Raw genomic sequence first — 131,267 nt, 5'->3', positions numbered from 1 at the left:
AAATGTGATTTGGGGAGGGTGAGAGAGAAAGGTTTGTGGAGGTGCAGAGTTTTGTTTCAATTATGTGACCATCTTAGAGCAGCTGACACAGCAGCTCTCCATTCTAATACAGCATCAGCTGTTGCCAATGTGTATTGCTTTTTCTTTCCTCACTTTGAGTGACAGCAAGAACATTGGACACCCTGGCAGCACCTGACCACAGTTTTAGTTTGAAATAAATCGTATGCATATAAATAGCATATAGTGGTGTTCGGTCCCTGTTTGGAAACTATAGTTTATAATATATAAACTATAGTTTATAGTATAAAAACTAAAGGAGAAGGGAATTTTAACAATCTCAGTTTCTAAATAGATGTTGCAATACAAAAGCAAAATTTAGTTAGACTTTTTTAAAATGCAGACATCAGATGGAAAAATGTAACCCATGATGTTTTAATAGCAAATGTCTTTATCTCTAGTAATAATGGTTTGAGGTTTTCCGATCTCAATTTCTTGTGGTTCATACAGAATGCCCTGTTGTGTTTGGGTTTTTTTTCCCCACTCTCTTGTAGAATACATGGGTGCTTATACCCAAAAGTACCTTTCTGTTATTTGTTCTTTATTTCCTTTGCAAACAAATCTGGAGGAAGCATTTTCCTGATCCATGACCTAAAAAGCAGAGCTCATCTGGTATCTACTATATATGAAGGATAAAGTGGAAAAATGCTCCTTTTCGGAGACTTGACAGAAACCCAGTGAAATAGGAGGTTTTGTGAGTCTATTGTTGCTTACATAAATTGACTTAAAATACTGGAAGTGATAATTCTTAGGAAATTTTGATTTTCTGAACACAAGTTATGGTGTCTTTAATTTTTATTTTAGCTCAGTTTCACCTGTTTGGCTTCTGAAGAAGCACAAGCCACACAGAGTTTTGAGTTCTGGCAGCCTATGTCTGAATACTTCAGACAATTTCAGGATAGCAATGAATTCATTTACTTAGATCTTTTTTTTTTTTCTTCATTTTTTTTCCCCAAGATTATTTTCTTTTCCTTCCTTTTATCTGAACTGTAATAATGTGTTCCAACTATACTTACTTTCTCCTGGGAGACCTGTGTGCTTCAGAATTTTGATTCCTGTGTAGGTATAATTTATAGGTATAATTTTTACGGAAAAATGAGTGATTGTTGAAAACAGGATTTTGTTTCCTTTGGTTTGTCAAAGTGGCACAAATTAATGCAAAAGAAACCTCCATCCTTGATGCTAGCGTTTTGGTTGTTTTTCCCATTGTATGATGGTGTCTTGCATAATTTTCCATATATTTTTACTCTAAAGATTATGTTTTACTCTAAAGACCCTTATACTGAAGTATGACCCGAAAGTAAAGAGCAAACTGCAGGACAAAGTGAAAATAGTTTGTACTTAAAAGCAATGATCCCCATGTATATTTGCAGAGCAATACTAACAAAGAAGCATTGTGGTGTTTTGTGGGACATACAGTCAAGGCATTTCTTTGTTAAGAAAGTTTGCACTGGTGTAGTTGGTGTTGGTGAATTTCACCACATGAATTGTCAGAACTTCAGTGCTCTGACCCCATATTTCTATTTATTCAACTTTTCATCCCAAATGAGTAATCTGGGATCACTGCAATCAGTTACATAGAAGTATTTGAAGGATTATAAGGGGTGGCAGAAGCATAGTGACTTTGTTACGACTGTCCCGAGTATTGTTGTGGAATTAAAATACATCACTTATAGTTTCTTTTCTATCTAAACAGCCTATATTGTGTATGACAGAAAGTTCCCCAAACTGAAAACAATGTCTTCTCTTCTTTCAGCTTTAAATATTAGATGTATTTTTATGGTACCTAGAAGAAATGGCAGTCAGGTGGAAAATGAATTAGTGAGAGCAGCAGCATTTTAACTGGTGAGTTCTCAAGTTTTTGTAGTCCATTTGTTTCAGGTGATAGTTTTTGAGGTGACCTCATTTGTGCTTACCTGTTACATCACTTATTATTGTCATTACTTTTGCCAGGGACTGCTGTTTTCCTTGTCTGCTGTATGTGAGCTGTCAAGAAAGTAAAGTAGAACCTGCAGCTTTGTTTAAATGACAGCTGCTCAAACAGAATATGTTTTAGCACTTCCTCAGTATTTGTTTTCTGGACACAGATCTTTTGACCCACTCAAGCTATGGGCCATCATTATTTTGTCCTTTTGTTGCTTCTGTTAAAGTATCATTAATTTACTAATGTACTCTTAGCAGAAGACAGTACAATGGCTTAAGCAAGTTCTACTCTTCATGCAACTGCATTTTTTTCCTAAAGTAGAACATTAAATGAGAATTAGATTTGCCTTCTTTATGTCTTCATTTGTGCCTCATGCTTCAGTGGACAGAGAAATACCCTTATACTGAAAAGGGTCTTTGGAAATGATAGGTTAGATAAGGGTCCCTGCTCCCTTTTTCAGCGATTCCCCTGAAAAAAATTGTATTGTGCAAACTATGAACTGTCTCACGTAAGAGAATCACGTTGTTTTATAGGTTCTAAAATATTTATGTGATATGTTTTAGAGTCAACTGCTGTTCAGTTAATTGTGTAGTTTTGTGTATGTGCTCACAGGCTAGAGAAATGCATTGTCTTCAGCAGGACTGCGTAGCTTTAGATGGTAGGCTACAGTTTAGTAAACAATTCAGTATTTCCCAACATAGGGAAGAGCATTTCCAGCTCATCATTTCTAACTGTGGATTAAGTGGGGTAAAATGCATGAAAACATTGTCATTCAAGTAAACAGGCTTTTGAGAAAGGATAGTAAACAAATCCATTGAGCAGGATGTTGACATATTCTTAGTTTCTAGAGTTGTTAAGTTGCTCCCATGTTAACAAAACCACAGCTACTACAGAACAGTATGAGCAAATTGTGTAACTGTATAAGAAAATGATAGCAAGATTAAGTTAGTAGTTAGAGGCATGATACAGTAAGTCAAATTGATATGGGAGGTAAGGATCAAACAGTTCAGATACACAAACTCATGTCCTATGAAGTCTTGCAGCTGTATGTAAGTGTGAAACTTTTCCCCAGGTCCTTGTGTAATAGATGTTGCTGGTGTTTCACAGCTGGAAAAACAAGTGTGATGAGATGAGGTGATTTACCCAGGACTCTGAAACAGGTCAGCAGAGTATAAGGGTTACAGTCCAGTCATCTATTTTGAGCCCCATGTATATTTACAGCCATGTTACTTAAGGTTGAAAAAATGCTCTTAGCAAGTTCATGCTCTCAGTGTGACTTACTCCTTTCATATTTAATCTCTCTGTTTTCAGTGACGGGACCAAGTGACCCTTCTTGACTACTGTTCTGTTGTAATGTCCTGCTTTAAGTAATAGAAGAGTTTTACTTGATCTCTGATCTGCCCTTGTCTTTTGTAAATGCTTCCTGTTCTTGCATGCTTGTTCAGTCTTTATGTTCCTTCACATATATTGTTTCTTTCTTTGTGAAATCTGCAGTGTATTGGCTGTTTGTGGGTCTTGTGATTTTTGGAGATGGGGATTGAGCAAAGGTGAATGATACAAATGAACTTTTTTTTAACCTTTTGCATTTATCTTCCTAACGTTTTCTTTCTTAAAATAATGTGGTAAGATTCAGTTATTGACTTGCTGTGTACTGGTGTAAACACATTTATTTCCTCTTTACTTTTTCTTACTCAGAGCGCTCTATTGCTCCCCCCTTGGATGCACAGTCAACAAGCAGCACTATCCATGAGTTAAAATGAGAAACAGTTTTACAGAATTTAGTGCTTCTGTAACTATTCCTGCTGACTATTCTAAATCAGATATCATTTGAAGAATGAATGAACAGAAGTTGATGAAACAGGTATTTAAAGAAAAATTAGTGTGTTCCCCTGGAACTTATGATTTGACAGTCAACAGTAACTAATTAACAGCATGTATACTCTTCCAAAAACTAGTTCAACTAGTCCATGGTCATATTGCTTACAGTTTATTTAAAAATACACCACCACCACCACCCTCCCATGGTAGGACATTAACAAAATTTGTGCGTTGAGAATAGAAATTTCAAAACTAAAAACTCCTCCGCAATTACAGTACATATTTAGAATGGAAATATGATAGACATAGTCTGTTCCCTGCTGCCATACTGAAGTATGGCTCAGCTGGTGAGCAAACAAGGAAGAGAAGCTAACATTCATGATAGTCTGTGGAGAAAGTACATTATGGAGCAGAAAGAAGAATGTCTTTTTCCTCTTTTTTTCTCCCATGGGAGCATAGGAATTGTCTTTAGACAATTCACTGGCAAGCTGCAGAAATTGTTGTGATCCACAGTGTTTGCTCTCTGAGGTTTACAAAAATGATAAATTCTGTTCCCTTTTCTGTCTCTTGGGTTTGTATGTTGCATGGGACTAGTCTAATGCAGACACTTGTCCTTTGGAACCAGGTGGTTTTCTTTTAATTGTGCTCTTAAGTGGGGAAAAGCTAGAAGTCCTTGTAGTTTGTGTAAATGATTGTTTGCTTTTAACAAAGTCATCAAAAGCTTCACATTACAGAGTGTATAATGAGATTCCTGTATTTTTCCTTCAGATACTATGGCGAAGTGATTTCCTCCTATATGTTATTTACTATGTCTCCTGGTAGAGTAGTATAAAAAAGCTACACAGCTTTTAATTTGCTCAAATATTCATAAAGTTATTTAGGGATTAATGATATTTTTGCTTTGTTTCTTCTATTGCAAGTGACTATTATCACCTAAAGATTATAACCGATATAGTTTATAATCCAAAGACAATTATAACTTGAGATGATTGAGCTGACCTGCACTGTGGCAGACTGCAGTGGCTGGGGATGCATAATGTATGTTAATGAGAAGATGCTCTCATTGACCATGTGACTTGTAGCATTACAAAGTCACACTGCTAAAGGTTTCTCTCAGCACTGAATCTGTGACACAAGGATCCTGTTTGTAGTTTTCTAATTGAAACCAGTGGAAGGGGAGAGTAACATTTTTTTATGACTTGTTGCTTAGCAGCACTGATCAGCAGAAGTACAACTTTTTTTCCTTTTCCTGTAACCTTGGTGAACCCAGGCTTGGACAGAGCTCACTAGCAGACAGGGATTTCTGAAGTCATGCATAACTGTTGTTTGGTATCTCTTAGCAGCATCTGAGGAAACTGTCTCTTCTTGACCTCTGTTACCTTTGCCCTTTAGTCTTCTTTCTCTCTTGCATCAAGTCTTAGAAGAAAATAGACATCCTAAGAAGGTGTGAAGGATGAGAAGTTTAGAGAGAAGCCAGCTGTGCTAAGACGTATCCTGCTGCTTACTGGGAAAAGGAGCCAAGGTGGTTCCCAGATTGTGATGTCAGACCCTCCTCTCATGGCAGGAGAAACAGACTTCAGTCATCACAGTAAGGACCATTTTTATTTAGAGAAGCTTCCCCAGTATTTTTTGAGTAGGAAAAATAATCTGGAGAGGAAAGGGAAATCAGGGCACTAAGAATTTCCTGGTTTATATCTTTTAGGAGAGATTTCACAAACTGAACTAGAAAGGATATTGAATGTGTTTGAAAATTATTAGGGATCTGCATTGAATGTAGATACAAAGACAATTGTCTCCCTCCAGTCCCTCCCTTTTTTTAATCTGATCAAATCTGTCAGAACCTGTAAAATAAGCACAAAGAGGAAGTTGGCTATTTTGCCTTGCTTCTAAACTGTAAATTGTCTGACTGGACAAAGGATCTTTAGTGACATCACAAACTGCAACAATTAATGTGCTTTATCATGTCAGAAGGTCAGACTTGGACCTTTGACTGTTACTCAGATTCTTGTCTTTTACTTCTAGATCTAAGTAAGAAATCTCAGTATTTATGTACTTTTTCTGCCAAAAAAATTTAAGATCATGAGACATCTGTAAGCTTGTGGACATTATGTGGAAAATAATGCCTTGTCAGTCTGCTGGTGTTCTTTCCTCCCTCTCACCTCCTCTACTGACTTCTCTCACCTATCCACACTTCAGGAGTCATTGGCAGCTGTTAACAGCAGTACAGGTCAACATCATATTAAAAGGTCAGTATGTGTTTCACAGGCCTGTTACACTCTGGTGTCCCTTCTCTTCTGAAGTTCAAAGGGAAACTGCCATTTGGCTATCGTGGTCTCTTAAAATTCATGGAGAGGACTAATACTGTTGTTATTGCACAGTTGAGGTGAGATAGTCATTTCCACAAGAAACTGTTTTCTGTCCGATGTGTCATGTGAAAAGCACGGCAAGTGTATGGTATCTGGCACAGCTCAATAAACAGCAAACTGGAATGTGAATTATATTGCAAATATTGCTACCAATTATTTTTTTGTTAATTGCACAAGTCTTAACAAAGTGATCTGCGTGGAAATCCTGACAACTGTCTGAGACTAAGAGGAATGACTTTCCATGCACTTGCTTTTTTTTTTTTGAGCTGTGAATACAGTTTGTCTCTCTGCAGTGAACAACAGCTGCTAATATTCATTATCTGCAGGACTCAAAACAAGTAACTGAAGTCACATTCTGAACTTCTAATTTACAGGAGGAGGAGGGAACTTAGGTCAAAATCAAGGAGCTGCTAAAACAGTTTCAGTAAAAGCAAAAAACTATTGTTGTTTGCAAGTGTTGTGATGCAGAATACATGACTGGTTCTTTGTGCACTGGCACTAGAACTGAATAGATTTAAAAAATTAACATTTCATATTTCAGATAATTAAAAGTGTTATCCTTTACCTTTTCTTTTAGCTGTCCGTTAGAATGTGGCATTCTCTTAGAAGCAAGAAAGTGTCTTTACTGTGAGATTCTTTAATGTTGGCATCTGCAACAATGGGGCAAACCATGGCCACTGTATAGCACTAGCACAACTTTAGTTGTGCTCTAAGCCTCTGAATGTTCTATTTCTGTAACAAGATTAATCAGTTGTTCTGAATTATGATGTGTTGAATAAGCAAGTCCCAGTTTCATACTTGCAGGATGTATATGGCTTTCAGTTTAGCTGCAGACACTGCTCCACACACCAATTTCCACAGCAAACAATTCCTTGCTGTGCACTTGCTCAGACTAGAAACACTCTAATTTCTCCATAGCCTGACATAAGGAAAGGATGGCATTGGAGCATGTGCCTAAGTGGGATTGAACAGGGCTCTGAGAATACAGATCGCCCGAGTTCTGTCCCATTAGGTGAGTCAGTTTTCCATTTTTTGGGGTAGTAAATTTCATACGCAACAAGACAGGAAATTTCAGAGCGAAACTGGAATAATTAAATAATCTTGTTTGGTCCACTGCCAACTCTTTCATCTTAGAAAACAGTGCTCTGGAGACATGCACAGGTCCTGTAAATGAAAGTAGTCTGGGTAGCCCTCGTCTAACATTCTGAACTTGTATCCATTCATGAGAATCTTAAGTGCAAGGATGTTTCTGTGGGACAGTTTGAATTGTTTTGATTTTGTAAGTTCTTTTCTTTATTGGCTGCTGCTTAAGGTTAAGGTTGGATTAAGTGGATCCTCAGGTTAGTGTGGCATTTTTCATGTAGGTTGCATCATCAAATGACCATAAAAGATTTTTGGAAGCAAGACTTGTATAACTGTTCAGAAAGACAAATAATTTTACACTGAAAAGCTGAAATAGAGATTCAGATATTGCACAAGCTGGATGGAATTAAGGCTATTCTTTTTTAATTTTTTCGTTTCTAAATTTAAAAGCCGTAACATTTTCTGTGCTTAATCTAGAGTGTAGCAAACCACTTTGTTTACATACCAAGAAATTGCAACAGATAGAATCAAATTGCTACAAATGACACAGGTAAATCTGTTTATCCTGAAAATTATTCCTCATCCAGCTTCTCAGTAACTTCATTTTCTACCTGATACTTGATAAAACAGCGACAGTGATTCACAGAGAAAACAATGGCTTAGAAAGTGTTCTGACGACGCTGCTGGAAGGGCAGCGAATGTCCTTCCTTCCTTCTCAGTTGCAGTACTCAGAGAGAGCCCTTAGATGGTGCCGTACCGCAGCGCTCAGCTCTTCAGAGCTCTGCTTAGTGTCCCACAGGGGTGGCTCTTCCACGGGGTCAAACTACTGAAGGATGCTTTTATAAACGGGTGAAAGGCTTCCTTAGCAGCTGCCAGATCTCTTCACCCACTGATCTGGGGCTACTGCTGAAATTTAAACTTTTTCAGTGAAGTTGTTGAGTAAAAGAAAATAAATTCCAAAATGTTGCAGGAATAAGTTGTAGGAGCAAAAGTGATCATCAGGGCCCATGTATTCACATTAGGGTGTTTCACAGAGTCAAAGCTTTCTGTCCAGGAGAAGAAATGTTTTCGTGTCCTCTCCCCTCCCGTTTCCTAAGTGTTATACCCAACCACTTGCTAAGTGATGGATGTTCCTGTCCTTTATTTTCTGCATATAGAATCATAGAATATTTTGAGTTGGAAGGAACCTTAGAGATCATCCAGTTCCAACCCCCTCCCATGGGCAGGGACACCTTCCACTAGACCAGGCTGCTCCAAGCCCTGTCCAACCTGGCCTTGAACACTGCCAGGGATGGGGCAGCCACAGCTTCTCTGAGCAAGACTCTTCCAGTGCCTTACCCACTCTCACAGTAAATCCATAAATTAATTTGTGGATCCATAGGTCTGAAATTTGCCATAGCTCAATCTGGAGAACATGGATAAGCTGTCTCAAGGCACTGTTAATTAAGATCTGTAGATGCAATCTGTCAGTAGAGACATACTAAATATTAAATTCAAACATAGATTTCAGTAACTGCTATAATTTAATTCTTATAAAACTTGAATCATGTCATACTTAAATATCTTTGTCAATAATATTGCTGTCTAGCTATCTATCTCTTAAACAAAGTGCTTTTAAATAATAGCTAAAGAGGTTTTGAGGGCATTTGAGAATCATCATGATGGAAGAATAGAGCTCACCCTGGGAACTTCCTCACACAAACATGGGTGTGGTCTTGTGGCTTTCAGGTTAAATATTCCATGCCATGAAACTCACTTTCTTTATGAAGAACTGGGGATGCAGATTCAGGAATTTTGAGTTGTGATGTCAATTACAAAGGAATTGAAATGGAATTTCCTTCAGCAGGATGGGTCTCAAGCCACAAAATAAGTTTTGTTTGGAAGCTGTTGGTGAAATTATGAAAGGGAGTTATGAGACAACGCTCAAATACTGTATGTTTATCTAGCCTTTGGTTTTGTAGCAAGGCAGGAGAAAAGTGAAATGTTGAAACTAAACTGATCTCTATCTCTTGCAAAAGAGGTGACTGCTTTTTTTTCAAGGTTGAGAGTATAGCCTTCCTATGATTTTACTGTGTGCTTATACATGTTCCTGTGGTTTGTAAATGGATTAGATTGTTTCCCACCTTTTACCACAATTTGTGGAGGTTCAGCCTGGGAATTTTCCACCAAAGCAAATTAAATAATTCATGTTTTCAGAATGACTTCATTTAGTCATGACTTCTATTTATTTAGGGAGAGGGAGGGAAAGAGCTGCTGTTGTTGCAGTCTCTGCTGTATTTTTTTAATCTCTCTAACTTCCTATAACCCAACTATTTTTTTTTTTTTTTGACATTTGAAATGTACCAGACTGCATAAACTGAGTATCCACTGTGCATTCTGCTTGTCACAGTAGTTTTCATCCTATGGTCTCTGCATGCTGTTACTTTAGGTGTATCCTTTGCCATTATGTGAATTAACATTACCTGAAATTCTGCTGGCATGTAGGTGAGGAAAAGTATTGGGCCTTTCTTTCTGGTGGGTTGAGAAACTCTGTAGTTGAAGTTGTGGTTGACAAGTTAAATGTTACTAGGTGGTGACTTGTAGCCTAAAGCTAGTGGCTGTAAGTTCTCACCTGTAGCTCTGCACAATGTGTTCTTCCAGCTGCATTTCTGCTGTGTTAAAATCCTTAAGCAGCTGCAGCAATGTGTCAAACTGATATGGCATTTTGCATCTTCAGAGCTCTGTTCATTCTGCTGAAATACTTGAGCTGAGTAAAGCACTCCACTGAGCTGAGAGGTGTTACCGTAACTTTACAGAAAACGAAACAACCCGTGAGAGGTTAAAGCGACTTTCCCTCGCCACGCAGCAAGTCAGTGGTGGAGCTGGAATTACAGCTCAGGAGGTTCCTGGCTCGTGCTGCGGAGAAAGGTCATTTCCCAGAATAGTACAGAAGGTTCCCGTTTGTTATTGATAATAGGGCAACAAAGGACTCTAGATGTATTAATAGTCACTGTAAATGTCCTGAATAATACATAATTAGCAACCTTGCAAAACTGGCTACACTGTGTTTTTCTGGGGCAGTACCACTTCCATAGTTTTGTCTACTGTACTCTTGAGAGGTGTTTTTGTTTTGGCTGTACTAACAGAACTTTATTTAAAGTAAATAGGCACGTTTACAACCTAGGTATAAATAGCATCCCCATTAACAGTCACATTAAACTGCATCTTCAACTCACCTTTCAGATAAGTACAGCTCCTCTAGTGCCATCAGTACGTTTGTGGGCCTGTGGGCAGCAGCCAGGCACTGTCTATCTAGGGAGAATATAGAGGTGATAAAGGATTTTGGTGGCAACATTTTCCCTGTACTGTGTAAGGTGGAGACAGCACTAGCATGCTTGGGCAGTGTAGGAACTGAAGTGTAAGCATAGGAGCCCACAGAGGTGCTGGATTTGGTGTTGCTCTTCAGGCCTTCCAGGGAGGAAGGCAAATCCCATCCCCACCTAGTGGGACAGGGGAGAGGATACTTTAGTGAAGGGGTTTTCATTAAGGTTAGGTCCCATTCTATTCCTCAGATGTGCCCAGGGCTGGGTTTTCTGGTAGATTTTGCTGGATCTTGTAGATATTTTTAAATCTACCTTTTATAAAATGTTGTTGATTCCCCTTTGAACTTACTGGCTTCAACAGTGTACTTACTGAAGGTTGCTGTTTCTTGTTTTTAATCTGCATGAGTTATTTGAACTGCTGGGTTACTTAGCAAATTCAGAATAGTCACTGAGTAGTAAGTGTGAAGCTTGAGTTTATTTTTTTACTGAGCATCTAGAGCTATGCATCTGCAATTGAAAGAAGAATAAAATGGTATTTTCTCATAGCCAAGTCTGAAAAATGGCAGTGAATAATGGTGGGAAGCACACCATTCTCAAAACAAACCAGTTATTGAATCAATTTACCCTGTTTTGGTTTGAGTTTGGGTGAAGAGTTTCCAAACAGGCAAACACTCAGGATGGGGAAAAGTGTAAACCAAAAGTATAACTAAAGTGAAGAAACCAGAGCTCTACATGCATACAGAAATGAGAAGGGTGCTGTTTTCTCATCTTTATATCTGTGGACACACATGTTTGAATTAACAAAGCAGTAAGAGCTTCATGTGCTGCATTTGCTTTTTTAATGCTTGTTGGTTGAAGTAATTGGATCTATTGTTGTGGGCACTGGGAATACCAGCTTGGCTCTTATGGTCACTGGCTTGTGAACATGACCTTCTGGAGGTCAAAACACTGGAAAGTTTGCTCTGTTTAATTTTCAGAGGTATCAGTCATAATAGTTATTGCTTTGAAAAAACAATGTAGATGTTCCCTGCTTTATCTAACTTGTCCTATTTACTGAATTGTGGTGTGGTAGGTTTTTTTTGTGGTTTGTTTTTACTAATTCATCTCTTTAACTGTTTTCAAGTAGATTCAGATTTTGAGTTTTTTTTTTTTTGTTTTGTTTAGTTGGTTTTAAAACACACTTGAGTTTTCACAACTAAAGTTGGTTAAATAACTGATCAGAGATTGAGCTGTAAATGTTAGTCAGTGGTTTTGAGTGGTTTTGATCAGGCTTCTTGCTTTCATTCTTCCTGGCAATCAAATGAACCAGGCACAGTCAAACAGTCCCACATAGGAAAAGCAGTGTACTTTCAGTGGAAGAAAAAAACCCTCTTGTGATTGATGCCAAATGATTCATGGTAAATGCTGATGGCTATAAAATTTCAGCATTAAGTATATCTGCTTTCCCTACTAAGGAACACCCAAGTAAAATGTCCTACAAAAAAGAGACAAATGATCTCTGAAGAGAGTCTCTCAGTTTAGGCTCCTGGTCTCACCGTTTGAGCAGTGCAAAGCTTGAGTCCTTATGGCAGAAAGGGAGGTTTCAAGGTCTGTGTGGTTTGTGATTTCTGGCATCAGATGGCTTAGTGATTCCTCTTGGTATGAATACTTTCCAAGAGCTAGGGGAGTTGCTGTCAGTCCTTAACTTTCCTCCTAGAAACCTGTCAAAACACATAGTATTTTAACACCAAGAATGACATGAAACAACCCCTAGGTTTTGTAATCCATCACCAGATCTGCTGCAATTACAGCAAATCATTCACGGCACAGGTGACTGGATTGCCTCCTGTAAGGTTTACATTCGTGGATGGTTCAGATTGGGCTAGTTGTACTTCCTCAGACCTTCTTTATCTCTCCCTGAAAAACAGGTACAGCTACCATGTTGCATCTGTCAAAGATTCAGTTTGAGCTGACTTGAATGTTTTTTGTTCTTGCACCACACTGCTTCTTAAAAATGCTCACATTACCAGCTGAAACCTTTATCTGTTATAGTGCTGTTTGGAATCTGTGTTTAGACTTACTCTGTCTAGGTAGTAGTGATTTTTTTTCTGGAACTAGAAGAGTTTAGACCTCTTTAAACTTGGACTCCTATTTACTACAGATTTGAGTTTTTATGTCTTGCTAGAGAGCCTTATTTTTTTCTCTGCTGCTCTGTGGCTTGGTCAGGGCAAGCAGCATGCTGTATATCTCCTGCACTTGTTTGGAATTGATGCAGTGCGCTGTGTGTTGTACTCAGATTTACAGCTAAGGTAAAAAGAACAGCCACTTGTTACCATCTTCCTCCCCCCCCCCCCCCCCCAATATGTCAAACTGCTCTATGCTCCTTCAGAAGCGTATTGAACTACTCAGAACCAGTGAAAATGTGCTAAAGAAAATGGCAAGCAGAGTCCTTAATCAATTGCCTCAGGTCTCATTTCCTTCTGGTTTCTGCATTTCTGACTAGTTTTTACCAGGGCTTTTCACTGCTTTGTGATGGGCAAAAACTAAGGATACAAGAAGTTTTGCAGCTGGAGGAGAGAAGATGCAGTGCTGGCAAGATAGGACTCCCAGCTATTGTGTAAATAACTTCAAGAGCATAACTTCTTTTACAAGAGGCTTGCTTGGGGTTAAGTAGTTCAAGGCATTGCTCTTGGTCAGGAAACCTGGATTTCAACAGGTTTCCGCTAGCCCCAACAAATTCATTTGGATCTTCTCTGCCTCCTCCCCTTATTTTTCTTTGATATCTTTTATTTACATGGTTTGGCCTTGCTAAAACTATCCATCCTTCAAGCTTTCCACCTGCTCATATTTTAAGATTCTCATGAAGGTGTATTTCTGCAATATTTCCTGCAGTGAACAGCACTGTGTACTGTTCCCCTTTTCCCTACTTCTTTCTGCAGATGGAAAGCTGCTAGAGCTGGTGTGAAATTCACACTCTTTTTAATTATTAAGAGCTAAATCCCACTTTTGCAAAGCTGTTCTCTCTCATCTCCTTCCACACAGTACCTTTACATCACTGTCTTGTTACTTATTTGTCAAAGGCTAAGAAATCTCTCCCTAGCCTGAAAGGCAGGTTCAATCTTCATAGTAAGAGACACCTGACAGATGCAGCTCACTTCACCAGTGCTGGATGTGATAAGTGTAAAGGCATTGTTCAGTTGGAGTTAGAAAAGGATCCACACTATAGCCCCTCACCCCAAATTGACCATTTTGCTTCAAAAGATGTTGAACTTCTGTCATGCATCTGAGTGGCTGGTGTCACAGCATGAAGTCTTTATTTGTAGATGTGTATAAATAAAAATCAATCTTCCTCTACAAACTGTCAAACTGTATTTCCCAAAAGCTGGAGGATCTGCAGTCCATTAACTCTGAGTGAGCCTGAGTTTCTAGAAAGAGCACATTTTGTTCAGAAAGACTTGTTTGTTTTCATTTGGCTGCTGACATGGGCTGTCTGCAGTTTCTTTATGGAAGAAAAGAAAAGAGAAAATACTTTTAAAGTGTTAAAAAAAGTCACTGCACTGTGGTATTTAGTGTGTTTGCATTATTTCATATTTTGAGTAAAAGAAATCTTGTGTAGTTGAGGGCACATACAATATAGTGGCAGCACAGACAAAATAAGGTGTACAGTCTGGGCATAAGGGTAGACAATTACTTAAGTAAGGTGTTAATCTTCTGACCTCTTTTATGCAAGGAAGAGGGTAGATCACTGGAAGCATGTTCCCTGAGCAGCTGGTATGGCTGTCTGCTGTTCACCTTTCCAGGACGTGGGTTTGAATTATGCTGTACTGTTTGATCATAAACAGGAAAAAGAACCATATTTTGAACTGGAAGTACCTCAAGGGTAACTACCATGTCTTATTTTTGCTTCAGGGCCAGGCTGTGAACCATAGTGAATGCATTTCCTAGTTAGGCTGCATGAATCTATCTTCTGACACCTCTCATGTCTAAAATAACTTGCAGCCTCTGTCAGAGCACAGCCATATTGAGCTAGCTGGTGAGAAAGTGTTGGGTTCAGGTCCTCCTAAAGCTCTTTGATTAGCGCCTCAAATGTCTGCCTCTCCGTTCCTGGAGAGTCTTATTGCCTGTCTCAGGTATTACCACCTGAGTCTTGGGTCCTCCCTTTAATAACCTGACAACTGGATGGGGTCTGGCACATACTGGATTGTCCATTATTAAGAGAAACTGCTTCTCAAGGACACCACAAGAAGATACACCAGTATGGACAAATGGATGGTATGTGGACAGGCTGCTGTCCTGTCTTGGTCTGTCTGCCTAGTGTCCCAGGTTGCCTGCTGGAGTTGAAAAGGGTGAGGCTTTCTTCTCTGCTGTTTCAGCACACTTAACTGCTGTCTCTGGCCTCTGCCTGTTGGTGGGAAGTTTCTCTGTGTTCTCACACCTTCCTGGGAGATCCTTCAAAAACCTTTGAATAGGTGGGAGGGAATCTTTCCTTGAAGGTAGCTTTCTTCATTGGCTATCCTATTCATTGCCAGGAAGGAAAGGGGAGGCAAGGCCACCATCAGATTTCAAGTTGAATGCTCCATTGGGATGGCATAAGATTTCAGATTTTGCTTGACTGACAATATTAATTGCATTATTGGATGTTGCAGGTGCTTTTCCCATTTACGTTAACAGGAAAGAAGTCTTCAGAAAGTCCCCTTGCATTGTTTGGCCTGTGACAAGAAGATTTGAGGGACTGAGCAGTCTTATGGTAGAAGCAGCATAATTAATTTGAGTTTGTTAAGACACTGTAACTTGTTACAACAAGCGGGCCAGCCTCTTCAAGAACAGAGCAAAAGGAGACAAGGTACGTGCACTTCCGCAACTACTGATGGGGTGGAAGTTCTTTGGCTTACAGTGTTTGCACAGTAAATTCAATGTCAACATACGTACAGGCAGCAGATCTCAGAGGACTTTAAGGTAAGTAGCCTTTCGTTTTGAGGTTTCTACAAAAAGCTGCTTTCTTTGAGTTTTGGGCCTGTCACAATCTGGCAGATGAGTTGGGAGGAGGTAATCCCTGGTTGTTTGGCAGTGCCAAGAGCGCTTTGAACCTTGCAAGCTTTTGGCAGCCGGAGGACACTCATGCTAGAGACTTCAGAGTCCTGGCCAGTCTGTGGCTGCCAGTGACAGTTTTTGGTGATGTACATTATTTGCTTTCAGTTCCTCTCTTAGTGTAGCCCATGAAGCTAAAAAAGTCCTATGGAAAACAATTTTCCTGAGCTATACAGAATACCACCCCACCCATTTTGTTTTGGCTCCCTAAACATGGGAGATTCTTAGGTGAAGTCTCTAGCACCAGATAAGAGCCTGGATCTTGAAAAGCTATTGATTAAGTGAAAAAAAAACTAATGACAGCAATTCACATGACTTGTGCTGCCAGTCCAAATATAAAAGTCGTGGGACTGGCTATTACAGTGACAGAATCAAAAATCCTGATGGAAAACACCCTGTTTCTAAAGAATGCTCAGGAAAACCTCTCTGTGTAAAGGATATTTGGAAATCAGATCCAAAGGCGGTGTGTCAGCACATGGCCAGTAACTCTCGTAGTCAGAAACCACAAATTCTGCTCCACAGGAAATTCCCGTGTCTTTAAAAAGTTGTCTGGCAGCAAAACATTCCACTGGCAGAAACCTCAGAACAATCCCAATTTCTCGATTCTTTTATCTTTTTAATTCTTTCTTCTGAAGTGTTAGTCAGTAGCATTTGCCCTGAGAGCAGGATACTGGCTGCAGCTGAGGAATGAAGGGGCCGATCGAGCAGGGTCAACCCTTTCACCACATAAGGAAGTGAACTGTGAGAAGAATTAGCTTTTCATATAAGTGGAAAGGGTCTGAGGAGGGCAACAGCGAAGATTACAAGTACAAAGTGGCCTCTGCTTGTGGCGAGAGCAAACAGTCTGGGATTGCCCAGCTCCAGGGCACCTATGAAATAGCTTGGGGAAGACTAATCAGGAGCTGTTTTTGCAGTGACAGTAGTGAGGGATGAATTTAGTGTATCACAGCAGTAAACCAAGTACTTGTTTACTTAGTGGGTTTGCATATAACTTGTAGAACAATGTGGTGGAGATACTAGATTTAAAAAAAAAAGACCAGGTTTGGTGACAACAGGTCAGCCCTGCCTCTGTATCTTATGTCTTGTCTTTTGCTTATGTCTCTCTATGCTTATGTCTTATCAGTCATGTCAGGACTAAGTCAGATGTGATATACTATGGAAGCACCAAAGAGGCGTTAGTTAATTAAATAGAGCTTAGAGGAAAACATGAGTGGATTCTTTTTTTCCTGTTAAATTCCTTTTTATGTAAGTTGAGCTGGGCCAGGATACTGGGACTGCTGTGTAGGGGACCTGGTAGGTCCACATACTACCAGGACTGCAACGTGCCCATGAAGCTGCTGGAAGTCAGCAGCAACCAAGTGCTGGACCATCAGGTGGTGCGTAAGGCCTTTGAGTGTGCCAAGACCATCCACGCAAACCTGGGTGCTGCCAAACCCATCTGCACTGGTGGGCTGACTCACTGTCATCAAGCAGAGCTGCTGCAGCCAGGTTAAAGAAGGTATTTGCAAGAGTTTTAGACGGTAGGTACACAGATGTGGAACCACAGAACGGTTTGGGTAGGAAGGGACCTTAAAGATCATGCAGTTTCAACCCCCTGCCATGGGCAGGGACACCTTCCACTTGACCAAGTTGCTCAGGCCCCATCCAGCCTAATACTTAATTAAGTCTGCCAGTATCCAAACTCTGTGTGCCTGATGCTACACAGCGTGAGATGTGTGACAGCACGGAGGTAGGTGCCCATGGCTGGCCCTTGGGTCTGGCTTTTTGACAAATGAGTCAGTGTTGGACGATGCACTGGAAGTGCTGCTGCTGTGAGTGTTCAGGCAGAGCGCTGTCTTTTTGGAGTAGGGGCTAGACCAGGCTGGTGTGGTTATTTGTGGTAAAATGCTGCAGGAGGTGGTGAGAGCAAGCCGAGGAAAACATGCTCACATTCATTCATGGAGTTATGCAGAAATAGGTTCTAAAGTAAGTCCCACTCAGCTGTGTGTGAGCATGTTAGTCACAGCTTTGACCCTCCTGACTGGCTTCCTGTTAAATCTGTTAAAAAGCAAATTCTTCAGTCTAGTGTGTGAATGAGTCAAGAAAGCATTTGATTTTTTTTTGACCAGCCAGAAAGCAAAGCTTATTTATAGTTTTGATTGCATTAGGCTGTGCTGTGAACACTGGCATGAAGCTCAGAGAGCTCAGAGATAGAGAGCATTTTTCTATTCTTTATTTAAACTGGCACCTTCCCAGAGGAGTAACAGTCCAAAGTTTGCAATTCCAGTGAAATGCTGTCTCAGAGGTTCTGGAAAAAAAAGGTACGTGACAGAACTTAGAAGATTGAAAAGCAAAGTAGAGCAGAACTACTTGCAGACAATAGAGGATACTACAGGAGCTCAAAGTCTGTTTTCATTAACTATAGCCTAAATTGGAAAAGCTGTTGGGTTTGTGTTTTTTTTCAGAGTTGTGCTGTATGTTGTATGTTAATCACAGTTGAGAGGGAGGAAAATGGAACAACTAAAAAAAAAAATCAAAACCAAAATAAAGCAAAACCCCCTCCTAGCATGGAACATCCTCTCCCACCACATCTTAAAGGAGGGAAATAGGCCACAGAGGCTTTACAAGGCTTCAGTGATGTGCCAGAGTATCACTGTCATCTTCCACTGCACAGCTGTTGGAGGGGTGGGTGTGTTAAGTTTTTGTTTTTTTTATTAATGAAACATTTCCGGTTGGTGTCCCCCATGCCCCGCTACTGCTCAGCTCTAAATTTACTTTTATTTTATTTTCCTTTGCTTTTTAAAACAGTGGGTACTTAAGGGCACGATACATGTAAATATAGCCATTGCTGTTGCACAGCAGCTGTGTGCACATGTGGGAGCACAACAGCTGTATTTCTGATGCATTGCCTGGTGTCTAGCAACTGGATGGCTTCCTAGTATACATAGCAGTAAGTTCCTAAGAGCTACTAGACAAGCCCACAAGCCAAGTGAAATCCTGGTCTTTGTTTCAGATGTAATGTGTTAAGTCAGCCTCAATTTGTCAGGACACATGCAGTCTGAGCCATCCTGCCTGGTTCAGTGCCAGCAGTGCTGTCCATACTGCAGCAAGAGCATGCTCCTGGGGAAACAGGCTTCTCCCTGCAGCCCCCAACAGGATTTTTAGGCCAGGATTTTTAAAAGCTGTTAGTGCATTTGGTTAGTAAGGATGAATTGCCTTAAAGGCACTCAATTTTCAGGGGCATTGAACTTAGGGGACTAAAGCCAGCCCCATCCCTTTTCCAGGGTCTCTTGCTCCGCACTCAGCCCTCAGCTGCCTCATGTCCAAGGTCAGCAGTCACTTACTTCTAGAATATTTAGATGCTTCATGGGTAGTGTATAAAACTCTGATGCAAAAGATGGTGCCACTTCCCTTGCAGACTATGCGAGTGCCTCTGTGATAGACAAGGACATCCCGCTTACTGCAGCTGCACAGATGCGTGGCAGTTGGCACACCTCCAGGTAGGAGCGGACTCACCGGTGTTTTATTAGCTCTCAGAAAATATATAGCAGGGAAGAGGCCCGGCAGGCTCCTGCAGGGTCTGCCTGAGCGCTGACCCCTCCAGCAAGAGGCTAGATTGCTTTTACAGTCTGTACTTAACCTTACGGCTGATCCTTGTCAACAAGGAGTCCAATTAGCAGTAGAGATGATGGTGGATGATATAATTCAGATGTGTGTCTGTTACAGGCACAACTGATGCATTTTTAAAACAACATGTATTTTAAACCATGGCTCTGCCATCCCCTCCAGAAGAATCCCTCTCTACAGTCATGTTTTACAGAAAATATTGTTTTTTTTCCCCCAAAGTCTCTCTCACACCGTGTTCTGCTGGGCTCATGATGACTATGGCAGGTGTAGGATTATAAGAAATAATTCTGCTTAAAAAATGTCCACTTCTAAGTTAGTTAATTATTGATTTTTAACATATAAGGCATGTTTAAAAAATACATAGATGTAAGATGAACACAGGGTGGTTCTTGCTGTCCTGATTTCACTGGGGCTCCCCCCAAGCAAGGCCATGTTCACCAAACTGCTGGGTAAGGATCTGATATTTGAACTGTTGGGCTGAGGAGGGCAAGGCCAGAGAATGCCATCATCCTTATGGCTGATCCGGCTCCTCGGAAGAAGTGTTATCCCCCTTGCAGAACTGATATGAGAGGACAGGGAGAAGTTCTGTAGCCATTCCAGGAGTGTGTGCTGTTACTTCTTCATGAGCAGTAAGAACCAGTGCTTTCTTTCTCAGTTTCAACCACTGATAACACTTTCCCTTTTTACTTCACACCTTCTTGTCTTGAAGAATCCTTTCCCCCTCCCTCTAAATCAAGCCTGAATCTATTTAAGGTGAAAAAAGAGAGGAAGGAAAACTAAAAAACAAACCAGAATATAGCCAACCTTTTTAATTAGAGTATATTGTACTTCCAAACTGGATACACTAGAAACTGGCAATGCAATGTAAGATGCAAAGAAATATACCAGTTACTGTCAAAATGACCCTGTACAGCCTTATAATGCAAAAAGCTTTATACAATACAAATTTTTATTAATGTACACAAACCTTGACAGAATGATAGTTGAACATAATACAACAAGTAAAAAAAAAGAGACAGAAGAAAGTGCTGAGAACTTTAACTGAATTACCGAATGGAAAACCATGCTAGCTTTCCTTAAAGAATGCATGGTGAAAACAAGTATGAAATTACCTTCATGGTGGGGGGGAATTGATCAGAACTGTTGGTCATTAGTCAGTGGGGGGAACCTCTGGAGAAAGTTAATTTCTTTAGCCTTGAACTGCAAACCAGTTGTTTTACTAGGCAGGAGCTCTGATAAATACTGTATTTTTTTTCCCTTAAAAAAATAAAAACCTCCTCACACACTTTTCCTTACAGAGAAAACTTTTATAACTTGCCAGAAAGAATTAATCTATCCTTTCCAAAGTGCTAAACAAATTCTCAGGTATATTAAACATTACTATATCAGATACTGGTACAGCGGAACATTGTTGCATGGTGACAGCTCATTCTTGTTTAAACTGCTGTTTGGTTTACATAAAGTGTCCTACTAATATTCCTACATCCTCCTCCTAGACTTTACCTGTTGCACTTTACCTGCTGGTTTGGAAAATAAGCTTTTTGATTTGGAAGTGGTTGCTCATCTATGGCAGGGTCAGAATTCTACGCAATGGGTGCATTTTAAAGAGCAGGTATAGCTTCTGGATGCAGACTGCATATTTCATGCTGGCAAGCTACTCGATTTTTTATGTTTTGCATGTTTACTAACCTGGCATTTTCTATTTTGTCTGTACTCTGGGGGGGTGGATGTGTGTTACCAGGAGTTCTGATGGAGTAAAGCATGGCAAACAGGGCCCTGAGTTAGGCAGGTTGCTTACACATTTGTACATACCTTGGAATAAACGGCTTTTCCTTACTGCTGAGACTGACAGATCTGCCACATGCTTGGTAGAACCAAAACTGCCTGCTGGAATGTAAACAAAACGGTGGGACTTCTCTGTCCTTTAATTAGTAACTCCAAATGCTGACCTCCTCCTATTTTGGGTATTACCCCCTTGTGAGTAGCTTCCAGTATGTTAAGAGGACTGCACAGATTAGGATGTCCTCCCCAAACAGGAAGAGTTTGGTCATGACAGTGGAGAATGTTTGGCCATCTCAGTGCAAAACAAATGAAGGAATCTTGCAGACAGGTTAAATGATGAGTTTTGCATCAAAAAAAAATTCCTACACAAGCTTCATGTATAAACTAAGGAAGACTGAATTCTGTTTCTAGTTGTGTATACGGCTAAGAGCCTCTGGGGACAAGAAATGCCTTCCTGAACTGGGGCCTTGCTTTCGTGCTGTCAAGAACAAGGGGTTGGGCTGTCGAGTCCTCCCATCCCACAACAGCCTGCAGAAGCCATTCCTTCAGGACAGCATGGAGGTGGGTGGATGGTGTGTAAGATGTGACTCAGGGTACCTCCTACAGCAGCTTGGCCAAGGGACACAGAGGGGACTCTTGACACAAGCTGGGTCAGACATTCTAATTCCTGGTGAAAAGACAGTGAGATCTGAATCCAAGAGCTGCCATGGAAAACAATAATCCAGTAAGAAAACATTCCTGTAAGTCATCTGATAATTTTGAAATGTTTCATAATTTATACTTCCAATTTTAATGCAGAGTATTTTTAATCCTGATCTTCCTTCCTGGATATTCAGTTGTCTAAGAAACACAAATCCATTAACAGTCAGTTAGCTTCTAGGAAATTAAGATTGCTCCTGGCTTTTTGTGATTAACAACGGTTATACAACCAATCCTCATTTGCTTCTTCCTGCGATAAAGTGCTACATAGAACATGTCATTTTAATGACCATGAGTAGGAGTGTTAAATAAGTATAAAGTTAGCTTCCTAGCAGTGTCCACTCTCTCTGCCATTAACAAAAAGGAATAAAGTATTACTAATAACATGGAGGGTAGCAACAGGACTGAGAATTTGCAAGTACTGTTAAAATACTGAGGGTATAAAAGAGAACTGTGTGGTTCAAACAGCATCTTTTTATAGCTTTATATTTCAAAGAAGTTACCAGTACCTTTTCAAATGAACAGTCATCTTACCTTCAGCCCACATTTGGGATATTTTCTTTTTTTTTTGCAAGTGAGAAACAAACTAGTGCAAGACTAAAGCACTGTGCAAAACTGCCTTTTTTTTTTTAGTCTGAGTATTTATACCCAGAATTTATTCATACCCTTTTTTTAATCCCCTTGTTGGATTTTCCTTTTTTTTTTCCCCACCATAGGATTCTAGTTATACAAGTTGCTCCTGCAAACTAAAAGGTAACCACTGCATAATACAGTATATATATATATTTATATGCCCTTTTAAAACAAAAGATGTATGCTATGGCCCAGAGGTGGGTATTTGTTACACCTGTGTAACAGTTAAGAACCAGGCCTGCTGTGTGAGCATGTAGACTGTACACACTGCATCTGTGTGCACGTGCATACACACGTTTCATTGTCATGCTCTGATCCTGCAGTGCTGAAAGCAACTTTTTCCTCCTCAGTTCTACCCCAAATCCTCAAACCTTGACAACTGAGTGAGCAGAAGGCATTACACAACTGAAGGAAGCTGCAAACAGCACTGAAATAATAGACCAACCCACCCTTGCGTTGGAGAACCAGGCGTTACTCCTTCCACAACTCTGCAGTTCAGGGAGAGATGGAAGGGAAGGGAGGGAGCATGTGTGTGAAAAGGGGAAAAGAATAAGAAATAAATAAGCCAGTACAAGGGATGTGCAAAAGCAATGTCATGGCACGCTACAGGTAGACTCTCTTCCACGCACCTGCGCGCACACCAAGCCCCAAAATAAAATGCATCAATATGTAATCTTACAAGTGCTGATTGCCATTAAGGACACTCTTTTTTTTTTTCAGCTTAACAAGACAAAATAGTTTCTTAGATAAGAGTACTGGGAACATGCCTCTGAAGGTAGAAGTATGCAGCAGGTCACCTCTTGGAGATTTAATAAAGCAGCTTTCATGTCAATGCAATAAGTATACACACAGAGCCATTTTCTAAACCTCACTAATGATATAGTACAAGTGTTCGTTACCTCTTGGGTCTATGTTTTGCAGCAATGTATACCTGCTGGGTTTGTTGGGGTATTTTTGGTACAGAATGTAACTGCCCTCAGACAGTTTCTGCCCTTTCTGTTAGTCCAAGGTAGGCAAGGAAGGAGTGTTTAGGTGAGGAGGCACCTCCCGGTGCAGTCTCAGGTCTGGGTGGATGGAATGTGAGCTCGTAGTGGTTTTTGGGGAAAAACATTGTTAAAGGAATAAGGTGGGCATACTCTGAGTTCCAGTATTTATCAAAGCACAGGGAAGTGCCATTGATGGCCAAGGCTTTCACTGCCAGGTTTGGCTCTGCCCCGCTGCCATGTGCAGCTGACATTGCCACTGTTTGCAAAGCCTGGGAGGCAGACATAACTGAGAGGGGCGACAGGAGGTTTCTGGAGCTGTTCACTGGTAGGAGCGGACTGGCTTCCTTGGAGGTTGAATACTGGCCCTTCTTCTCCTCTTCAGAGCAGTCCCCATTCTGGTGCTTCTTCACATGGCGGCTGAAGACAAAAGGGTGGGTAGTCTTGAACAGGCACTCGTCACAGCTGAAAGTCTGGCGCGGAGCATGCTTCAGTTTCTTGTGCAAGTTGAGATTGTCTTTGCGTTTGCAGCTGTAGCTGCACTGGTCACAGTGAAAAGGGCGCTCACCAGTGTGGACACGCACGTGTTCAATCAGCTTGTTGGCGGTCTTGGACAGGTAGCCACACTGGTCGCACTTGTAATGGTTGCCAAGGCGGTGTTCTCGGATGTGCATCTCCAGCTCCAGCTGATTGGCTTTCACTGTCTGGCAGATCCGACATTTGTACTCCATCTTGTAGTGAGTCTTCAGGTGGCATTCCATCGCTGTGGGGCGGTTAGTGGAGTAGATGCAGAATGGGCACCTGGCAACACAGCAAGGAAAGGCATGGACAGAGAAAAGAGAAGTCACTCAGCTTGAAGACCTGCATTCCTGGTTTAACCCTGTCACTCAACCCCTCTCTGACCTACTGAAGAGGGGAAAAAGGCACTTAGCTCTCCCTGTGGAGCCTCTTTCAAATACTCGGTTCACCCTGACACATTTCTGCTGAAGAGTTTTGCCCATCCAATGGCAATAGCACTCACGCATTCCTAGGAAAACACTGATTCACGCTGAAGGAGCATCCCTTTAATCTTCTGGCTTACCTTGGTGGGGAAGATTCTGCAAAGCAGGCCGGGTAGTGCAGAGTGGGTGACTGATTCACAGGTACTTTGTGTAACGACATTCCTAGTGTCTGCACGAAGTCACTTTGGCCATTTTTTCCGTTAAGAAGTGGTTTAAAGTGAGTGTTTACAGATGAGTATGAAAGCAGCTGTTTAAGTAAAGATGGAATAAATTTGTAATACCACATGTACAGCAAAAGCTTAGGAAATTCCTCTTATGTGACCTTGAACAATAGGCTTGCTGGGTATCCTGCTAGGAGCAGCTGAAAGCCAGTCTGTTAAGCCAGTCTGTTAGGATGTTTTGTAGGGATTCCCATTTCTGGGAGTTGATCTAGTCATGCTCAAAGGGGGGCTGTGCTTGGCAGCATTTGCCTACAGCTGCCTCTGCCACGGCAGGAATTGTTCATGTGTGGGAACAGGATGTGGGCTCTGCTTACTCACAGCAGCAAGCGTCCGGACTGGGGTGGATGTGGCAAAGGGCCTCACCCCCGGTTCCTGAACCAGGAAGGGGCTAGAAGGCTGGAGGAGGGAAGCTTAAAAGCTTGGAAGGAAGCCTGAGCTGACCAAGCCCGTACACCAACAACTCCCAAACATACCTGCTTTTGCTTGATGTAGCTGAGAGGAAACTGGTGAGGACAGCTACTTGCCAGGGATCTCTCCTGTGCTAAACAAAGCTGCTCCCTTCCACAGCTAACTGTGAGCTAAAAGAGCAGGTCTAGATAAAGAAATACAACTGTAACTACAGCACCTGGCTGCTGTCTTACAATTGTCTCCACTGCCGCTGGTCCGCATTAACAGTGAGGTAGGTCTGCCAATTGTGTTCTAGCATTTAACATCATTTCTTAGCAGAGATCCTCTCTCTCTCTCTGTGTTTTACCTTGCTACAACTGGTTGCACATACAGGTATAATATTAATTACCTGCCAATCAAGAGCACAGTAAGTAATACAGGAGGACAAATGGATACTAAAACATCCAAACACTTTTCCTGATGCACATCAAGCACTCTGATCCAGAGAGGGAGCCTAGCACTGAGGCTGCTAACATAATCAGCTCTATTGCAACAGAGGACTCAGCTGTCTGTGCACATATACCTCTTCTGGGCTGGGTGATCTCTGGATCAGAATCTCAGATTTTGACCTGGAGCAGGAGGAATCATGTTTTTTCCTCTTCCCCCACAGCAAACAGGAGACAGAAAAATACAATTTATTTAGATCTCTTCAGGCTCTTCTGGATGCCTTAAAAAAAAAAAAAAAAATCACAGCTTTTTTTTATGTGCACCTTTCAAGGTACTCAGTTGTTACTTGAGTTGGGCAGGAATAACTTCTGTAGACTGAGAAGCCCATTCTGTCAGGAAGGCCTGAGTCATAGGTCATGGCTTTTCCTTGATAAATAGAACAGATTCTGTGCAGCTTAACCCAAAGTGCATTAGACAACTGGCCTGTATATCCAAGACAGACATCCTGCTGTTCTGGCACACTACTTGTTTCTCAATCTGGTCATCTTCCCAGATTCAGTCATCACATCTCAAGTGACCACAGATCCCAGTTCATGCAACTACTGAGCTGGAGACCAGATGCTGCCTGGCAAACAAAACCAGTTTTCAAAACCTGCAGTGCAAACTGATTGAGCTACTCATGGTAACGTTAACTGTGGTGTTCTCAGTCACAGTGAACCGAAAACATCAGTTTGCTTAGCAAGAGAAATAGAAGCAGGGAGCCCTGTGCTGAACCCTGCCTGGGCATGAAGTGGTTCTAGCCTCTTTTCCTGCAGCAGCTGGAACACAGAAGAGGGATGTGCATCTTGCATAACTGTCACATTTCCTGCCCACAGAGAGCAAGCATATGGCCCCAGCAGTCCCTCCTTCCCTCAAGGACCCAACTTTGACATAAGGGCACACTCATTCTCTAGAAACACTGTTCTGCACCAACAGACACCATCTCAGCCAAAGCCAAAGGGCTCTTTTTCTTAAAAGAGTGTATTACTTATTACATGTTAATTTATACAACACTAATCATCCTGGGGCATGCAAACCAAAGCAGAAAGCAGCCAAGTTATTAATTCTTGGAGAGGACTGACTTTATTAGAGCCTAAAAGGTTATAACCTTTAAGGGTATAACTTCATACCTAGTTGCAGAGATCGTACAGGGTTTAGTTTCTTTGAGCTAGGGGAAGAATAGAGCCTGCGCTGTGTGCTCTCCTTTGCTCTGATGCCTTGAAAAAAAAGCCCCTCTTAGTCTACAAACAAACACCTCTGTGTAGTGCTCCATCATTCTCTGGAGGACACATCACATATTGTCTCCTGTTTGACTTGAAAAGGGAAAGGATCATGGTTTGCTAAAGCTCTACAACCAGTAGATACTACATCTGCTGTTAGGTTACCCATCTGCTGTAAAGGTAGCAGCCTACACTAAGGACTGGGTTGAGTCACCCCAATAAAAGGAAGCTCCAACTCTGGATTATCAGGCATTTAACTGACCCTTCCAAATTGACTTCCTTCTGTCCTAGCCGCACAGTATTAGAGGTGCTTAACACAGTAAAAGTTTGTGTACTTGCTTTCCTTACTTGAGCCCACCGGTGGGGACAGTGTGGCATTTCTTGTGCTCCAGTAACTGTTCAGGTGTCTTCATGAACTTGTGGCACACATCACACTCGAACATCCGTGTGATCAGGTGGATTTGCAGATGGCGCTCAAACATGTTTTTCGTTTTGCAGACAAAGTTACAGAAAACACATTCAAAGCCTGGAAAATAAAGCAGTAAAATGCATTCCTTATGTTGGGGCCAGACTGACTGCGTAGAAGGTGACGAGCCTCTATTTGTTTAGCAGTGTTTTACCTTTCTCTGACTTCTCTTCAGTGTTCACTGAGGTCTGACTACCAGGCACTACTGAAATGACTAGCAAGTTGTTTGAACCCTTGTTTTTTGGAGTTACGTCTGCATCTTCTTTGCTGTTGGCAGAATCACTCAGTGCTGACAGTGAAGATGAAGATGGACTGTTAGATTCGCTGGGTGTCTTCCTCTCTTCAGCTGAAAAACAGAAGTAAAGAACACTAGTACAGCAGATCAGATGAAATTTCAATGATCCCATTTTAAATTTCGGAAAAATATATTTAAAGTTAATTCAAACATGCTTATAAACAAATTAATTAATCTGGTAAGATTAATTTGGTAAATTGCACCTCCTTCCTTTTTATTAGCATTTACAACGATACATCTCTCAGTTTATCCTAGAACTGGGTGTGTCTGTAATGGCAGTGGGAAGGACATGTGCAACTCTACCTCATTACCAGGCTGAAAATATCTCCAGAAAACACTTTGGTTAGCGCAGAGTTCAAAAACAACAAAAACCTTGTCACCTAGAAAGGAAGCAGAGCTTCTGTAGCTTTGGGATGTGGAAACCAAAAGTGCCTACTGGTCCAAGCTAAACTTCCCCTTTTTTCCGCTTATGTGGGTCCAATAGCTAAATCTGGGAGAAAGGGTGAAGGAGAATAATTTCATTCACTGTACTGAGGAGCATCCTCACTAATGATTATAAGAGATAACAGCTTACTTTATTGAAGATAATTAATTTTAAAAATGTTAACTGGATCTAAAACTGAAACCCATTGGTTTCTTTATGTGTGCAATAAATGCATGAAGTTCAAATCCAAACCCTGTCACACACTAGAAATGAAGCAGAGGTGATAGTTATCATATGAGAACTGCTGTGAGCCAACGTGCAAATTATTACCTCCCACCTATGTCTTGGTTTAATCAGAGCTGTGTTAAAAAGAAACTTTCCTAAAACTTCATATTCTCCATGTGATCAAAAGCCTCTGCAAACACCAGTCCCTGTGTGCCTAACTTTAAACTGATGAACGGCACCTTTAAGTCTAAGATAAAAATGTAGGAATGCACTAATGAAATCTGATGACCCGAGCTGTCAATAGGGAGGATGACTGGGATATCATATAGAAAGATTCACTGACCTTGGGGACCAGAGTAATAGAAATGGAATGAAATTTAATAGCACAGAGTACAAGGTTATGACCTGGAGGGCCAGTAACAAGAATTTTTGCTACAAATGAGGAGTGCTTAGGTTGGAAACAGTCAAGGAAAACAAAAGAAGAATTTGAGCAGAACATGGGATGAATATGAGCAATCAGGGGAGTCTTCAAGGAAGGTAAATATGATCACAGAATGTTATTGTGTGATTTATTCCCAGTAGCTGCTGCTGTTTTACACTGCCACCACTACTTACTTCACTTCACCATGTACAGCTGTGATTGCATATGTCGAACAGAGGTTCTAACAAGAACATATGCAGTGAGGGATTGGTACAGTGAGAAAACTGTGTTTCATCTCAGAAAAGGCTCCATGTACATTTAGAGGGGAGAGGGTCATTCTCTATGAATATACTAAGGGAATAAATACAGTGGTAGGAGGGAAGAAAGGTGGAGGAAGCAAGAGGCGGACTGCTGTTTCAGATAAAGGAGTGTTCTGGCACAAGAACAACGTGCATGTATTCTGCTTCTCAGTAAGACACACTGGAAATTTCTTAAAAGTCCCTAATCTTTAATGCAGAAAAATCTGCAGCTGCCTATCTATAGAAGTAGTTGGTTTAAAACAATTACACTTGTTTGAAGACATATGCCAACATCCTTACAAACAGGCCTTTTATGACTTGCTAACATCACAGGGTAAGGGACTGGAGTCGAGTGACCCAGAAAATCCATTCTATTTTTCACTCTCTGTATTTGCCATGTGTGTTAAGCATTTGGCTGAATCACCAGCTGAATGGCTTGGTTTGACAGGGTGAAGGAAGAACACGGGAGTTTTTTCCCAGTATAAGTTTTTCACATGGCTACAGGTGGCATTTCTTATTCGCCTTGACTTCCTATATGTGGAGTAAGATGCAAACATTATCGGGGAGCAGTGCTGAGAGCTATGCTAGCATAAAAACCCTTGAGAGCTCTCCAGTACTGTGTTTCTGTAGTTACATTTAACTCATGTATCTGTGAGCACAACAAACTGCATTCTTCTCTCCCTTCTCCATCCCTCCCTGTTTTCCCAATTTTATTCCTGGTAGGACAGGAAAAGCAATTTAGCAATGGAAAAATTGTGCTGGACGCAATTCAGGTTCAGTATTGTCAACAAAATTGCTAGTAGGTTTGTGGCAGCAAAATGCTCCTGCCTGGTGTTGTAAGAGAAATTAATTAAAAGGATTCTAATTTTCTTCTCCTTAAATTATGCCAGACTTCATTAGTTGCACTAAGCATATGGAGCTTGTTTGAAAACTACTATTGCTCTTCTCTTTGGCTATTAAGTGAACAGGGCCAGGGAGAGAACACGTGACTTGTTCTGTTATTTAATATAAAGTTACATTTATGGTATTGCTGAATCACAGTGTCAACTAAACATCCGCCTGAGATTCCAAACTGACAGACTGTGGAGGCAAACACACAGAAGAGTGAAGCTCAACATATTGTGTATTTCAAATTTGCAGCCAGGTATGCACAGTTAGCACTCAAAGTCACCTTATCACCACTGAAGTCAGACCAGGATTTTGATGAAATAGCAAACCAGTCAGAAAAACAAACGAAATATGCTGACTTCAGTGGGGAGGGGATTTGCAGGATAAGGGGAATAGCAAGAATGAGGGCTAAGTAGTCCTTCATTTATTTTACTAAGCCTGAAAATTGATCTGCACTACCAGATTATTTGCCTGGCTGGAGTCCAATTCACTTTAACTTTGAGAGATCAGGCCTTAATTAGCAAGCATTTCAGTGAAAGTAGAGTGCTAATGGGAAGTGTGAAGGTTGCACCTAAAAAGCAAGGAAGAGAGAGATCACTGCAGCTGGGAGAGAGGGATCATCACCTGTGTGCTTGCTGTTGACATGAGCCTTCATATCTGCCTCTTCCATGGTGACAAAATCACATGCTGTGCAGCAAATGGAGAACATCCACTGCTCTTTATCCACATGGAGGGACATATGACTGACAAACTGGACATTCATCTCGGTCTCAAACCCACACACATGACAGCTGCAGGCAGAAGGGAATTCAAGAGTAAGAAACATTAAAGCCCAAACCGCAAACAGAAGCATACTGCCTTTCCCTGAATCTGCAAGAAAAACTCACTGCACAGATTTTTTCTCTTCCTCACTGTTGAATGTTCACTGCAAAATTCATTTGTCTACTGAGTTGCCTTTGAACTGATGGCCATGCCAGTGTGATTAAGGGCAGGCACAACGCAACAATCCTGTACATGCTATAATGATGCTAAATAATCATAAAGTTAATTAAAAACTACAGATTCCAGATGCTGCGCATCACCTAGCTGATTCCTTTGGGCAATAAGAGGCATTGCAGCTCTGCCAAGATATTTAGTATGGCTGATACACTGACAAACGGAGAGCTTGCTGCACACTCCAGGAGTTATTTTCAAGCCCTGGAATGGTTCCCATGCCAAACTGGGATCTTGTGCAAAACTGCCTGGCAGTTTCAGTGTAAGCAAGTAAAAATGGGTTCAAACATTTCTTATGCTTGACTGCAAAACAGCAGTCATCAGATATGCAAATAATTAGAGGGATACAGATTTCACAGCCAGTGCATAAACACAGGGATATTGAGAGGCAATGGAAAGAACCCTTTAATTTAACTTTCTTTCCAGAGTCCTCCTCTTGCTTTGATTAGGCCATTTAAAACAAGCCAAAAATATTTAAAAAGGCAAAAGCAAAATACTCTAGGGTACTATTTTGCTTTCCTAAGGAGGATGGACTGGATAATCTAATCCAGCAGGTCTTATTCACTTCTTGCTTCTATGATTTTATAATTAAATCTGCCCTTGGCACTTTGACTGAAAGTAAGAGTAATTTGGTAATCTGGTTGGCCACTGGAGTGCAGATCACAGTTTGCAGAGCACACAGCATTGTGTGCAACAAGAAGAGTGTCCAAATATCCATTTTATCTGGGAAATTCCTTTTAATTTTTCAGGCAAATGCTCATAAAGGTTTTCTTTCTTTCATCATGGTGGTCACTGGATGTATATACATCTAGCAAATGGAGGAAGTGCGTATATCGATATGAGAATTCTTACTATGTTTTACTATTTGATGGCATAGATTCAGCTAAAAACAATGGAGCTGTCAGAGGCAACTGGAAGCACAGTGCTTTAGAATTGCCATGAATCCATGCAATGGGATATTTCCAAAGACAAAACTTAAATGAACGTTGCATAAAAAGTTAAAGAGGCTTTTAAGAGTCCAGCTGCCTTACAGAGCTGTTCAGCAAAACCAACCCACACCAACCCCCAGAGTTTCTCCCAGTGGCCAGCCAAGTCAAACAGCACAAGGCAGCCAGCTGGGTTTTGCTACTAAGCTCAAATCAGATATGGGCAAAATAAATAACTTTCATCACAGTTCTGCCCTGTGACACCAGAAGGGTGGCCCTGTCCTTAGGAGGCACATAAGACATTCCTATTCCAGTGCCTGGTGCACAGCCCCTATCTGGGTCCTCACCTGTAGTAGTAAGGGTGCTTCTTTCCATCGCTGCCTTCAGAAGTGACAGCACTGACAATGTCTTCAGTGTCTGTACTCACCAGCTTCACAGAATGGACGGTCAGGTGCTGGTTCAGATTAGCACGGCACTTAGCAGCATAGGGGCACAAGTGGCATTTGTACTTTCTCTCTTCTGAAAAGAAACAGAAAATCTTAGATGTATACTTCATTTTGAAGCAAGCTACTTTTAAAGCTGCCAATAACCAAGCATGCATTCCTTTGGGCTTCTCCAACCAGCTTTCAGAATGAGGTACTTTGGGGGCTTGGCTTTTTGGAAACTTAGAGGAATTCACAGCAATTACTCAGAAAAAAAATAATTTGGAGGTAGTTTAGGGCTGTTTATTTTTAACTTTCTCTACCATTTGTAGTCAGATAATATAAAACTTTATAAACTGGAAAACTGGGGCAACTGCTGCTCTGAGAGCCGCAGAAGAGCCAGTAGAGAAACAGGGCAATAACCTACAACTACTTCCTTTGCCTAGCATCTTTTATTTGATTTTTTTGTCCAGTTGAGGTTGTCCCTATGATCAGTCACAGACAGCTGATGGTTGAGGATTCTGTATTAAAATCTTAGGGTTAGGAAGGAAGGGGACGCTGTATCATTAGGCCAGTTCCGAACACAAACTAATAAAAACCCCTCACTTTGAGTTGAAGAAATTAAAAGATTAAAATAACCAAACATTACATCAGCTTTTACAACCTTTCCCTTTGAGGAGCTGCTGCTCTAAATTTGAAATATAATGCTACAAGTGTTAGGGGAAAGGCATTCAATATAGCAGCTATTTGAGTAAGGAAACCCCAAGACACCATGGAACAGAGCATTTGAATTCTTTCAGCAAGGCTCTACTAGGTGCTGCAATGTACACTGCCACTATACTGATAATATTTTTCAGCACTGAATGAGAAATTCTTGCTTTCAAGTCTTATTTTGCGCAGTGCACCTCAGCAGGCTGACAAGGTACATCTTCTGTATAAAAACTCTTGGTCTCAGTTGAAGTGATTCACTTTAAGAAAGTTGGTATGGGGTAGAAGAGCCCCTCTTCCTCTCAGAACTAGATGATGAAGGCAAAGGTGAGTGACAGATATCAAATCCTTTCAGTTTCACCAGATCTGAGACACCAAGGCCAAATCATTTGTTGTTCAGTGGCATTTAAAAAGCTCATCAGGTGAATGTAAAAAAGGCTGTGCCTTCTCTTAAGAACTCCATTAACAGGTTGGTTAATCAGATGGTATCTAGAGGCTGGTCTACTGGAACCTGGACAAACTGGAATTTACACATTTTGTAAAGATAAATTACAAGTGGGCTGTAAAGAAATAAAATGGCAGTTAACTCCCTGAACACCACTCTGACATTCTGTCCTGGTTTAGCGCTTGGCTCTGCTGTACATGCAAGGAGCCAAGGATGGCTCTCACACTCTTCTGCTTGCATTCTTCCCCCTCCACTCAAACAAGCCATGATGACTTCCTCAGCACTGTAACAACCAGCCACAAAGCATCAGCTTACCTGTGTGCAGTGAGAGATGCCGGGACAAAGTCTGCTGTCGACCAAACACTTTTCCACACACATCACAGGGAAAGAGCTGGTCGTTAAACTTCCAAGATGGCAATCCATTTCCCACCTCCAGACCCAGCTTTTCTGTTTCTATGCCAAAAAACACATCAACAGAAAGTTGTATTTTAAGAACTCTGACGACTTGCAAATTTCATTCAGTAGAATCCTGTAGGTGTCATATAAAATGCAACACCTCGGCTGCATGCTGTGTGATCTGGCACATGAGTTCATGTAAAAAGGAAACTCCCAATGATGGAAAGGAAATTAATCTTTTACACAGCATCTTTCATACATAGTCTAAAGCAGAACACTTACTCAGAGTGTTCTAGACATAGAGGTAGTTAAAAGAATTAAACCAAGTTATGTAATGAGAGAAAGTCAAGAGTAAGCAGTGCAAAGCATTAACTTCTAATTCTGTTTTTGTAGAGAGGCCACTCCATTGGCTTTTTCAATCACCCACCTTTGCCTGCTGCATGAAGAAGGTCTGGTACAAGATGGTGGTTTTACACCGGATTATTATTCATGGCTGAAGGAAGATTTCCAACCCTTTTCAACTGACAAAGGAATTTTTGCTTCATGAGCAGTCTTACATTGAAGGGGAACATAAGATTGCTCAGCCAAACATTAAACCAAGAGGACACAGCATGCCAACAAGTGGCTGGTATCCGGTGTAAGCTCTACCTAGCACCTGCTGTTCTTGGGCATCAGAATCCCCAGCAGCTTAGAGGGCCATCCAATGATAAACTGAGACCTAGAGTGAGCCATTATCTTTAAAGAAGAGGTTTTAATTGTTTCAGGGACAGAGCCTGCCATACAAAAAAGAAACTCCACTCAGCATAAAACACAGACATGAAGGCACTCTGTAAGGAGGTAGAGAGAAAAGGGCTGGGAATGAGGAAGAGGAATAAGGGTAACACAGTGCTTCAAGAAGATAAAAGCATGGCCAGTTTTGGTCTTGACATAAGGGAGCAGAGAGCCAATGGAGACCACCAGGGGTAGCAGTGATGCTACTTAGCTCAGTAACAGAAACAGTATCAGCAAGCCTCATGTAAAGAAATATTCTCTGCAAAGGAACCCACTGTCTGAGGAGAAGGGACCCCTGTGATGAGAGGTGCATGAAACTGCAAAGGTATTCAGCAGCTTTCCTAATACAACAGCCAGTGGTGAGGGGGCTTGGTTTAAGACTTCTGGTAAAAGACCTTCTATCTCCACTGGAATGACAGATGCTACATGCAGAGCACCTCTCTAACTTGACACTGCCTGTGAGAGTGCTACCCAGAACTAGCTCCACCAGTGCATGTGTACCTACCATGATGAAGGAAAACCATTTAGTCAGGATTTTCATGTAAACAGGAGAAAAGGAGCTGGGAACAGGAGTACAAAAACGTTGTACTGAGTGTGAGTTACTATCATGGAGGCTGGCACAAACCAGTAAAATCTTCATCCAATGAAGCACTGAGAATGAACACCCCTAGGAAACCCCTCACTGACAGAGCCACCTACCACTGCAGATTTGACTGAATGCATCTCTCCTTCACAGATAGGTGTCCAGATGGCTTCACTGTGGTTTAGGCAAAGAGCTGTTAAATACTGTAGTTAATTTAGGCAATAATAAAAACATGCCTCATTTGGGACAGAGATTCCACACAGCAATCTCAGCAAGTGTAGGGATGGCTGTAGTTGCCAGCCCCTTTCCAGCTGCAGTTACTTTCTCCTGTGACCCTGTAATATACAATATCCAGCACATATTGTACATATAATGTACAATATTCAGCACACCTGAGGAATTCTGAGGCTCCTCTGAGTGTTACCACCCAACAACACATTTTTCTTAAAAGAATTATAGAGAACAAGTTCTGCCTATTCAAAATAGTCATTTTGTGAAATTAAGAAGGAAGAAGCCTTCCCCCCCAATCCCCTAAGTGCTGTAAGTGACCTCCAAGAACTTCAATAACGAATTATTCCTTTTGTTACTATCCTTGAATTAAAAACAATAGAAAAATATGACTCTACTAATGCTACGGATATTTTAGCAGAGCTTTTTGAGTACATAATCAAAACAGTGCTTCTAAAGAGGGAGATGGTAATAATTATAAGAGAAGGTCACAAGAGCATAGGTTGCTTCAATGTGGTCACAACAAAAATGAATTAATTGGGACACATACCAAACAAGCAGGCTCAATTAAGTAAGTTAGTCTTTTAACAATTCACTTCAGCATTAGTCATCAGCCCTCTTTCATCTCTTAAGAGGAAGAAACATAATATCCTCTTCCATATGGTGGATTTATAGCTGTCAGTTCTGGGAAGCTCATGGGAAGCTGGAAAAATATCAACTTTCTGATTATCTTGAGCTGTTCTAAGCTAGTCCCTTGCAAAGCAGCTGCATATTTTTCACTGATGCAAAAGACGACACTGTAGGTATTTCGAAAGTACTTCTGTTTACTTTAAGGATTTACTCCTGGAGTCCTAACTACAATGCTTCTTTCTTCTCTTTTGGCTGAACCTTCTCTCAATGGCAAAGTGCTTTTCCTATTCAGCAAGCTGCTTAGCTTATTCATAGAATCATAGAATAGTTAGGGTTGGAAAGGACCTTAAGATCATCAAGTTCCAACCCCCCTGCCATGGGCAGGGACACCTCACACTAAACCGTATCATCCAAGGCTTCATCCAACCTGGTCTTGAACACTGCCAGGGATGGAGCATTCACAACCTCCCTGGGCAACCCATTCCAGTGCCTCACCACCCTTACAGGAAAGAATTTCCTCCTTATATCCAATCTAAATTCATGGGAAACCAGAGTTAGTCTCTGGTGCAATGGGAGCCTCAGCACTTCATTCTCGGCTCCAATGGAAACCCTGTGCTTCCACACACTTTACCCTCTGGGTAGCTTTTCTTGCAGCCTGGCAACTGGAGCTCTGTGTCCATACAGTGGTCCCCAGAGCATACCCAGCCAGTGACCTGAAGAATCAGGTGAGTCAACATTCACATTCAGTCCTTGGGCTGTGTCTCTAATTAACTGTGGAAAACCGTGTTGTGTGTCCAGTGACTCTGAAACCGTAACAGTGGTTGTACACAGATGTATTTCAAAGCACTCAACCCAGTCAGCATCATTATCTTTTAAGACTACCTTACACAGTGGCCAGGAAGAAGATGGACTGAGACCAACTAATCTTAAATAACAAATCACCATTGTAAGAGATGTCCCACAGAAATCCATCTTTCACCATGACATGCTGTCCTGGGTTCAGCAGTAGCAGTCATGTTTCTCTTTCTTGGTAGCTGGTGCAGTGCTGTGTTTTGACTTTCGGCCTGGGTACAGAACTGATAGCGATGTTTTGGTTTGGCCAAGGACTTTGTGAGCCTCATGCTCTGCCAGGGAGGAAGGGAAGCTGGGAGGAAGCAGAGACAGGACACCTGACCCAAACTGACCAAAGAGGTATTCCATACCACAGCACGTCATGCCCAGGATGTAACTGGGAGTTAGCCGGAAGGGCTGGGAGACTGCAGGCTTGGAGGAGGTATCGGTCGGAGCTTGGTCGGGCTTGGGGGGGGAGTTATCGGTCAGCTGGTGCTGAGGTGTTGTATTCTCTTCCCTTGTTATTTCCTTTATCATTATTATCACTGGTGGTAGCAGTAGTGATTTGTGTTATACCTTAGTTACTAAACTGTTCTTATCTCAACCCGTGGGAGTTGCATTCTTTTCGATTCTCCTCTCCGTCCCTCCGGGAGTAGGGGGAAGGAAAGGGGGGGAGGGGGGGGTGAGTGAACGAGTTACCTGGCTGGGTTTAAACCACGACACATGCCTATACTAAAATGAAGGGGAGAAGGGAAAGAAAGCTCCACAGCAAATTCCAGAACTTCTGTGTTCATGGAAATTATAAACATTAACATTACAAAATAACATTAAAATTATTAAGTAATAGACTGCTTTTCTGTATGGGTTCTGGAGTTTAAAACAGAATACTCTTAGCACAATGGAAGGCCTCCAAGTTCTGTGGTACATCATTAAAAAGTAATAGAAAGATTAAAACTCAGTATATTACAGGCTAGTGATGAAATTATTTTGAAATTGTTTTGTGTAGAAGTCTTAAGAGCTAAAAACTTTATGTGAAGCTAAAACTTAATTCTCAATGAAATATAGTGAAATACATCTTTATGGACACCTTCCCTGCCTTTCTGTCCCACCTGGTATCATTTCCCTACTACCCACAAAGTCAACTTCATAACAAGTAGCTGTGTAAAGCTGATCAGCCAAGATGGGATTACAACTGCCAGGACTGTCACCTTGTGTATTTTCCCTGAGGTGAGGATAAGGTGGACATTAACTGGAGAAATACTGTTCTGTCCCTGCTCTTGCCTCTCCAAATAGATTAATTTCTGGCAAACAAAGCCCAGCTGCTTATGAGAGTCACTATTTACCCCTTTCCTAAGCGGTTGCGCATAATTCTGGCCATGCATCTCCAGTTTCATCCAGAAACTGGATGCATCTTCAGTTTTCACATTATTTTCCTTCTCCTATCCTCAAACTGGTAACATCAATACGGTGAGTGTACTGACCACCCCTTCTGAAAAGCCCTTAGCCAGAGTTTTGTCAAGAAACACTGAGAGAAGATACCATATCTGGTTGAAGCTGTAATTGAAGAAGAGAACAAAGTGTGACCTGAATACATAAGTAACTGTCTACAGTCACCAAATCAGCTTTGTGACTGCTAGAAGCTATCACGCACAAAAAGTTCCCCAGGGACTGGCTGCCGGTAGTGGACTCTGCTATGTAGTACTTTGATTACTTACTTTCTTTTTCTTATGTATTTTTCAGTTACTGCTTCACGGTGTTTTATGCTACATTATGCTTTAATGTGTTGTTCAGTGCCATGTCTACCTTTGTATCTTTATGCTAATAAAGAATGAAACCACTATTTAGCTGGAAAAGTCAAAGCTAAAAAAATAAACCAAACAAAAAGTATGCTGAAGTGTTATTCAAAGAGGATAAAATTCATATTTATAACCTTTGCTGGTTTACTGTCTGCTCTCACATCCTACAACTCACTTTAACAGCTGCTGCTTGGTTTCATCTTCACACCTCCATCACCCTCAGAAGCAGCAAAATCCACAAGGGCAGATCAGTACGGTCACACGGAATCCTACAGCTATAAATTAAATAGACTGCCCTTTGCAGTAAGTATTCCTTAAAGAGGGGGAAGTGAGAGGTGCTGATGAGTCTTTCCAAGGAAGGTCAAAATTTATTATTCCTCCATTATTCTGGAAGTGTAGGTCATATTTATACTTGGGGTTATTCAGACAGTTTGACACCACACAGGTGGTCAAGAAGACATCAGGTAAGTAATTTTAAAAATGAAATTAACAGCAGTCCTGTGAAGGGAGAAAACAGAGTGCTGATTAGGCTATTTTCACTCAGTCCTGCTTGCAAACCAAATACAATGAAGAAAACAAGTTAGATGTCTGGAGGATCTGGTGACAGAACAGCCGCCTAGGGCGAGTCTGACAGCTAAGAGGGAAAGATGGCTAAACTCAGACTAGGAGATAAATTAGGAATAGATAGATGATAGCTGATACAGAAAAAGATGGAAGGAAGTAGGCAGCACCTCCTCATACTCAGGGCTAAAACTTGATGCGAAGCATACGAGATGCAGAAGGAAGCTCCCATGGGAAAATGCATTCAAAAAAATTCCACCAACTCATCAAATGAATAAAGTGACCAAGAAACAGTGCTGGAAAATATAACTGGGTCTCTGTGAGCTCACGGCAAGAGGATGAACGCGTCCAGTAGTGCAGATGTCCCATAACGAGGCACCTCACTTTGCTCTGAAAGACTTAGGACATTAGACAGTCATCAGATAACTATTGGCTCCTACCAGCCTGAAGTGGATTGCTGCTAGCCTGTCCTCTTCAATCTTTCTAGTACCCCATTTACACAAGAGGTAAATATACTCTATGCAGCTCTGTATGAACATCACAAAACCTCGTTGCATTTGTAAGGTTGTTCCTATTTTGACAAAGAGTTCAAGAAATGATTTCTTTAGAAACAAGGTATTCAGGTGAGGCAATAGTGCAAATACCGCTTTAAAAAAACATTTAATTTGGTTAAAGAAATTTTCTTTCATTTTTCTGTCTGCATTCATCTATATTATTATAATTTCTTTCTACTTTCTGCAGTGTCCCCATCATCAGATATGCATTTTATTGCTTTGGAGCCTTCCACTTACATGTTCATCTATCACCTCTGGCAAGCACACTGTGTTTACAAATTGAGAACTCCTTTTGTGAAATATGTAATTAAGTCTCTCCTGCAAGCTTGTTTGCTGAAAGCCTGCAAAAAGTTCACAAGCTCAAAAATATATTGACTACATGAAATCGCAGCACTCCAAATAGTATATATCTTACTCCTTTTCCAACTTACTTTCACAAAGGTTTCATTTATAGCACTACAATTCTTATTTCTAGGAAGTCAGTTAAAATAAATGGTGAAATATTTCCAGGTACTGTAGTTCCCAAGTAAGGTATGTCTTGTGACTTATCTAAGGTGTCGGTGATCCTGAGTGGTCCTGCAGGCTTCATTTGTCACTGCCAGCATCACAGCAACCTGTCTGATCTTGTTTTAGGATGTATCTTTTACTGTGAGCAGACTCATCCACTATTAGCCAGAGATGAGCAACTTATTTTTGGTGTGAGATTTTTCTATATTCCCCACAAAAGAAAAAAATTTTTTTTTTTTTTTTTTTAAATAACCCTCAAGCTTCAGCAGAACTCACACCAGCTCTGACTGACCCCTCAGTGGTCTTTTTTTAGTGCCTTTATGTAGCTATTAAAAGTAGTCAGTGCTGTCCCCTCTAATATCAATACAGGGCGTCTGTTCAGAAAAACCCAGGTCCCCACATGAGTGTGGCTGGCTGGCCAGTGGTGAACTTGCACCAGCCTGGGAGGGGTCTATGTAGCCATACTCCCATTCACAATTTGCATCAGGTATGAGAAGTTATTCAGAGGGATTTAATGATACTGTAATAAGAAAAAATCAAAACGAACACAAAATTATTGCTCAAATAAAAGAACCCAAGTTCTACTTGTGTGTGGAACACGTACTTTTTGTTTCCTAAGTCCTGAAAAGTTGCACATAATCAGACAGCCCGAAGGACAGAGCAACTGCACAGAGGAAGCAAAGAAAGGCTCCTTGCTAAATAAAAAACTTTACCAACTAATGCTCTTATTTTATACTCAAATGCGTTTGCAAATATCTAACATTACTATGGAGTATGGTAAAAATGTAATGATAATTTTAAATCCTTGATATGGAAGAAAGAACCCAAGTGAATTTATGTTTCAGTAGCATAGTGCTTAAGTTGATCTTTCTAAAAGCATCAACCATGAAAGTTGGAAATGTTTCAGTAAAGAGCTTGCATGAACCACAAAAAGAAACATTAATGTTGTGCACAGAAGTACTCCACATATGCAATGACAGGCAACAAGACTTTAAAAGGTCACTGAGAAGTGATAAAGATGTTGGGGCTTGTGAAGAGAGTAATAACAAGTAAAAGGCGAACTTTAACATGCCTCCATAGAGGAACATGGGAAAACAGTGAAGCCCACTTCATCACTAGGACTGAGACTGCTGCTCAGAAACAGTCAGAAGCAGTTTGAAAAAACAAAGCCTGAGTTAGGGCAAAAGTAGAGACACGCTGACTTCAAAACGCAACTCCACTCCCCACCATCTACCTTTGCATCAAAACTAACACCTATTTTAACCTAACTTATACAACAGAAGACTTCCAAGTAAACCATGGGGCTTATGATAACTTTCACCTGCGTTATAAAGCTTTGAGATTTGCTTTTATTTCTGTGTTAAGCTCAAAACAGAAGAAAACCAAGAAGGGAGAAAATCTCCAGTTTAAACCTTAAGCCAATCTATGTAAATTCTGTGCAAGGCGGCTGGAGTTGCAGATTTTTAGGAAACCCTAAAGCTGCAATAATGTTGCAGTCATTACCTGAAGATTATTTTTACAATACTGACATCAAATTGAGGATAACACTGGACAATACCATCTATTCCCCCGAACTTGTAGTATCCACTGTACTGATTAGCATAAAACACAGACAGGATTGTCTTGGTGGTAACTTCATTCCTTACACAGTAGGAAAGGATAAAACGATGTAAAACTCTTGACATATGCAAAGGCCCTGAGCTGTGAATTTACTAGCCAAAAAGAAGCAGTCATGGAAGAGTCCTTGTAGCTCACTGCACTTGCTCCAGTAGTGAGGTGCTCAGTTTGGTTTCATGACTATAGATGATGAAATGCCCAGATGGAAAGTAGTTTAGTTTTTTCACTAAAGGAGTTGAGACATACCAAGAAAGGGATAGGAAGCACCAACAAATCCACTCATCCAGAACTGTTTTTAAAGCTCACCTGATCATTGTTGATCAAGAGAACCATCAGTCCTTTCCATAATCAACTTTACATTTTTGCTTGTTTAGAAATAATAACTACTGTAAATAAAAGTTAAATTCTGCATCTATTGTCAGAGAAAAACCTGATAATGTGCTGTTACCTTTGCACAATATATTGTTTCAATATAACGCTAGAGTATCCTTCTGAAAATATCCTCCTGATAACTGTAAGATGTGCCATAATGAATTTACACAAGCTCTCTCTAATTCACTCCCAAATAGGTGGCCCTCACATCCAGTTCAACTATTTACACTGTTTGTAACATTTATTTTGGATGCCACAACACTGGGTTCACATGAACTTATGAAAGCATAATTTGCTCCTATTTTAAAACCACAATTAATTAATTTCCATAATGCCAAAAGGTTTCTACCCTTTTAATTTCTTTCCTACAATTCTGCTTAAATCACACTTCCTTTCAAGAATCATGCAGACCCATCTGTGCACATTTAAGACCACTGTGATGAATGCACAAATTTTCCCTTTTTTTGCTTTCATATCTGTCGCTGTGCTTCTACTTGGAAGTCCACCTGAAACAGGGGCTTTTCTTTCATAGAAAGAAGGTAACAACACATCCAGGGCACTTTGCAGAGGCTAATGCTAGCACTCCCCATCCAACATAGAGACACAAATAAAGACCTTGGCCTTTACACTGTATTTTTTTTTCCCAGCCTTCTGCATCCTTTTTAGTGAAGAAAAACGTGCTGTACCAGAGAAACTGGAAGCTGGTGATCAACGCCTCAGTGGAGAATGCAAAATAAAGCCCCAGCTGCAGGCTGAGTCCCTCTTCCTGAGCTGACTGAATTAACACAGGAGTCAAAACTAGATGTAACTAACTGCCAACATTTGGCCAGATCCACCTTTCCATGGTTCAGCAAGGTGCCAGGGAGAGGCACCACCCTTCACTGTACATGCTTGTTGCTGTATAAGAAAACTTCTTACTGCTTTTACTGCAGATTCCCCCAGCGCTAAGCAGTGAATCTGCCATTTCCTTGAAGCCCTTAACTCATTTTTTAAAGAGATTTACCTCTTTCCCTTCTCTCCCCATTATCACAAGCACATGCATCTACTTCTGAATCATCTTCCCCCTCCTTCTGCACTGCTCTCCCATCTACTTTCTGCTTGGGTTGTATTTGCAAGGCACTAGTCAACATGACGACAGCCCGAAACTCAACTAAAACACCCAGCAACCAGGAGGGCAAATTTGTACCCTGACTGAAATCATGCCGTAGAAGACAAAAAAACAACTCCTCACCTTTGCTGAGATTAGTTTTAAACAATGGTCTTATATATATATATATATATATATATATACACACACACACATATCTATCTGTCCAAGTAGCCTGATGAATTTTGCATTGAATTTACTCTTAGGCAGACAAGTATTTTAGAAGACAACCTTGTACAAGGTAAGACAGGTGAGGGCTGGAGAATCCCAAGGTAACTCTAAAATGTCAGGAGTGATCTGTTCCAATCCCTTTTGCAGAGCAAGAAGGTAATTTTAAAACCTGTCTTTCTGTTTCATGTTGAGCTTCTATGTGGAAAAGTTTCATACCCAGGAAACAGCCTGACTCAGTGCTGATGTTCACTTCTACAAAAAATTGCGGTATTAAGAAAGACAAAAGAGGATCTGAAACTCTAGATGAGTTTGAATAAGATGCAGTCTAAAACACAGCATGCTGAGTATTTATAAACCAAAAGCCTCATCTATCAAGTCTGTTTCAAGAGGCTATTTAATCACCACTGAAGATTTGCTACTGAATTTATATCATAGAATTAGAGCTGGAGGGGACCTCAGGAGGCTATCGTTACTGTCCCTGGCCCAGAGGCACACCAGCCACACACCAAACATATCCATCAGTCCTGACACTGCTTGTCTAACTTACTTTTTTTAGAAACCCTCCCATGACAGAGGTTCCGCAACCTCCTGTCATGGCTGTACCAGTGCAAAACCACTCCACTGCTACAAAGGTTTCCTTGGTGTTTAACTTAAATTTCCTCTGTTGTCATTTAGCCTGTTATTCTGTTTTCTGCTCACATGAACATAGGCAAGGTCTTTTTCTCTCAAAGCTGTCATTTTACATATTTGAATACCATAATCATGTTCCCCCTCTTTTCCCCTCCAAGTTAGTTACAGTTGTCCTTCCTGAAGCCAGCTACTGTTACTTTGCTGCTTTCCCTTCTTCCTTTCCCAAACCCCACATTCTATCAATTCATGGCTATTCTTCCCCAGGTTGCCTTCTGTCAGCTGCATCAAAACACACATCCCAAGAACTTGCCAGACCTTGTGTTGTCCGTAATTCACCCGCCAGTAAAAGACAAGGTAGACAAAATCCCACATTTCTCATTCTGTACTTTGGATGACTGCAGCTGTTTCGGATGCTTTTCTCAAGTCTGACCCTCACTTGTGTTACATATGTATTTTAAAACTATTTTACTTTTAAAGTAACATATGAAAAAAAAAAATGGTAAGAGATGCCAAAACCTGCCCTGCTTGAAAGGATAAAAAACCCCAATTGCTAGTTTTATTTTTGCATGCGGGATGAAACAGTTACCTGCTGCCATTTTGCTTTGGATTTGAAGTTGGTGATATTTCTTAACAGCTTTTGAGTTGCTGGGTTTCATGAATGGGGTCTAGTCTGGGTTTGTTCTGAATGAAACCTGAAGGTATTTGTTCTGAGTAAAGTACTTTGCTCTTCTGTCATTTACCATGAGGTTGATCCTGCTTTAGGAGGAACAAACACCAAAGGCAAATAAGCAATTTTCCCTGTATGAGTGCACTGTATTGGAGGAGGAAAAGTTACCCTGTGTAAAGGCAGCCCGTAACAAAAAAGGGATCACAGATTTTCAGATAGATGTCAAGTGCCTTTCAAGACAGCCATTAGACATGGACCTGAAGGCACATCTTTCTGTCTATTTTAATTAACACCTTTCATCTTGAAGGTCCTGTAAATAATTGGTAAAGTAATTAGTGCAGTGATTTCACAAGGAAAAGAAGTGAACTCTGTATGCCCATAACAATTCAAAGTCCTGCTATTTAGCATGTGCTGTATTGAGAGGGGGACTGGCCAATTCACCAGGAGTTTTGTGTGTTCCTGAGAATGATGTGATTGCATTCTTCTTAAATGTTGTGGGAACAGCCAAAATTTCTCAACTGATGGTTGAGAAAAATTAAAACATGTACAACAATGCTGCACATTTCACTTGTCCTGTTTAGCCTAAGAATGCACTGTGCATGTTTGAGCAAGAGGCAATTTGCTGATTTGAAATGGTCTGCTCTGCATAATAGTATTTGCACTTCTGAAAGAGACTTTGTTATGAAGACTGTGTGCCTGTGCTCAGGACACAATCTCATTACTGTATCACAGATCTACAGTACACATGCAGTACCTGCAAACTGTTTGGCAGCAGACCCAGAAAAAGCTGCAAGGGAAATGTAATGCTGTAATCAGTTGCAGCCTCATCGGTTATGATCCCATTAAATGAACCAGAAATTTGGAACCCTCTGCTCAATGTCTGTAGTGCAAAGCGGTTGTCAAGGCAGCTGGGTGCACAGCGAGAGAATGCTGCACCCAGGCAGATGATCATGGGAATCTGAAGACAGGATGCGAGAGATAAAAACCCTGCCAGAGCCAGAACCACTGTCACATTCAGTTTAGCACTGAATTATGTTGAACAAATTCTGCAAAATCTGTCTTGCTTTGGAGAACTATGCCAAGCATAGCCCACTTCTATAGCAGCCCAACTATCTCACCTTCCTAGAATCATTCTCCACAGCTTGCCAGCTATCTGTCTCTTGCTATCAGACTTCAGAGAGCTACCATGACGGCTGACAGACCCATGTCTTCCAGAGAATGCAAAGACAGAGAGTGTAGACCAGTCAATGTGTACCCAAAAGACATTCTTTTTTGTGGGAAGAATGAAAGTAAAATGCATGTTGGAGATAAGGAACTAAAATCAGTTACTCAAATCAATCTCCCAACTCTGTCACAAAAATCTTCCTACTATCTATGAAGCTGTCATACGAGTTGGATTTGTCAGAGGGATCTCTCCACTATTCTTTTTCATGCATCTGCATGGATTTTTACACATACACAAGCATACACATATACAAAAGGAGAATATCTGGTTGAATCTTACCCCAGACAGGTACTGGAAGAGGAATGGAATAAAATCAGTGCTTTTGAGCACTGAGAGAACCAGACTTTGCAAGGTTTAGTGAGTACCTACCATTGTGTTCTGCAGGCATCTGCTTCCCACACTGCTTTCAACAAGAACATTTCACAGAAGTACAGATAGAAATGAACAACAGGACCAAGGGCCACTCTTTTCCACCCTGCCAGGAAGGCAATAGGAGTCAGACATTCTCCTCATCAAGAAACTGAAGGGGATATCTAATGTCCTGAATAGGCAGAGCTCATAACTCAGACCAAAACTGAAAGCAAATAAATGACCATAAGTACTAATAATGGGATAAAGGAGGGGGGGAAAATTTGCTATATAATTCACGTGCACGTGCACTCCCTCTGCAACTACACTGGCAATAAAAATTGCTGTTCCATCACATCACAGGGATGGAAACTGCTGCCAGGGTCTTGAAATACTCTTTTAGACTTTCAAAGCAGTCTGAAGTCTGGTAAATATTAAGGGATTGGAGCATCCGTCGTACAAGAGAGCCTGAGAGAGCTAGGACTGTTAAGCCTGGAGAAGAGGAGTCTTGGTGGGATCTTTCCACTCTCCTGCTGGGGGAGAATAAGAGGAAGTAGTCAGGGTCTTCACAGTGATGCCCAGTGGAGAGGAGGAATGGCACAAATTAAACCATACGGAATTCCATTTAAACATAAGAAAGCACCCCTTTTACTGCAACTGTGGTCAGACATTGGCACAGGCTGCCCAGAGTCTGCCCATAGTCTCCATCCTGTGGTTCTCTCAAAGATAATAATCCACAGGTTCTGCTGTCCTGAATTAATTGTGCTCTTAAACCCTTGATTTCCTTTACTAATTCCAGAATTTAGGACGTTGAAGAGAGCCTTCCCAAAGTAAAGAGAGGATTACCCACAATGTGAAGTTAGGTGCTTTTTGGCAGGTGTAAGCTAAGAAACCATAAGGAGGTGTGAATTGTTCTAATTCACTCCATGTGTACACAGCTGGGAAGCTATACAAAGGCAATTTAAATGCCAACATTTCATTGCTGTTCACTTTTGCAGAAATCCTCAGGGCTTCTGCCTTTCATAGTCCCCTAAGACCTGAGGATATTTTCCAGGGTGACAGAAGTGCCAACAGTCTCCTTGACGTAGTTTAAGCCCAGCTGGTAACTCAGAACCACACAGCCACTTGCTCATACCCCCCTTCTCCACCCCTCTTCCGAGAGAGAAGGGGAGGAGAATGGAAAGACTGTAACTCCCACAGGTTGGGATAAGAACAGTCCAGTAACTAAGGTATAACAGAAACCACTGCTGCTACCACCAATAATAATAATGATAAAGGAAATAACAAGGGGAGAGAATATGAAACTAAAAGGGGAAAAGGAAAAGGAAACAACAAACACAAGTGATGCACAATACAATTGCTCAACACCTGCTGACTGATACCCAGCTGGACCCAACCAGCGATCTGGGCCTTCTGGGTAACTCCCCCCCCGTTTATATACTGGGCATGACATGCTGTGGTATGGAATCACAGAATGGTTTGGGTTGGAAGGAACCTTCAAGATCGCTACAGGCTGGGCAGAGAAGAGATTCAGAGCAGCCCTGCAGAGAAGGACTTGGGGGTGTTGGTCGATGAGAAAATGAACATGAGCCGGCTTCAGTGTGCGCTCACAGCCCAGAAAGCCAACTGTATCCTGGGCTGCGTCAAAAGGAGCGTGACCAGCAGGTCGAAGGAGGTGATCCTGCCCCTCTACTCTGCTCTTGTGAGACCTCACCTGCAGTATTGTGTGCGGTTCTGATGTCCGCAACATAAAAAGGACATGGAACTGTTGGAACAAGTCCAGAGGAGGGCCATGAGGATGATCAGGGGACTGGAGCACCTCCTATATGAAGACAGGCTGAGGAAGTTGGGGCTGTTCAGCCTGGAGAAGAGAAGGCTGCATGGAGACCTCATAGCAGCCTTCCAGTATCTGAAGGGGGCCTATAGGGATGCTGGGGGAGGGACTCTTCATTAGGGACTGTAGTGACAGGACAAGGGGTAACAGGTTAAAACTTAAACAGGGGAAGTTTAGATTGGATATAAGGAGGAAATTCTTTCCTGTTAGGGTGGTGAGACACTGGAATGGGTTGCCCAGGGAGGTTGTGAATGCTCCATCCCTGGCAGTGTTCAAGGCCAGGTTGGATGAAGCCTTGGGTGATACGGTTTAGTGTGAGGTGTCCCTGCCCATGGCAGGGGGGTTGGAACTTAATGATCTTAAGGTCCTTTCCAACCCTAACTATTCTATGATTCTATGTAGTTCCAACCCCCCTGCCATGTGCAGTGACACCTTCCACTAGACCAGGTTGCCCAATGCCCCGTCCAACCTGGCCTTGAACACTGCCAGGGATGGAGCATTCACCACTTCCTTGGGCAATCTGTTCCAGTGCCTCACCATCCTCACAGTAAAGAACTTCTTCCTTATATCCAACCTAAACCTCCTAGTTTAGTACAAATGCATTACCCCTTGTCTTATCACTACAGTCTGTGATGAACAGGCCCTCTCCAGCATCTTGTAAGACCCCTTCAAGATACTTCAGACAGTTAACACTCTAAAGCGCTCATGTACATATGAAATATGAATACCCCTTTGGCTAGTTTGGGTCAAGTGTCCTGTCTTTGCTCCCTCCCAGCTTCTTGTGCCCCTCCTCACTGGCAGAGCATGAGACTTAAAAGTCCTTGATCAGGGTAAGTGCTATTTAGCAACAGCTAAAACACAGGTGTGTTATCAGCATTGTTCTCAGACTAAAGCTGAAACACAGCACTGCACCAGCTACTTGGAAGGAAAAAAATAACTGTTTTAGCGGAAACCAGGACACCCCTACGCAGAAATCAAACCCTCAATGTGTTCCTTCATTTCTGCAGTGAAGTTACAGTGGTCTCAGGGACAATGTAAGGTAAGTTAAAAATATAAAGCCTGGCAGCAGACTCAAAGAGATCAAGAAGGAAAACTCACTGGCAACTTGTGAAGAAATGGAAACTATAATCAGATCACTCTAACCTCATATACGATTTATTAAAGTCATGACTTTCTTAACTAACCCACTGATGAACCAAAATTCAGAGCTGGTTGCTGTAGATGGCTGGAGAAGTTTAGTTTGCTGCAGAGCACAGGAGACCAGAACCAAGGACAAATAATGCTGGAAAACAGTATATATGAATGAGCACACCTGCAGGCTGGATCTGAAGATCTCTTGCTATGTACTTTCGAGATGCTTAAAGCCACACAAAATTACAACATCAAGATGTACACTGACCTTATAGTGTCTATAAAAAAGTATTAGGAAGACACATGCAAAATACTTCATCCTAAAGAATGTGTTATCTGTGCAACATGAACAGCTTGATTATTTATCATGTTCAAGTTAAAACTGCAACCCCTCAGGAGGTATTTTTCAACTACAGTCACAGAAGAAAGTAAACAAGATTAAGTGTGGTCACAGCCACGTCAGTCTCACACAAATGCTGAAATTTCACACGGCTGAAAGATATGGCCTTGCTTTCACCCTGCTCACATCCCAACATTCCCACAAACTATTAGAAAAATAAGGAGATTAGTTCACTGCTTCCCCTGATTTGGCTTACAGTGTGGCCACACAAATGTTAGTGCTGCTGTGATGGAGAATATGCAAAGATGAGGCCCAGGGAGCAGGCAGATCTTCCCCTTCAAGTATATTAAAGTTACAGTGGAATTACTGCTTTAGAGAAAAGGAGGAGGCTGTGAGCATGAACAATAACAGGAGAAATGTGTGCATCTCCCGAACAGTCTTGTAGTTCCAAACATATGGGAATTTTTGTTACATGTATTACCTTAGCTCAATAAACATAAATATGGGATAATGCCACTAATTACAACATCAATAAAAATACAACTGATGGTACCAAAATCCAAAATTTTTGCACTATGTTTCCAATCCTCTACTGAACTAAGTACCACGGTACTGATTCAGTGCTGGCCTCTGGACATTTCCGAAGAGGAAGCATGGCCTATCTGTCATCTTACAGGTCAGTGAAGAGTATGAAGACACAGGGACAGGAGAGGCTCTGATGCGTTTTCAAAAGAGTACTTAAGCATAGAAGCTTTACTGCCTTAATTTCACTGAAATAAATGACACTGGTAAATTTATCTCTAGCACCAATGGACAAAATTAAAAATGCCAGGGCTTATTCATGGACTACAACTCCCCAAAACCTACATCATCCAGTTCCAAAAGTCTATTTTAGCCATGTGAAATTCATTTAACACAATTAAAAAGTTTTGCAAGAAGTAGTAAATTTTCTCTCTCTCTCTCACACACACACACACACAAATATTATTATTCATTTAATCCTGTACAGATAAGATGGTTTCAATATTCAGCACTGTTGGTGTAAATGAAGGAGGATACCATAGGTAAATAGGTGAGACAATAATGAAATATTATGATACTACACACAGATACACAGGGAGAAAAAATACTTCCAAAACCTCACGGCTGGAATCTTCACCAATATCAGTGAACTGATCAGAAAAGGAATAGTGAGTATTGCTTGACTTCATGAAGGCAAGTTTGATTTACAGAATGAGTCAGTGAGTTAGTGGAAAACTATTAAAACACACTGAAGATCAGCTAAGGGTCAGGAACAGCAGCATAAGATCAAGTTTTTAATTTATCCAGTCATCTGAACTGAACTTTATAGTCTGACATAAAACTAAATTCTACTCTGTCAAAAGAAGAGCCTTATAAAACAGAAGATAAAAATGCCCCTTCAAAGAGTCTGTTTGGAATGAAAATGATAATTTTCTCTCCCTACCTTTTGCTAGGCCAAAAAAGGTCATTTTGCTATTCTTATAGGAGAAAGTTGAAATAATTAATTTGGTTTTGATGTGACTTTGCATTAGGCGTGACTTTTATACTACGGTAATTTTTAAGCAAACTGGATTTGATCAATACCATTTTATTTTATTTCCTTTTTTTGAGTAAAAATGAGCTTATTTGGATGGTAACAGTAATACAGAAAGGTATGCTCTAACTACAACTTTGTATGGTTATTAATATACAAAACACCTTAAAAAGGAAGGGAAGTAGTTCCCTAAATCTATCCAATACTTTCAAACTGTGTACTATAGGAAACTAATTTTTTGCCTTCTCAGAACATTAAGAATTCACCACAGATTATCAGGGGGGTACCATAACTTCTGCAGGGCTGTTGAGTCCCTTCTGACAGCTGTTTGAGATTTCACTGTCATTTCCTTGGGTACCAGACTTAAAATCTACTGCATGAGAATCACATCTGCCTGTGATACTGCTGCTGATCAGGATTACAACGCCTTTTTCAGGCCAAATCCATGTCTATGTCATTACTTAGTTAGTTCGGGTTTTTTTCTCCAGTAAATGCCCTGATGAGTGCATTGCTCTCACCCATCTTTTAATACATCTTTCCTAATTATTTCATACTCCTTGGGGATCTTACATACTCAGTGCCCTACAAAGAGTGCTCTTCCTCTTAAATACCTGATGTTGCAATTTTCTTATAAACTGGCTATGAAGAGCAGGGGTGTGAGCTGAGGAGGCCACTAAACTGAAGATTCAAGGACTAAATTTTGAACAAACCACACTTAAAAATCCTCTTTAATAGCTTCAGCACAAGAAACCCCAGCATTTCATTAGTGAAAGCAGTATCAATATGTAGAAATTTCAGAGTATTAAAGAATTTTGAGAGCTAGAATAATAAGTGAAACAATTCAGATTACAAGGTCATATGCCTAGAAAGTAGAAACAATTTCTGTCGCATGCTGAAATCAGCTGAAACTGTAAAGAAAAACATGCTACTATCTGATTAGAAAATGAACTGAGAGTCATCAGCATGTTGTAATTACAAAGATCAAGATTAATCAGGAGGGGCATTTCCAATATACATAGAGAAAACTGCATGCTGCTGAAAAAGTAATCTGTAAGACCTCCTGTAAAACAGCAGGTATGGTTCTACCTACTTATATTTGCAGAAATTAATTTCCCTAAACAGGCAGAAAAAGGCTATGATGTCAGCCAGGAAATGGAAACCCTGTCATACTAAAAGAGACTAAAAAACATTGGCTGGCTTACTTTTCCGAGAAAGATTAGGGGGGGTGTAAGATGGAACATCAGATAGTGAACATCACAAGGGAGAAGAATTATCAAAGCTGAAAGGCAGCACTGGTGAAACAACAACTTGGTGTGAATAAATTCAGACTGAAAAGAGAGTGGTCTCAGCCCTTCAAAGGGATGAGCTTCAGAAGCAGTGTTCTCATACTTAAACCTGCAACAGGTTTAAGATGGAGCTTGATAATGAATGAGCTTATATAATGTTGTTACCTATTATAGAAAAGAATTGAATTTGACACGAGATATCTTACTCTCCTATGTTCCTGTCACTTTTCCCAGTTCCTTGCAGCTAGGGTGCCAAGAAGTTTGCAGACAGAAAGTTGGCAGGAGTCTGTGGATACAACCACCCATACTGGTGCTCTCTTGGAAAGAAGCACTACATACGTGGGGTTCAACCAAGGCCACCCAAGATGAACTGGCAGCAAAGTCTTCCTCATGCCACCCTGCCTGACTGAGTCAAGTCTGGTTGCAGAAAGCCAGCACTGAGAAGCAGCTCAGGCCCCATGCTTGCTCATCAGACTCTGCTAGCTGTGGTGACACTGGCACAGAGTTGCATTTTTGGATATGAGCACTGCTTAATGAAGGCTCTTGGCCATGAGCAATAAATCTACTTGGATTTTAGTTGCCGACTTGGAGATAACACTGGACTGCAAATTGCCTGTAATTTTCTTATGCTGTTCTTTTCTACTTACTATCCGCTTTCAGGGTTAAAGTAACCCAAAACAAACCTCAAGTGAAAGCACACACAGGAAAGCTCCACAGGACACGACACACACATTTTCATAGCATTTTCTGTTACATCCCATTGTCATTTACAATGATTTGTTACTGTTTCTATACACTACTTTCTTCAGGCATAAAGTTTCTTCTGAGTTATCCATAGCACTACATAGACTATTTCTTCTTGAGAGGCTGAAACTAGTAGGAAATCTACCTATGGGTATTCTGCTGTTCTTTTACATGAATATCACACTTGTAATTGATTAAAAATTTAAACCACATTCCTGGTGCTACTGTGAAGTTACACTTCAGGTCCAAGGATTTATTAGTAAGCTGAGAAAAATCAACATATTTTGAATGACAGGGTTGTTCCAAAAATAAGAATAAAATAAAAATAAAGTAGCAACTGGCATTTCATTTTCAGTATATGTGCCACTATTAGATATGCTGAATATTAGATATGCTGCTACATATCAGAGTCTTATACTCACAGAGAAATATGCATTTTTTATAACACACAGACGTATCAAGCTAGTACTTATATTCCATAAGACAGATTATGGGGCAGCACAGACATACAAAACCCAGCTCCTCAGAAGCCATTCTAACACTCCAGGATGTCCTGACCAGCTAGATACTTTATGTCTTTCAAGTGTATGATTAAACATGTCATCAAAACCCATCCACAGTTTTAGTGGCCTCACTTAAAATGAAGTCTTACAGAGAATTAAAATTCTTATACATTCATCTTGGTATGATGTAAGAGTATTGCTGCTAGAGGCCATGTCCTCTGAGGTACTGAGCACTGCCTGAGGAGTCTAAGAGTTCCTGTCTTTCATCTGGGTATATGAATATTCCATGTTATGCCAAGGCCAAAAGCCAGGATTGAAGTGCTAACCCGGATTACATTTTAATACTTAAAAGCGCCACACGTGATTTGGTTCTCCTCACTCAAGAGTTACAAAATCCACTACTTCCTTGCAAAAGTGTGGCTCAGGCTAGCTTGAAGACCCTTGTCCTTATGTTACAAATCTTTTTCTTCCTGCTATGCGTATTTACCCTTAGACAGCATCTAGCTCTTACCCTCATCTGCCACTTCACAAGCTGTCAAATGATTATTCAAGCATTAAAAAAAATGAAGGGTCTGTTAAGTTGTAAATTAAGTGACAGTCTATAGCTGAAAATTAGCAATAACATGCCCAAATCTTTATTGATCGCTAAGAAAAGGTGAATAGCCCTCCCTAGCTGGCTGTGTAATTACTGACCTTTAGAACTGAGAGCAATTAATTTAAGAACAGATAGCAGTGAAATAGCAAATGACTTATTTTGCAACAGGATAGTAAATGCATCTGTCAAATTTTCGTATGTGTTCAGTGCCATCTTGAACAGTATTGTTACATACCTTTATTTTCCATTTTATTATAGAATATAACCCAAGCTACACCTGGATATAAAATGCCTGTCAACTAGTTCAGAAGATCAGTGGAAATGTACCTTCAAATACTTTGACTTTTCAGTATATCTTAAGAACCCCTTATCTTTCCAAAAAGGCTCTAAATTGCTATTAAATGCAGGAATACTGTATTGCCAAGCTCTGCCACTGTGATACATGTACTGCAAACATTTCATCTGTACTCTGAAAGACGGAGGTGGATTGGCCAGTAACAGGAGAATAACAGCTAGTAATCTGACATCAGTCAAGTTCCTTTACATATAGGAGACACACACACAAAACCCCCTTCCTCTGCTAGTACTGACTTTAACTTGTTATAGACTATTGCAGAATTCATGAAAATAGCAGTGTAAAGACTATTAATATAAATACTTCAGCAATATTTAATTTTTTTCTTTTTATTCTTCATAACAAGCACTTACTGTCATGGGGAGATTGTGGCCTTCTGACAAAACAAACTACATTTTAACAGCATTGGTCAGGTGGTGGAGTTTCCAGTCAGAAAATTCTAAAAAGCTACATTAGGTGGAAGTAATGAAAGAAAAAGGTATCTGACCTGGTGCAGATGCCCTTCCATGAAGAGCAGTGTCATTAGGCAGGAGATCTTTTGAGTTGGAGGTGAACGGTGATTGTCTAAATGCGTCTTCAGAAAAGAATGGGCTACAGGAAAAAATAAGATGTCTTTTTGTACACAAAATAGCAGTTAGCAGAAGAAGTAAATACGATTTTTGACCTTAACATCTTAATATTATAACAAATACCACCTTGTTAAAAGCCCTGTTTCATTTACAGAATTCATGCTGAAAGATATGCACACTGTGAGGAAAGGTGGGGAGAAGAGGTATGCCTTGGTAAAATTGCATCTCAGAGTGAAAACTGAAGTTGTCCCAAAAGGCTTTTACCTACAATTCAACATCTTAGATTGGCAGTATCACAATACAATCTGGATCATTAAAATTAATCCTTCAAAAATTTGTATTCTACTGTTGTATCTGGAGATGAAAATCAGGAAAGATGGAAAATATTATTATTTAATAATACAGTATAGGGAATTTTATAAAATGAAACGTTTCAAATGTGAGCTGAAGATGCTGAATAATTCTTTTGACATGGCATTCCGTGAATGAAAGGAACTCCACGAGTTTGATTTTTAAAGCAGGAAACAATTCACATAAGCTAACTGAATGGTTACTTCCCGAAGAGTATTAAGTGCAAGACTTATCAGCTACTTGACTCCAAAAAGTTTTTTTTTAATTTTGGTTTTAATTAACAGGCAGTAAAAAGTCAATTTATATAATGAATTGGCATTTCTGTCAGTTTTCTGTTTTACGCTCAATTAAAGATCCTAACAGAGAAAAGAATTCCTTGTTACAGTACAGACAGACATCAGTAAGAGATATATCAAAAAGTTCAAAATGGAAAAGGACATTCTTTCTTGGAAAACTGCTTACTAAGGCAGTGTATTTCATCTGCATGCAAACTATCAGTTTCTTCTAAGAAAAATAAGAATTACATTAAACATCATCTCTCTCATACTGAGAATCCTTAACAAGCTGTTGTATAGTAGGTTATTTTAAAGGTGCAGGACAGGAGGCCAGCTTGTTTCTGCAGCCTGTTCTTATCCAAGAAGCTTTTCCTGATAAAGCATGTACTAAGAGGTCTTACAAAGCACTGCACAGTGGATAGTCCAGATTCAGAAAGTACATGCCAGCAGCACCAACCAAGTTGACCCTACCAGTCCAGATACTCAAGATGTCAACCTAAACAATGACACTTGCATGAGTTTTCCCTCTTAGAGTCTATCTGCAGAGGGTGAACAAGGTGCTCCGCACTGAGCCACATGCCAGATCTCTTCTGCCTTTGGGAAACTTGTTGATAATTAGTTAACATGATCATGTAAGACTTTTGTCAATCATGTAATTTGCTTTCCTGTTAAGTTTTGTGGCCATTATTCATTTTGTGCTGTTCCATATGTGACAGTTAGTGGGATATTTTGGTATTTCTACAAAAAGTTGAACATAACCATAAACACAGTCAGTGTTAGGTTGTGCTGCAGATGAAGTCATGAAGCTGCCCCAAACCTGAACAGTTCAGTGTTTGCAGACAGCTGAACAATGCATAATACTCAAGAAAACAAGTCATCATGATAAAGCAAACCAGCTCCAGCCCACATGTACAAAACTTTTTCCAAGACTTATGCTCCTGCTCAGGGGTGACATAATATAAAACAGACTGAAGCTGTATAAAAATATGGCATCATTTATTGCAACAATACTCTCATGGCTTTAATAATGATTTGAAATAAAAACACCAAATAGAAAAAAGTTTTATTATTGTTGTAACTCTTCAAAATCTTCTAATCTTCTCAGGTTTCCATGTTGACCTTCCTGCTTCTGCTTTAGATTTAGTCACTGGGACACTGCTCATTGCTGGTTCTAAGCAAAATGGATGATGCAGAGCTTACCTATTTCAAGGTTAGGCCATATACCATGAACAGGTTGCTGTTGAAGACTGCATCTTGATGTGTCCTAAGGGTTTCCCTCTCTGCCATCAGCCTCTGGTGAATTACAGAACCATACTTGGATACCTCTTTTCTGCCTTTCTCTAGAACGGCAGCTGAGCCTCTTCAGTGTTGGCCCTATTATTATTTTAATTACAGCAGATATGTCCTCCAATTTCCAGTGCAAAGTATGAAGGGAGGAGTTCCTGCTTCATAGTAAGACATGACATAGATTGTTCTCAGTGTGCAAAGTCCCTTCAGATGAAGATCAAGCTTTAGGATTTTTTTTCTGGCTGCACTTTTCCAGTTTTATGGCTACACAGTCCTCTAGATGAAAGCAACTTATTTTGGCATCTTATGCTGGCATATTCACTTCAAGATCATTTGCTTCTCCTCTATCTGTCTTCTTATCACAGATGGCAGGCTCTACCATCTCTCTCAGCCATTGAACTGTGAGGAATCCTTGCCAGTTTCAGCTGCTTAAGCAAAGTCATATGCTCACAAAGTCCAGAAACACTCACAGGAGGAATAGCAACAGATAGGTGACAGTTAGAAATGTTAATATGGAGTAAGACAGGAAAAACTGCTTGGATATCTCATCTTGCTGAGCTTTGCTGATTTAAGACTCACCAACGACACAGCTTAATCTTTCTGCTCCCCAGGTACACACAGGTGGATAACACTGACCTCACCTTGGCTCTCTGCAGCTGTCAGGTTGTGAATCAACAACTGTGTTTCAAATGCCTGTCACTACTCCAGATGTAGGCTGTGAGCCAAACTGCGCCACCACATTTTCTTGATGCAGTCTGCGTGCCTCTATCCTCCACTGGCTGCTCCATCACGTCCTATTTCTGAGAAGGTGTCATACCCTTACCAGTAAAGACTTCCAGCTGTTTGGTTGGTTTTGGACGGGTTTTTTTTGTCAAAGTCTTTCAAGTCAATCTCTTCGAATTGATAGGATTTAGTACACTGATTCACTTCCCCTTAAGAAGCTCTTCTCATTCACATCTTCTTCTGTTGACAGGTAAGATAAGAAAAGCACCCAGAAGAACTGAACCAGGCACCTGGTATTTCATGCTCTGATGGGTTAGCAGCCATTACCAGGACTCCTCAGTAAAACTCAGGGCAAGTTTGACAAGAGCCAACTGTGCTACACTCTGAATAGTTGGCAGCCAGAAGAAGGGAAAGTTATCTTTGAACTGTCCTCAACCTTTTCAGTTTGAATTACCTTTGATAGATCCAAAAGTAGCTCTGGATTCTCACACGTCCTGCTGGTAATGTCATGAGATACTGAAATCTGTTTTCAACTATTTGTCACCCCCTCCCTGCAGTGCACACTGGATAGTTAATGAGTAGCTGGAGAACATATGCATTTATCTCCATATGTATCTCTCAGACTTACGCTTTTTAAGTACTCACAGGAAGGCTTTGCAGGCTGCATATCCCACAATTTCCCAAACGAGCAAACATGGGAAGCGTTCACTGTAGCCAGAACTTAAAAGCTCGATTTAATTATCTTTCAACTTGTAACATCAAAAAGTCCCTAATGTACATTTACTGAGCTGGTCAGTTTATAAAAACTGAATTATTTATTTATTGCAGTTACCATGAAATGAATGAGATAGACCTAGGAATTTAAGAACAATGCAAAGATCATTTCTTCTGCAACAGAAATGCTTTTCAGTTTCTGCCTGGACAAAGTTGTCTTAGCAGTGAACATACTGCAAACTTCTGTAGAAGGGGCTGCAGAGGCAGAGAAAGTCTTACTCTGTCTTTGAAGGAACTCGTTGTCACTTCAGTGTGCTCAGCCTCCAACCGTTCCACACTGTTTAGCGAACTTTTGGGTAGGAAAGAATACTTTCCTACTTTCAGGTAGGAACTCTTGCCAATTCCTGCCTACTCCTCACCAAGGGCTCCTAAATATTTATCAGTTCTAGCTACCACTTATTACATAAGACCTTTGAATTTTCCCATAGGGACACTTTGCTGCTCATGTATATATAAACAACACATGGGCTTGTTCCTGGCAACAATACTGTAAAGTGCGTATTTCTTTAACAGCATGTGCTGTAAATGGATCATGTTTTTAATTCCCAGGTAATTCCATTCATCATATTAACGTGACTGTAATCTGTAATAAAGGTTTCATTAGCGTTGCCTTACAGTCTGACTGTTAAAAACTCATCTCTGAAAGTCATTGAGATGATAGAAATATTAAAATGAAATTTTATTAAAGAAATCAAGTTTGACAGAAGACTGAATCAAAATCACCTCTTCTTACACTGGCCCATGTCTTAAAATCCAGTTGTCAGTCTGTTCTTCCCTCAAGCACTGAATGTACTGTGCAGTTTAAGTTTCAGTTTTTGTAGGAAAAAAAAAAAAGAAAAAAAAAAAGAATTCTTAAAATGATGTGTGAATGCCTGATCAGAGGAGAACAGTCATTTGGGTCCAAAGGCCTTTTTTCTCATGAACTCTAAGCAATCAGATCCATAAGTGTAATTTTCCAGATATAAGCTACATGACTCATGAAAACAACTTACATTTGTAATATCAGGTCACATTTGCAGGTGACAGACACATTTGAGTTCACATGGCGAAACAAAGCAATGCCATTTACACTATAGCTTTGCAGATAACAATGGACTGCACTTACCTGGTTGTAGTTCTGATGGTGTTATCTTTATTGTGGTTGTGCTCTTTGCTCACCTTTTCTGCAGAGGAACATTCATGGGGGTTTGTGATTAGCATATATCGCATTCTCTCTATCAGGTTTTATTCAACATAGCTGTATTAATGCTTTCTGATAACAGCATAACCCACAGTAATTTGGGGTAAATTGTTACAGCATGATTAGAGAATGGGCATAACTTTATTTAAACTAACACCAGCAAATTTTTTCAGCTTCATAATTTGGTGTTAGTGCTTTATGCAAAGTATGCAATACAAGCATTCATTAAACACAGTGCTGATATCATTGCCTTTATGTAATAGCTGAGGTTCACTTTCTTCGTTAAGAGAAATGGACAGTGCAGACCCAGGAACACTGCATCCTGCAGCCGCTGGCGCCTACGCCAGCAGCTGCCATCTATAGGCTCTCCTATACTCCAAGGCGTGGATCAACGAGTTGTCACAAAATTATTTAATTAGCTTTCAAAAATACAGGAGTTGAACTCCAGCTTTTCTAATTCAGTTCAAATATTGTGAACCTGACCTGTCACAGTGCTCTAGAGCATATGCTAACTATGGGGGACATCTGGCAAGGCCTTTCTAATGTGAGGGTAGAAGGGCTCTAATTCTTACTATTTTTCAGCCATAGCAATTTCATGCTTTGATAGCACCTTAATGGTTACACGCAATCTTTTTTTAATGTTTAAGTTCAACTTTCTACTTTTTCCACTGCTTTTACCTGATAACTGGAAGAGCAGCTCGGATGCCATCTTCACTGATATATCTTGGCTGAAGAGATTTCTTTCTGGCAGCACACGGCCTTCTGGTGCCTTCTGTATGTGTTCACTAATGTCTCTCCCTAATAAAGTGCTGTAGCCAACATTTTGGCTGGGTTGGCTGGGTGACACTGAAGCCTGCGAATCATGAATGTCAACTTCCATTGGTTCTTCCTTTATCTTTACCATCTGGGTTTCCTTGTAACTCTCAGCTGCAAATATGTATGTAAAAAAATAAACAACCACCACAATTATTTAATTAGGCTACAATTTTTCAGAGTACTCAAAGCAGGAATCACAATTACAACATTATAATTTGTATACCGTAGCACTGCAAATGGTAAGGGCAGCAAGCAGCTGACTGCCACAGTATTCTTTTGGGGGTTATAAATAGAAGCAATCTCTTGAAAATAATTTTTCAAACTAGAGAGCAGGAAACAGTTGCATATTTGTAAATATGAGAGTTATATCGCTTTCTATGAATACTGGGTGATCATACACCAGTTAGTGAAGCTTTGTTTTTATTTATTATATCAAGGTACAACTACACCAGCTCTCCAAAGGTGGGCACTGTAGACCTCTTACAAACTCTTAATCACTCATCTGCTCCTCTTCTGCTCTCTCTCTTTTATGGAAAATTCCAGACAACTGTGTAAGGAACTGGTTTGTTATATCTGCATATGCTTTCAAGATGAGAGAATTATTCTGGGGCCCACACTTTTCTGAAGTCTAATTTTGTAACAAGCCTATATATTCCCTCGTACATTACGAGATCCGGTAACCTCAATGACCAGTTTCTGTAAGCCCATATCCTTCCCTCCCTGTCTTCCTCTCTAGTGTCCAAGGCCTAGCAAACAAAACCATAGTCTAGAAACCAGTTTGCAGTTTACTTTCTATGCTTGAGATTCGTCAGGTGTTGCTGAATGCTCTGGTTTGGCTGCAAGGCAAGTGATCATTTTTAATTCAGAATGAAACTTCTGAAATCTCAAAATCAAGGTTCCAAGATCATTTTCCTCCCACACCCCAAACACCTACACAGCCCTTTTGATCCAGACATTCTGCTGTTGGTGTGAAAGTTTCAAACACCACCAGAACTTTTGTTCTCAATTACCCAACATTACAATGAATCTCAGTACCAAAACACAGTTTGGTCATCCCTGATAACTAGCTAGTCAGCTTGTTGGTGCCATCTTGTAGTCTTTAGCCAAAACCCTTTAGCACAAAGGCATATGCATTTCACCTAAATGTAAACTGGTGTGTGTCACCAAGTCCTTTTTCATTCCCCTGGCTTTTCCCTCTCCCCATCTTCCTGTTGTTCTTAAGTGGAGGGAAAAAAAAGAATTGAAGGCAGGAGATAAAAGGCACTTGGATATGTTCCAGGGACAATTTACATGAAGTGCTTTCAATCTTTCCTTGTGACATTTTTAATCCTTAAACATATAAACGAATTATAAAAAACTTTACCATCTATGATCCACCAGATGCATTTCAGACTTCAGATATCTTCATAAAGAATTCTCAACTGAAGTCAAGTTAGAAATACAATATAATCCCTTTTTTCTCCTGGTAAGCAGATTTTTCTTCCCCCCTTTTTTTTTAAATTTATTTTTATTTAAAGCTTCCATTAGCCTCTTATTATAAAACCACAGAACACTGCATCTGTGTTTGAAAGTGTAAAAATAGCATGCTGTGCATTGAAAGTGAACACAGAACAGCAAAGGAACGCATCAGGTAACACTGTCAATCAAAAGTTCAGGTAACTCCACAAACAAATGAGTTCTTCAGATGCCTGACAGACCGAGCTCTGCACCCAGCTGCCAAATTTAGGTGCAGAGTCAAGCTGACCTTTGCTGCTCTCTCTGCTTTTAAAATATTCTTTCTATTTCTGTTCTTGCTCCACAGTTTAATTCCCAGTCCTGCAAATGCTTTTGTATCAGACAAACTGATCTGACCCCAACTAAGGCAAGAGTCAAGCCATACTGATGACCTTCTCCCCCTTATAATCAGCTAGCACTCCAACTGCCCTAACTAAATTTACATATTTGATCATTTCCTTTGACCTTTATCTTCCCAGCTGTGCCCTTTTGATCTGACAGAATGTCCCTGCCAAAGATGAATCCTGTCATACCCTGATTCCCAAAAGCAAACACACAGAGAAGACTGAAGGAGGGTATTTATGATAATTTGACAAGAGCTAATGAAGGGGAAACAGAGTCAGTCTGTCCCATGAGCAGCAATCAGAGGCATACAATCCAGCTGTGCTAGATTTTGTGCTGGGAAAAGACTGTAATTAAGGTTATGCCCATACCCATCTCACCACACAGGCACAGTTAAACTGTAAATTCTTGAAGATTATTTTCCCTTCTGTGCTACAGACAGTGGAATACATTTGTGGAGTAAGGTGATACCCCTTATTTCCTTACTTAGGTATCTCACACGGTCATAGCACAGCTAAAGTTTTTCAAGTCAAGGGCTGGTACACCGAAAGGTCTCCTGGTTCAAATAATTAAAATCATGATAGCTTTGGCTTCTTTCCACTTTTACATTTCTTGTTGAATAAGTGCACATAAACTGCAATGTATCAGAATACAATGCTAGCATGGAAGAGTAATTTTCTTCATGTCAGATTTTTGTAAAAGTACAGACATCTAATTCCTAGCAAAAAGCAGCATGGGATAAAGACTTAAGCAGCTCTGAAGTATCCAGACCGTCATCTCCTAAACATGGTCTGCTATTCATTCAAAACTAACCTGGATGAAGCTCAAAACAACAGCAAGGCACTGAACATAGCTCATCTGGCAGAAAATGAACTAAATCACCTAACGTGTGTTTTTTCTGCTGTTAACTTTGTGAAACAGAAAGAGCTTAACAAAATGAGACAAAATTACTTCATACATGATGTACTATCAAGTCACAGAGATGCTGTTTCTTTACAGAGCAGTATGACTTTTAATCAGCTGGTCTATAGAAGTCTCAATGAACTTCATCATATTCACACTGACTGAGACAATTTTCCGCATCAGATATGAAAAACGCAGTATTGGACAGGCTTTTTCCAGGAGAAAAGTAATTTCTTCCACAGCTTTCAGGTTCTCTGGCATTCACAACCACAAGGAATTGCAAAGTAGTGGCACTTGCTAAAAAAGCCAAACAAAACTGAAACATAGAACGATACCTGTATGACCCTAAAGCTCAGGTTACAGCATTCATTCCCGGTGGCCTGACACTGCTACCTGAAGAAGGTGTAGCAGTAAGAGCATCTCTGAAATTTAGTGTTAACAATGCCTCTCTGCAGGCTAGGACAGAGACTGACAGGTTTTAGAAAGAGCTTAGTCAAGCCGTGTCTCAGAAAGTTGGGACTAACACAATTCAATGCAAGTTGTGCACAAGTCTGCAATGTGCCCTTGTGGCAACCAAGGCTGACCATGTTTTGGGCTGTATTATCAAAACTGTACCCACCAGGAGAAGAGTCTTACCCTCTATTCTGCACTTATGAGATTGTTTTTAGAACTGTTCCTCATTTGGGGCTCACCAGTACAGGTGACATCTTGGGACACTGACATCCTGTGGCATGTTCAGTGGAAGGCTACCAATACAGTCAGGGGACTGCTGCAAGATGCCAGAGGAGAACAGCTAAGAGAACCAAGTTTGTTCAGTTGCTCATATTTGCTGAAATGCCCATCAGCTTTACAAATCAACTTTATGAATCAACTTAGACAAGAAAGCCTTTCCCATATGTCTCATAAATTGGACTCATGTACTAGTTTTCACAATCAAGCAGACAGGGGTAACTAGTGGGTCAACTTGTACTGACTTCAAAAGCTTTCAGTATGAAGAATCAGGCATTTTGTTATGCTAATTGTTCTGATTTGCTAGAAATAAACATGCCCTAAAACAGCTTAAATAAAACCTCAGAGGTAGAGAACAGTTGGCGAGCCCTGAAGGTTCTGCTAGAGACACAACAAGTAACATCTGACATTCCCTAGGGTGCTGTGCTTGATGCTTTAGTTTGCTAGTTTGTTTTTTTGTTTTCTCAGACTGCTGTTTTATGTAAGACAACGTCAATGGGCTTCGAATCAATGTAACAGGGTCTTGCTTTAAAAAAAAAAATCATTAAATGGATCATATTTGTTAAAGTGGAACCCCTGAATTTTGTGACTGTGGGATAGTTTCACAAAAATGCAAGCCAACAACAACAAAAAAGATTAAAGCAGTAGACTAATTTGAGTTGTGACACTCATCTGCTGCTCCTTCAATTAAATGTTAGGATTATGGTAGTTACCTCAAACACCCTACCTGCAAAACACCAGCAATCCCTCAAAACATAGATTAAGAAGCATTTGATAAAAAGTCTACAGACGCAGTAAGTAGTTATTTTACAACATATTCCTATCTATCCAATCTCCCAGTTCAAGAAAATTCCAGCCTAGTATTTCTGCAGCAAGATGTACTTCTGCAGAGAGCCTGGCTCCAAGTCTGCTGTCTTTACAAGCTGACTCTTCAAAGGCAAGGGGTCTGCAAGAGGCCCTTCTGTAAATACTGTGCATCTATAATCCCTTGACACTTTGCCCACTTTCCATAGCTCTGCGGCCACTCCCACCTGTCTGAATATCATCAAGAAATAGCAGTAAAGCAAAGGATTGGGGAGGGAGGAGGAGGTGGTGGTGTTTAAACTCTTCAATGACTATTCCTAAAAAAATAAACAGAATAAAAATAAATCCAGAACATCAAAAGAAGTACATCTGAACCACAGACATCATGATTTCTTATTATGCCAAATTATCTGATCTTTTAAATTTACATGGTTTTCATTAAATGTCGAGATTACCCTGATGCAGAAAAAAAGAAGATGAATTGCAATAACTTAGAGGTGTTGTATAGCATCTACTGAAATAAAAGCTAGTCTGTGTTAGGAGGTGCTTGGTTTTTTTGTGATTTTTGTGATTTTGTGATTTGGTTTTTTGAGATATATAAAAGGAAAAAAACCTTAGACTTTGCAGACTTCCATTCTTTCCACCCTATACTTCTCCTGTGAATGGGCAGTATTTTTTCACTTTTCCTCCCTTTTGGATTTAGACATTAATGTTGCAATGAAACATGGCAAACCCCATCAACAGGTAAGAATCTACTGCTAGTTGAGTTTTTCTGGGATTATGTTATGCAGATGTCACGGAAAAACTTATTAAATGTACCATAGCCCGATATGAACTTCATATAGCACAGCATTAGCAGGAGAGTTTCAAAACCTTTTGGAAAAAAAAAAAATCTGGAGCCTGCCACATTGCAATAATAAATCTAGCAACCTAGAAACTTGTATCTTTTTCTGTGCTGTAAATACAACATATCTTCACTCTAACCATTCACAGCCAATTTCACATTTCTGTTGGTCAAAAACACGCAAACAAAAAACCCCCAGAAAAACCCTTGGCTAGTAGCAGGATGTGATCTGATCATGTGACTTGCTATGGCTTGCCATCTCTCTAATTCCCATCAAGAGAAAGCCTTATTTTGGGTCATACACTTCCCCACTTTCTTTTCTGGGTTTCTACAGAAGCACCTGCTGCTGCCCAGAGCTTTCTAATAAGCTATTTAGAGAGCAAGGAACAAAAGACTTCCCTGTATTTTCACTCCTCTGCCCATTATCAAGGCTCTCTAACCAGGGATGAAAGCACTCTTGACAGCACCCCTGCAATCTAGGTACTGAGACTCTTACAAGGTCCTGACAACAGCAAACTCCAAAGACAGAAGCCTACCGCCACAAAAGCTCTTCCCAGAACAGTCCACAAAGTTACGAAAAAGAAATATATAGCAAGGTCCCCAACTCACCCAAAGAATGCAGTGATGTTCTTTTTCTTCTCCACAGTAACAATAAATCAAAAGGCTGCCAACTCAACCCACTAAACCTGGAAAGATTTTGTGACTGCTAAGAATAATAGCTTACTAGCCATGGACTTGTTGTCGATTTACGTTGCTGATGACAGCCAAGCATAAAGCCACCCAAGCCTTAAAATGAGGTAAATCTGAATCAGCTGTCCAGCCACACAAACACAGATAGCGCTCCTTGTTAGCAAACTTTTTAAACTTACAGAGTTCCTCTGGAAGTCTGTGCTGCTGTGACTGAACTGGCTTTGGTATGAGCTGATTTAAAGCCTTCTCAGATAGTCCCTCACCTCACTGTACCCTAATGTACAATGTGCCATTTTTGGAATGGGAGGTGTTCTGGCTTTCATCTTATGCTAGAACTGCTAGAACTGTACTATCATTCTTTTTTTCTCTTTCTTCCTCTTTTCAAATAGTTCTAATCTATGTGATTTCAGTTAAATGTAAGATAGTGTCAAAAAAATTAACTGCAAGGCACAAAATTGGAAATCAGCATAAACATTTTCAAGTGGATAAAGACTTAATCAAAAAAAGTGGGAAAACCTCCCCAAATCTCCCACAATTACCAGTTGTGCTGAAAGAGGAATTGTCATATAGTTGTGACAATATAAAGGTGATAATAAATGGAGTTGATCAAGAATGCTTTTGGAATCAACTGAATGCAACAAGTACTTCATGATCTTGAAACAAAAATCAAGTACGAGTTAACTGCAAGTGCTGATAACCCAAAATTATGACACACTGTTGGTACTGGGCAATTGGGGTATTACAAGAAACGCTGTGTGACTCAAGGATGAAAGTACAAAGAATCCAAAAGAACCGAATAGTACAAAGGTCATGCATTCGTTAGTGATAATAAGGATATGTGCAATACATGGGAAATTGATCCAAAAAAGAGAGGAGGAAAACAACCTGAGTTACTGTAGAAATGCGAGATGATCACAAACAAGATACAGCTCAAATAAAGGCAAATGTGATTCAAGCAACATTTCTAGGAAAGACAGGGACATACTAATGTCACAGTTCAAGGCTAAAAGACTATTAGAAAATGCTAGTACCTGGAATAGATTTGATACACCTCCAGCTATGCATTTATTTTTGGACAAGGGGAAACACTGTATGCTTCTGAAAGATCATACGTGCCCAAAACATATTAGCAGCATGATTATTTCAAAAGAAAGGTGAGTTTTTAGACTTACACCTTAGCAGGTAAATGCAAATGTTTATTTTAAATTTCAGTCTCCTCTGAAACCTACCTTTCTATTTACAAGATTGAGTGCATAAGACTAACCAGATACACCACTTATTTCAACATTTTGACACATAAATTAGCTTTTCCATGAAAGAGAACTAGTAAGAATGCAGAAAATAGGTTCAGGTGTATTTTAAATACATCACTTCCATTTCCTTTAAGTGATTCACTGCAACATTTAATAGGAATTCAAAATCTGCAGGGATGGCCCCCTTCCAAACAGAGATAAGAGTGATTTGCCCCACTCCACTATCTCCTCGAATCTATTTGCTTACCATTGGATCTAGTCTCAGTAAAAACTTAGTAATGGACAGAATTCACAGTTCACTTTAGTACATTCATATAAACCATGGCAGTCATTTCATGTTCTCTAAAATGTAGGTTAAAAGCTGCACTAAAGCTGAAACTTTGCCTGTTAACCCCGAAAGACCATTTCTTCAAAATGCGTGTTTCATTTATTTTTAAGTTCCAGATCAGTCATTAGGAAGTTTTGTTTTGACTGTCTGGATGGAAATGGGCTCTACCTAGATATGCCCAGGACACATTAACCTTCTTAGTTTGAATAATTCTTTGGAAGAAGTGTGAGTAGGTATCAAGTGACTAAGTATCAAGTTTGTGAACTGTGAGGTAGAAGATTTGAATCCAAGTGGACACAGCAGAGAAAAAACTGGTACAGAAAGGCACAGCATCTCCAGATAAAGTTCTGTACATCTACCTCTACACTAACACCTCATAAATGTTCTATTAATGTTCTACTACAGTAAATTGTGTTCATTCTTCCACATTTTCCTAGCTTTAGAAAAGTTTCTGAGTGGCTGATAAATCCCTCCATTATTGGGGGCTAGTGTGGGCTGGTGCATACTATAGGAGAGACTTACCGCAAACTACCAGTCCACACTAGACTAGAGCTGGAAAGGCCTTCCGCTACACTGGACAAGCTCAGCTAAGAGCTAGCAACACAGCATCTCTGTTTGGTAAAAGAGGTTTCCCAGTGAAAAATATAAAGCAGTGTATCTTTTATGTGAAAGCATGGTCTATGCCTAAATCCCAAGAGGCTGTGACAATCACCAGTATTATTGTTTAGGGGGTAACAGAAGCATGTATATCAGGAACACAGAAAGCAAAATGCTATGAAGGGTCAGAAATCCGTTGTTGAATTTGTATGTAGTACAGGGTCTGGAAATTAGTATCACACAGAAGAAAGTGAAAATAACAAAGCAAGGATGTAATCCATTCAGTCTTTACCAAGAATATATATAGCCAGGAAGGACCTGACTTAACCTGATTATATAATATATCAAATCTAATAAGGGCACTTGACTGAAGATTTCCTACAGACAGTAGAACATCCAGACATACTCATTACTCTCCTCATCCCCCAACCCCCCCCCCCCTTCAGTATCAGGAAAAAGAAGGAATCTTATTCCTATTTTCACTTTATTCTAAGGAAGTGGCTTAATTGTTTAAGTTCTAAATCACCAAAACCAGAATGCAGAATTGCTTCAGATAAGCTGGGAAGTCAACAGTGATCTGAGTATTCTACCAGATAAAGTAAACATTAAAAAAAAAAAAACAACACTAAAGTGGCTACTGATCTTATATATTCCTTTCACATTTTTCCTACATTAAACTGTATCTTAGTATTTCCCTCCTTCATAGTTTTTGACTTAGATGGTAATTCTTGAAAAGTGCAAGTCAAACACAGCGAAGTGATAAACTTTGTATAACCCCACCCACTGGCTGATTCAGGAACACCAACTGCAGTAAGATCCATCTGAATAAATCCTAGAGTAATGCTTTACCTTCTCATCTATGGATTAACCAAAAAGACCCCTATCAGAAAAAACTGCTCAATCGTGAGCAGTTTAAAATAACAGAAATGTTAAACTAGTGCATTTCTTACTACAATCTTTAAAGACTGGGAGTTCCCAACAGAAGTGACCAAAAACTTTGACCAAGACTTTATACATGTCAGACTTCATCTATATAAACAGACATTTAAGTCACAAATATTCTAATATAATAACCTGCAATAGAACTATTTAAACCCAGCCTGCTAGTGCTGAATTCAAGAATTACAATCAAGAAACCTATTGTCTCTGAAGTACTTTAGTTACGAAGCATTTTCTTTATGAAAATAGATACATAAATTTATTTCTGCCAGCAAAAATAAAGTCACAGGTTAACATTCATTAGGCTGTAAAGTTCTGTTATCAGAACATCATTCTCAAACCAGTTACCAGCAGCAACAGTGCACAATATCAATAACCAAATGTTTAGTTTTTGGGACTCTGTAAAATAATTGGGAAACTTCTGCTCTGATTAATTTCTGCTTTTTGCACCATTAACTCAAACTTCTTGCAATCAATGATTTAAATTATTTTGAAAATTAAAGTGTGCAGGTATGAACAGGAGTGAATTAATGACACGTTAGAACTTATGGGGGGACCCTAGTCAGTTAAAGTCTTCCAGCTATACATTTGACCTCAAATTCAATGTTGAAAGCATCCAATCAAGGAAAAAAAAAAACCCGATGGCTTTGGCAGGGTTCTCAGAAGTTACTAAATTTGTAAACATTCCCACTGGCACTTGCATTACGTTGGCATACTTAAAAAAAATAAGTAAGTCCAGCCTTGGAGAAGACTTAAAAACTAACTCATCCAGTTTAGGCGAGGAAGTATGAAACCCACCCTCCAAGACTGACTTTCACATCTTGTTCTGAAAAATTCAAGTCTATTAGAACTTCAAAGCCTTTTTGTCACTCACTTAACCTGTTCCCAGCAGAGAGGATCCAACCCTTTCACTTTCTCTTAAAGTTAAACCTTGACTCTGACAGTGGGACAAAGCATAATTAGTGGTACATACATTTTTATTTGACTCCCTCCAGCTGTACCAGTACATATGTGTATACACATGCATACTTGTCTGGCAAAAGGATTTCACTAAGGCAAAGTAGGAGAGTTCAAGTGGTCTCCCCAACACCAGAAATCTGGCTCAGTTTGCATTATCTTTTTAACTATGCATCTTATAATTATGAGTACAAGATACTGTTGAAAAAAAATAAAAGGCTTTAAAAGTCATCATTTATAAAGCTGTATCAGATATAGCTCAGTACAGACATACAGTCTAATGATGTTAATGAGAGATGTGAATAAATTGGTATTAACATGTTTTGGTACACTTAAAAATGACAACATCTAAAAGTTTTAAGGCATCATTTCTTTTACTTATCCCATAGTCATTAATTTGAAAACCAGAACACAGATAATTGGATACTATGGCAACAGACCAAACTGAGGTGTCATATGCATATGAACCTGTGTAGACAGACTTTTTATATTGTTCATTCACTTGCTACTAAAGCTAAATATTCCTTTTGCAAGGTAAGCTTGAGAGCATACATGAAAAAGAAATTAAGAAGCTGAATGCAATTAAATTAAATATCTACCTGAGAGCTTCATGAGGAGCTCAGATGCTGCCTTGACTGACATGTCCTGCCTCATTACGTTTGCCTGCACTTCCTGTGGCTTGAGTTTCTCCTCAGGGACATTTGGAGCTGAGGCTTCAGGCTCCTGGCTGAACACATAGATGGACTGAGACAAGGCTGAACTTGGAGCTTCTTCATCTGTAGGCTCCTCTTTCACTTTAAATTTAGGAGTCAAGGGCTCTTTTTGATTTGCAGCTGTCAAGAGAAGGAAACAAGTGAGACTTAAGGTATGTAATATATAATCACAGAGCAGCTAGTAACAGGAAGAAACCGTAACATGAGAAATGCTAGAGCAGGCAGTAGAAGCAAGCATGTCAAACAGTATTCAAAGACACTTCAAGAGATAAATAAACTTCTGCATCTTTTGAACAAAGGGATAATTTTGAAACACAAAAACTGCATGTACCAAAGCTCAAGAAACCATCCTTCTCCTCTTACTTTTTTGTCCCTATGGCTCCTAAAGGCATTCCTCTGGTCATTGGTTTGTAAAACTTCTAGAGACTTGATGGAAGTTTACAACATCATTTCACACAAGGGCAAATTTGGAAAAGCCCATGGGTACTACACACTGAGCTCTTAGAGCATGGAAGAGAGGCAAGAGATGAACAGTAGAAAGCTATGAAGGAGGGGAGAAAGGGAAAAGACAGCAAATTCTTAGGTCCTTCAAGTTGGCACTTGTTAAGAAAGAGAGCAGAGAGATTTTAGGAAGACAGCTCTGCACTAGAAGATGCTGTTAGAGCAGTGTTCCAGATTCTACACCCATAAAAGAGAGCAAGTTTAAAATAACCCTTTCAATTACTCCATGTAAGCAGCTGCATAACCTTAGAGAAGGGTAGAGAGACTTGGAGCTATTTAAAATCTACACACTGAACAATCTTCTTCCAATACCCTTTGACAGTGGTGGATCCTTTGCATGGTGTTTGGTTGAAGGGATAAAACCAAGAATGCCTCTTAAACAATACCTCCAAACCCAAGCAATATAAATTTACAGGCAGACTGAATGACAAACAGGAGGCTAAAGAAGATGCACTATTTTTCAGCAGTTCTTCTTATAATTCTTTACGTTTGACCATTAAGAGATATTTCCTTCCCTACATCTTAGTGCCTTTTTCTTGTTTAAAATTTCACTTTAAATTCCCAGTAACATATAGCAGATGACTTGCTCGGTGCCCCAAACTGCAGTGAGCTTAGATTTCTCACCTCTCTAAAATTCTGTCTCCACAATCCTGAAAGTCAGAGCATCATCCCCATTTTGTTCGCCTTCTAAGCATTCCCACCATTTACCTCACTATTGCTCCTACATATTTTACTCCATCCACAAGACAATCCTCTGCATTACCCCATAGCACAACACTTCAGTTTATATTCCAGGCTTGATTGAATTTTCTGCTTTCTTATTGGTTGGCAAGACATTACCAAAGAACAAGATCAAAGAAAGTGATATAAGCAGCATGTACATAGACATTGCTGCTATTCATTACTCCAAAAATTAAATTACCTTATGTGTGTAATTTTTAATATGACCTATAAGCACTTAAGCATTTTTACCAATATGAGAAATTGCTTTTCCCATTTTTTTTATATTTTTTTTTAAAGAGCAAAAGCTGAAATATGAAACATTCAAACACGCTGTAATTCATTAAAATACAGGTTAAGGTGCTCAAACTAATCTTAACTTTACCAAGGTACTTACAAAAAACTTCCATCTATCTTCTTTATCCACACCTACATCCTTCTACATCTTTCTGGCTCAGTATATTCTGGGGTTTGACCTAGGGTGATTAATGGTCACCAAAAAAACCCAAAAAGACCCAAAACTTCCATGCCACACTTCCTTCTCTTTTAAAACATTCTACTTTTGCTGCTACTGATATAAAAAATACCTCCACCAGGAGCTGAGTGCAACTGATAGAGAGCATTCTGCCTGAATGTTCAAAAAACCTGGAGAAATATTTTGAATTTATTAATTTCAATAAGTTATTAATTCAAATTCACCCAGAACATAAAGGAAACATGAATTTGAGTAAAGAGGTAGAGACAACCCACTAATAGCAATTACTAACCTGTGAAGCCGATTATGTTTTTTGCCCATGAACCAGGGCAGAAAACGAACCAGGTACTGAAAGCACCAGAGATCAGGCCAGCACACACTTTTACCACTCAGAATATAGAGATGATATCAAATTCACACAGAATCACAGAATGGTTTGGGTTGGAAAGGACCTTAAGATTATCAAATTCAACTCCCCTGCCATGGGCAGGGACATCTCCCATTAGACCAGGTTGCTCAAGGCCATGTCCAACCTGGCCTTGAACATACATAGTTCAGTGTAAGAATGCAACCATGGGTCCATTATAAGCCAGGTTAAGAACAATGAAAAAATATCCACATACAAATCAAATCACTATAACAGAATTCATATAATATCACAGCCTTAAACTAGGAGCCTTTTTCAGAGTCAGACTCTAGAGTATGCAGTGGCAGACACTTTATGGGTTCCCCTACCACAAAAAAGGAGGATCAAAGTGGACACTTTTGGAAGAAATCAACATTTATTAAACCCTCTTATCACCAAGCCTAAATTCAGCAGCCAGTTTGACCCAATCTAAGGGCAGGTGTCAAGTGCTCTATGCTCTTTATCCCAGGGTATTCTCAAGCTCTACTGAGATGCTATTGCTCAGAGAACCAAAACTTCAAGGTAGGTCACATCAGAGTTTAAACACACCCAGAATGACTTGAAGGTGGAATCCAGCAAGTTTCCCTCCTTCCTTATGTTTCACCTTCCTTTTCTCTCCCTGCTCCACACATTAGCTCTCCACATACTGCTGTATGCCACTGCTCCCTCGCACTTCTGAGCTGCCACTTGGGATACCAATGCTAAAAGTATGTTGACAACAACCAGCACAACATCAGGCATAATCTAAATGGGTTTTTCATGAGATCTATATACTCAGTTTGTCCCTGTGTGTCTACAAGATGTCACTTATAAGAAACATAAAACATAGTCAGGGTCCTACAGTCCAGAGGAGGTCCTGAAGATGTGCATTTGGCAGTATTACATTAAGGGGAAAAGAAGCCCAGACTATTGTTCTTACTCATGTTGCTGGTTCTACCTACTCTAGGCTGCTGTGCTTTGGACAGATGATAGAATTTAAAAATTAGGAAAGAAGTAGGCTTTTATTTCATTAATTAACTGACAGCACATTTTTTGAACTGACCACACTTTCCAAAAATCAAACACTCTAATTGCAGACACAGAAACAGATGAGTTATTTACCTCATTCTTCTTCTCCCAGGAAACAAAAACAAATAAAATCAGACAACTGTTGGGTCACTTTCAACCAAATTGCTTCAATTAATGGGACTTTTGCTTCAACTAATGTAGCCTTTACTCCTCCTTGAAAAATACTAAAGTCGATTCCAATGTAAATGAAGCCTAAATAGAAGGGCAAATAAAAAATCGGGGAAGTTATCCAGTCTATCAGATCCATATATTAAAACTAGAGGAAAAAAAAAATCCCCAAAACACCAAAGCTCCCCACCAATTTTGCCTCTGTCCCATCTTGGATCCATAATTACAGGCAAAATTGCAAACACATGGGAAACAGCAACTATGATGCGTCCACTAGTCATATTAGAGAGAACAGTAAACAGATGTAAGAAAAAAAACATTGCAAATAAGAGAAATAAATGTCGACTGAGACTAGAGGGGTTTAAAAAAAAAGCCACCAACAACAAAACAACCCTATGATTGAGGAATCTTTTAAAAATAAGAACTAGACAAGGATTAAAAAGATGATGTTTAGGTCTATTAAAGTATTTTTGAATGACAATATTATTAGTCCCCAGAAGGAATAACATCTTCTATCTACATACAAAAATAGATGCACATATATATACTTCATTTGTATTTAATTTACATTCATTCTGAATTGCAGTGAGTGCAGATTGAAGGCTGTGTTGCCCGTAGACTGAGCCCAAAAAAGCCCAGCAATTTAATTTTGAAATATACCATGAGAAAAAAAAAAAACAAAAAACCAACCCACCCAGCAAATGCAACCAACAGGCAGCAATCTCTCAAGCAGAGTTGATAATACTCCATTTGTTCCATTCTATTCCATACCCAGAAAAAAAAAAAAACAAAAACCCAGATCAAAGAAGATTCCAGACTGATGATTTTTATCTTCCTGGCAACTGGAGTCATTTGAGCCATTTAGCAAAAGTAGATGATGGAAGTTATAACACTTTCCTCAACCTGCCAAATGCCACAAAAAAAGCTTTGGGCATCTGCCACTAATCTGAAACACTGACAGAAGCTGCTAACTGCATCAGTCCACTTACAAGGATTTCTAAATGCTCAAAGTGTTTATAATTGAAAGAGGAAAAATGGGCTGATTACTTCAAGCAAAGCTTAGTGTTACAAGTCACAAGCAGCAAAGAGTTGGTCACCATTCAGTCCATCTGTCTGAGCAAACATGAGAAAGAATCCACAATAAAAACGCTGTCACAAAAGAGGCCACAAGAAAAAGCATCAGAGTGTGGGTCAAAATGAACTGTGATGAAAGTACCATAGTACACCGCTGTACCATCCTATTATTTTACAAGTGATGCCTGACTACAGCTACAAAGATGAGACTGAGCGGGCCAGTCATGGCTCACAGAAAAGTGAAGACATATTCCAAAAGGTACTGCATATTGAACTGGTCTTGAGATCTTGTGGGAAAGCCTCCCTTTGTGATCCTTCTCAGAGCCACTGTGGCAAGAGAATGATGGCATGACTTCTACCTGAGGAAGAAAGGTCCTGCTGGAGCTAGAGTATCTGAATGATATACGGAGCTTTTCATTGCACATGGTAATTTGTGAGATGTGGCAGTTATAAGAAACCAAGGACCTCTGACAGATCAGTTCTGCAGTATTTGGAAGACACATTTCCCTGACACTGAGCACCAATATTCTGAAGGCAGCTATAGTTAATAAAGAATATGACTTGAGTCTTCTACCAGTTTCGCTCTAGTAATTGAAATGTGCAGGTAGGTATTGGCATTCTGCATGAAGACTAGGGCTTATATTTTGCTGATATTCAAGAACTGAGTAAGGGGTACAAACACTGCAGTAGAAGCCTCTAGTGAGCTAACTGTTTTGCAAGAAAAATCTATGCAATTGGAACCAGCTGGAGAATCTCCAGACTAAAATCCAATTGGGCTGATAAATTATGTCCAGCTTATTAAACATCGAGGCTGTCTACACTGTAAGTGGCCCAAAAGGAGAAATACTGTTCTACTGGCAACCTAGATGGTCCCTCATTTCTTTCTAGTGCCTTCTCTCCTGGCGTATTAATCTATCCCAGAGCACCTCCTGCTACCTAACCATGCTGGGAGTTCTAACTCAATTACATCCCATTTTCAAAGCCCTCTACTCTGCTCTCAGCCAAATAAACTAACCAACAGGGCTACAAGGAAGAGGACGCGAACTATTGATAAAAACCCAATTTATTACTCAAGGGCACTCAGCATTGCAGCATTTCTTTTTAACAAAACAGTGGATCACCAAAATAAACAATCATGAGAAGTATGATGATGCCAAGACTTGCCACCTCTGGGCATCCAGAGACCACTTAGAATACAAAGTCTTTCACACAACCTTGCTTAAGTATGTTAAAAATATGTAAGAGAGATTAAGGAAAGACATGCTAACTGTCCCGATCTTCTCTAAAGCAGCTACCTGGCCTTGTAGAAATTGTTCTTGCCCATGGCATAGAACTAAATAATCTTTAGGATCCCTCCTTACCCAAACCATTCTATGATTCTGATTTGTATTTGAGGAGCTGTAGTCAAGCAAAATGAGACACAGCACTGAAAAATGACCAATCCTGCTACTGTCCCCCCAAATTTCACAACGTTCTAGTCCAAGGAGAATGGAAGAATTACGCAAATTGCTATGGCACCTGTAGGATGACACATCCCCCCAAGCCCTAAGATATCTGTTACATTGTCAAAGTCCTACTTCCTAAACAAGGTCATAATATCTGCCAAGACCATCTTCTTTCCAGATAAAAATAAAAATAACAGTAGAATAGGCAAAATTCTGAGGAAGCTATAGAAAAAAAAGGAGGAGAGTGAAAGGAGCAAAGAGAAATTTGTATCTGATAGGAAATAACTGTTAGTAGTATAGATATTTCTTCTCTCTACAAAGGAGCAGAAACAGAGAAGGAGAGAAACACCACCAGACTGACCTTTATATTTGTTTAAGAAAACAATACCCAAAACAATCAGAAATGATGGAAATAACAATGTCTCCAATTCCCCTTTTGGATAGATGTGACAGAAAGGCTCATGAGCTAGGACTTCTGCTCAGAGTAATGGTGTAATCAAGGAAGCAAAAGAGTCTAGTCTTATACTCTAAGAGTTTGTATAGATATTAAAACTAAATCGTAAGCACAGGGCTGGTCCAGAATCATATTCATGTCTTCTTTTAAGCTGTATTGGGCTGAGTACACAAAAAAGTATTTGTTATTCTGCATTTAAAAAGAGTGGATTAGAGCAGAGTCTACACTGTTTTATCTTGCTAAATTCTACATACTCCTTCAAGGTGTGAAGCATGATGGGGTATGCCTTTAAGGATGGCGGGAAATTGTGGATGGAAGACTAGCAGTTGCTAAAAAGAGATTATAAGGGTAGCGATACATCAGTGGCAAAGATTATTACAAGCTTTTATTTGCCCAAGTCTTAATTAGCTGTGCTATTGCCCCTTTTCAGTTTTATTTTAAATTAAAGATTTATATGGAAATTGTGAATCTGGAGAGACACTTCAAAGAGAGATCTTGATGACACTGGGATATTTACACTGACAGCAGCATTATGGAATTCAAGGTATTTTTAAATTAAGGATGTAGCTCAATAATTGCCAGCCCTGTGCTCTTACATATTCTAATTGAAATTTTACATTCTGGCATCAACCCTGAATCCTAAATATAGGCAGCATGGTCTTTTCTTTGGAACCCACTACACAAATGCATCAATTATAACAATTTAATTAGACATGCTTTTATTTTATTAAAAATAGCTCTTTGAAGAGTTAAAGCCAGTCAGTCCAGTATTGTCAATGGCAAATCTAAAACATTTCAAATTACTTGTATTACCTTTAAGGAATGCAGTAATTTTTAAGAACCAAACAGAACAAATAATACAAGTGATTACTTAGCTTATCTACTAATATTTTGTACATAGCAGTCTGATGACTTACTACTTCATTATCCCATTAACAGAATCAGCTAATAAAACATGAATGCAAAGTCCAAGTACTTTGGACAGTCACCAAAACCCCATGGTGGCATTATTTTCCAAAATAAAAATTTTACTCTTCACAGAATAGTGACAGCAGATATGACTTAAACTGGGAGAAAACATGGTTTCTCATTTGTTTAACAGGGGCAGCCCCAGGCCCTCAGAATGTTATCTCTCCTTCCTCCTCTCTATTTTAAACTTTTTCATGCAAGTAACTTGGGGAACATTAAAAGAGCTGCAGAAGCAGGGCACACTTCATAATATACACCATCACAAGATAAGAGAGTGACGCATGCTTTCTAGAGTAACACACTTGGTGAACACAGGGAAGATGTGGAGAGAGGCCAGCAATGAAGTATGCCTTACAATTACTGTTTCCACACAGAATTCCGTTGAGATCAATAGTGCAAGAATCCCATTCATTCTGATGGGATTCATTTCTTTTTGAATGTTATGAAAAGTAACTGCAGCAGATAACACAGGCACAGTAATAGCTTCACTAGAGTACACCGGCCATTGTAATTTGGATCACTGTGAAAGCCATTTTTTATTACAAAAGAACTTAAAGCCTTAGAAGTAGGTGAAAGGACATCAGTATTTAAAGAGATGTAGAGATAACATCTGCCACTGAAATCTTTGAAACAGGAAAAGCAAATACTCTGCAAATTAAGATATGAATGCAGTTACAAAGTTTCAACATGGAATTAATGGACTGGGGTAAGGAAACATTCTGGCAAAGCACTGATCCAGCAAAGTAATTGGCCAACTTCAAGCATAGAAGAAGTCCTACTGAAGTGGGAAGATTTGAAGGCAAAAACTTGCCCATGCTTAAATATTCTTCTGTTTATATGTTAAGAGTCATCTGATAATTGTCTTTACAAACATTAACCCTTTCAAATTTTAAATAAAATTTCAGAGAACACTTTGAATTTCTTGTGAACATAAAAGAATCTCCTACCTTAAACTAGGACGTAAAGAATGGAATCGGGGAAAAACAAATATCAAGATTTGTTATTTTTTTTTAGATTTACATTTGGTGCTATGTGTTATGCTTTATTTCATAAAACATGTAACTGAAAATCTTTCTGGCAAGCAATGGAACATAATAAGGGCTGAAGGGATCTCAAGAGGTCACCCACAGCAATATTTCCCAACCTCTTTAAAATAAGCTCTCCTAGGCCTTTCTGAAAAAATTTCAGAGGCCATTTTGAGCAATGTCATCCAATTCGTTTCTGCGCCACTCGAAATCAGGTCTAACACTGAACATCTGTGAATTTTTTCCCCACTTTGCTTCTCTACATATTGCTGCTTGTTTATGTTCAGATAAAATTTCTTGCAACTGCTTCTAATGCCCTGTGGTTCACTGGCTGAGATACACATACACAGATCTGGTCCATCCTACTGCCTAATATGTGATCCAACATATCTGACAGGTAGTCATTTAACCTGTTTTTAAAATTCTCCAGTGGCAGACATGGCCATCTCTCCAGCCACACTACCATAGAGTTTTAACTGTCTCAACTTTTATGAAGATTTTTCTAGTGCTGACTTAAACCCTACAGCAACATAAGTCCACTATTTTTTATTATAATTATGATGAATCAACAGATTATTTCTTTCTCCCCAAGACAAACTCTTTAATGCATTAAAGGCTTATTAATGACTCTCCTTAGTCTCCTCTATAGGCCACACAACCTCACTCCCTTTTATTCATCTTCACTGGACATGTTTTCTAAATCTCCAGTCATTTTTGATGCTCTCCTCTGAAGTCTTTCCAACCATCCACACTCTTCACAAACTATAGTGCCAAACCCTTGGACTTCATAAGGACGAAGAGCAGGACCATTTCTCTGTTTTTTGAGGCTGTTTCTCTCTGTATATACCCCAGTACAATAACTGCCTTTTTAGTACCACTATGACATTGTCAACTCCTGTTCTTTTCCCACAGAACGGTTACCTAGCTAGCTGTTCCTGGGTTTGTATTTGTGCAACTGTTTGTTGAACACTTGCACATTTTGCATAGATCTATTTTGAATGTGACTCTTCTAACTGTTAATTATTTGCAATGTACTATTTTCCAGCCATCTGATACCCACTTCTTCTAGGCTAGAAAATGTACTGCATTGCACAATTAGAAATAATACTCAGTCAAGTTTATAAACATACTTATTAAGATTTTTAAAATCATAATCATTAATAAACACCAATTTTATACTCTCTTTCAGCCTTGGTGCACCAGATAAACTTGTGGAAACTGCACCTCTTGAGTCTGAAGGGAGACAAGCACTTTTCTGAGTCACACTTTTGGAAAAAGACGCTGAAACTGCACAGAAATGAAAATCAACTGTCCCTGAGGTTTCCCGTGAAACTGGAGGCATACAAACGACACCAACCAAGAAGAAGACATGCAATAAACATTGGCAAGCAAAAATAAATGTTCATTTAAACCATCAATATTCAATAAGAATAAATGCCAGATTCTAGAAGTCTATATATCTATCTACTGTTTCTTTCTTAGCCACAAGGGCTGTCAGAGAAGAAAATTAGATTGTTTTGACATAATTTGGTCTTGACAAATCTGTGTTGGCTGTTACAACTGGCATATACAATTTGAGATGTCAAAAGATTTATATCATGGAAAAGGTAGGGCGAGTAATCAAAGATCTGATGTGCCTAACAAGCGAGTGTTGTAATAAAAAAATCACTCAAAGGAGCTTGGTTCAGCACAGCAAGCAGTCAAAAAAATGCAGGTAATACTTAGCCAACTTCCCAGAAAAGAATTACTTCTACTCTAAATTTACACACATTGTATGGAGGAAAGCATGAACTAAATGTATGTAACACAATATAAATCTCAGGAGAAAAGAAATTCCTTTCAACATTGCTGTTCTTGTGTAGTAAACTTGGTGACTGGCAGTACATTTTTATCCAAATATGCACACATACAAAATTACAGATACATCTCACTCCCCCAGTGACTTTATAACATGTTGCTAGGTAACAGTGCACACAAGTCAGGTTTCAAGACCTTTAGTAAGTCACCATAAAATAACTGCATAGGCCTTTTGCATGAATAATCGACATTTGTATCCTTCTTCTGATGCCAGTAGATCAGACGTTGAAAACATGACCGTCTGCCAAACTGTAAACAGCTCCCCCTCAATTGCTACATGAAAAAAACCCACATCAAAATGTTATATGTTTTCTCAGCTTTCAGGCTTTCCCCCTCTCCTGCTTTCTGCTCTCATTCTTGCTACATGCAGCCATCATGAGCACTCTATAGGTCAGTACAGCTAGTGTGTAGAGACACTCGGCGCACAGCAATCCAAACCTAAGATAGATATCAGAACAACAACACATATATGACAGCTGTCAGACAACATAAAAAATGGATTTCATACAGAGTCCACGTTTAAAACTCAATTAAAAAAAATGTACAAGCAAATCAAAACACACTCAGCCATGCTCAATTGTTGTTGGTCATAATAATAAGTTATACCAACAGTTTATTATTATTTTTTAGGGAAGGCTTTTGTTGCTTCTTCCAACCCACACAGCAAACCACTTGTACCAGCTCATTTCACCTCCTGCTTCTCCTCAACTCTCTTCCATGGTTGGCTCCATGAAGCCTCAGGCTTGATTTCTCATGGTTAGCCATTCTACTCAATTCCCCAGAGAACTGTGATCCCAGAGGTATAAAGGTCTGGGCAGATGAAGACAGCAAGCCTCTAAAAAATAAACAGCTGCAGTTTCACCAAGGCAATGGCATCAGGACAGAACTAATTCCTTAGTTTACCTGACAATAAGGTTTGCTAAAATACAACTTACACTCCATTTAAAGTAAAAAGGTGATCAATTATTTTCTAATGAAAAGGATATCTTTTACCTCTGGTCTAAAACTTGCCATAGGGACTGCCATCTCCTTGTGAAACAGAGTTTCTCAAGTGACATTTTTTCTGACTCCTTGCTCTTTAACAATTCTGAAGTGTTCAGTCAAATCAATAAAAGAGCACATAAAAGATTCACCCTAAACATATCTGCAACTTCAGAGTCTCACTCTTAGAGCTTTATAAGTATCATTCTTAGAGCAATAATCTGAGAGTGAAAGAAAACATAATAAGCACGTGGTTTGCATTAGGTATGAATTTTAAGTAAAATAGTAAAAAAAAAAAAAAATTAAAAAAATATTCATGAATCTCTAGGACTACCTTTTTAGTGTTAATAATCAAGAAATACAGTAACATTCATACTTCACACATATTTAATAGTTAGACCCCAAATATTACTGTGATGGAAAAGTGACCAGTCTTATTAGTCCTATTTAAACAGATGGGGAAAGGTGAAAACTTAAGAGCTGAATTTTCTAACATGCTGGGTACTTGTGACCCTCAGTAATTCCAAACCAGAACTACAAGTACTCAGCATGTCTGAAAAACACACCAAGTGAGACTTGCCAGGTAACTGTCAATGAACATGAAATCCTGGATAGAAAAATCTCTCTCCCAGTCCTACCAATTAAACAGCAAAATCCCTTTCTCCTCTCACCATTTTCCACCCATCATGCACCACTCCTTATCAGAAGAAACAAGAAATTATAAATTAAGAAGTTGTAATGTTTTTCTCCCTGCAATTCCATGACTTAGCAAACCCAAGGCAAAGTGGTTTTTAGGCTGTAAAGAAGCAGCTGATGTTGCCCCTTACTGAAAAATTACCTGACAGCTTCATAAGAAAATCCGATGCCATCTTGACAGAGATGTCTTGGCTGAATAGTGCTGATGCTGTACTAGCCACAAAGTCAGAGGAGTCTTTCAGCTTTGTGTTGTTGGGCACTCTGTCAACAGTGCTAAGAGCAAAAGGTGCAGCTGATAAGCCACTGTCATCTTTGGGCTCTTCTTTCACTAGTAAAGGTGGAATACCTCCACTTGGCTGCTCAGCCACATCAGGTGTTTTAGATACAGATGCTGATCCTGTAAGGTCAGGTCCACCTCCTTCCCTCTGTGGTCCCAGGCAGGAGTCACTATTTACCTGTGGTGACCCCTTCACCTCAGTTTCTGGTATTTCCTCCTTCACTTTGGATTCTGTCCTGAGGAAATGTTGATGGCAACGCATATGGAGTTTCAGGCTGAAGTGGCGGGAGGAGGTAAAAGGGCATAGCTGGCATTGAAAGGTCTCACCCCTGTCTTGATGCTGATGAACCTAGTTCAAGAGGTGAAAGATAAAAGCATGTATTAAGCAGAAAAGAATTCACAAGCATTATAGAAATCTCAGCTCTACACTCGTCCCACCATTTTCAAAAAAGTTAACTAATGAACTCTTCATCCTGAGTACTTGGAAAGAGGTCAGGCACTAGGAACAGTAGGATTCTTTTACACATAAGTCAATGAACGTAAAGATCAGACTCAACTGAAAAAAAAAAAAAATAAAAAATCAGGAACATCTGTTTCTCCAGCATGGAAAAGATAAAGTCTGCTTTGGATCAAACAGTTCTTACAATCAGATCCTCACGACGTGTCTGTGTATAAAAAGACTTCCAAGCCATAACTGGTAGCTTTCTTGATTACAAACAGAACCCCCTTATCTATTATGTGCTAAGCATGATCAGTCTGTGTAACCTCAGAAATAACAATTGTCCAGAGCAAACCAGCAAAACAGCACCCTTACAGCAACGTGCATCATTGACTTTTGCATCATGAGAGTAAAGACACAACACCTGGCAATACCAAGGTAGGACTGAAACAGTTTGTTACAAATAAATTCTACCAGAAAACAAACAGCTCTGTTATGATAAAATATAAACATCTGCCATTTATTCCATTTTATCAGTCAATTAATGATAACAGTTAATCTTCCTGTCCTCATATTTTGACTACAGGCTCTTTCTTATAGAAACTGCATGCTCCAGTATGAGTACAATGCGTAGTGTCCCCAGGCTCGATCCCGATTACCTTTTAAATAAAATTCTATCCATCCACCCATGTGTAATGGTTTACACATTATTTGAACAGGCACACTCATTAATATAAACTATATACATACAGTTATTCAATTCCATGTTTAACACGGTACTTATGAAAAGGAAGGAACAACTGAGCCCATATAATAGTGGCGGGTATATTGGAAAGTTTTTTCCCTATAGCTTCACAAAGGAATTTTAAATCCTGACAGCAGCACTCCAGAGTACTCCCTGCAGAAAGACTGGCAAATACATACATTTGCTCCTTACTAATTGATGAACATGGGATCGGAACAAACTGGCACCAGGCTGAGCTCCACACATTCGTTTTCACTTGTGACTCAAGTTGGTTGGAAACCTTTCAGTGAGACAGATTTTTGTTGGAAAATGGCAATTTGTTGAACGCACAATATTTCACCTGAAATATGGAGAGGTTTGATGAACTCTTGGCAAACAAGGCATGATTCCCCTACCCTACTGAGTGGCACTCCCCGCTCCCTGGCTTGGCTCAGAAGCAGCAGCTGTGCCAGGGATCCAAGGCTCGCTGCTCTAGCCTGAGAGTCCAAAAAGCCCTGAGGGCTCCAGCTCTAATCAAAGTTCAGCTCTACACTAGGGAGCATGGAAAACCTAGCTTTAGCTAAGGTTTTCAGCACTTTGCAGTTTCCTGCAGAACTGAGATCTAGATCTCAAGTAGGGGTTGCAGACACTGCAGAGCCCTGGGAAACAGTAGCATTTCCCAAACACAGCTTTATAAATGTTCAGTTGGAGCTTCCCATGGTAGTAGATTTGGCCTGAATAATTTTCTATACAGTAAGAGGAATTCAGTCACAAGCTCGTATCCAGCCTCTCTCCTCTGAAGATGGACTTAAAGAGGTGGGCTTGTTAAGCTTGTAAAAAAGCAGGCTCCAGAGAGACCTTACAGCAGCCTTCCAGTACTTAAAGGGGGCCTACAAGGAATCTGGAGAGGGACTTTTTACATGAGCATGTAGTGACAGGACAAGGGGAAATGGCTTTAAACTGGAAAAGGGTAAATTTAGAGTAGGGTATTAGGAAGAAACTCTTCACTTTGAGGGTGAGACACTGGAAAAAGTTAACCAGAGAAGCTGCAACTGCTCCATCCCTGGCAGTGTTCAAGGCCAGGTTGGACAGGGCTTTGAGCAAGCTGGTCTAGTGGAAGGTGTCCCTGCCCATGGCAGGGGGGTTGAACCAGACAATCTTTAAGGTCCTTTCTAACCCAAACCATTCTATGATTCCCATCTCTCATACACATGACCTGAATTCAGATCTGCTAAAATATGAAGCTGAGAGATGTTCCTCTTTCAGTCCTTTTTTCTTTCAGTGAATACATATTTCATTAGTGGTGCATAACTTTTCATCTGGTAGTTTTTCAAGGGCTCTGGAGATTAGGTACTAAACAAGCAGAAGGCAACAGAGAATTTCTCTTGGCCAGCCATTTTACAGAATGACATTCTCAATATTGTATAAACATGACATTTACAGACAAAATAATTCTGGAATCTTATAATTGCACCTGACAACAAAAAAATTAGAAGCTAATGCGAACCTAAGTCAGTTTTAAAGCAACAACCTTGCAGAAGAATAGCAGCACAATTAATTCTAAATATTAACAGGTTGCAACAGAAATATCAACCAGATTGACTGTCTACACTACTGGAAACAGGATGGTCTGTGAAAATAGAAGTATGTAAGCACTCTTCTTCATCAGGAGCACCAAGATGTACAAATGGTAGCAAGCACTCTCACCATGGCAACTTTGTCTCTTACACCCACTGAGATTCTGCCTGTCAGGGTTTCTCTACAGGATCCCCTTCAATCAACATTTCTCTGCCTACATATTTAACCACTAGATGCCCCTTAGCACAATCAATATTACACCTTCTGAAGGCTGCCACTGCTGCAGTCAGGTGGTAAGGTCTGTGTGGGAGCCTACCATGTATGGTATGCCACCCCTGCAGTAACTTTTGAGAATGGACAAGAACAGGGGAGACTGATTCATCTGATTTGGATTTTTCTCCTCCCAAAGACAATAGCAGGATCACCAATGGATTTCTTCTAAAATAAAGTATGCTTGTAACTTGCAGCCGAGGAATGACAGAATTCAAAACCAGAGTTTTAAATGGGAGAATTTTAGATATATCAAAAAAACCGACATGAAACAACATCAAGTCAAATATTTAGACTTCAATGGGTCCAGTCTCACCATAAGGTTTAAACATATTTTTTTAATTATCAAATATAAATATTTTAAAATTTGAACACCATTAGAATTAGAAGCTAAGAATTAAAATCCCATTAAAGGAAAAAAAAATACCTTATTTACTCATCTGACACCAGCTAAAAGAGCCAAGAATTGCCATTCCATGCTATTTGGAGGGAAAAGTCAAGGCAGCAACTACTTGCTGCAGAATAAGAGACAAGAAACCCTGTAGAGCTACACAGAAAGCCACAGGGGAGATCCAGGTCACACAGTGTTACAGTCAAAAAAGCTGCCTTCTGCCTCCATGAGACAAGAGAATGGCTCTTACACAGCGCTAATGCTGCACAAACCATCAGATGTCCTCTTCAGACTCAACTAGGCTGTTCCTAGAGCCACAGGTAGAAGGAGACATGAGGGCAGCTGACAAGTTTTCTGCAGCGTCCCAGTATGAGCTCAGCTGCTGACAGATTTGGATCTATGTGGATATGATATGTGCTTATGTGTCTATAGGGATATAATAAGTATCACAGAAACATGGTGGGATGGCTCCTACGACTAGAGGGTTGGAATGGAAGGTTACAGGCTCTTTAGAAAAGACAGAACTGGCAGGTGGGGAGGGGGAGTTGCTGTTTATGTTAGGGATCGGCTGGAGAGTATGGACCTCTGTCTGGGGACAGGTGAGCAGTCAACAGAGAGTTTGAGGGTCAGGGTTAAAGGGAGAACAGTGATGGGAAACATTATTGTGGGGATCTGTTACAGACTGCCTGATCAAGAGGACTCTGTCGATGAAGCACTCTACAGACAGATAGGAACAGCCTCACGCTCGCAGTCCCTTGTTCTCATGGGGGCCCTCAACCACCCTGGTATCTGTTGGAGCGACAGTACGGCTCAGCACAAGCAATCCAGGAGGTTCCTCAATGGTGGTGGAAGACAACTTTCTTCTGCAAGTAATAGAGGAGCCGACAAGGAGAGGTGCCATGCTAGACCTCATGCTCACCAACAGGGAAAGGCTGACTGGAAATGTGATGCTCCAGGGCAGCCTTGGATGCAGCGATCATGAGATGGTCAAATTTGAGATCCTCAGGACAGTGAGAAGAGCGTGCAGCAAGCTCACTGCCCTGGACTTCAGAAGAGCAGACTTTGGCCTCTTCAGGAACCTGCTTAGTAAGGTTCAATGGGATATAGCCCTAGAGGGCAGAGGGGCCCCAGACTGTTGGTTGATATTCAAGGATCACCTGCTGCAAGCTCAGGAGTGTTGAATCCCAACTAGAAGGAAGTGCAGCAGGAGAGCCAGGAGGCCTCCTTGGATGGGTAAGGAGCTCCTGAGGAAACTTCAAGGGGACAAAAGAGACTTATAAAAGGTGAAAGCAAGGACAGGTGGCCTGGGAAGAATACAGGGATGTTGTCCAGGAAGCTAGGAACCAGGTTAGGAAAGCTAAGGCCCAGTTAGAATTAAACTTGGCTAAGAATGTAAAAGATAACAGGAAGGGATTCTACAGTTACATTGCAAATAAAAGACAGACTAGGGACAACATAGGCCCCCTCCAGAAGCTATTGGGAGAGCTGGCTACCCTGGATTTGGAGAAGGCTGAGGTTCTTAATGACTTCTTTGCCTCGGTCTTCACTCTCAAATGCTCTGAGCACACCACCCGAGTCTTGAAAGGCAAATGCAGAGACTGTGAGAATGAAGACCCTAGGCCCACTGTAGGAGAGGATCTGGTTCAAGACCATCTTAAGAAGCTGAACATACACAAGTCCATGGGACCTGACGAAATCCATCTGCAGGTCCTGAAGGAGCTGGCAAATGAAGTTGCTAAGCCACTGTCCATCATATTTGAAAAATCATGGCAGTCAGGTGAAGTTCCCGATGACTGGAAAAGGAAAATATAACCCCCATTTTCAAGAAGGGGAAAATGGATGACCCAGGGAATTTCAGACCAGTCAGTTTCACCTCTGTGCCTGGCAAAATCTTGGAGCAGATTCTCCTGGAAGGCATGCTAAGGCACATGAAAAACAACAAGGTGCTTGGTGACAGCCAGCATGGCTTCACTAAGGGGAAATCCTGCCTGACCAATTTGGTGGCCTTCTGTGATAGGGCTACAGAACTGAGGGACAGGGGTAGAGCAGTTGATGTCATCTACCTGGACTTGTGTAAAGCGTTCGACACTGTCCCACACGACATCCTTGTCTCTAGATTGGAGAGACATCAATTTGATAGGTGGACCACTTGGTGGATAAAGAACAGGCTGGATGGTCGCATGCAAAGAGTTGTGGTCAATGGCTCAATGTCCGGCTGGAGACCAGTAACGAGTGGCGTCCCTCAGGGCTTGGTGTTGGGACCGGTCTTGTTTAACATCTTTGTCGCTGACATGGACAGCGGGATTGAGTGTGCCCTCGGGAAATTTGCCGATGACACCAAGCTGTGTGGTTCGGTTGATACCCTGGAGGGAAGGAATGCCATCCAGAGGGAACTTGACACGCTTGTGAGGTGGGCTGATGCCAACCTCATGAAGTTTATCCATGACAAGTGCAAGGTCCTACACCTGGGTTGGAGCAAGCCCAGGCACAGCTACAGGTTGGGCAGAGAACAAATTCAGAGCAGCCCTGCAGAGAAGGACCTGGGGGTGTTGGTTGATGAGAAAATGAACATGGGCCGGCTTCAGTATGGGTCCACAGCCCAGAAAGCCAACCGTATCCTAGGCTGCGTCAAAAGAAGCGTGACCAGCAGGTCGAAGGAGGTGATCCTGCCCCTCTGCTCTGTTCTCATGAGACCTCACCTGGAGTATTGTGTGCAGTTCTGGTGTCCTCAACATAAAAAGGACATGGAACTGTTGGAACAAGTCCAGAGAAGGGCCACGAGGATGATCAGGAGGACTGGAGCACCTCCGTATGAAGACAGGCTGGGAAAGTTGAGGCTGTTCAGCCTGGAGAAGAGAAGGCTGCATGGAGACCTCATAGCAGCCTTCCAGTATCTGAAGGGGGCCTATAAGGATACTGGGGAGAGAATCTTCATTATTGACTGTAGTGATAGGACAAGGGGTAACGGGTTAAAACTGAAGCAGGGGAAGTTTAGATTGGATATAAGGAGGAAGTTCTTTACTGTAGGGGTGGTGAGACACTGGAATGGGTTTCCCAGGGAAGTTGTGTATGCTCCATCCCTGGTGGTGTTCAAGGCCAGGCTGGACAGAGCCCTGTGTGACACAGTTTAGTGTGAGGTGTCCCTGCCCATGACAGGGGGGTTGGATCTTGATGATCTTAAGGTCCTTTCCAATCCTAGCTATTCTATGATTCTATGATCTCTCTGAATTATGGTGCAACAAACTGGAGTGCACAACCTGCTCACAGAGACTGGTTATTTGAAAATTCAACAAATCCACTTTTTGACTTGTATCAGAAACATTTAAGGACTTCTCCCTTCTGAATTTATTTCATTTCATTTTGGACAGTCTCCTTGACTGGGCAAAGTACTTGCATCATCTTTATTTTAACCCTACAGGCTTCCCAGTCTCAATACTTCACGGTTCTACAGTTTTTTCAGTGTGTGCTTGCTATGACATATGCAATAATTTTCAATAGAACTATATGCTTGTCCTGGGTTCAGCAGTAGCAGTCATTTTTCTCCTTCTTACTAGCTGGTGCAGTGCTGTGTTTTTGACTTTCAGGCTGGGAACAATGCTGATAGCACCAATGTTTTTTGTTGTTTCTAAGTCATGTTTACTCTGACCAAGGACTTTCTGAGTCTCATGCTCTGCCAGGGAGAAGTGGAAGTCGGGACGAAGCAGAGACAGGACACCTGACCCAAACTAACCAAAGGGGTATTCCATACCATAGCAGGTCATGCTGAGTATATAAACTAGGGACAGTTACCCAGAAGGGATAGACCGCTGCTTGGGTTGGGCTGGGTATCGGTCAGCGGGTGGTGAGCAGTTTTCTCTTCCCTTGTTATTTCCCTTATCATCATTATTATTATTGGTGGTAGGTCATTATTATTATTGGTGGTAGGAGTTGTGGTTTTGTGTTATACCTTAGTTACTGGACTGTTGTTATCTCAACCTGTGGGAGTTACATTCTTCCAATTCTCCTCCCCATCCCTCCGGGAATGGGGGAGGACACAGGGGGAGTGAGTGAGGGGGTGTGTGGTTCTGGGTTGCTGGCTGGGCTTAAACCATGACAATGCTCCTTACAAACTTCAGGACTAGTTTGAGCACTTGGGTAATAATTATCTGTTAGCCATTTCTTTATTTGTTTCTTTCAGTTTCTCTTTCTGCCTCTGCATTCTCACAAGACAAAAAAAAAAAAAAAAAAAAAATGAGGCCATTTATCTTCTCTATCACATGCATTATTTTGATCACACCTCGCACCTTTGATCACACCTCTCTCACCATCCTGGCAGTCTCATTCTTTTCAGCTTCTTTCTTCCATAGGAGTTCTTGCCATCACACTAATCGTTTTGATTGCCAGCTTTTAAAATCTCTACTACCTCTGACATGTCTTTTTGAAGCAGTGACCAAAAGTGAGTATTGTAAGTGGCAGCACACCATATGTTAATAAGAGCATTGTAATATTTTCAGGGTTATTTCTGTTTTATTCTATAGACATTCAAGTATCTAATGTACTTTTTTTTTAGCCACTGCTGCACATGCTAAGAAAAGGCTTTCATTGAACTGTCTACAATGATTCCCAGATATTTTCCCCAAGTAGTTCATTATATCAGACAACCAGGTGCATTATTAGACTCTTGTTTCCAATGTGCAGTACCTTGTATTTGTCAACAATAACCTCATTTGCCCCTTGTTGATCTGTCAGAGAGCCTCTTTTTGTTCCCTTTTAAGCTTTACCTTTTCAGATTTTGATTCATGCACACAAGGTTGTATTGTCTACAATTCTCTTACCCACAGACATCATTTTGTGCAGATCACATTTGCTAAAATACACACAATTCCACTTAGTAATGGAATACGTCTCTGTTAGCCTTCTGTCACGCTTAAAATTGCTAATTCCTGCCTCCCCTTTGTTTTACTGTCTCTTGGTGAATTTTTAATTAGCCATAGTACATCACATTGCTTAATTTATTTGGCAGCTTCTCAGTGAGGAGCTTTGCCAAAGGCTTTTTTAAAGACCAAATAAATTTCGATCGATTCCCTAAGTCCATGATTTTCCTGACACGCTCAGAACATCTGAGTAGAAGAACGCATGATTTTCTTTTACAGAGATCTTATGCCCCTATCACATCATTTGTATCACTGTAGGGTTTTTTTCTGTTAGGTTTTTACTGACATACTAATTTTTCTGGTATCATAAGCAGTTTCTTAAATCAACTTTTCGTACATAAAAGCAACAGCCCTGCTGATTTACCCATCAACTGACATCCTAGGAAGGACACACTGGCCCATACAGATGTACCACAGTTACAGATACAGATGATCCCACCTAACAGAATACAATTGTGCGTAGGGTTGAGAGAAACAGCAGCACCTCCTCCAATTTTGTGCTACTGGTGAGATAGATATTTTCTTTTCCCCTTCCTTAAAGTTGGGGTAATGCTTTGCACAGACTCCCTTCTAATTATGAGGCACAGGAAAGGAAGGATTGGTATTCACTTTTTGTTTGTGGAACTTAACAGGGGTTTTTGCTGTTATTTTTTTAAGCACTCAGAGTAAGATTTTTTTCTGAGAACTTCCATCTCTAAGCAAAATCAGAGCATAAGAGGACTGGGGTGCTGAATCCATTCACTGTTATATTTGCTTCTGGCTACTCAGTCTTTGCTTTCTTTTTGCAATCTAATTATCACTCTTTGCCTACTATAGGTTTTATTTTTCTCACAAACTTTGAAGTGGATTATCATTTCCATGAAAGGCATCTGTCTAAGCAACTACTACAGTCAACAAATACTACAACCTGGCTGTGCAGCTACACCTGCCTACCCCCTGATCTTTTTGGGGGTTTGATTTTTATTTTCTCTCTTAAATCTCTTTTAGTAAAATGCTGCCTTCTGTGACTGCATTAGAATACACTTGAGAGGTCTCCATTCCACATCTATCATGTGCCCCTCTGCTTTTTCATTTCATGCTCATTTCTCATAAATTCCTTCATTTTAAAAATATTGCGCTTTCAAAAATTTAGTGCTATGGTGCTAGTTTTGATAGGATCCTTCCCCTCAGGATACATACATTACTTATATACTATTTTCTTTTTGAAACTATTTCTTTGCTTTGCTTGAAAGCAAAGGTGGGGGGGGGGGGAATGCCTCTGCAGGGCTAGACTAGGCATTTACAAAAAAATGTTGGGTTTTTTTCCTTTTAAGATTTAAGGTATCATTGCATATCCTGTCTTATCCTTGTCTCGTATGCAAAATGTGACAAGATCAAAAGACAGATACTTGAAGTCATTTGTGGTACCTGTCTGAGACTCAGGACACAGACTTCATTTGTTGAAAAGTTGTACAAGTTTGCATTACCTCCTGTCGGCTGATGGAAGGTAATGGAATCACAGGTGCCTCCCAGGGCTCTTTAAGTTTACCTAAACCAAAGCAAAAATCCTCCCATAAAATACAGTAAACCTCCTTCTCCCTCCTTCATCTAGTGAAGATGCTTTAAAATAACCTGTCCTGTACTTCATCAAAATGGATAAGGAATACTTATTCAATTGTCTGACCCTACATGGAAAAGAAAGAGGGAAAAGCAGATCACTGTGGGGTAGTGAGGATCTAGCTACATTCTTCAGGGCCTTTTTTTATTCCCACTATCATGTAATAAATAGCCTCTCCCTAATCAAGAGGCTGATTAGAACCCTCTTCATATCACACAGGAACATTAATTTGAGATCACACTACATAGTCCCTCTTCTTAAGCAACAGAAGCAGGAAGATTCCGTGGTTGAGCATCACATGACCTGCCTGCCACCATCTAACTTATCTGTTAAGCTTAATCTTCTCTTTCCTCATTTTCTGCCATACCACCATGCTTCAGCATGTGTTCGCAGTGCCAAACTTTTCCACTGCTACAATAGCTGGCTAACCCATTTCTGCCTAATGTCTATATAGCAGCATAAGGAACATTCATAGGTATTATTTTTGGCCATATGCTCCTCTTCCTCATTCCCCCTTCCAAGTGCTCAGGCTAATATCCCATTGCTTTCTTGAAACATATCTGCATGATCTCACAAGCCTCTCCCATCCACCAATTGCTGAGGAGGATATGTGCATGATCCAAAGACACCAATTGGTCAAAGTCTGGCTGATGCTTGCAGTATTGCTCTAAGGTAAATTTAACTCTTACTTCCCTACCAGGAAAAACAGAAAAGCTTGAGTGCATCTTGCTGAGTTACACTGCCCCTTCCCGTTCCTTTTTGCAGAAGTACATTAAGATTCTCTCTCAAGAAGAAAACAATATATTCCAACTGAATATATGTTCAGATAAACAGAAAGAAGTCAAGCATAAACTTTTCTGCCTGCTTCAACAAGATACCTGTCTCAGTTACCCATTCTTTTTGTCCAGCTTCATTTTCAGTGTTCTCAGCTCCTCTGGAAACCATGATACCACAAACTATGATACTACAATCAAGCTCTGAGATGCTACCCCCAGATTCCTGGAAAGAAGGGCCAAAATTTACAGTTATGCATGCTCCATAATTTGTCACCAAAAACACCGTACTGTGTCTATTTTAGGATTTTTCTGAGGTACCTATCACTGTGGAATCTAGGTGCAACATAACAATTATAGATAAAACTGTGTGCCTTAAAAGACAGACAATTCAGCCTCCCCTATTCATTGTGTGTCTGTGTGGAAGCTTCCCTTGTGCTTCCCTTCTTGCCTTTCTTCGCCTCCAGTTGTGAGCTGGTCCTGGCAAAGTGCCCTGGCTAGAAGAATGTTCCATCAACATGGTGGGTAGCACATGTAGATCTGAGTATGGTTTAGGGCTGGAATCAATACAGCTCTCTATTAAGATTTTCTTCAGCAGGGAACAAGACGCCAACAACGCTGGCAATGTTGTATTCTGGGTCGATCAGTTTGACATGTTATAATTACTATAAAATTACACAGTATTTATATTATTTAGTTATTATTCATTAACCTAAAGATACACATAATAAGGAAGGACCATATGGACATGCACAAAACACTCATGGAAATTAAATCTCTAAATAACCAGTTTCAATGGAAAATGCCCACAAGAAAAAAAAGAGGTGGTGTTTCAGCTCTTGGTTATGCTGCCTAGGAGGAAACAAAGACAACCCTATTTGATTTTGAGGACTGCAACTCGACAGAACACCTCAATGGGTTTTGCCTGTCATCCTTGTCAATACAACATAAAACCTGAAAAACAAAAAGCAGCCAAAAGGAAAAAAACTTGGGTTGTGTTAGTATCTTAGAATAAAAAGTGGTTTATAATGAATGACAAACACCACCCTAGCACCCTAATTTTGAGGGGCTTTTTGTTTTTGAAAAACGTGTCTTCACCTGTAGCTGCAGTTGACTCATGGGCAGGGAGCTAAAGGCAGCTCTACCTCTGTGGGTTGCCTGCCAGGAAGGAGATAAGGCCAGGTAGCTCCCAAAGGATCCTAGGACAATCAGAAGAACTGAAACACCTGACTGGCATAACTAGAACAATGCATGCTAAGTAGCTCCCGGCTGTGCTGTACCATGTCTGATGTGTATTCATTCCATTTTGAACACTGTTGGAGTATATATATGTCAGTTATCATAATCTCATACCAATTTACATACAGATTTAAAAGCAGCACCTTCTTATAATGAGAAAAGAAATCTGGTAATGCTTTTATTTTTAATCTTGTTATCAATTTACACTTTAACCAAAGTGAATTCAAATTATGTATGACACTGTTGGACACATGACTAACATGCCCCTACCTCATTCACCTGCTCCAAGTTTATGATAGAAAATGTTTTTATGAACAGCCTACGCAACAGAGAAAAGTATTGAAATCCCCTGAAATAAAGGTAAAATAATGTCTTTCAGATTCTTGTGCTTGTGATTTTTTACCCCCGTCCATGAGCTTATAAAAGGACAAAAGAGCAAATACAATCCATCTAGTTTATTAAGATAACTGCCTTCATAGAATCATAGAATCTTAGAATTGTTAGGGTTGGAAAGGACCTTAAGATCATCAAGTTCCAGCCCCCCTGCCATGGGCAGGGACACCTCACACTAAACCATGTCACCCAAGGCCTTGTCCAAGCTGGCCTTGAACACTGCCAGGGTTGGAGCATTCACAACCTCCCTGGGCAACCCATTCCAGTGCCTCACCACCCTTACAGGAAAGAATATCCTTCTTATATCCAATCTAAACTTCCCCTGTTTAAGTTTTAACCCCTTGTCCTGTCACTACAGTCTCTAATGAAGAGTCCCTCTCCAGCATCCCCATAGGCCCCTTCAGATACTGGAAGGCTGCTATGAGGTCTCCATGCAGCCTTCTCTTCTCCAGGCTGAACAGCTCCAACTTCCTCAGCCTATCTTCATACGGGAGGTGCTCCAGTCCCCTGATCGTCCTCGTGGCCCTCCTCTGGACTTGTTCCAACAGTTCCATGTCCTTTTGATGTTGAGGACACCAGAACTGCACACAATACTCCAGGTGAGGTCTCACAAGAGCAGAGCAGAGGGGCAGGATCACCTCCTTTGACCTGCTGGTCACACTCCTTTTGATGCAGCCCAGGATACGGTTGGCTTTCTGGGCTTCTTAAATAGGGAGCAGTTTTACCAGCAAAGACCACATATCATGATCTGCACGACTGGACTGCGTTGACTCCTCATCAGACTTTAGATCTTATCTCCATAGTAAGGCTAAAGGAGGCTGTAATCTCTTACATTGTGTCAAGCAACTCTAGGCCCTACTCTGACCTCAGTGATGGTAGTGCTGGGGTAACACTTGGACTTGATGATCTTAAAGGTCTTTTCCAACCTACTTGCTTCTATGATTCTATGTCTAACTGAGCATTACTTGGTAATAATTACTGTATTACCAAATAATTAACACTACATGTTACACATTTGTACAAGGGCTCCGTTTTAGGATGATACCAGCTCAGTTAGGTGGGAGCAGAAAAGAGCACAAGGGCTTCAGATAGCAATCAGTTTGACAGCACACAGAGACAGTGAAAAAGTTTCTCATTTTCTTCAACCTGTGACCACCTATGGACATAATCATGCTAAAAAGGAAGGGACAGGCCCTCAACTTGCAAATAATAACTCCAGAAATGGGGTGGGGGGGGAAGAAAAAAAAAAACCAGAAAACAAGAATTTCTGCAGGGAATAATAGGGACAGGGGGACAAAACAGGGGACAACAACAGGTCTTTGCCAGGCAATTTCAAGCTTTTAGGTGATGCATGCTTCTTTTGCATCTTGTGAATAACCAAAACCCCTTTCTTATCATAGAATCATACTATGTTCCCATTTCAGTTGCTCATCTACTCCTTTTGGCCATATGTGCAAACATATGTCAACATGGAACATCAAGTCCTAAAAGAAAGACCCATAAACACCAAACCTACTTGTACCTAATAAGGATTAGCATGATACACCAAGGATGCCTGGGAGTAGTGCACTGATCCATAGTAGGAGCATTAAGGGATAAGCTCTCAGACTTCAGGGGGATGATTCCAGACCTAGCAAAAACCTGAAATACAGCAAGATTTGCTTTTGTGATCAGCGGAATCATCTGAATCATTTGCATGGAAGTGAATAGCTACTTGGCCGAAGCAAGGTTAAGACTCCTGTTTAGAGATCTCAAATTCTGCAATAACATATATAAAAGCTGAACAGGCATTTCTGTCCCTCCACACCAGCCTGATACTCTGTTTCACCCATTTGTCTAAACCAGACAAAATACTATCTGTAATAAAGCATTTCACTATTATAAAACTCAACTGCATTAACAGGGGAAACTTTTTGCACTTCAGCTTCTTCATCCATGGGCTAATGGGACAGGTACCGTTTTTACTTCATCAATCATGTTCTATGACCAGCTTGCAAGACCACTGCAGGAAGAAAGTTAAAACTGCAAGCGTGTCTGTGGAAAGTCACGGAAAGATCCCCTGCTAGTGTTGGCCAAGTTGAAATGCCCACTTAGAGTGATGCAAGGGCATGCAGAGATACTAGCTGGCATCTTTAAAAGTAGCACTGCTGTGTTTGCACGGTGTCACACCTCAGCTAACAGTCCTGCTTCTGGCAGTTCCAAGCCCAGAACTAAATCAGTCACAAACAGCTTTTGCTGCACCAAGTTGACATAACCCAAGGAAGTTTCCACATTGCATAAAATGGAAAGGCAAGCAAAGGAAAAAAAAGTTATTTCTTTCTCTTTTTATGGGCTCTAACTGAAATAAAGTCATCACTAGTAGAACAACTAGGGAAATTTTGTTCTTGCAAAGTCAAAACAGTTTTGATATACTATCATTTTTTGATTGATGATTCAAGTGATTCAATTGTCCCTTACCTTCATGTGTGATTTGAGATTGTCCTTGCGTGCACAACGAAATGGACAGAGTGGGCACTGATGACTTTTCAATCCTGTATGAATTACCATGTGCCGTTTCCAGTAACTCTTCCTCTTGATAACCAAACCACAGATAGGACACTGGAAAGGTTTTCCTCCTTCTTCTTCTGAGGCTTAGCAGAAGGGGGAAGAAAAAGAGAGGATCCTTTACAGCCACTTGTCTAATACTTTCCCCTTTTAAACATAATCAAGATACCATTTTTCAATGTTAGAATTTCGTCTGCAAAGAGACACATCTGCTAAACAACATGTACCTGAAATTTCAGTGTTTGTGTGTGTGTGTGTGTGTGTGTGTGTGTCCCCTCCGCATATCCTTTTTCCCCTTAATCTAATTATTCTCCCTCTAAGAAAGGTCGCCATAATTTGTAAAGGTTAATGTTCAAAACATCCTTTGGCTAATCAGGAGGGGATGCTACTCTATCTCACCTGGTCCTAATGGTCCTTATAATTTAACAAAACTGAGATGGATGTCTCTCATAATCATCACTTTGCAGCTTCATTTCCTACCAAAGGCCGGTTATAGCAGGGTATGGAAAATATGCTTAACTGTCAAAAAATGATCCATTTCCATATCTGATGGCTAGCCAGCAGGGGAGCAGGATATAAACCATAGAACAACCCACAACTTAACTGAAAAGCATGCTGGTATTGCATATCAGATATATTGAACTACAGAAGTGAATGACTTCAGAACCCCTGCTGTTGAAATCCTTTAGTTATGGCTCAAGCAGATACTGTTGCAACTTCAGTCATCAGGGTCTTCAGGTCATGGGTTTTCTTCTGCTCTAGTTGCCAGAGCTTTAAACCTACTGCCTTCCTAAAATGTTTGCACTCTGCTTTACTACCCCATTTACCTAAAACACGAAAAGGATTTGGAGGCATTTATCAGGCAAATGTGGTTAAGGTCACCGAGTGTGGAAGCATTGCAAGGTTGAAGAAAAGAGAAACCCTTGCTGATGACTTTACACCACTAACCAGCTATTCATTCTCTCACCACAATTTCTTCTGCTTATTGTAAAGAAAGGCCTAGTGTTACCATGAAATTTGAAGCCTTTTACTGTGAAAGGCTATTTCCAAATATCCAGAACTCAGCAAAGTGCATCCTGCTATTTAGAAATTCTCTTAGAATATTTAATCTCATTATTATCCGTTATTTCCTACTGATAAGGATATAGCAAACATCAAATTCCCTTGATGAGGAACTAAGTGATAAAAACCTCCAGAAAGATTTGTCACATCCTAAAATCTAATTCTTGCTATTAGATAGGAAACAAAAACACTGTAATCCAACTGATTAGGTAATCATTATGTAAGCACAGAAAAGGACACATTGTCAAAGCATGCACTTTTGCAAGTTCAGAAGTTCTTGTCATGAAATATTCTATCACATTCAATATATTATCAAATTGTTCCACTCTCTGCACGTCTAAAGAGTACACCAACATCAATGCTAAAATTGCTTTTGCTTCAGTTTTTAAGTATCCTTACTTAATTCTTCACACAAGGCAGGAGAAAGACAAACCACAGGAAAAAAAAAAAATGCTTTAGTAGTACCTTCATTTCTTTTCTTTCTATCATATCTTTTCTCCTGCCTCTGGCTATCATCACAAAGGATGCAGAAAAGAAATGTGTAACAAGCTATTACCTGTTTTCCACCCCAATAAAAATAAAACTGCAAACAAGATGGATCAATAGTAATTTCACACATTACAAAATATGCAAAGAATTTGACTGAATGCATGTGACTTCACTAGTAACAATGACAATGGTACACAGGAATTATGTCAATGTTCTCCAAAGCTGAACCGTGTTAGCTCTTTACTACAGACCTCAGCACTAAGAAAGAAAATCATGGGCTTCAGCTTTTCTTCATCTATACTGATGTCCATTTTATGTCACATGGTGTCAATTAGCTGGAAAGAAATTACTTCAGTGAAGACAGAATCAGCCAGTGCTTCCCAAAGAAGTTTCAGGAACAAAATTGCAAGCATCACAGGCAAAAAGTTACACCAAACCAGCATTTAGTCAGTAAGAGAAGGGTCTGCCACACACACTTTTTAAAGAATTTTATCAGAACTTTAACAGAGATTCCAGGCTACCTCTTAAATTTCATCCCAAGCACATGAGCATTTTATAAATTGGCAATATTAACAGATTGATATAAAAGTCAGTCTTCTCTGGACCACTTTACTATAGCCTATGCAAGTAATGATTAGGTCCACCAAACCTGACGTGCAATTTCAGAGGTGACTATGCTCTGATAAGCCATGGCTCCAGCTTCCTGCCTGAAATAATTCTGAGCAAATATTCTGAGCAACGTGGTGGACAGAAAAGCAGCAGACATACTCCTGTAATTAACTTATTCCTCTTCAAATAGCCTCCACCTTTGCTGTTCTTTACTTGTCCACATATAATTAATCTGAGTGTTGATCTCATAACCAAAGCTAGATGTTGCTGGTGGGTAAGTGAATCAGATTCATAACAATAAAGCAAACTCACCGGTGACTTTAAAGTGTGAGAGGGGACACCCTCCCACACATCTCTCAAGCTACACCTACTGGGAATAGGCGTCGCATTCTCAGAACGAGACAAAAACATAATGGCTCAAGAAGCAATCACACAGACACAAAAAGAGAAAACATTATAAAATGAAAAACTATTTTTTGCTTTTAGTACAGTAAGGCTGTAGATGCAAAAGGAATCAGGAACATGTGACACTAACTTCCATGGCAGATACACACAGTTGCTCTACTCAACATGTACAGAAGTGAAATTTTCAATCAAAGGTCACTGAACCTCTTTTTTGTGACCTCTTTTTTGCAAGCTGCACTTCTCCACAGCTGAAGGGACTGAGGAGTCTAGCTTTCCATAATAAACATCCAGATATGCTAACCAACAGCTTGCTTTTTAGTTTCAGTCATTTAATTATTTAGAAAGGAAAAACTTAGCAGCATATCAGAAAATGGACTTGAACTTTTGTTATGAACATTACACTGTAAAGTTTGCTTGGATGCCAACTGGCATTGGCTCAGTGTGCATGAATTGAAAGAAAACACCCTTCCTCTTGCGGTACTAGTATCATATATTATAAAAAATGAATAGTTATTCCTTGTTTACTAAGGACCTGAGGCAGTCAGCCCCATTGTTATGTTTCAGCAGCACAGTATGCTTGGGTCTTCAGCAAAGAGGAAATTTGCTAGGAATTTGCTGCATCAAAACTAGTGTATAAAGCACCAGTACTACCAGCACACGTGCAATCTGGTACAGAGCACCCCCCTTGTATAAGCTGTACAGAGAAATCTCATGGTCTGTCAGTCAAACACAGAACCTGGATTTTACTACAACTATCCACTTTTTCACAGTAAAAACTTGTGTGAACAGCTTTTTCTCCCACAGGAAATAAACTAATAACTTCGATAAATTTTAACCTTACTTCTTTCCTATACGTTGCTGTTTTTCTTATATGAAGGCCAGTCTTCATGGGGAAAGTTACATTAAATTAATACGCACAGTCACACTGGTGTAGCCAGTGTGGATAGTTCTATTCCCACATAAAAGGACCTTTTTCTTCATTTAGGTTATGTTACTCCAAAAAGGACTTTATCTAAACTAATGAAAACCTCGGGCCAGATCCAAGCCAGGAATAGATTGCCCCTTCAACTGTCTTAGCAAAACATACCAGCAAAGCATTTGTAGAACACATGTAACTCAGAGCAAAACACTGGTACCAGCTGCACCTCATCACATCCCTACCTCTCCTCTTGCAAGGGAGGATTAAGCATTTCTGTCTATCCAGTAGATTCTACGCTGCAAGTTTTTACCAAGAGCTGCACAGGAACAGATCAGAGCTTATAATATCCCTAAACAAAAGCATTAAGTCAGAAAGATGTTATTGCAATGATGCAACATCCATGTCAGGTTTCATGTCTATATGCTGGCTTGCTACACTTGTGCAGTCAAGCTAGTATTCCTGATAAAACTCTGTCTGATAAAGCTCTAATATACTGAACCACTTTGTGCATCATGTGAAGATAGGCGACATGCTTCCTTCCCCTGTGCAGCAGAATGCCACTCTAGGGAGAACACTGACAACACCTGAAGCTGAATGTTCTACCTGAAATACGAACCCATGCTGTGAACTTTTCATAGAAAGAGATGAAAGAAATCTTATCTTTCCTTATTTTGAAGGTGGATCATTGAAATTTCCCTGCATGGCTTGCCAGCTCTTGAAAGCTTTCGTTACCAAAACTGTTTCTTCTTATTCCCTGCAAGCCTTATTCCTTGATTGCCAACAGCTGGAATTGGTGAAGGGAAGTCAGAAGTGTAAAAATTATTCTTGTTGAAGAAATTAGAAAATGCAGTTTACTTTTTTTTTTTAAAAAAGAAGACAAAGGACTGTAAAATACAGAACTGCTGCAAAAAAATTTAATTAAAAGGGGCAACATAATAATATACTCTGGCAAATTAGGACAGGGTAGTAAGTGATTATACAAAAGTGTATTTGCAACAAAGACAGCAGGAAGGAGAATTCTCCCTTGTCCTGTATTTCAAAAGCACTACTTTTGTACATGCCCACTGTTACCATGAGCTCCCTTACACGGATTATTTGATCTCCTCCACTAAATATTTTTGTGGACTTACTCTGAACTTGGTAAGAGGAAAATACCATTGTATGGAATAAAAAAAAAGAAAAGTACGGAGCTATACACTTACATCTTTCAGATATGGAAACATTTCTGACAGTTTGATCTTCAAGTGGTATTTTAAAAAGCTTTTCTATTGTTTAACTAAAGTACCTATTTCTTATTATCATGCTACATGGAATCGAACCAAATGCAGGCCCACTGGAGATATATTATACAAGCCTATAGGAAAACAGATACATTCTGTGTAGTGGTTCAAACTATATTCATACCTGTAGTACTGGGTTTGGATGCTCTTCCCTTAGGGACTGGCAGTAACAGTAATTCCAAAGACTGTGGTGGAGTTGCTTTCTCTTGCTTCATCTCTGAAAGCTGCAGGGGATCCTCAGCAACCAGTGATTTCTTCTTCTCAGCCAACAGGGTGCCTGCAGCCCTTGCAGCAACCTCCTTGAGAAGGGCAGCTGAAGAGGTCATGGAAGCCAGAGAAAGGAAAGAACTAGCTGGAGGCGGGTGCTCCTGCCCAGGAGTCATGCTTCTTTCACTCACTTTCTTAGACAAAGCTGCTAACGTGGAGCTGGCTGACTGAGAACTAAAAGGTGAGGAAAAGGATTCAAATCTTATAGTGTCGTCAGTCCTTGAAAGAGATTTGTCCTGCAGAACAGCATTGGCTGCAGCTTTCAGTTTCAGGATAGCTGAATCAGGGGACAAACCACAGGTGGTGGCTGAATTTGGCAACCACTTACCTTGATTCCATATAAAGTGACTACTTGCATTGTACTGGTCACTTTGTTCCTGTTTCTCAGCAAGCTTTCTGGCAAGAACACTTAGCTGCTGGGCATGATGAGCAGGTGGAGAGAAGGAAAGGTTTGAGCCAAGATTTACAGGGGACTCAACTCTGCCATTGACAGTAACAGCAGCATCCAGCTTGAGGGAGCCAGCCTCCAGCAGCCGCCTCAGGTTACTACTCAGTGGCTTATTTGGACCAGGAGGTTCTTCTTCACAGAGAGATGACACATCAGGAGAAAGGTGCTCTTTGCTCTGTAGTGTGTCTCTTAGTGCCTCATTTTCAATAGATCCCAGCTCTGCTGTGTTGCTGCTAGGAGTTGCACTTCCCAAAGAAGTATCTGGGGAAGTGGACTGCTCTTGGATCCTGTCCTCAAGAGACAGCCTAAAGTTCTCCTGGACTTCTCCATATGATGCCTCTGAGGGAGTTTCTGAAGAATTTCCAAACCAGTGTTCTTCTTCACTGAGTTCACCTTCCACTTCTTCCTGTCTGGTACCATCTGTATGGAACCAAGAACAACAGTATTATTACCAAATATGTGTAAAATAACTTCTTAGCATGAAGTATGCCTGGTCTCTATATGACCCTCCAGAGCAGACTTAACATACCCCTGAGATGCATGGATTTGGCATCACCCTGGACCGAGTGACTGGGAGAACACTTTTTATTAAGTCTTTCTTTGAAAACAAGATCGTGACAAACCTGCCACATTTCAGTCAGTGTAACTAAACCAGCTAAAACTGCAACAATACAAATATACACCACACATATTCAGGTATTGAAAATACTTAATTATTGGTGTAGTCTGTATATCCTGCTATTATGAACTCTGTGGTATAAAGTAAGGATTTAATGGGCCCAGAAATTAGTGGATACTCATGTCTTTGTACAGCTACGACAGGTGTGCCGTCAAAAGCCAATCAGGTGTGTAGCTACTCAAAGTAGTTTCTTCCAATTACTTTAAATCTCAGCCCAATCCTGCAGTGACCCCTATCTAAAAAAGAATAAAATTTGTACCATCAATACACAGTTCACTCCCGAATAGCTGAAATGACTAATACATGAATGTAGGCTAAAGCTCTCATCTCTCCAACAGTTTGAGAAGGAATATCAGACATACAGAACTAGTATTTGTGGTTTTTTCTTCCTAATAGGCACCTCTTGCTTATTATTTGCTTGTCACTCTCCGCTAATGTTGAAGTTTTAAAGACCACCCTAAACTGAACTTGGTTTAGCAGAAAAGGAGGCGGGGGGGGGGGGTGAGAGAGAAAAGAAGAAGGAAAAAAAAAAAAAGCATTGGTCTCAGTTACATTTCCTCCTCTTCGGTAACTGCAACACATCTAGTCTCTCCTGAGACCTAACTGACAGTGTTTAAAGCACTGTGACCCTGCATTGCTCTTTTTTCTGATAGGTATTCAAAGTCATACAACATGACCAAGACTTTTTTTGCAGCTCTTACTGGCCAGTCAGAATGTATTTAAGAACAATAGCAATGCCAGAATGAAATTCATGTTATCTTCTTTTGCCAGTGTCCCAAGCTACAAAAGAATCCTTGTAATCATACTACAGCAAAACAAAAGGATTTAATATAACCCTCTGCTGACATCCTGGAAAAAAAGCCTGCATGATATGTACTGCACCTACAATCATGTATTATTCCCAGATTCCCTATTTAACTCCAGCAAATTGCAAAAGTTGAAGAGAAGCTGATGAATAAAAACTTAGATTTATATTATTGTTTGGATCCAATGAATTTATGGAGGAAAACCCCAGCTAAATATATCATGAGCTTAGAGATACCAACATACATTCTGAAAGCAAAGATTTTTTTTTTAATGTTACAGAGAATACGAGCAACAGTTTCTCACAATAAGTTCCTTTTACTCAAAATCCTTTAGAAAAAAAAAAAAAAAAATCACCTGTTTTAAGAGCCCACAATAAAACCATCTAGTTACCTTAGATTAGTAATTCAAGCAGAAGAGGGCTAGCATTTTTCCTGTTCAAAACAAACAAAGCACTTACCTAAAATTATTCTGACATTAAACAAGTTAACATCACAGACACAGCAAGATTAATAATAATATGCACATAAAGGCCAATAAAATGCACATTCAAATCAAGAAGATAGATGCTAATCAGTTGAACCAGCACTTATGCAGGTTAAAAGAGAACTGAACACACTCTTTTTTCACCCTGTGCACATTAAAAACTAACTTGAGGCATGTCTGTACAGTTGGGCGCACCCAGATGAGAGATTTGTCTACTCATCCCAAATGCAAGCAAGCTCTGGACTGGAAGCCAAAATAAGCATCTTACTGGCACTTTCCAAGTACACCGATACACCAAGAGCAGGGCACATCCTCTGGGACACGGCCTAGAGTTGACATCACTACACAGCTTCTGAACCAGAGCTAGCCTGCATCCTACCACTCACATCCGTATGTTTGCTTGCAACTGACTGTTAAAACAACCCCTCTTCCCCCCTTCAAACCCTACTCTCTTTGTGTCTCTGCTCCCCATTCATAAATAAGGAGGAATAATTGTGTTTCCCTTCACTCAGAAAGTCATCCAAAATTTAGTTTGAGAGATATTTAAGCATAAATGGACACAAGAGAAACTGGGTTTCTCTTGAGAGAAACCTCCAGCTTACTAAATGCTCAACTTTTTCTGTTCCTTGCCATGTACCTCAATTTATTAACATTGATAAAGTAAATTTTAAATGTTATACAGAATATGAGCAACAGTCTCTCACAGTAAGTCCCTTTTACACAAAACCCTTTAAAAAAAATTCACCAATTTCTCCAAACAAGCCTTTAAGTACCAGTTAAATAACACTGTTTTACAAATCTCTCCATCTTGTTCATCCTATTTGCAACAGAAATGAATTCCCCATTCTCACCTGCACCAATTTTTGCTTTAACGATAAAAGTAATGTCCCACATATATTTTCACTCTCTCTCCCTCCTTTCTAAAGCTGAAATCTGAGGGAACACTTACAGTAGCTAAGGAACAGGACATCGGTATTTGAAGTTGATGGTAAGGATGGGGAAAAGGAATTACACCTGCTATGGCTCAGGTGTACAGGTGTACACCTACACTATGCCTGCGACCAAAAAAATAAGGTAGCAATAGCAGGAAAGATAGGAACAGGACATGGATTGCCTTTCTTTTTGCAGACATGCATATTCTCCATTGGTCTTGCCTATATGAAGGCTAGCCACCAATATTTTATTGACAGGGAGCAGCAGGAATGCAGTACTCTTCATTTAAAGGTTTGCTACCCAGGCCAAAATTTTCCTCCACTTTGGGTGACTCAGTGAGAGCTCCCCCTCATGTTGCTAATCTACCTGTAACCACCCAATTGCTCTCAAATCTCCAAGTGGTCTCCTTAACAAAGGGAAAGTTTCCTTTGCAGCATCTCTATCCCAAAAGTCAGATGGATTTCTTTTTTTCTTCCTACCAGCGCATTTTCTTTCTGCACCCAGAAATCAGACCTCTAACTGCTGACACAGTTCTAATTTCCCTCTTCTCAATAATTCCCTCAGTTACTGCAGTATCAAGCCCACTGCATTTTCAGGATGTAAGGTTAATGCTGAAAAAGCCAGCATCATGAGCTCAGCCAAGCCTTCTTTTAAACAGCAGTGAATTGGTTTAGAAGTGTAACAGTGAAGCCTGGTAATTTAATTTCTAAGCCAAGTTGCCATTTAAGGCCTTCAGGGCAAGATTTTAATTCACATTGACTTGTGAGCCTGTGAGTTTGAATAAGCTTGAGAACTCCAGGAGAAATTAGCCCAACCCACCAACTTTCCTGCGATTTCAAATTGACTAAAAAACTTCCCTCCGAACTCAAAGGGTTTACGGGACATACAGACCAGGTTTATCTTAAACAGGAGCCAACCTTCATGTGTCTGCTAAGAAACATCAGCTGTACTTCACATCTCTGTCAGAAAATCTATATGATATATTTTCTCTTCTCTTGCAATATAGCTAATGAGCTCCAGCCAGAGCTCCTTGAATGCTAGGATGGGATACCACATTTAAATTTCTCCTCTCTACTATAAAGATACCATAGCTTGCTATTACAGAACTACTTATGAATGTTAAGCTACTAGCGTGTAATTTCTACTGCAGCCTGAAATGCTAAACATTGGTAACAAACAACTTGGAAGTTACAAAGCAGGAAAATGTAACTTCAGAGTTAGATGCAAATTCTGACTAACTTCATTTGTAACACAACATGGTTGGGAATCTCACCAGCTTCTACCACTAGTAAGATTGCCTCTTCTCAACAAGATTGAAGGGTTAAGACCTGTTAGTGCCTCTCCTGCCCGATTCCCATGGCAGTTCTGGAAGAACCACTTCCCCAACTACTTGCTGCTGGCAGAGGCTGGTGGAAGTTACAGGTGCCCTGCATGCTTTGGGACTACCCCATCACACAGCACCCAGGAGTCTCACACAGGTACTTCTCACTCCTGTTAGCAATGACAAAAAGCACCAAAGTGCTCTTGGGTGACTGCTACCACTGATGTCCAATATCAAACCCAGTATTAAATAATCTCTGGCAAAGCCACAAACGTGTAGAAGCACTGCCTAAAGAAGTGCCAGATTCCCTCGATCACCCACTCATCTGTTTGTTTTCAAATACGGAGAAGTTCTGTTTCCTCTTCAAGAAATCAGTTTGACAGACAAATCTTATTGATCCTGAAGTATATTATTTCACTTTGTAAGCATATGCCCTTTTACTTGGAGTGGTGATTAGAATTTGACCCCAATATCAATAGAAATGTAAATATTAACTTGCACTAATTACTTACATCTGGAAACTGAAAAAGGCAAACATGTTTGTTGATTTATATACTGAGCCACACAATTCAAATGCTGGAAATTTTAACTTTACCCTAAGTAATGCACACATGCTGTTCCTGAAAGTGGCTAATGTGAGATGATCCACAGTTCTGCTTTGTACAACTTGGTGTGGAGAAATCTGAATGTAGCAGGCTACACCTAGGAACAGCCTGTGCAGCACACAGAGTCTCCAAGTTGTGTCACTGAGCAACAGACAATGAAAACATGATTGAAAGAACACCATTTGGACCACCAGAGAGAAGTGGGAAGAGGCTACAGCTAAGAAAACCATCCCAAAGTAGCTGAGTTTTCATGGCAAGGGGGACAAAATTTCACTTTGATCATCCAGAGCAATAATTAAAGAACTTCAATACAGAGTTAACATTGCAAATCTTTATGCTACAGTGATATAAAACATGGAAATCGTAATTATGGGATTACAGAATTAAAATTAAGCAAATATAAAAGCAGGTAGAAGTCAAATAATTTCACAGACATGCAAATAGGAAAATTGTTGACGAGATAAATAAGGTAAGATTGCCTAACTTCAGCAGCTACATTTCAAGAAAAATCTGGGAATCTATAGGATGAGGATTTAAAGGGATAGGAGAGCCAAACTTCATTTTTATTATATTGCTATCAAATATGTTGATCTATATAAGGATTTCAGATATGATCGTTCAAGTTTGTGTCAATCTAAATAAAGTACCATTGCATTTTCTGGCTATTTGGCACCCAGGTCATCTTTCTGATTTGTTGCCCTAACAGCTATAATGCCAACAATAAACCATTCTCTGTATTATCTTATACTAAACACTATACCAAGGCCTACAGAAAGAGCTAGAATCAAGAGACAGGTTTACACTAGGGAACTGAGGAGCTCTGCAAAGATACCTGAAGAATTTAAAAGGATGCGTTAAACTTAAATGATGCGGTAGCCATCCATAAAGAGTTCTGAGGAAACATAGACTGACTCAAATGAGCAATCAGTTTAAGGCCAAGGCAGATGCATCAAAAATAAGGCGAAGACAACACCTGAACAACCTAGAACGTAGTCTCAGACTTTTATCAAGAATGGCAAGCAAAGGGGAGTGAAGAGAGAGAAACAGCAGCTGACAACCAGGAAGGCATGGACAACTGTAAAGGCATTTAACTAGTCACGGACAAGGAAGAGGTGAGACAGACAGTAAATCTGTGTGTATATGTTTGCCCTCCAGGACGGCTTCCCATGTCCTACTCCCTCCCATCCACTTTTTTTAGAACCCTCAAATGAGAATTAGGGATCAGGCCATAGGCCAAAATTCACTCTTCTGGTAGTCTGTTTCAGAATACCCTCTTTTTAGAGGTGCTGTAACACACGCTCCATCAGCATCATATCCAAATAAGAGGAGTTTCCCATCACATGATGGCTGCATGTTCAAGAAGGGAACACAGGCCCATAATGTCTGTATCTTAGCTCTCCGATAGTCAGCCAACTTACGCCCTTTAGAACTGCAACACAGAAGGATGCTCACTTCCTTCAGCCAAACCCAGTAAGTACCCTGGCATGGAAACCTTGAGACTGACCAGAGACTGCTTGCTAGCCACTCTGGGCAGAACAGTTTTAGTGGAACCAGTAAAGCAGAAGCCATACTGGAGAAGCTCCAGGATGAAATTAAAGAGAGAAACTTGAAGTCCTAGCTGCAACTGGCAGCATTCAGTGAGAAATATCAGCCACAAAAGTGGCACATCAGAATCTAGTGCAGACCAGATAATACAGAGGAGAAAAGAATGAAGGAGCTATGGACTCAATACAGTAGATACCTTAGGTAAAATATGTACACTGTGTAAGTGCAACATTTTAGCAATTATAAAAAATAATTACAGTAAAAATAAAAATAATTACTTGCTAATATCATATGACTTTCTGACTCATGTTGTTTCTGGGTGTCAGCTTCACATAATGCCTTGTTGATTTCACAACCAGGTACTATAGAAAGCAGCACCCACAGGCCTAAAAACAGCAGTCATATCTGGGAAGTCTATTCTGTGGTATCCTATATAAACTGCTCAGTCTAGCTACCTAGAAGCTAACCTTATTGTATGCAGGCTGTTTTTAAGCATTTAAAATAAAAAAGAGTGATTGTCATTTATTTGGGCTGAACAACTTCTGTTGGCTCCCACACCCACCAAAACATGTGGATGTGTGTGCTGTAGGACTACCTCAAAGAACTAGGTGCACTGTGCGCTGACACCCCACAGGTTCCACCTCTAAAAAGCACTTACAGCCACATCTGAGTAGACTGTATATTCCCAAAAGAATGCCTGCAAGAAAATAACGATTTTAATAAGGACACAAAATCCTGCCTTAACTCCTTCTATTATACCAAGAGCAGCAAATAAAACTTAAAAGTCACAATTACATAAATAGTCATGTGCTAGAGTGACCTCAGTCCCCTGTTTTCCCTTCATGATTTCTGTGACCTATAATAGGTAAGCAGCACAGGATGTCACTGTCGTCTTTGAATGGAATTTCTGGCTCATTCTCTTATCAACGGGATGATTATTCAACTCCTGACCTCACCACAAAATGGTTTAACATTGTTGCTGGTGCTTGAACCAAATTTCTCTACTGCAGGCTGACCTAGAGAGAGCAGCACAGCTGCAAGAAGGAACTGCCAAAAAGCCATAGCTCTTCTGTTCTGTCCTTTTCCACTGTATTTAAGATGTGTAAAAATACTCACACAATTAGAAAGCAAAAGAAGCCCTAGGTAGGACTCTCCATTTTATCTCCACATCTTCTAAAATAATGATTTTCCTAACTGGAGGGAAGGAGGAGAGGGGAAGAGAACGGCACAGCTTTTAAAGACAAGGCACATATCCTCTACTTTTATCCCTAACAAAGTAACTTTGAAAAAACTGACTTACAAGAAAATCACAGAATATTCACCTAGCAATTTCTCCAGTACTGCTTTCTTTTAAAAAGGGCTCCAAGATGAACAAGATTAGAGAAAGTTAATTACCTTGTAGTAGTAAATGGAACTCCTCAAGATGCCTTGCCCATATGAACCAACAACTGTGAATGTGCCTAAGAACCATGCATTCAGGCTTGCCTACTGCTAGACAACCACAGAAGTTAAAAATGCATGTACAACACCCCAGTTTTCTCTCAAAGGCAGAATCCAGATGTGATGGACTCTTCCAAGGAAGAAGGGAAGCAGCTTGAATTACTGAACAAGCTTCCCACAGGCAACATAAAACTGCCTTTACTTCCTGTCCCTCAAAGGAGAAGAATTTTATGGTAGATGGAAAACAGGGTCAGTGGTCTTTTATTTTCAGCAACAAGCCCCAGGGTAAGTGTGTCAAGCTGGTTTCATTACCTGCCAAAAAGATCCTTTTTTTTACTAGCTAAGTATCTATGGAAGAGGACAGAAATCATGGTTTCTCCTGAGGTGAGCTGTCACTATTTGATGAAGGTTCTCACAGCTCTTGACAAACCACAAGACAGGACCTCATAGTGACAAGTCTGATCTCCCCCCAAAAAAAGCCCTAAAAAATATAACTCCTAGTATGATGGATGCTTGACATCTTGCCTCCAAGATAGATGAACTATTCTTCTGTTCTTCGCAAGAGGTTCTAGTTTAGTAGCTGTAGGATCAGTCCTTGAGGAGTGTTGCTTCCACTGGGACTCAGTGATTTTAAGCACCAAATGAACAGGCACTGCCCTAGAGTGCAGTCAGAAAACACTTGTTAAGGTGACAAAAAGTACAAAACTGACAGAAATAGTGGTATTGCACACACACACACAGAGCCCTTACATTTGCTCGTTTGACCACTTGGCGAGCCAATTTAAACTCACTGATCTGGCAGAAAACTACTCTGCGAAGAAATCAGAACAAAACTGGTGCAAAGGAGGCAGGAATGGGGAAGCAGGAGAAGGAGTCAACAATCTGAGCCACCTATCTCCTGAGGCCTTTTGGGGTGCAAAGTAAATAACACCTTGTCAATGGAAAACACCAGAGAATTCTCCCTCCCAGCAATGTTTTATACCTCTCAGGGAAGAGCTGGTCAATGCAATCAGGATGGCCATAGCAGTCAATATCATGCAGGCTGCTTCAGAAGCCTTATCTGGGACATCTGCAGGTGGGTTGGCCACCGTAGACTCTTCTGATACTAATTTAAAAAGCTTCTTCTCTAAAACTGGTTGGCAGCATCTTCTTGGGAGAAGTCCTGAAGACCCACCCAGAAATAATATCTTAACAGTGAGGCCCAGTAATCAGCAACCAAGAAAAGCAGGTGGGGAGAGCAGCATGTCCCACAATGTAATATATATGTATAACAATGTAACATATATAGTACATATATATAGTATATGTGTATAATAATATAAATATAATATTCGTCTCACTGCAATTTAGAATTACTTTGTTCTAGCTGGATTCTGCCGCTATTTGAGGCTCAGTGAGCTGAAGTACTTGAGGTGTGTGCATGAAACAGAACACAAGACATATGGCCTTAGAGGAGGGGAATATTTCTGAAGACCATTTCTCAAGCAGTATGCCACAAAAGAGCCTCCTACAGAAAAAGCTTTCATCAGCTGACTTGACCAATACCTAGAACTCCTGGAGAGAAGGTAGACAAAGACAGTCAATTTTTATGATTGAGGTTTTCAGAAGACACAAATATTTCTGTAGACAGCTTACGCTGCAAAGGCTAGCTAGTATCCCCAAGACAGATTCATAAAGCACATAAAGTGTCAGTATAACAATTGAAAAACATGTTCCTTACAAAACATATTTTATGATACCAATGTTATTCTTGTAACACTTTTATGGAGACTGAGCAGAATACCACAGCCAGTCTTATTGAAGGTTTCTTCCACAGATCCTCATGAACATCCTACAGTAGCCTATAGTTGAGTTTGGGCACACCTTTCATAAAGCACAAGATAGTGATCAGAATGATTTATAAAATAAAGAAATATGGCCAACTGAAAACCTGAAGTTTGTACATTAATATATCAAAAGAATACACCTCTTTTGCCTGGTGAAAACAGAGAATATGATAAATCATTTGCTATAAAAACAAACACACTTTTATGCAGCAACTTCTGAGCCAGATTCAAGTCCCTTATCAAGAATTTCAGGCTTCCTTGGGTCTTTTAAAACTAGCTATGATAACAGATTAAGACTCTGATAGAGCATTATAAATTTGAGGACAAACTAAATATGCAGAAGATCAACTGTTATTCCCACAGCTCTATTTGAAATGGGAATCAGCTTTAACAATCTTTGATGGTTCAAGTGGTCTATGTGCAAGCCTGCCCAGGGAGACTCCTTGCAACTGGAGTGGTAGTATATCATTTACATTGCGCACATTTCCCATTATGGGCTTACATACATGTTAAGTTCAGTACAGCGATCAGAAATCCTACCTTTTTTTAGTGATAAGGAAATTTAAGAATGCCTTAAAATTATTCCTAGTTAGCTGAAACTCACTTGGCTTGTTTATTTGTTTTGTTCTAGATTGATGTCTATGGCAATAGCCTGTAGCAGTGAGAAACTATCAAATACCAAAAGGTAACAGGGATGCTGGCACTTCCAAAATAAGAAGAGTTAAACATTATTCTCCAGACTTCTATTATCCTTAGTATACAGAGTCAAAACCTAACAGCCTACTTCATAAAGGAAGGAAAATACTTCAAGATTTCCCATCATGGCTCTTCATTAGAAATGAAACCCCAAACAATTCTAGCAAAACATTTAGAAAAGCTGGCTAAACCAGAAGATCTCCATATGAGGGAACTTAGTGTCCAATTCACATCAAAATATTCTGGGAGATAATCTCATGGATGCGAAATGGTCAATATAGGAATCCATAATATTTTTAAGCCATCCTTGAATGACAGTTAACTTCATAAATGAGAAGAGGTTTTATTCCTTTGGCAGGTCATTAATGAAATCTTCTTTGAAACACTGCTTATGGAACAGAGAACTAGTGTCTCTGTTAGGAAATTCTAAGCAGAAACACAAAACTGTCTTATCTTAAACATAGTCTATCTGCAAACCAGAGGCTCGGTTACTCATTTCCAAATGGCTACTTGCTTTGTAGTACCTAGATTCTAGGTCATGGTCTTCTATTGTATATTTGAGGTAGAAAACATCAAAATACAGATTTTTTTTTTGATTTTTTTTTTTCTGATGAGATCTCAGGCTGCAATTATCCATTAAAGAAAAAGATACAGAAGGAAGGAAAACCCTAGTCAGACTAGACTATCACTACGAGTTCCAGCAATGAAGTAACTCAGCACTCCTATCATCATACATTTCTGCTTAGGTATTATGCAAGACAAGATCCATTCACTTGGACAATTCTGTTTGAGAAAATAGATAATACTGTGATATCAAGATATCTAAAAGGAAAAAAAAAAAAAGGCAGAATAACAACCTCAGTTCCTTATATGTTTCATCCCTTAAAAAGCAATGGATTTCAAGAAAGGAGGTGAGCACATGTGCATGATCATGGAACTAGACAAAAACCTCTGCCTTGAACAGCTCAGGTACAACCAGCAGAATTTCTTTCTGCATACCCTGAAATGTTTTTTGGTGCTGCGATAATCAGTCTCCAAGACAAAGACTAAGCATAAGACATGGTTTAGAGAATCTATCTGCTGGCTGTGTGGCTCAAGGCATTTTAAAGTGACTCTGCTCTTTTTGACTGTCAGTGGCATTCACAAGGCTTTGGCAAACACCAGAAGAAAACTGGGAGAAGCACCCTTAATGGTATAACTTTTACATAGCAAGAACAATTCAAGAAAAGAAGCTTCCATAGCAAAACTGAAGTAAGGTATTAAGCACAAATAGTAAAGTTTCTTATACCACATTTTGTCTGATCTAGGTGCCAAAAAATGTCAGGAAAGCTTTGCTTTCTGATCTTCATTTAACTTGGTAACAAAATTGGTGGTCCACTCTATTTCGCATACCAGTGTTCTCTGGTTTTGAGCTATACCTGTAAACTGCTTGCTCTTACTCAGTGCCTTCATCAGCTAACAATTCATCTTAATTAAGGCCTGTACCTGACCTGCCACCTCCCCAGAACTGGCTGCAGTGACAGCTGTCTCAGCTCTTTACTGCGACAAAATGCATCTTCATTGCCTGAAATGCACCACAAGCCTCAGCACAGTCACAACCCCCACAGTAAAAAGTAGGCACAAGAATCCTCATGGTTTTCACAATTTACAGCAGCTAAGAATAAAGTGTTCTGTTTATGCTATAGATTACCGTAACACTGATTCACCCTCAATACGTGCAACTGGCTTTAGTATGGTTAGTCATTTAAAACTGACAGGGTCACCACAGCAACATGATTTTAGTCACCCTTACAGTTGGAAAGGAAGCAGATGAGAAGTTGCAAGTGTCAATTCAGCTGGCAAAAGGGGCTGACTAAAGTGAAAAAAGTGTTCAAACATGCCACTTTGTTGCATACAAACAATTTGCAATGAAAATAAATAACTCCTTTATCACAATTGCAATTTAGCATTATGGCCTGCGAACAGCCATAACTTTAGAAAAAGTTCTCACATTGCCTGGAAGACTAAAACTGATCTAAAAGCTACAGGAAAAAGCCATAAATCACCTATGTTTTGAGCTGTGCTGTGCAAGGCAATCCCAAACTCCTAAGGGACAAACCATTGACCAAAAGGCTAATCAAGGCACCAAAACCACACCGGCTGATTACCTGCTCCTTCACCCATTCATTTCAAGGAGTCACCCTCATGTGTTGTACACACCATACAGGATTGTGTTCTTAAGCAACGCGGAGTAAATTTCCCATAGCTACCACCATGTATCAGAAAAAATGTTCTGCTAAGGTTGATAAATCAATTACCTGCTTTCTTGACTTTTGTGTAAATGTTTTCATCCTTACATTACCAGTACCAGTACCTATGAGATGATGATCTGTACATTGCCAAAACCAACTATTTAAATTGCTAGCAAATTCTTAATTACTAAAAGCATGATTACAACAGGCTTATTTACAAAGGACTTCAAAACACCAAAGTGATTGCTTCAGAAAACAAAGCTCCCTTTCTGTCATTGTTTGAGGCCACTGTCTACATGTTTGCTGTTGCTCTGTGCATGACCCTCAGCCCTCCCTCAGCCCACCTGAATGCCATAGCAAGAGAGCCTGCTGTCGCTCCATCAAGAGCCCCTGTGCAGCTGCACATATATAAAGAGAATGAAGTTCCCAATCTCCCCTCAGCTCCTCCTGTGAAGTCCCACCTTTCTCCCCAAGCCACACACTCCCCCAACTCCTGTAAAATAGAAATAAATCATTAACATACAGGGGAAGGTAAAGACAAGCAAATACTACTGAAGCACTGCAGTTACTGACTTCATCTTCAAAGCAGAGATGCTTTAGTGCCACTGGTGGGAATCCAAAGAACAGTGCAAACCTTGCAGGTACTGGGAGACTATGGAAAAACCCAGAAGGCCTTTGACCTTGCCAGTGAGATGGTTTGGGCTCATAATTATCTCAGATAAAATTTTGTTTTCCATAGTTCCTCTCTCACTGGTAATAGCAAGAGATTTCCAGAAAAAAAGGAAAAGAATCATAAAATGGTTTGGGTTGGAATGGACCTTCAAGCTCATCTAGTTCCAAACCCTTGCCACAGGCAGGAACACCTTCTACTAGACCAGGTTGCTCAAAGCCCCAAAGCTAAACACAGTATTCCAGGTGGAAATGCATGATTATTACACACAAGCTGAAACCAAAAGGCTAATGATCCTTCTTCCTCTACACACAGAAGTTATTAAATACAAAGGACTGTACAATAGATCTGTTTTCCTCTATCTCTTCAAAGGCATAGTCAATTTTTGCAATTAAGAAGTGAAGAACTCCCAGCAAGGTTTGTACAGGGACAAGCTACTGTAAGCCCAGCATAGTTTTAATAATTGAAGGAAGCTCTTCAGAAGGTTTCAGCAACACTTTAAAAACATACAGAACCTATCTAGTCATTTATGTAAGCATGTTTTCAATCTTCTTCCCTACTTACCTTGGTTCCTCCAAAGGACAACTGTTCTACAGATGCACAACCTCAACTATTGTTACTTGGATGCCCTGAGAAACTGCAAAGTACACCTTTCCTACAGAACATCTAATTAGATACAGGCTCTCTTTCAGGCTGAAACTATCCTTTTATTGGGTCACATGTGCCTAGGACACTAGGCTGACTCCATGGCTTGTACTCCCATGCACTATACAAAACCAATGAAGGTGAAGAAAACAGTATTTCCTTCTCTCTCATGTACTAGGCAATCCTTGAGAGCACTGTCTGATGCCTAATCACTACCATAGAAAACAAGTTCAGGAGACACTCAGGTGAAAGAGTAATCAGAAGTCCTATAGAAGAACATAGTATTTTTGATCTGCTTTCTTCATGACTACTGGCTCTAATTTCCCAAACCAGGCCAAAAATGTCAGGGATAAAACAAATGGCAACCTTCACTTTTCCTCTTCTCTCCAATGGATTAAAGGCATGCTATGTCTTCTCTTGAACCAGCTCCAACTAACATCTCATTCTATTAACTTCTGAAACTGCCAGTAGTCTTCAGGGAGTGACACTGATAAAGCAGTGATATTACCAAAGTGAAAAATGGGTATTTCTCTACTTTCCTACCTTTCCTGATCAGTGTTCTCCGGCTGGTCTAGAAAACTTACCATAAATACTGACTGGCAAAAGGAGAAAAGAGAGAAGATTTATCAGTGATAAAAGCAGTGATTATACCACAAGTGGTTTTGGAGAAAAAGGAAGAAAACTAGTCCTCTTCAGTTAGCAGCACTACAAAAGGATTAAAGCAATTAAAAAAAAAAAAAAAAAAAAGCTGTCTGTGAAGCTCTCCCAGTAAGTGTGAAGAATCTCTGAAGATAACTTCCTGTTGAGTCACAGGAAAAAAGAAAAAACAGGAACTCAAAAAAGCTGGAGATTTCATGTCTGTAAACTGTCCTGCCAAGGCTCCAAACTTCCCCAAAAACATCATACAACCCCAGCAGTTCTGTCGCTGCAGTCCAGACCTCTTGGACCCAAAAACTGTTCCAAGGAACATGGTTGTAACTTAACAGCACCAGTAAAAAGGCAAGAGTAAAACTCTTGTTTGTCAAAGGGAGGTTTTCATCTCCTGAGCACAAAGTTAACCCAGCTAGCTTCTAAGGAAGAAAGGAAGAACACAGCTTCTCTCTCCATCTCTGTGTCTTTATTGCTGCAGGAGGCTGGCTGCTCTTCGTATTAAAAAAATCTGGAGTTTGAAAACTGTCAAAGAAGTGGTTGCATTTGCCTGCCATGATGATATGATGTACTGTCATACATCCTGACCTATGCTTTGGTCAGCTCATTATTTCCTTCTCTGGGCATGAATAAGACAGCTCAACTTCCCAACAGCCCCAGTGGTATTCTAGCAAACACAATTCATTCCACTCGATTCGGAAGAACCACTACCACTATGTAGTCAACAATTCATACACTTCTATTTAGTTTACATGTGGGGCCAGGTTCTCTCCTGTGTGACGTACTTGGAAAAGGAGGAGCGAAGCCTCTACAGCACTCCAATACCCCCTTGTGTTTTCTAACCTAGCCTCAGCCAGGACACTATCTTATCAACAGCAGCTGGAAATCGCTGTTAACTAGAAATAAGTAGATCCAAGTGTGTTCCAGCTGTGGCTTCATCTCTGACCCTTTCCACCTCTGATTCACAGTCTATTCTAAGTTGCAGTGATGTGAACGTGTATAAAACTACATTATTATTTCTCTCCTAGGAACATCCCCATGCAATGAAAAGCCCCACCTAGGAAGGCCAAGGCAACTTCCATTACATTTGTATCACCCTAGCAGTGCAAGGGGGAGGAAGGCTGTGAAGCTGACCCATGGCTGATAATAAACATTAAGTCCTAGGTTAAAAATAATGTTAAGTGTAAGTCAGTGAATTCATCTTAAATTTTTCTAAATATTGAAGTTGGAAAGGTAGGGACAGCAAATACTACAAACTTTCTTTCCCTTTTATTAACATACAGAAAGAGAAAACCCCAAACTAACCACTCAGAACATTGACTCTTGAATTTTAATATGTGGAATTGCTGTTTTAGAACACATTTATGAAGGTTGTTCCAGTGATCATAAAGTAAAAGAAACAGCAAAATCAACTAGAAACTCCTATGTCACCTTCATATGCCAGCTGCTGCAACAAACAAAACATAGGAGCCCTCAAATCAAGCTGCTACAGCGCCTTTAATTATTCCTATTGTGTCCGCAACCTCTATTAAAGGGTCACAAGTGAAGGGAGGAGGAGCTCACAAACCATACATATGGCAATATTCGTCCATCATGGCAGGTGACATCAGACCAGCATACCTGCTTTAACAAAGATCTCCTTTGGTTTTGGCTATTTTCTGTTCATTTTTGCTATATGCAGCTTCTCCTGCTCTATTTCTGGCAAATAACATGCTCCCAGTTTACCATTTTACTCTGCCCCATTACTCACCTGAGATGCTTCATGCACATTTGCTTTGCAACTGGTTTGGAAACAAAACCAGTTTTCAGATACTTAAATTATTCCTTCTTGTATGTGTCACAGGAATGTAGTTCCCTATAATTTAATTTTTTCCTCTCTCTCAAAGTCAGATTAAAATATAGCAAATTACGTTCTCTGTGTTTCTAATTCCTCCCACAAGGATGATATTATGGTAACGTATCTAAAGGAAGCTTCAAGAAGTGTTTGTTTTGTCATGCTGTGTTTGCTACCAAAGACAGCTGCTTTCTTGGTCCCTGAGAGGATTGCTTGGGGTTAACAAGCAAAGCCAAATAAGAGAGGATTAGGAAACTACTCATGGTGGTAGGCGAACACACAGAAGCAGACCTTTCCATTTGGAATAGGTACTCCTCACTCCTAGATACAATGCTTAAGGTACTGCCTCAGCTTTCAACCTTAAAACAAGTCAGAGGTCATATAATTAATGTGGAAGCACTGAATTAAAAGTGGGCATTGCTCAAACCTTATCTTATTTTAAAGAGATTTAGGATTCTTTGCCAAGCTCTCAGTACAAGAAACTAATGCTATAGCTACTTAGGGCACAGACACAGCATAAACGGCAGCAACCTGCTTCTATGTCCTGCCTAAAAACCTATGTAAAATTCAGATGCAGAAGAATAGCTACAAGCTATGAAGAGGAGGTTTTATGTCCATGTCCATTCCACTGCTGGCTTGTCTGCTGAACAAACAAACAAGTGTGCCAATGGCAGTGGGATCTGATTTTATTTTTTCAAAGTGCATTTCTTGGCCAAAAACTGTGGGCTTTACCAACACTTTTTATGCAGGCCAGTAAATGCCTTCAAAGACAACAACTCTGATTCTCATGAGAGTATGTCTATAATAAATATCGCAGTGCTATGAAGTGATATCTGAGCCAGCCTGAGTATACCCAGAAGTATTATAGCTGAATTAACCTGGGTAGACTGCTGTGATAACTGCCTCTCATACACAGGGTAGCTTATTTAGAGCTTGCTTTGTTATCTCAATGTGGCACAGCGCTGTGCAGGAAGACAATATAAACAATTATGGTGAAGTCTATTTAGACCTTATGGGCAATGTAAAAGTACCTCAAGGTGGGCAGAAGAGCCCCCTTCAGAGTTATATGCAGTGAGAAGAACTCCCTTTGGCAATACAGAATTGACAAAAGGATTATGTCAGCCCTTCCTTTCCAGAACTTAGAGCAGGGTGAGAGCCTGGGGGCAGCAAAAATTAGAGCAACTCTCAGCTGTTAAACTTACACTGGTGCCTGAAAAAGGCTCTTCATGGCCTCAAAGTGCTAGAAATACAGAGGTAGGTAAGGGGAAGTTCTGCTTCAAACACAGATAAAGAAATGGGTCCTCAGTCACTAGTTGCCATGTCTAGATTTGGCACAGCAGTCTGTAAGGGGAGAGACTCTGGCTATGCTTCAGGAAAGCAAACACAAACAGCTACAGCACCAGCTGCTATCTAAATCCACTTGCCTGCCACCTTCTTTGTTCCCTACCTACTTTTCACCATATGATCATCTAGCTGTGGAAAATCTCGTTTTAATTTTTAAGACTTTTTTTTTTTTTTGACATGAGTAATTATTTGCACTACTACACAAGTCAAAGTGAAGTCTCGAAGTACCTTGCAAAGAATTTGTGTTCATTAATGGTCACACGTTAAAGCCATCAATTCTTTTAATGCAATTTTCTAAAAGTTACTTGCCATTTATTAAGAATTCACCAGAATTTTCCTTTTTGCCCTGATACAGCATCTTACAGATTCTAACAGGCACCAAGATCCAGGACATGTCCAAACCATTCACTTTAAATAGGAAGTTGTAATTTTAAAGTAAGCTCGCACCAGATCTTCTCCCTTACAGAAACTTTAAGATAAAAAGACTACACAGGGAAGAAGGATTCTTTGCACCTGCATAGAAAGCCCCAGAACACAGGAAAAGCACATCCAAGCAGCAAACCCCAGATGATGGCAAGCAGAGCTATAAACCTTTCTCAAGGAAGGGAATCCCTAGAGGTAGGAACCACAGAGAATTCAAAAGGATGATGACATAGCTTGCTTTGAGTTGCTTCAAAAATTTTATTTCTACCCCAGTGGGAGAGCATCCCAAATAAAATAAACAAAACAGTGCAGATGTTTGGAACCTGATTTTGCTTTCTGAAACAGCTGATTAAACCGTTCATTACAAGACCTCTATCACTTAGTAACCCTTTCATTTTTAACATAATTTATTCTAAACAGCAGCTAAATCATCATCCTTGAAAACAGCATGAAAACACCTCTCTCCTGGTCTACTGTGCAATTAGCACAGGTCATTTCCCGCCCCCCCCCCCCCCAGCTTCCATCCCTGCTGCCTAAGTACTGAAAAGGAGGGAAAGGACTATTTATGTAGCCCAGTTTTTCTCTCCTTACTGCATGTTTCTCAAAAATATCCCCCATAACTCTTTCATGATTCCCAATTAATCAAACTTGGACTCTGAATTCTTAGTCAGCAAAACAGAATAGGCTTGTCTTAGTGTTAGGCTTAGCTTGGGATTCTACAGCTCAGTGTAATTACACAACAAGCAGGAAATCCCTTTAAAAGCAGGAGAAAATTGGTGGAATAAAGTTAACTACTAATCTGACAGGCTCAGATTGAGCATTCAAAATATTTGGAGTCTTGACCAAAGAGGATACCAACTGTATGTGTACTAAAGGTAAGCAAGGAAAAGAAAAATTGTCTTTGTGAGCATAATGTTGCCATAATTGTGACCCTAAGTTAGGTTTGTAGAAAGGAAAAACTAAAAAGACAAGTTTTCACATGAGCTTATGAATACAGGTTGCTGAATCCGTCATTAAAGTAACCACAATGCCGTGTATGTGTGCAGAGCTCATGCTGACTGTACCCTGCAGCACACATCCTTTCGACTGAAGAATAGGTCAAGTCTGACTTTTATTATTAAACAACATTAAAATAAAAAAATCTTTGGGGAAAGGGTTATTATCTACCTTTCTGAGTTGCTGTGGGTTTTCTCTTTCCTTCAGCCAATACCATTTACCATTCTTCTTGCCCATATCATTTATTAGGTTTCATAGAAAATATTTTTTTCAAGTGGAATAACAAGTTTTACTTTAGGGGGCAGAAAGAGAGAGGAATTCCCTCCACCTCCTTGAAAATAAGATTCTACTACATACTACCACCTACTTTGTAGTCCAGAGTGTTTACATATTGATATTTTTGTAAAACATACAATACTTCAGCCCCAACACATGCCCTGAATTATTTTGTATGCATAAACCTAAATGATACAAATCAGGTACCATGAACAGCAAGCTAGGCAGCAAAAAAATAGTATGCTAGAAACCAGGACAAAAGATTGTTTAGAAGAGGCACTCTTCAAGCATGACTCTGGAGTACTTCAACAGCTGTAAAAAGATTCCAGGCATAGGCCATGTTAGCTCTCCCCAGCCATCTGAACTAATATCTATATTATGATTTCTTTGCAATGTGAAAGAAAAAAAAAAAATCCTCTATACAGTGCTTCATGACAAATCATATGCCTTGTGAAGCTTCATGTTAGAGACCCTTTTAACTTCCAAAAAGTCCTCTTTTGGAGGTCATGCTCTCATTATCTTGCTCTGGAATCTGGTCTGATTAAATTATAGGAAATTACTAATACTTCACTTTGAACAGCCAGCTCCTCCTGGCTCTTCTTTTTTTTTTTTTTTTTTCTTCTAAACTTAATTCCTCCTACTCCTGCCTTCTTACATATGAAAAAGACAACAATCACTCTGTTACAAAGATTAAGTCATATTCTTTCTTCATCCCTTTTAAAATTTCAAAGTAAAAATGCATTCTGACTCCAAGTTCTTACATTTCCCATTCCACTGCTCTACCTGAGGTTTTCCTGTCTGGCCAACTAAAAGTTTGTGGGTTTGTTCTGTAATATTTCGCACCCCCTCTAAAATCCCATTCACAAGATCCTAAAGGCTTAAATAACTTAATGAGCACAACGCTGACTCTTTGGCAGTCCTATTTACACTCCCCTGTGTTTTATTCATATTTAGCACTATCAGATATAGTCTATCATTTACCAACACTAAGACATAGTCTACCATTGAATGCATTTAGACGTTGATCATTGAATGATTTTATACAAGTGACTTAGTTTGTATAATGGAAAGACCTCCCTCCTCCTCCCCCCCCCCCCCAAAAAAAAAAACAAACAAACAAAAAAAAACCACCAAATTTAAAACTGCAGACTTTACACATCAGAAAAAAATGCCTTAATAGGGAAGGTATTTCCAAAAAGCCTATGACAACTTCACTATCATTAGGACAAAAAAGAACAGTGTTTTCAGGTGGAATAATGTGGCTGTTATTCCATCCACCAAGAGGCTGCTGTTCACTTGATAGGTGCATTACAGTACCGCCAGGACAACTGTGATGATAGCAATGAGATTATTAACCTAATCATACTAAGAATAATAATTTTCCCTACATGGCTCCTCTTGTTGACAATGAGCTATATCATGATCCCTGCAGTGGTAAGAGGTTAAAAATAGTAAATAGAAAATATGTTAAAAGCTTCCCCTTGTACATGCAATGTCTGCTAGTAAGGTAATAAGCTCTACTAAGAGAAAAAATCCTGCTACTGGCAAAAGCCTTTTGTCTTGGAAGCAACTTTCAAATGCCAAATGATAGCAAAGGCTTTTCTGACACTGGGAAGTCTTTTGAAAAACCCATCTAACACATCCTTTCTTGCTATCAGAAAGTATCAAATGAAGCAAGCTGCAGAAATAAAAAAGGAGGAAGCGCTAAATCACTGTTAATTTACTTGTTTGACAGTATTTTCTTTACACTTTGATGATACAATCCAGCAATAAAGCCCCAACATAATAAAAAGCTTCACAGACTTTAAGGGTCTTTTTACTGTACAGAAACAGCTGAACACTTCAACACAGTATCTGCAATATCTAACACTATACCTGACCACGAAAGCAAGAGTTATGCCCCCTCGTTATCACATACCTAGCTTTTGATACTGCATTTAACATTGTATCAGTTCTGCTTCACCTTCTTTAACAAAATAAACTGAATAGAAACGCCGCTGCAGCTTGTCCAACATGAAACATATTCTTCAGAAAGTAGCAGTAGTTCAGATTCCTCAATGTAGCAGCTAACTCTGCCTGCTACTCTGTAACAAATGCAAGCTTTGTAAAAGTGGTACTGCAGCATTCGTTCACAAACTGCATTGCCTATGAAATAGAATCAAAACCCAAGGAGCACCAATTGCTACACTTAGGGCAATATAGTGGTCTAGATCTTAAAACATTTAACTTGAGAACCTCAAAACTTCCCAACACTTTTACTTTCCAGGCTGAACTCTTCCAGAACACATTTGTGCAGTTCAGAGGAAACAGACTTACAGGAATTCTCAGAGAGAAAATAATAGTGTGAGGTAGAATGGAAAGTAAGGCAACAAGGAGCAGAAAACCAGGGTAAAATTGTATTTATACAGAGAGTTTTAAAGATTCTGATGCTAACTGATCAGAAAAATAAATAAACAAATAAATAAATCCATATGCTGAAGTAGCTGAAAAAAAAAACGTAACACGCACTAAGGAATGGGCAAAATTCCTTTAGACATTCCACTGAAAATGAATTGACTTGGCTAAGTTAGTTGCATCCAAAAGTAATCATAAGACATTGTGTACTGGGCAAATTTTTAGCATACAGACCTAACTCTGTCATTGCAAACTGAGTCTACATTGCCACAGTATTTATAAATGAGACACTGCCTATCGAGGAACCCCTAAAGTCCTTTCCCCATTCACTGGTACCTCAAATTTAAAAGGATGCACTTTTTCTTGTATTTGACAGAGTGTGAGTGAAGACATTCTGTTGACATCTGTGACTAAACAGCTCCCAAGCACAGACTTCTTTACACACGGAAACTCCACTTACAGTATGTGCTAATACCAGAGTCTCAAAGGGCCATTCACCTGACTGAACCCTGAGGTTCCTTCGTCCTGCTCTGAGGAGCAGCTTAGGGCAGATGACCTCCAAGGGACCCTTCCAAACTAAATTGTGCTGTAAACAACTCAGATGACTGAAAGCTTAACCTTAACTCTGCCCTTTTAAACAGATGCTACCAATACATGGAATTATTGCACCTAATAATATCAATTATTTTTCTTCAACCACTGAAGCTTCAGTATCTAGCAACTGCCTTGAAACTACATTAAATAGATGCAACAGCCTGATACATCTCTACCAAACTCTTGCATGAAGAACTTCTTCACCATAGCATGCATTTTGGCAATGCACTCTTCCTTTATGAAATTACCTCTAAAGTCAATGGCCAGAAATATAATATCAGGGTCCCAGTGAGCAGTAGCTGCATGTTATCACATCTTCAGGTGCATTTCAGGCTACATAACAATTTATAAGAAATTAATTAAGGCCTAGGGATGCTGAGAAGGCTTCCTACCTATGCTACACTAGAGTCCACAGGACTTGCCAGACTAAGTTATGTTTGCTCAGTTACAGTGCAACACTGGGAAGTTACTCTGTGTATCCACATCTTACTACTTATTTCCCAAACAATTGTAAAAGAATCCAAAATATCACAGAGAGGTTCAGTAAGACGCTCCTTTGTCCATCCATACATCCATCGATCATCCATATACCAGCACCAACCTGTAACATAACTTTGGATTGAATCATGGCCTGATAACCACAATGGGGCAGAGTTAAGGGTCAATATGGTATTAGCCATCTTCTCTCTAGCTGCTTATGGTGCACTTCACATTCTTCTGCCATCACTAATATTCCAAAACGGAATATACACACATTTCCTCTAAGAAATGTACTGCTAAAACCAGTAGGAACTGCAGAATAAAAATGTATTTTACACTAAGTACTCATTAAAGCAATATGTTGCTAAAATAAAAATAATCACTATTTATAGAATTTGCACACTGAATGCAATGGATTATGAGGCATTTTCTGAACCTGCAGGACTGCAGGCTAGAACAGTATTCCCGCAATTCTTCCTCAATTATCTAATATATTATTATTATTATTATTATTACTGTCAAATAACAGCTTCTGATCCAGTGCAATGTAGCTGTGAAAGAAACTGAAATAAATAAACCCCATTAAAAAGTAGCACTTGTGTGGGACACGCAGTATGTGCGTGTTTCACACATCAGGGGAAATAAAAAACTCCCACGAATTGAACTAAAAAATTAACCCGAAAGAACTGCAAATTAGGCCGCGCAGAAAGAAAACCCCAAACCAAAACAAATAACACACGCACAGCTCGGTTCGCACAACGAAGGCAATTGTTTCGCGGCCCAGAGGCAGCCCTGACTTCCCCCGGCGCGGCCGGCCGGGAGGTCGCGGCCGAGGGGAGCCCCCGCCGCAGCCCGCAGGCAGGGCCCCGCCGCCGCGCACGAGAGCGGCACGCCTGAGCGAGCTAAAATGGAGCCCAGGTTTGATGTCGGCCAGAGAGGCCGGCGGAGGGCAGCCGCACCGGGGCGGGGGCGAGGGCAAGGTCAGCCGCCGAGCCCGGCCGCAACGCCCGCCCCGCCGCCACCGTCTCCCGCCCCGGGAGCCCTTTACGCCCCCCGCTCCGGCGGAGGTTCTTGTAAGCCGAGCGGCGGCGTTTGCCGCTCCTCCCCCGCCGCCCCGAAACGCCCCTCCAAGGCCACGCAAGGCCCTGCGCGCCCGGGCTTGGCCCCTGCCCCCTCCCGCAGCGCTGGGGCCGGGGCGCTGCAGAGGCGGGCGCCGCGGTCCTGCCGCACCCCCCTCCCCGTGCCTGCCGCCCCGGCCGGCACCAGGACCGCCAGCTCGGCTGCTCTAGCAGGCGGACCGCCAAAGGGCTGCGCGGGGGCAAACAGCCAGAGGAGGGGAAGAGGGATAAAAAACCCTCCATCCCCCCTCAGGCAAATCCCATCACAACTCAAGCCTTTGACTCCGGCTAAAAGGAAAAGCAGAGAGAAATGTCTGCGGGGCTGCAAGTGCCGTCCCCGGTACCCTGCACCGGCGCGCACACACACACACACCCCGGCCCGAGTGCCGGTGGGATCGCTGCCCCAGGCCCCTCGCCCGCATAGCGGAGGGGAGACGGGCGGAGCTCCGCCTGCAGCGGCGGGCCCCGGGCAGGGGCCACCCCGATGAACTCCCGGTGACCGAGCCCGGCTCCAGCGCCGGCGGCTCAGCTACCGCCCTGCCCCTAGCCCCGGCGGAGGGGCTGCAGGCGCGCTTCGAGCAGATGTGTTGGAGCCAGACAAATGACCCCTCCATCCACCCCCCGCTCTCCCTAAACCAACCCTGAGGCCAGGCAGGGGCAGGGTATTTTTAGGTTCCTTTCCCTCCCCTCCGCCTCCCTCTCAATAGCCGCCGAGCGCTGAATACACGGAGAAGGGGGAGAGCGAGCGGGAGAAAAGTTAACTGTTTTGCGAAGAGGGGAGAAAATAGGCAGGGAGGGGGGAGGGAGCGAGGAGGAGCAGTGCAGGGTGAGCTGTGTCTGGGGATGAGTGTATGCGTATGGGTGCTCTCACGGGGTGCCCGCAGGCGGCGGATAGGATGCACTTTAGCCCTGTGCTCTGCTGGTCTCGGCTGGGGCAGCGCCGCCGAAGCCTGAGTCTCGCCTGACCCTTCGTTTCACTGCGGCCAGGAGGAGCCCGAAGCCCGCCACCGCCTCTCCCTGCTCTGCAGGGACCTCGCCTGCCACGGTCTGCCTCCCCGCCGACCCCTCCCCCGCCGCCGCCGCCGGCGGCCCCGGCCCCCTAACGGGGTGGCCGTGGGGTCGGTATGGAGTGCCCCCGCCGCCGGCAGCCCCCTCCACGGCCGCTGTCCACCTCCCCCCCTCTCCCGGGCCGCCCAGCTCCGCCGCAACCTTTAGCCGGGGACGGACCTCTCGGCTGGTTCCGCACAAGACGCCAGCAGCCGCTTCCCCTCTCGCCGCCCTCTCCTCCGGTGCTAGCCCCCCTCCCCACCCCAATACAACAGATCACCCCCTTCCTCCGGCCCCAAAGAGAAACCCACACCGCCCCCCTTGCCCCCTCCCCCCCCCCTCCTTCCCCCAGCAAATGCACAATCACGGGCAAGGGGAGGGAGAGGGAGGAAAGGGCGAGAGACGCGAAGAAAGAAGGGGGGAAAGGAGAGAGAGAGGAAAAATTAAAAGGGCACAAGGCTGTTCATCACCAACATGGCTGCCTTAGCTCAGACCTAAAAGAGGAATAACCCAGGCTGTGTCTTTGTCAGTTTCACCTCTGTAACCCTAAACTAATGCACGAAACGGCGGAGGCGGCTGCAGAGGGGAAGGAGACGGGGAGAGAAGGAAGGAGAAAATGGCAAAAAGAGGGGGCACTTACGTGAAGAGAGGCGCTTGGGTTGCTCCTGCTTCCTCCTGGGCATTTTCCCCCTTTTTTCACATTCTCCTCCTTGGTTTAACGGGAGATCAAATAAGACCGTGAAGGGGGGGCACAGACAGGCACAAAGCCGGGGCCCCCGGGGGAGCTGCTAACCGGGGCGGGTTTTCCCTCTTCGCCGGGGGAACGGGGTCTGAAGCCGGTTTTCCCGGAGCCACCGCGAAGGGCTCCCTCTCCCCCTCTCTCTTTTTCCCCCCTCTCCTTTCCCCCCCCACCCCCCCCCCCCCCGCAACCCGGTCGTGCACCTGGCTTGTCCCCGGTCGCAGTATCCCTCAGCGGCCGGGGATGTGCTCCCGGCGGGCGAGCGGGCGCCGTGCCGGGGCGAGAGCTGGCGCGGCGGTGCCGAGGGCTGCGCCCCGCGCGCCTCCCGGCCCCTAACTAACACTAACGCCGGGATCAAAGGGCAGCGGCGGCGCTCACGGCTCGCTCGCGGGCGGCTGGAGGCAGCAGGGACACACGGACACAGACACACACACACACACAGACACACACACCCCGGCGGGCGGGCGGGCACGCACAGACACAGGCACACGCAGAGCAAAGGGGAAGGTGCCCCCGCTCCGGCGCAGCGCTGCGCGGCGGCGGGGTCCAGGCGGAGAATGCGCTGCCCTGGTCCTGCACCGCTCCGATTCTCTCTCCTACAAACATAAAGGGGTTGTGTATGGGAAGTAGGGAGGAGGATATCTGTGGGTCTTCGCACTGCGATTCCCTCATTTATGGTGGGAAAGAAAATAGTAATATCAACACTTAAAAAAAAAAAAATTTTAGACGTTTTCTCTCCGTGTGTTACAAAAGAAAAATCGTACCAATACAAAGCTATCACAGCAGAATTTCTTGGATGTGTTCAGCTATTCCTTCACAAAGCACAGGAGCCGGATGGGCTTATTGCAACCCAACTTCAGAATGGGGGGAGAAGGTGATTACATGCAACTCCCTCCGTGCCAAATGAAGCGTACAAAGTAAGCAAGAAAGGAAGATGGGCAAGTGAGCATGTGGGTACCCTATTCTAGAACCAGGTGCTGCCAATTTCTAGCACAGGTTTTAAAAAACGGAAAGAATGCGAGCAGCGTGGAAATCACAACTCCTTGAGAAGTCTGAGTGTGGGGAGAGGAGGAAATCAAGATTAGGTCACCCCTAATGGTTGATTTAACTGCTACATGATACTTCCACAATGCACACAGCAATCTGGACTTCTGAAATTTACTTTTTGTTCCCCCCCCGCCCTTTGCTGTAATGCAGGTATATGAAGCTTTATCCTGAAGCAATTCAAGCAAGCATTATGAAGCCAGGATAGCAGTTTTCAATAACTGATACATACTTTGATTACTTCACAAATCACACATCTTTCTTCAAAGACATACATGAAGGTCGGTGGAAAAAAATAGAAGAGGGATTGGGTCTCACTAAAGCACAAAAGGTACTTCATGAAAGAGAAGGGCTCTCTTTGTGACTTGCAGTCATTTGGATAAAAGTTCACATAGAGGTTGTTAATGATTTAAACTCTAAAACCTGTTACTACAATTGAAGTAAAATGGTTTGAAGCATGGCTGTTTCACAGAGCTCTCTCTTTGTGTGAGGAAACTTTGAGCCTAGCAGAAAGCATAGTCAAAATCATGAGTCAGATGTTCAACAATAAAAAAAAAATGCACATATACCTGTTAGATGATTTTTTGTTTGCTTTTGACAGCCTGAGTCACTATTTTTATCACATCAGTTTTTCATCCTAACTTCAAAATACTTTTTAAAAAATAAACATCTGTCTACAAAAACAAACCAGCAGATTTGCAACCTAAATCTTTTCAATAATCAACTTGCACCCTTAATCACCTCAAGTTAGAATGGTTTCAAATAATATTCTACCCATTTTGCAGGCAAAATTATCTTTTCTACAGGGGAAAAAAAATTAAACATTATCATATATTTGTGAATCTCAGGTCCACTCTCCTGCACGTGCAGTTCTGAGTTTCAGAACTGCTGAAAACTCAGAGCCAACCCAGACTCCTCCTGACTTCAGTTCGTTTATCATCTGACAATGCAGCTAAAATAC

The 131,267-nt window shown here is 40.7% G+C and overlaps 1 protein-coding gene across 6 annotated transcripts; it reads right to left on the bottom strand.

Annotated features, from left to right (window-relative positions):
- Window positions 1-20,017: 20,017 nt before the first annotated feature.
- Window positions 20,018-129,437, bottom strand: ZNF827 (zinc finger protein 827). 6 transcript variants are annotated; one of them, XR_009961618.1, is made up of 16 exons: window positions 129,164-129,437; window positions 102,898-103,908; window positions 97,923-98,095; window positions 83,014-83,497; window positions 70,979-71,212; window positions 60,362-60,610; window positions 59,609-59,666; window positions 55,012-55,115; window positions 33,463-33,600; window positions 31,920-32,091; window positions 30,278-30,444; window positions 27,256-27,447; window positions 26,984-27,161; window positions 25,513-25,656; window positions 24,402-24,568; window positions 23,995-24,121 (listed from the first exon to the last, which is right to left on the bottom strand). XR_009961618.1 is itself a non-coding variant. In XM_062602846.1 (14 exons), the coding sequence occupies exons 1-14, from the start codon at window positions 129,204-129,206 to the stop codon at window positions 23,314-23,316; spliced, it is 4,005 nt and encodes a 1,334-aa protein (XP_062458830.1). In that variant the 5' UTR covers window positions 129,207-129,435; the 3' UTR covers window positions 20,018-23,313. The 6 variants fall into 6 exon arrangements, 3 of the variants coding, with proteins under 3 accessions (XP_062458830.1, XP_062458829.1, XP_062458831.1); XR_009961617.1 differs by having other exon boundaries at window positions 24,402-25,656; XR_009961619.1 differs by lacking the exon at window positions 25,513-25,656.
- Between the last annotated feature and the right edge of the window lie 1,830 nt (window positions 129,438-131,267).

This window comes from Pezoporus occidentalis, unplaced genomic scaffold (genome assembly GCF_034315485.1).
Source record: "Pezoporus occidentalis ecotype Australia unplaced genomic scaffold, CSIRO_AGI_Poc_V1 ctg79, whole genome shotgun sequence".
Taxonomy (NCBI): Eukaryota; Metazoa; Chordata; class Aves; order Psittaciformes; family Psittacidae; genus Pezoporus; species Pezoporus occidentalis.
The sequence above is the reverse complement of the archived record's forward strand: the minus strand, read 5'-3'. Positions and strand labels throughout refer to the sequence as shown.

Bases quoted from the DNA above. Each gene is read 5' to 3' on its own strand.
- ZNF827 (XM_062602845.1), bottom strand. From the start codon at position 129,206: ATGCCCAGGAGGAAGCAGGAGCAACCCAAGCGCCTCTCTTCAC. The intron at 83,498-97,922 runs GTAAGGGACAAT...CTCTTGAACTAG, and splicing joins ATCTCAAATCACACATGAAG to GTTCATCAGCATCAAGACAG. The intron at 33,601-55,011 runs GTCAGATACCTT...TTTTTGGCATAG, and splicing joins TGGAAGGGCATCTGCACCAG to AAACAGAAAAGCTGGGTCTG.